Source organism: Callithrix jacchus, chromosome 5, assembly GCF_049354715.1.
Source record: "Callithrix jacchus isolate 240 chromosome 5, calJac240_pri, whole genome shotgun sequence".
NCBI lineage: Eukaryota > Metazoa > Chordata > Mammalia > Primates > Cebidae > Callithrix > Callithrix jacchus.
The window spans coordinates 85,639,591-85,771,265 of record NC_133506.1 but is presented as its reverse complement, the minus strand read 5'-3'; the positions used below and the strand labels follow the sequence as shown (position 1 = coordinate 85,771,265).

The window sequence follows — 131,675 nt, the reverse complement described above, 5'->3', positions numbered from 1 at the left end:
GGGCCTGGGGTTCCCCATTACAGTGTGGATCTGGGCTCAGACCACCCGGCAGAGCCTTGGCACCTCTGCCTTGCCCACTCTTCCCATCCTCAGCAACCAAGGATTCTCCCAAGAGAATCCCTCTCCTAAGACAAGGCTCCCCAGACCCCGGAGCTTGTGCTAGCTCCTCTTTGTTCTCGGGCTCCATAACTGGCTCTCGCCTCCCTGAAAGATGCCTTTCCAGATGCGCCCGCCACCCCCCACCCAGAGCCTTACCCAGCATGCTCTGGGCTGCGTGGATCCCGCACTTGTGCAGGGCATAGAGTGGGTGCTTACTGAGCTCTGACACCTGCTAACTGCTGGGAGCCAGGAAGGGGTGCCCTGTCCCCAGCATCCTAGGGGCCTTGACATTCAGCCACCCTGAGTCCTGTCTTCTTGGTGGAACATTCCTGAGCCCAGCAGGTACTCTCCTCAAAACCTGCACAGTCCCTCATGCCCTTCCGAGCTCAGCCCACACTCTCTGTGCAATCTTCACCCCATCCTCAGCTCCTTGTCCTCTGGCTGACTCTCTGCTCTCACGCCTGTGCCAAGGCTTCTGGGATGCCTCTACTGTCCGCGTCAGCCCTGCAGGTCTCACCGCCATGCCCTTGCCCCCATTCTGCCTTCTGCCACATTTCCATGAAGCCTTCCCCAGGGCCTTGCACACATCAGGCATAAAAAAATGTGAGCCTCCATCCTCTGTGCCCCCACAATGCGTGGCGTGTGGACTTCGTAACAGAATCTCCTTCATGTGGCCTGGGCTTGTCACTGGCACACAACACACCTGTTGCCCCCAGAGGCTTCTCATTCATCTCTGATCACCAGGGCCCTGGCACACGGAGAGGGTCAAGTAAAGTTGGATTGAATAAATGAGTGAATTTGCCAGTTGTCATATCTTTGAAACCCTCCTGTGACCAGCTAGCTCCCTCTCTAATTGCTCCTTGGTGGTTTTCCTTATGGGCACTCCTTCCTCTGCAGCCTGTTAACGCTGGCAGGTGCCCCCTCCTCTGTTCAGCTCACTTTGCCCCCTCCCTAGGCAAGCTTACCCACCCACCCAGCTGTAACTGCTGCCCTTCTGCTGCCAGGTCCCAAATCACCCCGCAACCCAGAGCCCCGAGCCCCAGGTGAAACTCCCACCACTTTATTTGCTTGTCTTTGCCTGTCCTTCCCCTTGTCTGTCTTTCCCACAAATGTTAACCTCGGTCAGAGCATGAATCTTGTCTGTCTGGTGGCCGGCTGCACCCCTGGTGCCAGCACATGCTCGGTAAATATGAATGAATGAATCACTCAATCAATCTCCCTCTGTGGTCCTGTAAACACTTCTAATTCAACATGTCTCAGATTGGTTTTGTCGTCTCCTCTCTTCCCATAATTTCCTTCTCCTGTCTTTGCTACCTCTCTCTTCCCGGTTCCCCAGTTTAGAAATTCCAGTGTCACCCCAGATGGCTCCCTTTCCTCACTTAACACATCAACCCATCAACCAGTCACTGCTTTCCCAGATTCTACCTCCAGTCTTGCCCACCCCAGCCCACCCCATCGCCTGGCTCACTCCTGGTTTAGACACTCCCCACTTGCCACCTGGATCTCCTCCACTGCTCCTCCCTCCGGTCCCCTCCTCCACCTTCGCTTCTGTGCTTATTGCCACTTGATTTCTCTAAAATATCGCTGTTATTATGGCAACCCCAGGTTAACAACCTCGTTGCATCCACATCCCATAAGTTGTGTTTCCCTAAGTGGAGGTTCACAGAGTGAGTGGCACTTGGCGTGATTCTAGGAGTTTCAAGGACCTCCCACACCACCTACCAGTGCTGCACTGGGGTGATCTCTAGTAGTTGCGAGATGAGAAACTTGTTTCTTCTCTAACTCTGTCCAGCCTTTTGATTATGCCAACACGAGTCTCCCTGTTGTCCTTCACTCTGTTTTTCTCTTGCTAATCTCTCTTTTTTGCAGGGATCAGTATCCCAGCCACAACCACCCATGGCAAGATATCTAATTAGAATGGAAAGATAATATGGTCTTAATTTTATTTATTTTACAGTTACCTACTATATGTGACATATAGTAGGGATCTCTAGTTATAGTAGCAATGTTTCACAAAATAAATTTATTTAAGAGAAAATATTGCAAATTGCATATCCATCAAAGAACTATCATCCTAAATATATCAAGAACTCTTGGTGCGGCATGGTGGCTCATGCCCGTAATCCCAGCACTTCGGGAGGCTGAGGCTGGAGGATTACTTGAGACCAGGAGTCCAAGACCAGACTGGCCAACATGACAAAACGCTGTCTTTACTAAAAATACAAAAATTAGCTGGGCATGGTGGGGCATGCCCATAATTCCAGCTACTCAGAAGGCTGAGGCACAAGAATCACTTGAGCCTGGGAAGTGGAGGTTGCAGTGAGCTGAGATCGTACCACTGTGCTCCAGCCTGGGTGACAGAGTGAGACCCTGTCTGAAAAAAAAAAAAAAAAACAAGAAAAAAAGAACTCTTATTTATCAGTTAAAAAATCAATAGAAATAAAAATGGGTAAATGCCTTCATACTTAACAAAAGAGGACATGTGAGTGGCCGATAAACATGAAATGTGATCAATTACACCCACAGGGCTAAAGTGAAAAAGACAGTAACAAATGTTGGCAGCGGTGTGGGACAATTGGAAGTCTGATTTACTTCTAGTGAAGGTAATATAAACTGTAACAACTACTTTGGAAAGTGGCCACATCTATTGAAGCTAAACGTCTCTACACTACCTTATGACCCAGGAATTCAATGCCTAGGTATAATTCCAGCAGAAATGAGTACATGGCATTCACCAAAGTCATGCCCTGGCATGTTTATAGCATCTTTATCATCACAGCCAAAAATGCAAAATAACCTGTATGTTCACCAGCAGAATGGGTAACTACATGTGGTACATTCACATAATGGAATTCTGTATAAAGTGAAAATGAAATAAACCACACAAATGTTGAGCAAAAGAAGCCAGGCATGAAAAAGAACAGTGGTTACGGTTCTGTTTAATATAAAATTCAAAAGCAGGCAATTAATCTATGCTGCTGAAACTCAGAGAGTGGCTGCCCTGTGGAACTGCTCCTGGGAGGAGGCTGCTGAAAGACGCATAATATTCTGTTTTTGACCTGGATGAAAAATTACTGTGTTCTTACACAAATGAAAAATGATTGCTTAGTGTACTCTTTCATATGTATGTTATGCATCAAGAAAAAATTACTTAAATTTTTTTTGAGACAGAGTCTTGCTCTGTTGCCCAGGCTGGAGTGCAGTGGTGCTATCACAGTTTACTGCAGCCTCGACCTCCTGAGCTCAGGCAATTCTCCTGCCTCAGCCTCCCATGTAGCTGGGACCAGAGGCACACATCATCACACCGAGCAAATTATTTGATTCTTTGTAGAGATGGGAGTCTCACTTTGTTGCCCAGGCTGATCTTGAACTCTTGGCCCCAAGTGATCCTTCCGCTTCTGTCTCCCAAAGTTCTGGGTTTGCCATGGTGGTAAACCACCATGCATGACCAAAATCACTTAAGCTTTTTTTTTTTTTTTTAATGTGAAACATTTAAAGACAAACATTAAGAAAATAAGGCCAGGCACAGTGGCTCATGCCTGTAATCCCAGCACTTTGGAAGGCCAAGGCTGGCAGATCACCTAAGGTCAGGAGTTTGAAACTAGGCTTCCCAACATGGCGAAACCCCAACTCTACAAAAAATACAAAAAAAATCACTGGGCATGGTGGTGGGCACCTGTAATCCCAAATACTTGGGAGGCTGAGGCAAGAGAATTGCTTGAACCTGCAAGGCGGAGGCTACAGTGAGCCGAGATCATGCCACTCCACTCCAGCCTGGGCGACAAGAGTGAAACTCTGTCTCAAAAAAAAAAAAAAAAAAAAAAAAAAAGAAAAGAAAATGAAAGTTCTAGGCTCTAGCAGCTTTATCCTGAAGGTACAGTGCAAATGGCAGGTATCTGGGGAGAGCTTTACCTTGGATCAAGTCCAAATTGCCATGCCTGGCTTATGAGGTCCTGCGTCCTGTTATAAAGACAGTACCGCTTGGTGGTTAAGAGCACAGATTTGGGAAAGGAGAGCTTAAAAAAGAAAAGAGCTCAGATTTGTAAAGCTAACAAACTTGACTTTGAATCAGCTGTGACACAGGCTGTGGGACTTTAGGCAAGCTACCCAGTGTCTCTGAGCATCAGCTTCCTCGCCTATCAATCACCTTAGAGGAGGATGGGCTTGCTCAGTGAAATAAAGAGGCACAGCACTGAACACACTGGGTGAGTGGGAGAGGTGCAGCCACACGCAGCTGCCTACTGCTCCCTGGCCAGCCCTGCTGTTTCACACACACCTCTCTGCACAACCAGGTGTTTGCACATGTCGTTCCCTGGAATGCTTCTGCACCTGGCAATCACACTGCTCATCCTCCCATGCCAGCCCCAGGTGGGGTTCACTCCACCCGCTATGCACCATTCCACCCGTGACATGTGCACACCCAATGCTAATTCTATCCTATTTGGGCTATTTATATGGTTCACTATTCCTGTAGCAGTTGGCACCAGACTAGGTTCCTAGGAGGAGGCTTTCAATACCTACTCACTAGCCAAAGAAAGAATGGACAACTCTAAATGATTCTAATTTCCCTACAGCTTCCTGGCAGGGAGGGCCTGGTTCCTTTTGGGTGCTCGTAAGAATATTACACATGCAGCCCTGCATTACGGGCCTTATCCATCTACGGAGAACTGGTACCACGAGATGTGTTGTGGGTGAGTGGTTATCGCCATGATGTCAGCCTTAAAGGTTCGGGATGTCCCCAAGTCATCCCAGTTCCCTTTAGCACCCTATATGGATAGGTCACCCATTAGAGCACCTCCAACTTCTACTTCATTGCAGAAGGGTAACAGGTTCCCTAAGCCAGGCACTTGCTGCATAAGAAAGGGTTGCTCATTTTTTTGTATTTTGAGATGGAGTCTTGTTCCATCACCCAGGCTGGAGTGCAGTGGCGCCATCTTGGCTCACTGAAACCTCCACTTCCCGGGTTCAAGCAATTCTCCTGCCTCAGAATCCTGAGTAACTGGGATTACAGGTGCATGCCACCACACCCGGCTAATTTTTGTATTTTTAGTAGAAACGGGCTTTCACCATATTGGACAGGCTGGTCTCAAACTCCTGACCTCAAGTGATCCACCCTCCTCAGCCTCCCAAAGTGCTGGGATTACATGAGTGAGCTGCCGCACCCAGCACTTTATTTTAAACTTCTACAAGTCATCAGCAGGGCAGGGGGAAGAGAGGGGCATCTTGTTCTGATATGACTTTGCATGTGACTGAGTCCACACTTCCCTTGATGGTCTGATAAATTGGGCCATATTCCTTTAACAAGGAGAGTGCCATAGAACCCCTTTGAAACCTGGGCTGCCCTCTAAGACCTGGTGACACAACGAGCCTGTCACTTCACCCCACTGCCCTCTACCCCTTGCTCTCCCCAAATATGCAGGCACTTAACACAGCACCTGGCTGTGGCCACGCCCGTCCCTCAGCTCCACCTTTTCCACCTGTTGATTCAGCTCACAGGTACCAAGTCCTGGCCTTATGCTGGTCAGAGTGAGATGGAATCTGCAAGAACCCTGGTCTTCTTATCTCCCACGCAGAGTCAGATAGAGATGGAAATTCACAGCACAGGGTGGTGCATGTTGCGGGGGAGGGGCACAGGACCTGGGGGAGACCAGAGATTTGGGGACAGGAGTAGGGAAGTCTTCCTAGAAGAGGTTGATGTTTCGATTGCTGGTGAGTTTGCTCTGTCCAACCAGAATGTGAGTTCCTTGAGGGCAGGGCCCTCCGCCGTGTCCTCAGCTGTTTCCCCACTTACAAATGCTCAGGACCATGGTCAGCATATAGGAGGTGTTTAATCAGTAACTGCAAAGGAATTGGGTAATTGCTGAGCTAGATTAGGAGGGCTCCATGAAAGCTGGCCCTTCAGAAGGCATTCGAGGAGGGAGGCCCTCGGTGAGCAGAGGACTGGTGGGGGGACCAGTAGGATGTGTGAGGGGGATGGGAGGTAGTCAGAGTGGACAGGCAGAGGCTGGAGAGTCCAGCAGGCAGGGCAGGGCGGGACAGTAGGAACCCTTGCCCTCCTTCACCCCCTTCCTATTCTGAGACCCCACTGCCCCTGGCCCTTTGTGTACACTTCCTTCACACCCTAAATCCTGCCTCGTGTGACACAGTTCATTTATCAGCACTTACTGAGCACCTACTGTGTGCCAGGTGTTGTGCCAGGGCAAAACACCTACTGTGATGCCCCGTGGGGCAGTTTCCAGAGTGATTTCCCATCCAGTACCAGCATCCCTAGAGAAAGGGATCTGTCCATCCACATATCCATTTATTCATGCAATCAATGACAGGCAGGGACCGCAGCAGGTGCAAAGGTCCTGTGAGGGACAGTGCTCAGGCACTGGAGCAGGTGAGGGAGGTGCTCGGTGTCCACAGAGAATGGAAATGTTTGATGAAATGAAGTGGGAAGTGGAAGGTTCGAGGCAGGAGCCAGCAGCCAGGCTGGGCAAGGCCTGCAGACATCTGGATTAATTCTGCAGTGAGATGCAAATCCACAGAGAGCCTCTGCAGAGTGAGGGATGCATCCGGTTGACATTTTAACAAGACCATGGGCCAAGCTAGATTTAGAGGAGGTGGAAAGACTGGCATTAGCTTAGGGTCTCTGCAGGAGGTAAAACTCCAGAACCAACTGCGGAAGCCATTGATTCTCTTGCAAACCTCTTTCTCCCCATCATTTCAGAAAATGGAACCACTGCAACCCTACTGCCCCAGCCAGAAATTTCTCATTTCTGCATCCTCCCTTCCTTTCACCTCTTACATTCTGTCAGCTCTGTCAGTGGCCAGCAAGAAGGTGGAACAGCTTCCAGGCAGTGCCATGCACACATTTCAGGTTCAGGTGCACCCAGGCAGCCTGGCCATGGGGCGAGCTCAGCAACTTGGGCTTCCCTGGTGCCACTGGGGGAAAAGGGCACAGCGGGCTTTGCGACAGTGAGGTTCTGCCAGGTGAAGGTGACAAAGGAAGCAGGAAACCAGAACTGGGGCTGCTGCGTGATAATAATCAGCACAGTAGACCATGGGCCCCACAGTGGGAAAGGAGGGAAAGACGGGGTGATGGCCAGAGAGAAAGTAGGACTTTAGAAGGAACCTGCCCCAGAAAAAGTGAGCTGGAAGGATAAGCGGTGTGGTCAGGGTAAAAATCCAGGGATGGTGTTGTGAGCAAAGAGGACAAGGTCTAGGGTGTGGCCGTGGGAGCGGACAGCTGGGCGCAGGGAGAAAGTAATGTCTGGAGGTGAGGCAGCCAGGATGCAGATGAGGCACTGTGTGGATGCTGGAGTCATTTTGAATGAGGCTGGGTGGACTAAAGGCATCTCAGTGAGGGGGAGTGGCTGGGAGGGTGGGCACCAGCACTGGCAGGGGCATAAGTGGTTGGTGTGTGTTCAGAGGAACCCAGGGACTGGGTGAGGTGGCTTACACCTGTAATCCAAGCACTTCAAGAGGCGGAGGTGGAAAGATCGCTTGAGGCAGAAGTTTGAGATCAGCCTTGGCAACATAGTAAGACCCCCGCCTCTACACAAAGTTTGAAAATTAGGTGAGTATGGTGGCGTGTGCCTGTAATCCTAGCTACGAAGGAGGCTGAGGTAGGAGGATTGCTTGAGCCCAGGAGTTCAAGGCTGCAGCGAGCTCTGATCGCCCCACTGCACTCCAGTCTAGATGACCTGCCTCTTAAAACAAAAGAAGCCAAGCATTGAAGGAAGAGGAGTGTGGAATTGGAGCAAGAAGGGAACAAGGATGCTTCCTGAGCAGGGCTGCTAGGATGTCTTCCCCCAGGGCCAAGAGTAGGAGGTGGGGGCAAGAAAAGGGTGTGCAGATGGTGAGTTGTAGGTGGCAGACAACAATGCGGGGAGGGAGGGAAGGTCCCCAGGAGGGTAAAAGTTAACTAGCTGTTAGCACAGGCTACTCAAGTTTTCTAGGATGGCCTTGAACCTCCAAACTGTTCAGATTGAAGTTTTTACCCAGATCTTTCCAGGTCAACAACACTCGTCTCCCCCAGTTCACTGCCTTCCTCCATACTGTGGGGCAGATCCAGGTGTGAACAGCTGAAGGGCACGGGGGTAGGCCCCATCTCCTCGGCCCTGCCCCTTCGTAGATAATCTCTGCAGGCACCAGAGAGACACTACCTAATGGCACAGAAACTTTTTCGAACACCAGGAGGGTTGGGGCTCTGGATTATCCACCAGGACCCCCTCTGTCTCTGCTCTGTTTGCTGCTCAGGAAAAAGCAGGTGTCTCCCAGAGGGCCACCTCCACCTTGTCCATGTATGCAGATGGGGCCCATTTAAGGTCATCCTCTCCTTTGTCCTGTTAGGCTCCACATGAGAGTCTCCCTTCTGGGCAAGAAATGGGGAGACTTTTGGCCCCGTGGTCCACCATCGTGGCTGGTGCAGAAGAGTAAACCTTCCTGTGTGAGAGAGAGAGGCAATGGTTTTTCCGGGAAGTCTGATGGACGGGAGAGTATCAGGTGATCTCAGGGGTTCATTCTCCAGCACCAGGCAGCAGCGGGGCTAGACTCTGGGATGCAAGGGGGTCAGGCCTGGTCCTGAAACTCCAGGATTTCAACAAGTGATCAGTGGGCCAGAGCTGGAATTGGAGTATAAATGGGGAGGGAGTGTGGGATCTCTAAGGAAGCTCACGGAGTGTCTTCATGGAGTCTGGGCCAGGGGCAACAAGAAGCCTGAATTTGTCTTTCCAGATGGAGGGACTTGCCTAGTGGCCCTGTGACAACTGACAAAGGCAACACTGCCAGCGCTTCGCATCTGAGCATTAGCAATGTCTTAGGTCACCCTTTCTAGTGACCTCCCCACACCCCTGATGGGAGGCAGTGCCGCAGCTTCCATTTCACAGAAGAGAGAGCAGCGCCCAGTCTACAGCTGGTTTTGGCCTCACAGTAGTGAGCATGTTATTGATCCATCCACTTATGCCTTCAGGGAATGTTTATTAAGCACCTACTATGTGCCAGGCACTGTTGTAGGCCATGAGGATGCAGCAGATTATAATACAAAGAAAACTCCCTGCCTTCATGGAGCTCACTCTACTGAGGCAAGAGCTAAGTAGTAAAAAGTGTTGGCGTGGTCTAACATCACAGACTGCCAGGCACAGTGGCTCACGCCTGCAATCCCAGCACTTTGGGAGGCCGGAGTGGGCAGATTACTTGAGGTCAAGAGTTCAAGACCAGCCTGTACAACACAGCAAAACCCCGTCTCTACAAAAAGTACAAAAATTAGCCAGGTGTGGTGGCACATGCCTGTAATCCCAGCTACTCAGGAGGCTGCAGCAGGAGAATTGCTTGAACCCGGGAGGCAGGGCTTGCAGTGAGCCGAGATCGCACCACTGCAATCTAGCCTATAGGTGTGACCCACTGCGCCCAGCCAGACTTCAGTCCTTGATGGGAGGAGTGCCAGATAATTTGCAGACATTTAGAACTGCCAAACAGCTAAGAGTGGTGGCATCAGAAGGTGAACCAAGGGTGTCTGATGACAGGGTCTACACACTAGGACTCCACACGCTGCCAGGCTGCAGGGAAAGAGAGGAGAGGGTCTTTGCTAAGGCAGTGGATGTGTGGATGGAGATGGAACGGAGAGGAGACATGCTAGGATGGTCAAAGTGTTGTCCTATCTGGCGGGGACACCCCAGTCTGGGCATGCAGAGGCTGGGGAACTGCTGGGTTGGAAGGGGAACTCTGGGGGCTGAAGATATACATGGTCAGGGAGCCCCTTCTCCCCCGTTGTGGGCCCTGGACCAGTCTCCTGGGGCCAGGAAGAAGGAGGAGGAGGGTCCTGCATTCAGTGAGCCTGGCCGGGTTTTGCAAGGAGCTGGCAAGGGAGCACTGGGGATGCGGGCTGCCCAGATTGTAGCCACCACAGCCCTCGGGAAGTGAAACTTGTTCAAGGCCAGCTTTCTCATTTGTTTCAGGTTGACATTCAGTGGCTCTCCTGCTCAGAGAGGCAGACAGAGGCATGGAGCCCCCAGCCCAGGGCCTGAAACACACTGAAACTTGCATGGGAGATGTGGGAGAAAGGAGGCCTCAGGCTCCCAGATGACACCCCCCTCCCCGTGGGGATTCCCAGTTGGGTAGTGGGGAGGGCTATGAAGTCCCAGGGCCTGAATTCACTAGGTCCTTCTCCTTTAACATCATCCCCAGGGGGTAGGGGTGGGGGTGGGATGGGGACTCTGGCCTGACTTTTGGCAGCTGTTCCACCAGGAAAGGTTTCTGTGACTTTCATAGGTCACTTCCCTCCTGAGTACTCAGTTTTCTCATCCATCAAATGTCAGGTCAGGCGATCTTGAAGGTCCTTTGCTCCCCTGACATCAGCAGAGAGATTGTTCACCCCAAGCTTTTTCTCTTAGCCCCCAACAATGGCCTCCTGGCTGGATGAATGCACAGGAGGTGTTCTTAAAGGTGAGGGTGTGGGGTCAGCCTGGATCCACCATGACCTCAGGCTGGGCCTCTTCGAAGTTAGACCTGCCACCTCCCAACTTGCTCCATTCATAAGCGAGATGGGAAGAGAGTGTGGGTGGCTTGGGCTGGGCTCCGGCCCCCTTCTTCTTCTTCTTTTTTTTTTTTGAGACAAAGTCTCTCGCTCTGTTGCCCAGGCTGGAGTGCAATGGCGCGATCTCGGCTCACCGCAACCTCCACCTCCTGGGTTCAGGCAATTCTCCTGCCTCAGCCTCCCGACCGAGTAGCTGGGATTACAGGCACACGCCACCATGCCCAGCTAATTTTTTTTTTTTCTGAGACGGAGTTTCGCTCTTGTTACCGAGGCTGGAGTGCAATGGCGCGATCTCGGCTCACCGCAACCTCTGCCTCCTGGGTTCAGGCAATTCTCTTGCCTCAGTCTCCCGAGTAGCTGGGATTACAGGCACGCGCCACCGTGCCCAGCTACTTTTTGTATCTTTAGTAGAGACGGGGTTTCACCATGTTGACCAGGATGGTCTCAATATCTTGACCTCGTGATCCACCCGCCTCGGCCTCCCAAAGTGCTGGGATTACAGGCTTGAGCCACCGTGCCCGGCCCCAATTTTTTTTTATATTTTGAGTAGAGATGGGGTTTCACCACATTGACCAGGCTGGTCTCGAACTCCTGACCTCAGGTGACGCGCCTGCCTCAGTCTCCCAAAGTGCTGTGATTACAGGTGTGAACCACGGTGCCAGGCCACCTTCATGGACCATCATTGCAGTTAGTACAATAACAATGGTAATTAATCATTTGGGGTAACTGGTGTCTAATATTCACCTTCCTTGACAGACTGGAAGCTCCATGATGGCAAGACCAGGTCTGGTTTGCTGCTGTAGCTCTAAGCCTGGGAACTATAACTTGCATGTAGGAGGTGCCCAATAAATAATTTAAGTGAATGAATGAATGCTCTTGAATCATTTTTAACCTAGTGGGAAAGTTTGGCACATACCAATACAATGATAAAAAGCCCTCCATATTATTGAACATTAATTATTACTATTATTATTATTATTTAGAGACAAGGTCTCGCTCTGTTACCCAGACTGGAGTGTTGTGACACAGTCAAGGCTCACTGCAGCCTCAACCTCCTGGGCTCAAGTGATCCTCCTGTTTCAGCCTCCCAAGCATCTGGGACTACAGGCAAGAGCCACCATGCCTGCTTGAACATTTATTGTTAACATTCCGGCTAACATATACCAGGGATTAACCCTGTGCATGGCTAAAGTGGCCAGATTTAAGAAATAAAGACACAGGATGCTCAGTTAAATCTGAATTTCAGATAATGAATCAATTTTTCACATAAGTATGTCCCATGCAATATGAATGTCCTGTGTCTTATCTGGCAGCCCTGTGCCAGGCCGCATGCTCTAATCTTCACACCAAACCTATGATGGGGGTATCGTGTGTGTGTGTGTGTGTGTGTGTGTGTGACAGAGTCTGGCACTGTTGCCCAGGCTGGAGTGCACTGGCATGATCTTGGCTCACTGCAACCTCCACCTCCCAGGTTCAAGCAATTCTTCTGCCTCAGCCTCCTGAGAAGCTGGGATTACAGGTGCACACCACCACGCCCAGCTAATTTTTGTATTTTATAGAGATGGGGTTTCACCATGTTAGCCAGACTAGTCTCGAACTCCTGACCTCAAGTGATCCACCTCCCTCGGCCTCCCAAAGTGTTAGGATTACAGGTGCGAGCCACCTCGCCTGGCTGCAGATATCATCATTATCTCCCTTTATGAATGCAGGAACAGGCACAGAAGGTCTAGGTAACCTGCCCAAGGTCACAGCGCTGAGGAGTGGCCAAGCCAAGGCTAGGGCCTAGGGAACTGGAGCCCTGAGTCTGGGCTTAGTCACCAAGATGTCTTGTCTCCCAACAAGTACCCATAAGTGGTGAGCACTGGGCTGGGCTCTGAGACCCAAGAGTTCCCCTTGGTCATTTGCCAAGGATGATGTCTTTGGCTGTAGTGGACAAGGAGAGCTTCCCAAAAGAAGGACAGGAGGTGGGGTGGGACAGACAGGGTGGGCAGAGCCCTTGTGGACAACCCCGTGAGGAAGACAGGAACTCAAGCTTAGACCCACTGGCTTGTTCCCAGCTGTGACTTGCCCTCTCTGAGCCTGGACTGCTCTGTAAAATGGGTATAACATGGACCCACAGTCTCTTACTTAAAATCCTGGGGCCAGATGTACTTTGGAATTCAGAATTCTTCAGATTTTAGAAACAAAATTTGGTATGTGTATATATACATTTTTTTTCTTTTCCACCCTCCTCAACAAGCATGAATATTCACGTGCAGCTGGGTAAGCAAAGATTGCAACTTAGTCTCAGGTTGGCTCGGGTCAGATTTCGCCGCTGTCAGTTTGGTTTTCAGGCATTTGGATATTCTGGAATTGAGAAGAGCGTGATTGAACGTGGTTCCTTAGGGAATCAGGCCTGCGAACCCCGACACAGAGAGAGAGAGGGCGCTTCGTCCCCAGGCTTCCCTCACTGCTGGGTGCCAGGGAGGAAACCAGCTTGTTGGAAGCGGAGGTGTCTTAGGAGTTTCCAAATAGGAAAACCAGCGGCTGCAGGCCTCAGGACGTGGTCAGGCGAGCCGCAGCCTCATCCCGCGAGCGGGCGTTCCTGGGCTGCCTGCGCGGTGACTCACCGGGGCTGCCTCGGGCAGCGCGCAGGAATGCGGCCCGGCCAATAGGCAGCGAGCGGGTGGGCGGCGGGCAGGCGAGGGCACCTCCCGGCTGAGCCGCTGCGCTTGACTCAGCAGGGACCCCCTGCGCGGCCCCTGCCCCCGCAAGCCGGCTGCTGCCCTGCGGGGGACGCCCCGCTGGTCCTCAAGGGCGGTGCAGGAGCCTTGGTAGGGGATACGGGAAGAAACTGTAAGGCTTCCATTTGTATTTATTTGTATTTCATCCTTTTACAGTTAAATTTATTTTCAAATAGGTAGTGCCTTCATATGCTTTAAAAATGTAAAGCGGCCGGGTGCCTCACGCCTGTAATCCCGGCACTTTGGGAGGCTGAGGCAGGAGGATCGCCTGAGACCAGGAGTTGGAGGGCAGTCTGGGCAACAGAGGGAGACCCCCATCTCTACAAATAATAATAATAATAATAAAGATAGAAAGATCTGGAAGAGATATTTGTACACCCATGTTCGTCACAGCATTATTCACGTTGGCCAAAAGGTGGACGCAACCCAAATATCTATGGAGAGATGAATGGATAAATACAGCGCGGCCCACACATAGATTATCCAGCCTTAAAAGGGAAGGCATTCTGACACAGGCTACAACATAGGTGAATCTTGAGGACACCATGCTCCGTGAAATCAGCTCGTCATAGAAAGACAAACACGGTGTGATTCCACTATGTGAGGTGTCCGGAGCAGGCTTCTTCACAGAGAAATTGGAGTTGCCAGGAACCTCGGGAGAAGGGAGCTGGAGTTCTTTTAAGGGTACAGAGTTTCAGTTTCGCAAGATGGAAGGAGCTCTGGAAATGGATGGTGGGGATGGTTATGCCAAAAGGTGAATGTACTTAGCACCACTGAACTGTACGCTTAAAAATGGCTAATATGGTAAATTTCGTTATGTGTATTTTACCACAATTGAAAGGAAAAAATGTAAAGGTACAAAAGTCACTCCCCCTACTGGCCTGCAAGCCATCCACTTCCTTCACCCAAAACACCTAGTCTCACCAGTTTTCAGAACGTCTATGCAAATCCATATAGACATGTATAAATATAAACACATAAATATAAATTTGTATAAAAGTATATATGTATATGTATACACACACCTGTTCCTCTTTAAACAACACAATGGGGCTGGGTGCAGTGGCTCACACATGTAATCCTAGCACTTTGGGAGGTTGAGGCAGGCAGATCATCTGAGGTCAGGAGTTTGAGACCAGCCTGGCCAACATGGCAAAACCCTGTCTCTACTAAAAACACAAAAATTAGCTGGGTGGTAGTGCGTGCCGATAATCCTAGCTACTTGGGAGGGTGAGGCAGGAGAATCCAACTCAGGGATGGAGGTTGCAGTAAACCAAGATTGCGCCACATCACTCCAGCCTGGCTGGAAGAGCAAAACTCTGTCTCAACAAAACAAAATGGTAGCGTATTCTGCGCTTTGTTTTTTCCATTTAAAAATACACCTTGGAGCCAGGCACAGTGGCTCACAGCTGTAATCTCAACACTTTGGGAGGCTGAGACAGGTGGATCACCTGAGGTCAGGAGTTGAAGATTAGCTTGATCAACATGGTGAAACCCCATCTCTACTAAAAATACAAAAACTAGCTGGATGTGGTGGCAGGTACCTGCAATCCCAGCTACTGGGGAGGCTGAGGCAGGAGAATCACTTGAACCCAGGAGGCAGAGATTGCAGTGAGCGGAGATCGTGCCATTGCACCCCAACCTGGGCAACAGAGCAAGACTGTCTCAAAAAAAAAAAAATTCTTGGGGACCTTTCTAAACCAGTTCCTACCAAGCTTCCTCATTTTGTTTTTTTTTAAACAACTTTATTTAGATATGATATAATTTACATAAAACACATCCATTGTAAGTGTACTGTTCAACAGTTTGTTTTTAATGTATAGAGGTGGGCAACCAGCACCAAAAGCCAGATTTAGAACATCGCCATCATCCCCCAAAGTCTTGTTGGATCCATCTGCAGGAATCCTCACACCCATCCCAGCTCCAGCAATAATGGATTTGCTTTCTTTACAGATGCACCTTTTCTGGAAATGTCATGTAAATGGAAGTATACAATATATAGTCTTCTGTTGTCTAGCTTTTTCACTGAGCATAATATTTTGTAAGTTCATCTACGTCGGAACTCATTGAAGAAGTCTGTTCCCCCGCTTTTTTTTTAATGGAGTTTCATTCTGTTGCCCAGGCTGGAGTGCAGTAGTACGATCTCAGCTCACTACAACCTCCGCCTCCTGGATTCAAGCAATTCTCGTGCCTCAGCCTCCCTAGTAGCTGGGACTACATGTGTGTGCCACCACGCCTGGCTAATTTTTGTATTTTTAGTAGAGACAGCGTTTTACCATGTTGGCCAGGCTGGTCTCAAACTTCTGGCCTCAGGTGATTCACCCGACTAAGCATCCCAAAATGCTGGGAACAAATGTGAGCCACCGCACCTGGCCAGTTTGTTCCTTTTTATTGCTGAGGAGTATTCCACTGAATGGATATTTCGGATTTTGTTTAATCCAGTGACCAGTTTTCACACTTTTGGACATTTACAGGGTTTTGTAGCATAATGCTGCTATCAACATTCACATACACATCTTTGTGGGGTCACGTTTCTACTTCTCTTGGGTAGTTTCTGTTTAACTTTTTAAGAAACTGCCAAGCTGTTTTCCAAAATGGCTGCATCATGTTACAATGTATGAGGGCTCCAGTTTCTCCACATTCTCTACCACACTTGTCATTATTATCTATCTCTTTGATTATAGCCATCCTGGTGGGTCTGAAATGGTATCTCATTGCGATTTTCATTTGCATTTTTCTAATAACAAATGAATTTGAACACTTTTGTGTGCTTATTAACCATTTTATTTTTTTCTTTTAGGAGAGAGACAGGATTTTGCTGTCACCCAGGCTGGAGCGCAGTGGCACAATCATAGCTCATTGCAGCCTTGAGCTCCTTAGCCCAAGAGAGCCTCCTGAAGAACTGGGACTATAGATACAGACCACTGTGTTGGTTGCTTTCTGTAATTGTTGTTGTTTTTAGAGATGGGGTTTTGAAATATTGCCCAGGCTGCTCTTAAACTCCTGGTCTCATGTGATCCTCCCGCCTCGGCCCCTAAAGTGCTGGGATTACAGGCCTGAGCCACAATATCCTGAGCTATACCAGCCCATATATCTTTCTTGAAAAAATGCCTATTAGAGTCTTTTGTCCATTGTTTTACCAGGAGGGGGGAGTCTCCCTCTGTTGCCCAGGCTGGAGGGTAGTGGCACAGGAGGCAACCTCCACCTCCTGGGTTCAAATGATTCTCCTGCCTCAGCCTCCCAAGTAACTGGGATTACAGGCACCCTCCATCACACCCAGTAAGTTTTTGTAATTTTAGTAGAGACAGAGTTTCACCATGTTGCCCAGGCTGGTCTCGAACTCCTGTCCTCAATCTATCCACCTGTCTCGGACTCCCAAAGTGCTGGGATTATAGGGATGAGCCACCACGCCTGGCCTGTTTTGTCCCATTTTTACATTTAGTTGTTTGTCTTCTTATTATCGAGTTATAAGACATTATTTTTAAAAATAGGTCAGTCGCCCAGGCACGGTGGCTCACACTTGTAATCCCAGCACTTTGGGAGGCCGAGGCGGGCAGATCATGAGGTCAAGAGATCAAGACCATCCTGGCCAACATGGTGAAACTCCATCTCTACTAAAAATGCAAAAATTAGCTGGGCGTGGTGGCACGTGCCTGTAGTCCCAGCTATTTGGGAGGCTGAAGCAGGAGAATCACTTGTATCCAGGAGGCGGAGGTTGCAGTGAGCTGAGATTGCGCCACTGCACTCCAGCCTGGCCACAAACCGAGACTCCATTTCAAAAAAAAAAAAAAAAATAGGTCAGTCATAGTTGATTGTATGGATGGGATGTCATTTGTTTAACTTGTTTCCTATTGCTATCTCTTACGTTTTTCATTTCATACATATTTTTGTAATGAGCATACTATATTGATGTAATAGTTTATGTTTCTGACATAAATAAGTAAATACAATTGGAATACATCCTCAAGTTAGTTTGCTGAGAGGGGATCATTTAAGCCTGGTGATCTCTGGCCAGACCCTTCCTCCCCCTCCCCCTCTCCTGGCCTAACCCACCCCATCCCTCAGGCCCATTCTAGCAATCTCAAGGTTTGTAGAAACCTTGTTAAAAGCCCTCTCCTCTGGCAGCCTCTGACCTCCAAAAAGCCTGATTGGGATCCCCTAACTGATGGGGGCGCCAAGGCTCAGAGGGAGTCCACCCAGGGTAACATCAGCACGGTCTGAATTCTAGGGCTTTCTGGCATGACCCAGAGGCCACCCCTTCCTTAAGTTGGGAAGCTCCAGGCTGGAGGACATGATGAGTGTTCATGCTGAGGTTGTCTGAGTCCAGCAGCGTGAGGCGAGCTCAGAGCCCAGGAGTGTGGTTTGGGACGGTGCTGCCCTCAGCCTTGCGCTGTGCCCTGCCCTCCCGCCCATCCATCTGCCCGGCCTGGCACGTGGACTCACACACACCCAGTGTCAGCTCAGAGCAATCCACAGGGAAAGACCCTGCTGGTCCATGTCCTCCCCCCTGGTGGTTCCTTCATCTCCATCATCTTCTTCTCAATCATCGTCACCGCTTATTGCAGACATGTCCCATGCCTGTAAGTGACATCCGGGATCCTGTTTAATCCTCCAGCCAATCCTGTGAGCTGGAGCTTATTAGTTCTCTGTTGCAGAAAGGAAAACTGAGGCTCTGGGAGACTACGTGACTTTTCTATCTTATCTTAGGGACAGAGGTGGAATCCAAAGTCCATACCTTTGACTGGGACATGGCCCTACCCACCCTTCAGGGGCTGAGAACTAGTGCAGACTCAGCCTTCAGCTGATTTTCATTAGTTTCTTGGCAGATGTCTTGGAAAAACCTCCCGGTGACATAAGAGCAGTGTGGCTCCAGGATAGGGGGGTAATTTAGGGGGTGAGAATGGAGGGTGCCCCCCCTGTTGCCCTGAGCCAAGGCAGTACTATTCAGGGTAGGGCAGGAGAGGACCCTGGAGAGCCTGAGGGTCCCACAGTGGGAGCACACTGTCTACTCCCAGCACAGCCCCCGCCCAGCCTGGGGCTCAGCAAGCAGAGGGAAGAGGGGAGGTTAAGCCCAGAGAATAGGGACTGTCACAGGTACCCAAGCTTCTCTGTTTTGGCAGGAGAAAGCTACGGTCTGTAATCACACTTTCTGTTTTCAACTTTCCTCCATTTCTGAGTAAGCGTTTCTATGGGAAAACTCCAGACTTGTCTGAGCTGAACCAAAGAAAAACGGATCCGTAAGTACCCAGAGCAGGCCAGGGGTGAGGGTGGCGAGCAGGGCCCCTGAGTGGGTAGCATGCGTTTCCAGGAGCTCAGATCTGATGATACCATTCTTGGCTCTGCAAATTCAATCCATACTCCTTAGCTTGGCATTCAAGACCTTTCCTTCTTCCAGCTCAGGCCCTGCTCCTCTCTGGGCTTACATCCAGGTTTTTGGCTCATGTTGTTCCCTGTGCCCACAATGTCTTTTCCTCCCATCCTACCAGATCCAACACTCAAACTGTGGTCATCCTTCAAGGCCCAACCCAGATGCTTCCTCCTCCATGAAGCCTCACAGAGTAGCCCATCTTTTCTCCCGCCCCCTCCACACCTGAGCCCCCATGCTTGCTATGGGATCAGGTCAGGCATGGGCTGTGACCCCATCAGAGCGTTTCTTTTTTTCCTTCTTTCCTTCTTTATTTCTCTTTCTAGACAGAGTCGTGCTTTGTCGCTCAGAGTGCAGTGGCATGATCTCACTGCAACCTCCGCCTCCCAGCTTCCAGCAATTCTCCTGACTCAGTCTCCAGAGTAGCTGGGATTACAGGCGTGTGCCACCACGCCCAGCTAATTTTTGTATTTTTAGTAGCACAGGTTTTCGCCATGTTGGCCAGACTGGTCTCGAACTCCTGACCTCAAGTGATCTACCCGCCTTGGTTTCCCAAAGTGCTGGGATTACAGGCATGAGCCACTGCCCCCAGTCTCTCTATAGATCTTACTCTGGTCCTGGGTTCACATCACTTGCAAGTGAAAATTCCCTGACTAATATTTTCCCCTTTGCTCTGTTTCTCTGTGGCTAATGTCCTACTTAGGCCAGCAAGATGGAGGCTCTTGGAAGGCAGGTGGCACAATCTCTTGGCTCTGTGCTCCAACAGCGCCAAGTACAAGGCCAGGCACACAGAGAGCTTCTGAGAGGGGTTGCAGAACCATCTGTGGGAGGAGTGAACATACTCACTATCCTGGCCCTCCACTCCCGAGCCAGGAGCCCATCCCAGGCCCGGGACTCTCCACCTTCTCCCCAGACCTGACCTGGCAGTGGACAGCCCAGACTGGAGCTTCCTGTCTGCCACACTAGCTCTCCAGTCAGCAGGAGCCAGAAAGTAGTGATTTCCTGGATTGCAGGATCAGATGGCAGAATCACTAGCTCTCTGAGTCCCCAGGGACTCATCTGAAAGACGATGTGAAGCAATGACAATGTGAGGCGTGGAGAGACTTCCAGGCACTGTGGCGGCATCCCGGGAGGGGCCAGTGGCGTCTGGGACTTAGATTCTGGAAGCCTGCTGCTGGGAGTGGAGGCAAAAGGGCTGTGCCAGAGGGGAACAGCTCTAGAAACCAGCAACAGGGAGAAGTTTGATGCAGAGCAGAGGGGAAGCTGGGAGACGAGGCTGGGCCAGGGACTCCTGCTCCCCAGGAGGCTGATAAGGCCCTCGGTGTTCTCCCACCTGCTTATGGGAGCTTGCTGTGTTTTTGTTGTTTGTGTTTTGGTGTTTTGCTTTGTTTTGACAGTCTTGCTCTTTCACCAGGCTGGAGTGCAGTGGTACAATCTCAGCTCACTGAAACCTCCACCTCCTAGGTTCAAGTGATTCTCCTGCCTCAGCCTCCCAAGTAGCTGGGGCTACAAGTGCCCACAACCATGCCTGGCTAATTTTTGTATTTTTAGTAGAGACAGGGTTTCACCATGTTCGCCAGGCTGGTCTCGAACTCTTGACCTCAAGTGATCTGTCCACCTTGGCCTCCCAAAGTGCTGGGATTGCAGGCATGAGCCACCGTGTCCGGCTGGGAACTTGCGTTTTAGACAGTCCCTCAGTTCCATCCTTACTCTGGAGCACTGCAACGTTTACGAAACAAAATTCCTGAGAGCACCACCTTGCCAATAACGAACTGGGTGAAACCCTGCTTTACCTGGTGTCCTGTTCTGGTGTATCGGTCAGGAGAGGCCGAGGTAAACATTTACCTCCAAATCTCAGCAGCTTCTTGATGCAACAAAGGTGTATTTTTCTTGTTCACACAAAACTGCTGTAGGTTGGGTAACTGTCCAGGTCAGCTGTCCCTTGTACCGGCTACTTCCTTCTAGTGGCTCTACCATTTCAAACCATGGCTCCTGTGGTTGCCACTAACGGCCAAGAGAGGACAGGAGGGCTGGACACCAGCACTTCAGTGTTTCTATCTAGAAATGACACCTGTCACTTCCATTCACAGTCTATTAGTCAGAGTTTGTCACATGACCCCAGTCTGACTGCACGGAAGGCTGGGAAGTGTGGAGGAGGACATGGGTAATCAATGAGCATTGAATGCCTCTGCCATGCTGGGTGTCCCAGGGGAAAAGGAGACAGAGGTGGACTTTGAGGTTGGATACCTAGGTTCAAACCCAAGCTCTTCTAGAATGACTAGAAGCTTTGTGACCTTGGGAAAATTACTAAATTTCTCTTATGCCAAATGGGGATAAAATAAGAGTTCCTACCTCATTAGGTTGTGGGAAGATAAATCAGACCATGCTTATTATAAAGGGCTGGTGGGGCTCAGCATGTGGTTGGCATTTGTATTTGTCTGTTTCCACGCTGCTAATAAAGGCATACCCAAGACTGGGTAATTTATAAAGAAAAAGAGGTTTAATGGATTCACAGTTCCACATGGCTGGGGAGGCCTCACAACCATGACAGAAGATGAAAGGCATGTCTTACATGGTGGCAGGCAAAAAGAGAATGAGAGAAGCAAGTGAGAGGGGTTCCCCTTATACAACCATCAGCTCTATGAAACTTATTCACTGCCATGAGAACGGTATGGGGGAAACTGCCCCCATGATTCAGTTATCTTCCACCGGGTCCCTCCTGTATCACGTGGGAATCACGGAAGCTACAATTCAAGATGAGATTTGGTTGAGGACACAGCCAAACCATATCAGCATTTAATAAGCGGACACTATTTGATTAGTCTGTTTGTTTAGAAAAAGTTGGAGATGCTCAACATTTGACTGAAAAATAGAGCTGATTGAAAAATAGAGCTGAAGCCTCACTTTCAATAGCTAGCTCCCTTGTCTGCCCCTGCCCAGGGCCCCCTTGCTGTCCTTCCCTCCCTTCTGCAAGGACTTATAAGGACCCCCCCCCAGTCCTCATTCCCCTGTGTGTGAGACGTGCCCCCTCCCCCAGGGTACATGTATCTGAAGTCTTAGTGTTGATCGTGGGGTGAAAACCTTGGTGCTCTGTTGAAGATACCAAACATTACAAGCAGATGAGAGAGGAGCACATCTGCCCCCCGAACAGTGCTCCTACTTGTGTTTATGGCAAAGAGGGTGCCCAGAGAATGGAAGATGCTGAGATCCCTGGAAAGTTTCTTGAAGGAGCTCAGGTTTAGGCAAGTGACTAGAAGGAAGGGGACCCGGGGAGGTGGAAGGGGCTGGAGAATAGCCTGTTAAAACCTCAGCGATGGAGGAGACAGTGAGAAACCAGGCTGGTGATAGAGTGGGAGCTGCCTCACATCCAGAGAGCTCTGCACAGTTTAAAAGCAAGGCCATCGGGCTGGTGAAAGCAACAGAGCTCAGTGGTAGGGGCAGCAACATCTGAACTCTGCTTTCCAGTGTTGCTGTCTCTGGGAAGTAGTTGCCGAGCCAGGGACCACATTTTCCAGGCCCCCTTGGCCCCATGACAGGTTCTTGCCAATGGAATGGGAGCAGAAGTAACGTGTGTCCCTTTGGGCCAAGGCTTTTCAGGAGTCCTTATGCCTTTTGTAGGGTCTCTTTACCCTCCTATTAAGTGAATGTTGAAGATGATAGTTAGACTGGGGGTGATAGAGCCTCAAAATGGAAAAAGCCTGGTCTCTAAATCACTGCATGGCGGAAGGTTACCTGCAAACCAGGAACACCTGCAATTAACTGGTAAACGAGTGAGAAATAAACACAATGTTTTGAGGGTTTACTTGTTGTAACAACTAGCATTGTCTTGAAGCATGGTGAGTTTGTCTTTCTTTGAAGGGGCTCCTGGGGCACTGTGAGGGGTACAAAGGGATGAGAGCCCCCTTTGGACTGCCACTGCTCCTCCCGAAATGGTCCTCTAGCTTCACAAGGGGGATGCTCTCTTGCTCTCCTTCCCTCCTGCATTCTTTCCAACAAGACAGGGATGGGCCTCCGCATGGGTGGAGTTTGGGATTGTCCAGTTTTCTATTTCTTAAGAATCTTTCCTCAGAGCATGAGTTGGAAGTTCTGGTGCTTTTGAGAGATGTGGGCAGCTGACCCTATAAGTGGGTGGGTCAACGTGGGAAATGGGCTGAAGAGACCGCAGACGGAGGCAGTCAATGGAAGGGAGCAGAAAGGAAATCCAGGCCAGAAGCTTAGGTGTGATTTTTTTTTTTTTTTTTTTTTTTAGACAACATCTCATTCTGTCGCCCAGGCTGGAGTGCAGTGGCACAATCTCCACTCACTAAAACCTCTGCCTCCTCAGTTCAAGTGATTCTCCTGCCTCAGCCTCCAAGTAGCTGGGATTACAGGTGTGCACCACCATGCCCGGCTAATTTTTATATTTTTAGTAAAGACAGGGTTTGGCCATGTTGGCCAGGATGGTTTCAATCTCCTGACCTCAAGTGGTCTGCCTGCCTTGGCCTCCCAAAGTGCTGGGATTACAGGTGTGGGCCAGTGTGCCTGTCCTGGCTGTGAAATTTTGAGTAAAGTCCATGTGTTTCAGCCCCCATCTCCTCCCTGCAGGCTGAGCTAAGTAAGGAACAGGGGCCCCTGTGGCTTCTCCTGGAGAGGGGAGAATATACCACCTGTACCACTGAGGCCAGCTCACCTGTCCGCAGAGGACCATGCTCATCTCAGGCCATGGTGGCAACAGCCCCCACAGAGAGGTGGCTGAATGATGCAACTCGGAAGGCTCCAGGAACAGGACCACCTTCCCAAGGGCCCTTGGCATCGTCCTGCCTCACCTCCCAGGAGAGTGTTGAGAAAGAACATTCTTTCTTAGGAATAGGGCAAGAAAGGAAGTCACGCTTCCCTGAAGAGTTATGCATCTGACTCCCCCCATCACATGGCCGCCTTTCTTTCCCACACTCCCAGACCTTGCACGGCCATCTGCAAATAAGTGCTGCTCCACCACCTGACTTCCCCACACTTAGGATATCCTGATGGACTGTCTTTTCTGGCGTTCACCTCTGCTGCTGTCAAGAGAAAATGAAATTTTAAAAATTTCCTGGCTGGGCATGGTGTCTCATGCCTGTAATCCCAGCATTTTGAAAAGCCGAGGTGGGGCCGGGCACGGTGGCTCAAGCCTGTAATCCCAGCACTTTGGGAGGCCAAGGTGGGTGGATCACGAGGTCAAGAGATTGGGACCATCCTGGTCAACATGGTGAAACTCCATCTCTACTAAAAATACAAAAAATTAGCTGGGCATGGTGGCACGTGCCTGTAATCCCAGCTACTCAGGAGGCTGAGGCAGTTGAGGCAGGAGAATTGCCTGAACCCAGGAGGCGGAGGTTGTGGTGAGCCGAGATGGCGCCATTGCACTCCAGCCTGGGTAACAAGAGCGAAACTCCGTCTCAAAAAAAAAAAAAAAGAAAAGAAAAGAAAAGAAAAGCAGAGGTGGGCAGATCACCTGAGGTCAGGAGTTCGAGACCAGCCTGCCCAACATAGCAAAACCCCATCTCTACTAAAAATACAAAAAATTAGCCAGGCGTGGTGGTGCATGCCTGTAACCCCAGCTACTCAGGAGGCTGAGCCAGGAAAATTTCTTGAACCGGGGAGGTGGAGGTTGCAGTGAGCCGAGATTGCACCACTGTACTACAGCCTAGGTGACAAGATCAAAACTCTGTCTCAAAAAAAGAAAAGAAAAGAAAAGAAAAAAATAATAATAATTCCTGCTGGGCACAGTGGCTCATGCCTGTAATCCCAGCACTTTGAGAGGTAGAGTCAGGAGGATCACTTGAACCCAGGAGCTTGAGATCTCCCTAGGCAACATAGCAAGACCTCATCTCTACAAAAATTTAAAAATTAACCAAGCATGGTGGTGCACACCTATAGTTCCAGCTACTCAGGAAGCTAAGGCAGGAGGATTGCTTGAGGCTGAGAGGTTGCAGCTGCAGTGAGTGATGACACCACTGCACTCCAACCTGGGCAACAGTAAGACTGTCTAAAATATAATGTTTTTAAAATTCCATCTTCAATAGCTCTTTTTAAAACCATGAAATACTTAGGAATAAATTTCACCAAAGATATGTAAGGGGCCGGGCGCGGTGGCTCACGCCTGTAATCCCAGCACTTTGGGAGGCCGAGGCGGGTGGATCACAAGGCCAAGAGATCGAGACCATCCTGGTCAACAAGGTGAAACCCCGTCTCTACTAAAAATACAAAAATTAGCTGGGCACAGTGGCGCGTGCCTGTAATCCCAGCTACTCAGGAGGCTGAGGAGGGAGAATTGCCTGAACCCAGGAGGCGGAGGTTCTGGTGAGCCGAGATCACACCATTGCACTCCAGCCTGGGTAACAAGAGCAAAACACGGTCTCAAAAAAAAAAAAAAAGATATGTAAGACCTCTACACTGAAGATTACAAAATATTACTGAGAGAAATTCCAGACCTAAATAAATGTTCACGGATTGGAAGACTCAGTATTGCTGGGATGACAATTCTCTCCAACACGATCTCTAGATTCAACTCAAGTTCAGTCATAATCCTAGTAGACTCTTTTGTCAAAACTGAACTTGTTGATTCTACAATTTTTATGGAAATGCAAAGGACCTAGACTATCCAAACCACCTTGAAAGTGAACAAAATTAAAGGATTTATCCTGTCTGACTTCATGACCTTTTTTTTTTTTTTTTTTGAGAAAGGATCTTGCTCTGTCACCCAAACAGGAGTTCAGTAGTGCAACCATAGCTCACAGCAGCCTGGGCCTCCCAGACTCAAGAAACCCTCCTGCCTCAGCCTCCTGAGTAACTAGATTACAGGAGGGAGGATTGAACCCAGTAGGCAGAGATTGCAATGAGGTGAGATTATGCCACTGCATTCCAGCCTGGACAACAAGAGCAAAACTCCCTCTCAAAATTAAAAATAAATGCTTTTTAAAAAACATCTTTTTCCTCGTGTTTCACACCATAGCTGGCTAATTGTTAAAACTTTTTGTAGAGATGGGCTCTCCCTATGTTGCATAGGCTAGTCTTGAACTCCTGGCCTCAAGCCATCCTCCCACCTCAGCCTCCCAAAACACTAGGATTACGGGTGTGAGCCACTGTGCCCAACCTTCATGACTTATTAATTATAAAGCTATAGTAATCAGAACACCATGGCACTAACATAAGGTTAAACAAATAGATAAATGGAATGAAGACCTCAGAAATAGACCCACAATTAAACAGTCATTTGGTTATTGTAACAATTTAATGAAAAAAGTAAAATCTATTTCACAAATGGTGCCAGAACAATTGAATATCCATATGGAAAAAAAATAAACTTTTTTTTTTTTTTGACAGGGTCTCACTATGTCACCCAGGCTGGAGTGCAGTGTCCTGATATTGGCTCACTGCAGCCTTATCTCCTGGGCTCAAGCAATTCCTCCACCTAAGCCTGTTGAGTAGATGGGACCATAGGCACTCACCAGCACACCTGGCTGATTTTCATTTTTTTAAAGAGACGGGGTTTTGCCATGTTGCTCAGGCTTGTCTCGAACTCCTGAGATCAAGCTATCCACCTGCCTTGGCTCCCAAAGTGTTGGGATTACAGGGGTGAACCACTGTGCCTGGCCTGGAAAAAAATAAACTTCAACCCCTCCTCCCTCATGTCATTCACAAAAATTGATTTTAAATAGATCATAGAAATCAATCAATAGCTAAAATTATTTTTTAAGTTAAAATGTTAACATTCCTAGAAGTGAACATTAGGAGGATATCTTTGGAACTTGGGAATAGGTAAAGTATCTTAAAATAGATCACACAGAAAGCAGTAATGGTTTTTTTATTTTAAGACTGGTAAATTAGACTTCGTGAAAATTAAAAATTTCTCCTCATCAAAAGACACCATTAACAAAATTACATGCAAGCTTCAGATAGGGAAAAAATATTTGCAAAACATATCTCACAATGGATTTATATGCAGAATATTTAAAGGATACCTACGACTCAACAATAAAAGATAAATACCTAAATTTTATAAATAGGCAAAATATTTGAACAAATACGTCATAAAAGAAGACACACAGATGGCCAAGAAACACATGAAAAAGTGCTCAACATCATTAGTCATCAGGAAAATAAAATAAAACCATAATGAGACACCAACATACACCCACCAGGAAAGCTAAAATTAAAGACTGACAGCATCAAATGTTGGCAAGGACGTGGAGCAATTGGAACTCTCCCACATTATTAGTAAGAATGTAAAATGGTAATAAAAAAAAAAGAATGTAAAATGGTACAACCACCTTGGGTAAAGAACTTGTAGTTTCTTATAAAATGAAATCTATCTACGACCCAGCAACTTTATGTCTAGGTATTTACATAAGAGAACTGAAAATATATGTCACAGAAAGACTCATAAAAGAATTTTCACAGCCTCTTCATTCATAATTGCTGAAAACTAGAAGCAGCTCCAGTAACTATCAACAGAAGAACAAATAATTTTTCCATTATAATCAGTGAAACTTCATCTCTACTAAAAATACCCAATTAGCCGGGCACGGTGGCACACACCTGTAATATTAGCTACTCAGGAAGTTAAGGCACGAGAATTGCTTGAACCTGGGAGGCCAAGGTTGCAGTGAGCTGAGATCGCACCAGTGCTCTCCAGGCAGCCTGGCGACAGAGCAGGACTCTGTCTCAAAAAAACCCTAGTTCCTTTGAAGTGCCACGAACAGGCTAAACCATGCTGTACCTCTCCCCGGTGTATCCACCTGCCTCCTGCCCAACCTCCTTGTTCATTGTGGACTTTAGCTCCAGGCACTGTCTCCACTCCAGCCGCACACCCTGTCTACATTCTTGTGACCTCACACCATCCACATGTGTGAACTTCAATATCCTGACTTCTCAGTCACTTGACCTACTCACCTCCAAAGACCTCTTGCTGCACTCCAACTCAGCCACCCATTTGTGTAGTGCACTGTGGACCTTGTCCCACCTCTGACATCCTGATTTCAGGACCCCACACGTGGACACCATCACCCTTCCCTCTGGTTCTCATTCCCCACTGTGCCAGTGTTCTGCATGAGGAGAGCTCCAATCCCACCACCCCACCGCTTTTCCTCCACAATCCTTCTCTTGTTTTCTTCTTCCCACCAAAATGCCCTACCCTCTTGCTTGCTTTAGTTTTCTTTTCTTTTTTTTGAGATGGAGTTTTGCTCGTTACCCAGGCTGGAGTGCAATGACGCAATCTCGGCTCACTGCAAGCTCTGCCTCCTGGGTTCAAGCAATTCTCCTGCCTCAGTCTCCCGAGTAGCTGGGATTACAGGCATGCACCACCATGCCCAGCTAATTTTTTGTATTTTTAGTAGAGATGGGGTTTCACCATGTCGACCAGGATGGTCTCGATCTCTTGACCTTGTGATCCACCCACCTCGGCCTCCCAAAGTGCTGGGATTACAGGCGTGAGACACTGCACCTGGACCGCTTGCTTTAGTTTTCTCTGTAGCGTTGGCCACCTTCTAACATCAATGAAACTGACTTATTCATTTCACTAGTTGACGCTCTCCACCCAATAGAATGTGTGCTCAAGGAAGGTAGGGGATTTTGTCTGTTTACTCACTGCTATAATCTCAGTGTCTAGATCAGTGCCATGGCATGCAGTAGGTGCTTAACAAATGCTTGTTGAAGGAAAGTGTGAGAGAGGGAAGGCAGGCAGGAAGGAAAGCCACATTTAATTAAAAAACAGAAGTTGTCCCTCCTCAGGAATGCCCTTTCCTTCCCACCTCTCCATCGGTGCCATGTTCTCTTCCTTGTGACAATTAGAAGCATATCCCTGCTCCTCTCCAAGACCATTTGCTCCACAAGTACAGTAGATGCTGTCTCCTCTCACCTCCTTAAGAACTGGTTGGACTCCTAAGATGTTCTCCCTCCTCTGCCATCACCAGTCTCTCTCTCTCTGAATTAGACAGTTTTGGCCAGGTGTGGTGGCTCATATCTGCAATCCCAGCACTTTGGGAGGCTGAGGCGGGTGGATCATTTTAGCTCAGGAGTTCCAGATCAGCTTGGCCAACATGGTGAAACCTTGTCTCTACTAAAAAATAAATTCAAAAGAAAATGAGCCAGGTGTGGTGATGCACATCTGTAATCCCAGTTACCTGGGAGGCTGAGGCAGGAGAATCACTTGAGCCCAGGAGGCAGGCAGAGGTTGCAGTGAGCCAAGATCGTGCCACTGCACTCCAGCCCCGGCGACAGAGTGAGATCCTGTAAAACATAAAAACAAACAAAAAAGATATTTCATTTGCCTCTACTGTCTTCCATCTTTTAAAGTTCCTCTCCTGACCCATGTGCACATGCAACTACTGTGCCATTGCCGTGCTCCCTCTGCCTCAATTCCTATCCATTCTTGAACTGCCTCCCGGTTCAAGCAATTCTCCTGCCTCAGCCTCCGGAGTAGCTGAGACTACAGGTGTATGCCACCACGCCCAGCTTTTTTTTTTTTTTTTTTTTAGTAGAGATGGGGTTTTGCCATGTTGGCCAGGCCTGTCTCAAACTCCTGACCTCAAGTGATCTGCCTACCTGGGCCTCCCAAAGTGTTGGGATTACAGGCGTGAGCCACCACACCCAGCCCCCATTCATTCTTCGACCTACTTCAGCAGCCATCTTGGCCCATGGAAATCACGCGCTAGGACCTCATAGAGAGACATAAAGAGCCTGGATTCCCAGTGACCCCAAGGAACTACAGAACCAGCCCAGGACTACCTACTTCCAGGCTTCCATTTTGTGTAAGGGAAATAACTTTTATCTCACTTAAGTCATTGCTATTTGGGGTTTGCTCTGATGTCAACTGAGTCTTCAGTGATAGATCTTATCTCTCCTACTAGACCGCAAGCAACTTGAGGGCAATGTCTTTGCCATTGAGGGCAAAGGTATTTATTTTCTTCAAGCGCCTTGCAGAACGTAGGTCCTAAGTAAATGCTTGTTGGGGTGAATGAGATCTTGAAAAGTAGCCAGAAGCATCAACCTAGAAGACAGAGGACCCACACTGAGCACCAGCCTGAGGTTAGCTGCCAGGATTCCTCTGTTCTGTGGATAAATGTGGTCACGTGTGGGACGGGGAAGGCAAGGGGAAACACACTGAGGAGGGAAGAGGAAGCAAGAGGTGGAGGTAATGAGTCATGCTTAGTCTCCGGGTGTGTGGAGGCTGATGAGCTTTATGGGTCAGGAGGTACAACTGGAGTTCCATCCCTAGGTTTCTTTCCTTACAGTTTTATTGAGATATGATTCACATACCATACAATTCACCCATCTGCAGTGTACAATTCAGCTAGGCACAGCGGCTCTTGACTGTAATCCCAGCACTTTGGGAGGCTGAGGCAGGAGGATCACTTGAGGCCAGGAGTTTGAGACAAACCTGAGCAACATAATGAGACCCCAGCTCTACAAAAAAATTTAAAATATTAGGCCGGGCACAGTGGCTCATGCCTGTAATCCAAGCATTTTGGGAGGCCAAGGCAGGCAGATCACAAGATCAGGAGTTCAAGACCAGCCTGACCAATATAGTGAAATCCCATCTCAACTAAAAATACAAAAATTGGCTGGGTGGGATGGTGAGCACCTGCAGTCCAAGCTACTTGGGAGGCTGAGGCAGGAGAATCGCTTGAACCTGGGAGGCAGAGGTTGCAGTGAGCCAAATTGCACTCCTGCCTGGGCGACAGAGTGAGACTCCATCTCAAAAAAAATGTTTTTAACATTAGGCCAGTATGATGGCACATGCCTATAGTCCCAGTCTCCTAGCTACTTGGGAGACTGAGAGCCTGGGAGGTTGAAGATGCAGTGAACCATAATCACCCCGCTGTACTCCAACCTGGGCAACAGAGCAAGATCTCAAAAAAAAATTAAAATTAAATCAAAAATAAAATAATACAGTGTACAATTTCATTATTTTTAGTATACTCACAGAGTTGGGCAATCATTGCTACAATCAGTTTTAGAACATTTTTATCACCTGAAAAGGAAACCCCACCCCTTTAACGGTCATCCCCCACTTCCCCAACCCTCACTTTGATCCTAAGCAATCATTAATCTACTTTCCATCTCCATGGATTTTTACTTCTTCTGAACTTTTCAAATAAATGAGATTATACAGTACATGGCCTTTTGTACCTGGCTTCTTTCACTTAGCATGCTGTTCACCCAGGTTATAGCATGTATCAGGATCTCATTCCTTTGCAAGGCTAAAATGATAGCTTTGTATAAATATATCATATTTTGTTCATCCATTCATCAGTTGATGGGCATTTGGGTTCATTCCACTATTTTTGGCCATTATGAATAATACTGCTATGAACATTCACATTCAAGTGTTCTTGTGTCTGTATATTTTTCATTAGCTTGGGTAGGTACATAACTTGGAGCGGCATTGCTGGATCACACAACTCTGTGCTTGACCTTTTGAGGAGCTGCCAGTCTGTTTCCCAAAGCAGATGCACTGTTGTATGTTCCCATCATCATGTTTTCTCCCCCATATCCTTGCCAACAGTTATTATTGTCTGTTTTGGTCTTTTTAATCTCAGCCATCCAAATAGGTGTGAAATGATATTTCATTATGGTTTTAATTTACATTTCCCTGATGGCTAATAATGGTGAGCATCTTTTCACATGTTTACTGGCCCTTTGTATGTCTTCTTTGGGGAAATGTCTTTTTAGCTTCTCTACTCATTTTTAAATCAGGTTATTTTTTATTGAGTTGTAAGAGTTCTTTATATATTCTGGCTACTAGGCCCTTATCAGATATATGAATTGAAAGTACTTTCTCCCATTCTGTGGATTGCCTTTCACTTTCTTGATGGTGTCCTTTGAAACACTGAAGTTTTCAACGTTGATGAAGTCTAACATCTATTTTTTGTAGCTGTTGCTTGTGGTTTTATTATCATATCTAAGAAACCACTGACTAATTCAAGGTCATAAAGATTAACCCCATGTTTTCTTTTAAAGAGTTTTATAGTTTTAGGTCTTTCATCCACTTGTAATTATTTTTATATACTGTGAGGTAGAGAGGCAACTTAATTTTTTGTGTTTGTGGTTATTCAGTTATCCCAACACCATTTGTTGAAATTCTTTCTCCATTGAATTGTTTAGGTATCAATGCCAAAAATTAGCTGATCATAAAGGCGAGGGTATTTCTGAACTCTTGATTCTATTTCACTGATCAGTATATCTGTCCTTATGCCAGTACCACACTGTCTGGATTACTGTAGCTTTGTAGTAAATTTTGAAATTGGCAAGTGTGAGTTCTTCAATTTTGTTCTTCTTTTCAAGATTGTTTTTGCCTATTCTAGATCCCTTGAATTTCCATGTGAATTTCATAATCAGTTTATTGACTTCTGAAAAGAGACCCACTGAGATTTTGATATGGACTACATGGAATCTATAGATACATTTTGGGAGTATTGTCATCTTACCATTAACCCTTCCAACTCACAAATATGGGATGTCTTGGCATTTATTTAGATCTTCTTTAATGTCTTCCAACAGCATTTTGTATTTTTCAAAAGTACCTTTTTCTTAAATTTATTCCTAAGTACTTTATTATTTTTGATATTCCTACAAATAGAATCATTTTTTAAATTTCATTTTCAGATTATCCATGCAAGTGTGTAGATGTACAACTTATTTTTTTTTAATCCTACAACTTTGCTTAACTTGCTTATTAGTTCTAACAGTTTGTTTTTTTGTTTTTTGTTTTTTTTGAGATAGAATCTCGCTCTGTTGCCCAGGCTGAAGTGCAGCGGCATGATCTTGGCTCACTGCAACCTCCACCTCCCAGGTTCAAGTGATTCTCCTGCCTCAGCCTCCTGAGTAGCTGGGATTACAGGGTGTGCCACCACGCCTGGCTAATTTTTTGCATCTTTAGTAAAGACGGGATTTCATTGTGTTAGCCAGGATGGTCTCCATCTCCTGACCTCATGATCTGCCCTCCTCGGCCTCTCAAAGTGCTGGAGTTACAGGCGTGAGCCACCTCACCCAACCTCTAACAGTTTTTTTTTTTCCTAATGAATTTTCTATATGAAAGACCATGTCATTTGAGAATATCAACAGTTTTACTTCTTCCTTTCCAATCTGGATGCCTTTTACTGCATTTTCTTCCCTAATTGCCTGGCTAGAACCTCCAGTACAATAATGAATACAAGCAGCAAGAGTGGGTATCCTTGTTTTGTTCCTGATCTTAGGGGAAAAGCTTCCAGTCTTTCACCATTAAATATGATGTTAGCTGTGAGTTTTCTGTCTATGCCCTTTATCAAACTGAGTTCTTTACTAGTCTTAGTTTGTTGATTATTTTTATTGTAAAGGGGTGTTGGATTTTGTCAAATGCTTTTTCTGTGTATGTTTGTCTTTTATTCTGTTGATACAATGTATTATATTTATCCATTTTTTGATTCAACCAACCTTGCATTCCTAAAATAAATCCCACTCTGTTATGGTGTATAATCCTTTTGATATTGGAATTGGTGGTTGGTATTTTTTTTTTTTTTTTTTTTTTGAGACGGAGTTTTCGCTCTTGTTACCCAGACTGGAGTGCAATGGCGCGATCTCAGCTCACCGCAACCTCCGCCTCCTGGGTTCAGGCAATTCTCCTGCCTCAGCCTCCTGAGCAGCTGGGATTACAGGCACGCGCCACCGTGCCCAGCTAATTTTTTGTGTCTTTAGTAGAGACGGGGTTTCACCATGTTGACCAGGATGGTCTCAATCTCTTGACCTCGTGATTCACCTGCCTCGGCCTCCCAAAGTGCTGGGACTACAGGCGTGAGCCACCGCGCCCGGCCTTTGTTTTTTATTTTTCACATTTTTCTTATTTTTAAAAAAATTTCGATAGGTTTTGGTACAAGTGTTTCAATAGCTTTTGTGGTACAAGGGGTTACATGGATGAATTCTATAGTAGTGAATGCTGAGATTTTAGTGTACCCACCACCTGAGCAGTGTACCCTGTACCCAATATGTAGTCTTTTATCTCTCACCCTCCTCCCAATCTCTGCCTCTTGAGTTCCCAAAGTCCATTGTATTATTTTGTATGTCTTTGAATCCTCATAGCTTACTCCCACTTATAAGTGAGAACATGTGGTATTTGGTTTTCCATTCCCGAATTAATTCACTTAGAATAATGGCCTCCAGCTCCATCCAAATTACTACAAAAGATATTATTCTGTTCCTTTTTTATGGAGCAACAAAAATAGTAATTTTAGTACTAGTATGACATGGTGTATATATACCACATTTTCTTTATCCACTGATTGATGAGCACTTATGTTGGTTCCATATCTTTGGAATTGTGAATCATGCTGCTATAAACATGCATGTGTATGTGTCTTTTTCATGTAATGACTTCTTTTCCTATGTGTAGATAACCAGTAGTGGGATTGCTGGATCAAAAAGTAGATCTACTTTTAGTTCTTTAAGGAGTCTCTGTTCTCCATAGAAGTTATACTAATTTGCATCCCCACCAGCAGTGTAAAAGTGTTTCCTTTTCATCACATCCACACCAATATCTATTGTTTTTCTGATTTTTAAATTATAAGCATTCTTGTTGGAGTAAAGTGGTACCTAATTGTTGTTTTAATTTGCATTTCCTACTGATGTTGAGCCATTTTTTCATATATTTATTGGCCATTTGTCTATCTTCTTTTGAGAAATGTCTATTGATGTCCATTGCCCAATTTTTGATGGAGTGATTTGATTTGTTTTCTTGCTGATTTGTTTGAGTTCCTTGTAGATTCTGGATATTTGTCCTTTGTTGGATGCGGAGTTTGCAAATATTTTTCCCCATTCTGTGAGTTGTATGTTCACTCTGCTGATTCTTTCTTTTGCTGTGCAGAAGCTTTTTGGTTTAATTAGGTTCCATTTATTTATTTTTCTTTTTGTTGCATTTGCTCTTGGAGTCTCAGTCATGAATTCTTTGCCTAGGCCAATGTCCAGCAGTTTTCCAATGTTATCTTCTAAAATTTTTATAGTTTTAGGTCTTAGATTTAAGTCTTTGATCCATCTTGAGTTGAGTTTTGTATAAGATGAGAGATGAGGATTCAGTTTCATTCCTTTACATGTGGCTAGCCAGTTTTCCCAGCACTATTTATTGAATATGTTGTCCTTTCCCCAATTTATGTTTTTGTATGCTTTTTTGAAGATAATTTGGCTGTAAGTATTTAGCTTTATGTCTGGGTTCTCTACCTGTTCCATTGGTCTACATGCCTAATTTTATATCAGTACCATGCTGTTTTGGTAACTACAGCCTTGTAGCGTAATTTGATGTCCAGTAACATGATGCTTCCAGTTTGTTTTTGCTTAGCATTGCTTTGGCTATTTGGGCTCTTTTTTGGTTCCATACGAATTTTAGAATTGTTTTTTCTAGTTCTGTGAAAAATGATGATGCTGTTTTGACGGGAATTGCATTGAATCTGTAGGTTGCTTTGGGTGGTATGGACACTTCTGCAATACTGATTCTTCCCATCCACAAGCATAAGATGTTTTTTCATTTGTTTGCATCATCTGTGATTTCTTTCAGCAATGTTCTGTAGTTTTCCTTGTAGAGATCTTTCACCTCCTTGGATAAGTCTGTTCCTAGGTTATTTATTTATTTATTTATTTATTTATTGCAGCTGTCGTAAAAGGGATTGATTTGTTGATTTGATTCTCACCTTGGTCGTTGTTAGTGTATAGCAGAGCTACTGATTTGTGAACATGGATTCTGTAACCTGAGACTTTACTAAATTCGTTTATCAGATCGAAGAGCCTTCTGGATGAGTCTTTAGGGTTTTCTAGGTATACGATCACATCATCAGCAAACAGTGATAATTTGACTTCCTCTTTTCCAATTTTGTTTTCCTTTTGTTTCTTTTCCTCTTTTTCTTTTGTTTCTTTCTCTTGCCTGATCACTCTGGCTAGGACTTCTAGTGTACATTTTTCTTATTTTTAATTAGACAAAGCCTCATTCTGTACCATAGAATCTCTATTCATAATGCATATTGGTCTGTAGTTTTCTCCTTTTTATAATGTCTTTGCCTGGTTTTGGTATCAGGCCTAAAGAATGAGTTGAGAAGTGCCTAGGTTTCTTTTTGACTAAACTGTTGGTCAAACTTATATTGTGATCTTTGCAACGCTCAGAAAAGCCAAGGCCCTGCAAAGTTTATCTGGGATTCTCAAGTTGAACATGCACCACCATCAGCTGGGCACCGTCCAAAGCAAATTCTTGGTTCCTGGGCTCCAGAGACTCAGATTCAGAAAGTCTGCAACAGGGATGGGTACTCTCTATTTCCTCTTTTTTTTTGACAGAGTTTCACTCTGTCATCCAGGGTAGAGTGCAATGGCACGATCTTAGCTTACCGCAACCTCCGCCTCCCAGGTTCAAGTGATTCTCCTGAGTAGCAACATGCCCAGCTAATTTTTGTATTTTTAGTAGAGTCAAGATTTCGCCATGTTGGCCAGGCTGTTCTCAAACTCCTGATCTCAGGTAATCTACCCACCTTGGCCTCCCAAAGTGTTGGGATTACAGGTGTGAGCCACCACACCTGGCCAGTACTCTCTAACGAGTCCTCCTAAGAGATTCTGAGATAAGCACCTCTCATTTCCCTGTAAGAAACACTGATAGACTTGCCCAAGCTGACCCAGCTAAGCAGCCAAAGAAGATGGGCTAGAAAAGTGACGTTTCTTCACCCAGGAGTCTGAGCCTTTAGCGTGTTCGTGTCCATTATGAATATCTAAGGTGGAAGCTAGAGTATGCATTGTTTCCCAAAATTCTTTGTCCACAATAATCTCTTATCTTTTGGAGAAGCCTCTCATAGGATTGATGTTTCATAGCATACACTTTGGGAAGCACTGTCCCAGAAGCAAATGTCCCTCTGGAATCTCATGGGATTTTTTTCTAAGTACTCACCCGCTATGCTTTTGTACATGTTGATATCAGTCAGAGGTTTGTCGGGGCCTCTGTTAGGATTAGCTGAGTTAGGCTCTTGCCTTGAGAGCAGAATTTCAGGCGGTGCCAAAACCTCCATAATCCAGATAAATTATTATTTGGAGGCTGGATTGACCAGATAGTGCACTGGCAGCCAGTGGAATAAGGAAGGGATACCGTGGTGTAGGAGTATTTAATGCTCACCATGAGTGGAACCAAGAGCCAGGGTCTGTCTGGATGGGGCAGCAGGGTAGTGGGCCTCTCTGTCTCTCCTACAGAAACTGCTCCAAAAGAGGGGCAGGCCTCTCTCACTTCTTAACTCCCATCCCAGGCACAATGCATGGAATACAGGATTATTCAACTCCCTTAGAGAACGGGGATGATGCCATGTTGATCCAGCTCCCGCTCAAGTATCTAACCCAGTGAGCACAAGGAGACTCAGTCCATGCTCGTGGGCAGGCAAGGGGCTGGATCTCATCTCAAAAGCGTCCCCAGTCTGTGCTCCCAAATCTGACCAGGGGGAGGGAGGCTGGGTGCCAAAGAGTTTCTGGAAAAAGTTTGTCCTTTTCCAAATACCCTTCCTCTCTGTGTCCAACAGAACTTGACCTCAAATGTGCAAGTTCTAACATTCAAAAAAGTTGGGTTTGGGCCTGATTGGGCTAGTGCTAGATGTTCGTGATTTATGCAATCATCAGGACTTGATTAAGCTCCACAGCTGGGAGGCCTTCAGCCATGACTATGGGAGGAAAAAAAACAACAACAAAACTCTGAAAGCCAAGAGTGGAAACAGCTTCCTGGTCCCACCCTTCAAGCTGGTTCCAGGTCACTCCCTTACCCAGCACTACTCACTCATGTATCTCGGGATTTATAGGTCTGTCTCTTCCTTGGAATTTTCATTTCTTCTTCATTCCAAGAACTATAAAAGCCTCATCAACTAATTGGTAACCACAGGAATCAGAACAGAGTTCCCTTTAAATAAGTGTGCAAAAGAGTTTTTACAGAGGCTCCACGCTGACCTGCTCAAGAGAGGAAATGTTTTCTCTTAGACAACATCTAACTGAAGATAAGCCTCCAGCTGACTATAGAAGATTATTCTCTATGCAACAAAAAGTTGGTCCCCCACGGCCTCTACTTGTCAACACCTCATAAATTTACTTGGAGTTGCTTCATAAGCTCAAAAGTACAGTGATATCTTCTGGGAATTAAGCTTTGTAATAACTCGATTGTGTTAAACAAATAAACTTCAGAAGGCAGGGCAAGCTGGACCCCAGGGAAGCTACCCGGATGCATGGCCTTAGGGTTGCTGGAAGGCTGGTTCTTAGGGGCTGTGCTTCTAGCTCTAGGATGCTGGCTCTCAAACGGATGTCATTTCACAGAGGGGGAGCTGAGACCTAGGGCAAGAGAGGGGGTGACTGGTCCATGTTTACACAGTGGCAAAGCTGAGGTTAGGATCTGGGCATTGTTGCCAGATCCTCTCTCTTTCCCTACCCACCCCCGGGCCCAGCCCCTCCACTCTGCTCTCCACCCTCCTAGGAGGGCAGGAAAGAATCTGACAAGGCTGGGCGCAGTGGTTCACACCTATAATCCCAGCACTTTGAGAGGCCAAGATGGGAGGATTGCTTGAGGCCAGGAGTTCAAGACCAGCCTTGTCAACATAGTAAGACCCCATCTCTATTTTAAAAAAAAAGAAAAAAGAAAAAAAAATCTTACAGCTGCCTGATGGAACACATGTAGGAATGAGATTCAGCCATGTTCTCTCCTCAGCCAGTCTCTGTATTTTAAGTCATTTATCTTTATTGTGCTGTGAAAGTCCTTCTGTTGTGTCAAATGGATTTTCAGCAGGAAGGAGCAACTGGTGAGAAGTTAGGAGGCTGCTGAAGTCATACCTGGAGTAAGACAGAAGTTTTCACCCCAGACTGCACTGCAGAATCACTGGGGCTCATTTTTTTTCTTGTGTGTGTGTGTGTGTGTGTGTGTGTGAAGCACTTCTCTGCTATTGAAAAGGGGGTCATTTTTAAAGTCCCAAATGTACAAACCACACCCCAGACCAATTACATATAAATCTCTGAGGTGGAGCCCCAGACTTCAGGCTGAAGTGCAGTGCCACTATCATAGCTCACTACAACCTTGACTTCCTGGGCTCAAACTATCCTCCCACCTCAGCCTCCCAAGTAGCTGGGACTATGGGCACAAGCCACCACACTCAGCTAATTTGTTGTTGTTATTTTTTTTTTTTAGAAAGGGGGTCTCATGGCCGGGCGCGGTGGCTCAACCCTGTAATCCAGCACTTTGGGAGGCTGAGGCGGGTGGATCACGAGGTCAAGAGAGCAAGACCATCCTGGTCAACATGGTGAAACCCTGTCTCTACTAAAAAAAAAAATACAAAAAATTAGCTGGGCATGTCGGCGTGTGCCTGTAATCCCAGCTACTCAGGAGGCTGAGGCAGGATAATTGCTTAAACCCAGGAGGCGGAGGTTGTGGTGAGCCAAGATCACACCATTGCACTCCAGCCTGGGTAACAAGAGCAAAACTCCGTCTCAAAAAAAAAGAAAAGAAAAGGGGTCTCACTATCTTGCCCAGTCTCAGGGTTTCTTAAAGCATCCTAGTGATTCCAGCAAACAGCCATTCTGGAACTATGGAATGAAACCATTCTCGGCCAAGCATGGTGGCACTTGCCTGTAATCCCAGCACTTTGGGAGGCCGAGAAAGGTGAATCTGGAGGTCAGAAAATCGAGACCAGCCTGGCCAACATGCTGAAACCCCTTATCTACTAAAAATACAAAAATTAGCCAGGTGTGGTAGTGTGTGCCTGTAGTCCTAGCTACTCAGGAAGCTGAGGCAGGGGAATTGCTTGAACCCAGGAGGCAGAGGTTGCAGTGAGCTGAGATCATGCCACTGCACTCCAGCCTGGGCAAAAGAGCAAGACTCCATAAAAAAAAAAAAAAAAGACATTTTAAATGAGATGAAGCCAAAAAGGGGTGGGACAGTTGTGGTTGTGGTGATGAATGCCCACCATTCATGTAGACAGAGCTGTGTGATCTTGGGCAAACCACTTATCTTTTGGGGTCTCTGTTTCCTCATCTGTAAAGTGAAGACGATTCTATACCCTTCCTCGTTATAGGTTCGATGAGACAATGCTTGTAAGGCTTTGGCACAGTGCCTGGCGCATAGAAAACACCCAGGAACTTTAGGATTTTGCCTCTTGTTTTAGAGTTTACAGTGATGTTTTCTATGCAGTATCTCAAAATTATACGTACTTCCTCAATTATAGGGGTGCACAGTTTTGCATTTTAACATCTTCAAAAGTATAATGCATCTTGGCTGACCACAGTGGCTCACGCCTGTAATCCCAGCACTTTGGGAGGCCAAGGCAGGCAGACCACAAGGTCAGGAGTTCAAGACCATCCTGGCTAACATGGTGAAAGCCCATCTCTACTAAAAATACAAAAATTAGTTGGATGTGGTGGCGCATGCCTGTAATCACAGCTACTTGGGAGGCTGAGGCAGGAGAACAGCTTGAATCAGGGAGTCAAAGGTTGCAGTGAGTGAGATCGAGCCACTGCACTACAGCCTGGTGACAGAGCAAGACTTTGTCTCCAAAAAAAAGAAGTGTAATGCATCTTATCAAAGACAGTGTCTTATATTCAGCGACACGTAGTAACATGATCCTCACCTGTGCCAAGCACTGTTTTAAGGGTTTTATGTTCATTACCTCCTTTAACTCTCACAATATCCCTATGAGAAGAGGATGATTCTATCCATCCCCATTTAAGAGACTGGCAAACTGAGGCCCAGACTGAAGGGCCTTGCCTGCATTCCCATAGTCAGTGGCAGAACACGGATTAACCTTGGGTCCGGCTCTAGAGTCTGTGCTCCTCACCACTGTGTTATATATCAGCTCATGGAAACTGAAAGGCAGCTGAGGTGAGCAGCGTCACTCAGCTAGGATGTGAATCCATCACACCAAAACCACCATGCTTGTTCCCTCGCCTGCTTCTGACTGGAGGCTGATTCCCAGCTGCAGCTGGGGGAGGAGTCCACACGTGGCTGTCAGTGTGACTGCACAGAGGGGGAGCTGAGACCTAGGGCGAGAGAGGGGGTGATTGGTTCACGTTCACACAGTGGCAAAGCTGAGGTTAGGATCTGGGCATTGTCAGATCCTCTCTTTCCCCACCCACCCCCAGGGCCCAGCCCCTCTGCTCTGCTCCCCACCCTCCTAGGAAGGCAGGAAAGAATCTGACAAGGCTGGGCACAGTGGCTCACAACTATAATCCCAGCACTTTGAGAGGCTGAGATGGGAGGATTGCTTGATCTACTCACCCTGCCTGATCTGCCTGGCTGGTGTCCCCTGCCCCTCTCCCCTCTTCCTGTTTTAGCCACATCCCCTCTCTCGACAACCTTCATAGGCAACCACTGGGTATATTCTCTGGTCCATCTGACATGATTTTGACCAGTGTCAACAGCAGAGATGAATTCTTCCCTGCCATCCCAAGGCACATGGGGCCTCCTGCCTCACACACACTCTGCTCACCGTGCATCCACCTATCATGGATGCTGGGCCCTTGCCCTCACCATCCCAGCACAAGAGGGATCTCATCATAGTGGCTCCTATCCCTTCAGTGTGTACTCTGCCCCGCCCAGCATTCTGCTAAGTGCTACACGTACACTGCCTCAGTTTCCCCACAACTGCCCCAAGAGCCAGGTGGAATGTTTACCCCCACTTTGAAGGTAGCAAGCCTGAGGGACTCAGGCTGAGCAGCTTGCTGAGATGGAACATGAATCCAGGTCTGTGTGACTTTCATGCCCATCTTCCAGGAAATATTTGTGGAATCCATCATTTTATTATATTACAATATTAATCCATACAATAATGGGTTCAGCAAATATTTCCTGGGTGCCTCTTGTGGGCTGGCTGAGCTGGGCATAGTGGGGTTAGCAGAGCAGGGTGAGTTTCAGCCTTCAGGGCACTCACAGCCCACTGGGCCGACAGACTGGATTTGAAGACTCGCACCCAGATGCAGTGCATCTTCAGCTGCAGAGGGCCATGGAGGATGCCAGCGGGAGGCTGGAACCAGGAGGAACCATGGAGCCTGCTTTGGCAGAGTGGTAGGAAGTGAGGAAGGGAGACCTGGAGAAGGAGCCAGCCCACCTCCAAGGGTCAAGGGGGCAGGACCCTGCTGGGATGGGGAGGACCTCCAGCAGGCATCCAGCCACACCCCCTCCACCCCTATTGGGAGAGCAGGCAGAGTGGTGACAAGATCCCAGTTGTTAAGAGACTCTCCCCCTGGGTGGATCCACTGTCAGTCTTAGCACCCACCAGCTCCCATCCTCCTCTGGCAAAGGAGGGGTCATCCCCCAGGTCTATGGCTGATGGGGCAGAGGACCATGTTTGTCATCCAGCTCCAGCTCAGATTCTTAGGCAATAGCAAAGTAACAAGAGATCAGAGAGGTCTAAATCAGCCAGAGGTGCTGGAAGACTTTAATCAGAAACAGCACAAAAGTTAAAACCTTAATCCAAACCATCCCTGCCAGGTAGAAATTCAGTCTGTCCTGCAAGTTCTTTAAAAAGGGTTCTCCATGCACTGCACGGTACACAGCTAATTACAGCCAGTCATCAGTTTCTGTGCTTAAATAATACTCACGGGCTGTGAATCCTTCTTCACCCTAAGCCTAAATCTTCTTCACTGGAATCTAACAGGAATACCAGCTTTAACTATGTTTCTATTTGTAAGATAATGTATATTTGAAGATGGTAAATTGTTATCCAATATAAACTTAAAAATTACGCTGGTTGCAGTGGCCCAACACATGGGCATGGTGATGCGCGTCTATGATCACAGCTAATGGGGAGACTGAGGCAGGAGAATCACTTGAACCCAGGATGCCAAGGTTACAGTGAGCTGCGATCATGCTACTGCACTCCAGCCTGGGTAACAGGGCGAGAGTCTGTCTCAAAAAAATAATAAAATAAAAGGAAAACTTAAAGATGACCCTAGAGCTCTGATGTAAAATGGCGGGATTATCTTAAACCACTTTGCCCTTTTGGTTCTGTTGCCACTGAGACGGCCAGTGAGAAGGAACAGGGGCCCAGGAAGGAGGGTGCAGCTGCAGCAGAGCCAAGGAGACAGACCAGGTCCCGCCCCCGCCCTGAGCAGGGCAAAGACAGGAGCCCAGATGCCCAGGGATCCCTATGAACCACCAGTCAGCACATCCCAGCAAGGTCCTGAGGCCTCCAGGGTCACTTGTCACCTACCTTGTCACAAGAGCCCTCTCTCTCTCTCTCTCTCTCTCTCTCTCTCTCTCTCTCTCTCACACACACACACACACACACACTGACAGGCATGAACATTTTGGGGTGTCAGATGTAAAGTGCCAACTGAGGGTAGGCATGACAGATCTAAGTGCTTGTCCTAACTCTGTCCTTTCTAGCTGTGTGACCTTGGACAGGTGACTAACCTCTCTGGTGGTTGGTATCCTCTCTGGTGGTTGGTATCCTCTCTGGGAGAATGGGGTGAAGAATCGCACAAGACACTGCTCGCAGGCTGGTCATGAGGGCTGATGGAGTCATGCAGCCAAAGTGGCTTGTGAACTGGATTAACACAATGTATTAGATTCACGGTTGCCTTGGGTCTGACCCTGAGCAGGAGTCCAAGAGGAACAGACAGGAGAAGTGAAAGAAGAGAAAGGTGTGGGAATCCTAGAAATGTCCCTAAGCCCCAAAGCGAGGCAGCTTGCCGCTGACACGGTCTTTGCCAGGGTCTGAGGCTCATATACATGGTGAGAACAGTCAGGGTTATCTGGGTCAGGCCCTGGGCCTGACACTTTTCATGGGATCATCTCAAAAGAGCACCAGGGCTGGGCACGGTGGCTCATGCCTACAATCCCAGCACTTCGGGAGGCTGAGGCAGGAGGCTCACTTAGGTCAGGAGTTCAAGCAGGCCGACCAACATGGTGAAACCCCATCTCTACTAAAAACACAAAAATTAGCTGGGCATGGTGGCATGTGCCTGTAGTCCCAGCTACTTGGGAGTCTGATGCAGGAGAATCGCTTAAACTTGGGAGGCGGATGTTGCAGTGAGCCAAGATCGTGCCACTTCACCCCATCCTGGGCGACAGAAGGAGACTCCTTCTCAACACGAAACAACAAAAAAAGCACCAGGAGCTAGGCATTTCCATTCCCCATGCTACAGAAGAGGAAACTGGGGCTTGGGGAGGTTCAGTTTCTAGGCTGAGCCAGCATTCCCCTGGGTGGGAATGGCCATGGTACATGACTGTTTGGGGGCACATGGCTTCTGCCAGACAGGAAAACATTAGAAGCTTCCCCTCATGGGGACAAATTCTCCATTTAGACACAGGAGCCATATTGACACTTTGGGGGGCCCATGAAAATGGTGGTGGGGGGGGGTTTGGAGATAAGATCTCATTTTGTCGCCCAGACTGGAGTGGAGTGGTGCAACTGCAGCTCACTGCAGCCTCCAATACCCTGAGCTCTGGTGATCCTCCCACCTCAGCCTCCCGAGTCTGGGACTACAGGAGCGTACCACCACACCCAGATTAGTTTTGCATTTTCTTATTTTATTTTATTTTATTTTACTTTAGGTGTATACTATATCCAGCATTTCTCCCCATGTTATCCCTCCCCACCCTCCCCACCCCTCGCTGTCCCTCCCCTAACCCCCCCAACTGCCCCCAGTGTGTGATGCTCCTCTCCCTGAGTCTACGTGTTCTCACTGTTCAACACCCGCCTATAAGTGAGAACATGCGGTGTTTCTGTTTCTGTTCTTGTGTCAGTTTGCTGAGAATGATGGCTTCCAGGTTCATCCAAGTCCCTACAAAGGACACAAACTCATCATTTTTTATGGCTATGTAGTATTCCATGGTGTATACGTACCACATTTTCCCTGTCCAGTCTATCATTGATGGGCATTTGGGTTGGTTCCAGGTCTTTGCTATTGTACACAGGCTGCAATGAACATCTGTGTGCATGTGTCTTTATAGTAGAATGATTTATAGTCCTTTGGGTATATACCCAGTAATGGGATTGCTGGGTCAAATGGAATTTCTATTTCTAGATCCTTGAGAAATCGCCACACTGTCTTCCACAATGGTTGAACTAATTTACACTCCCACCAACTGTAGGAGTGTTCCTATTTCTCCACATCCTCTCCAGCATCTGTTGTCTCCAGATGTTTTAATGATCGCCATTCTAACTGGCGTGAGACGGTATCTCAATGTGGTTTTGATTTGCATTTCTCTGATGACCAGTGACGATGAGCATTTTTTCATTTGTTTGTTGGCCTCATGTATGTCTTCTTTCGAAAAGTGTTTGTTCGTATCCTTCACCCAGTTTTGAATGGGCTTGTTTGTTTTTTTTATTGTAAATCTGTTTTAGTTCTTTGTAGATTCTGGATATTAGCCCTTTGTCAGATGGGTAGATTACAAATTTTTTTTCCCATTCTTTTGGTTGCTGGTTCGCTCTAATGATTGTTTCATTTGCTGTGCAGAAGCTCTGGAGTTTAATTAGATCCCATTGTCTATCTTGGCTTTTGTTGCCATTGCTTTTGGTGTTTAGTTTTGCACTTTCTTGTAGAGATGGAGTTTTGCCATGTTACCCAGGCTGGTCTTGAACTCCTGGGCTCAAGCAATCCACCCACCTAAGCCTCCCAAAGTGCCGGGATTACAGGCGTGAGCCACCGCACCCGGCTGGAAATGTTTTAATTTTATTTTATAATCGGAAGAAAAGTTGAAAAAAATAATAATCAACACATAATCACGAATCCAGCTTGGCTTATATTCATCTTTACACCAGCACAGTTGTATAATATACTTTGTAATATTTTTTCTATGGAGGAAGGGACCCGTGAATGCAAAAGGCAGATGTGACCCTGGTGCCCCAGGGTTCTGTCTCCACGTGGGAGACAAAAGTCAGAGCTCCTTCTCTGCCTTCCCACTTCACCCCTTCCTCCCAGCCCCTGGTCTGGCTCAGCAAGTCCAGCCCACCGAGCCAAAGCCCTGAGGGCAGCCCAGGTCACCCCGGCTTAGCCTTCAGAGTCCCCACCCCACACCCTGTCCCAGGTTCTCCTCCCAGAGCCCCCTGCCATCCCAGTATCCTTGCAGCCGAGAGCTGAGGAAGGGAGTGTTCCGATTCCTGGCAGTGCCCAGCTTCCTGTTTTTCTCCAAGTGGACAAGGTCAGGCTGCTGGAAAGGGAGATGGGGGCCATTTGTGGGCCAACAGATCCCAGCCATGTGAATGGACTCCGCAGCTGAGGGAGGAGAGGGGGACCTGCATGGGGCCCCGGGCTCCCCACTATCCACCCAGAGGGCCCACTCTACCTGACACCCTTGCAGACCCCCACAGATTCCTGCACCCCTCTGCAAGGCCTCCTTGTTCTCTCTGACTTCCTGAGCTTCAATTTGCTCATCTGTGATGAGCGAGGGGCTTGTGCAGTGCCTGCCTACCTGCTCTGGGAATCTAAGCCAGACTGAGAGGGGGTGGGAAGGGCTCTGCCAGCCACCGGGCAGTGAGGCTGGTGTCGGGAGCTGCAGGAATCACGACTGTGCCTGTTTACCACACCCCTGCCCTGTGCTAGGCCCTTCCCCTGTGCAGTTTTGGCTTCATCACGGCCTTATGAGGATGAACTTCTTATTTCTATTTTGTGACTGATGAAAATGAGGCTAAATGCCTCCCTATGATCACAGGGATAGGAAATGACCGATATCGGGCCTGTGCCCACAACACAGCCACCTCCCTCCTCACGCTGCTGATGTGGGCGGTGCTATCCCAGAACCTTGTGAACACAGGTTTGCCTCTGGTGGGAGGATTGTGGGATCCTGACCAAAGTGCATGAGGGGTTGTTACTTCATGGGCCTCACTTTAGCAGACGAGGCCAAAAGACACCAGGGATTCCATCTGTAATCCTAGCGACTGGGGAGGCTGAGGTGGGAGGATCACTTGAGGCCAGGAGTTCAGCTGCAGTGAGTCATGATCACACTACTGCACTCCCACCTCGGTGATAGACAAAGACCCTGACTCTTTTTTTTTTGAGAAGGAGTTTTGCTCTTGTTACCCAGACTGGAGTGCAATGGTGCGATCTCGGCTCACCGAAACCTCCGCCTCCTGGGTTCAGACAATTCTCCTGCCTCAGCCTCCTGAGTCACTGGGATTACAGGCACACACCACCATGCCCAGCTAATTTTTTGTATTTTTAGTAGAGATGGGGTTTCACCATGTTGACCAGGATGGTCTCAATCTCTTGACCTCGTGATCCACCCGCCTCGGCCTCCAAAAGTGCTGGGATTACAGGCTTGAGCCACCGTGCCCGGCCGACTCTTTTATTTTTTGAGATGAAGTCTCACTCTGTTGCCTAGGCTAGAATGCAGTGGCACGATCTCTGCTCACTACAACCTTCGCCTCCCAGGTTCAAGGCATTCTCCTGCCTCAGCCTCCCAAGTAGCTGGGACAACAGGCCTGTACTACCACATCTGGCTAATTTTTGTATTTTAGTAGAGACAGGGTTTCACCATGTTGGCCAGGCTGGTCTTGAACTCCTGACATCAAGTGATCCGCCTGCCTTGGCCTCCCAAAGTGCTGGGATTACAGGCGTGAGCCACCACACCCAGTCACGACACTGACTCTTAAGAAAAACAGAGACACACACACCCCACCGTCCATTCAACACGATTTGTTGCACACCTCAGGATGCCTTTTAGGAATTCTGCACCCTTCTGGGGAGGTGGAGTTGAACTATTCAAGTTCAAATTCCAGCTCTGCCAGTTACCAGCTGCAAAGCTTTGGGCAAGTTTCATAACCCACTTTGCCTCAGTCTCCACTGTAGAGTGGGGATAATAACTCTGACCTCCTAGGAATCAAGGCATTTGTGAGTCAGTCATGTCAAACATTGTCATCAGCATCCTCTCCCCTCCTCCTTCTTAACCCCTCTTGCCTAACTTGGCCTCACTTTTTTCTTCCGCTTGCCTCTGCCCTCTTCCCTCTCCTGTGAACTCCTCCCTCATTCCTTCCAGGCTCTTTTCCTGAGAGGGAGAGCTGCCACCCAGTAAAAGGAGGCTCAGGCCAGGAGTACACAAGGCCATGGCCAAGGGAGGATCCACTAGAGCAGGCAGGGCCCCGCCCTGCAAAGGGCCCAAGAAAATCGCTCAGCCTCCTTTCCTGCTGAGGCCTCTGGGGTCTGAAAGGAGGGCCTAGGTGTCATTCTCATGCTGACTCTCAGCCCAAGGACTTCAACCCAGCAGCCAGAGATCTGAAAGTGAGAGCAATAGGCAGCTGAGCCACATAGAAGCTGGCTTCTCATCTGGATGACCTTGAGCATGAACAAGAAATGGTGGGGGATGGAGCCTCCCTTGTCCAGCAGAAAGCAAGCCTAGGTCAGCCTGCCCTTAAGCTCAAGGACTTTTGGGATATAGGAAAATAAAACAAGAGTTCAGTGCCTGATACGTGAGTAGGTGCTCAAGAAATATTTGTTGAATGAATAAATGACTCCACATGAAGGTAAGGTGTTGACAAGGAATGCCAACAGCTGCATTGGCCACACTGAATGTGGACCAAGATGGTAGCTTCCAGGGTAATACCAGCAGCTAAGCCTGGTAGAGCACTGCTCTAAATGCCTTACCCATGGTGACTGGTTACTTCTCCTAAAACCCCTTAAGATAGTTCATGTTATCATCACCCCTGTTTTACAGACAAGGAAACTGAGGCATAGAGACACCAAGAAGCTGGCCTAAGGTTACAGAAACCCAAGCGTTCTGGCCTAGAGACTGTGCTGCTAACCACTGTGCTCTCCTGCTCTCAATTTTGTTCTGAAGAGGGACTATTTCGAACTTTCAGTTCATGTGCTCATTTCTCGATTCCGATACCACGCTTTTGGCTTCCCTGGAGTTTTCTCAGTGTACGTGCTCTACCTGGGCATCTGGCTGTGTTCTGTTTCCCTTGTTGTTTTACTGCTGTCATCTGCCTTCTCAGCAGATCCATGCTGTTGGCTAGCTGGGTTCAAAATCAAAACAATGTCAGCAGTGAGGAGAGAGATGGTGGTGGTTTGCACCAAGCTGGAGGTGTTGAAGATGGAGAAAGGGAAGGGTGGGGGCCCTGTTTTGGAAGTAACAGTGAAAGGAATGCCTGACAGTTTGGATGTAGGGAGTAAGAATAATAATTACACCTACGTCGCCATGGAAGATGGGTGACAGAATGCATATGAAGCAGGGGATACAATGCATGTGATAGCCAGGACTGGTTCTATACAGCAAAGGAGCCAGGCATGGTGGCGCACGTCTACAATCCCAGCACTTTGGGAGACCATGGCAGGAAGACCACTTGAGCCCAACCTGGGCAACATAGCGAGACCCCACCTCTACAAAAAATTAAAAAATTAGCTGGGCATGGTAATGCACACCTGTAATCCCAGCTACTCAGGAGGCTGAGGTGGGAGGATCCCTTGAACTCAGGGGTTTGAGGCTGCAGTGAGCGATGATGGCACCACTGCACTCCAGCCTGGGCAACATAGTGAGGAACCTGTCAATAACAAAAGCAAAGGAAACAGGTAAGAGAAAGGAGAAGAGATAGCCATGAAGAGGTTGCAGGTTGAGCAAGCCCTGGGCTTGTTCCTCTTGCTGGGAGCTTTCTGCACCCCCACATTTGTGCATGATTCCATCTGAAACTCCCAGCCAGGTGCTCTTGCTGTGGGTACCTGGGCCAGCCCCAGTAAACGCCTATTATCTGGACATAATTATCAACAGCGCTTCTGTGGCAGATGCTGGGAAGTGCCACCCAAATCCTTGGCTATTGGCAATGGCAAGACACCTCCAGCTGTTAACTGAAAACAGCCTCACCCAGGCCACACCTCCTTCCAGAGGTAGCCAGTATCCAATGACTCACTGACATCATGGTGTGAAGGCCAGGCCTCCTCACTCCAACTGGAGATGAAGCTGAAGGGCTGTCTCAGCCATCTCAGCTGAGAGTGCCCTGTGAGGTTGGCGGAGGCCCTCGTTGCAACTCCATCACATCCAACATCTCCCTCTCCTCAGTCTTGCTTTGATCCCTTCCTTTTCACAGGTGTTGATTCTCAAGGCCCCCAAATCAACTTTATGCATACTAATCTCCATTTCAGAATCTACTTCCTGGGGAACTGAACCAGCAGCCATCACTTTTACCCGCAAAAGATGGTCCCAGTTAGGATAATATTTATACCATCACCCTAGCTCTATGAGGCCTACCAAGTCACAGTGTTTGTCACTATTCACTGTAATTACTTGTTTGATGACACTGCTGGGAGCTGGGGGAGGCAGGAAATGTGTAGGTCTCATTCCCAATCACGCAGAGCCCAGGGCCTGTCGCAGCATGTGCCCAATAAACATTTGTTGGATAGATGAATAAACCATCTTATCTAAGCATTTAGAGACCAGGGCAGCTCCAGGGAGAGGAGAAGGAGGAGGAGCAGGAGGAGGAGGAGGAGGAGGAGGAGAAGGAGGAGGAAGAAGCTTTGAGCTGTGAACACACAGAAAGCAGCAGCCAGACAAATGCATCCACACCTCCACCCCTATCACCTGCCCTTGCTTGTAGCTCCCCTTGGGTGGGCCTGGCACTCGAGGAGGGCTCCACTGGGCTCCTTCACTTGTTCATGTAATACCCATTGAGGCCTTCCCATGTGCCATGCCCATTGCAGGACACTGGTGTCCAGAGGTGAGTCTGACCCAGGCCTCCATCCTCCAGGAGTTCACAGGTTAGAAGGGGAGGTACATGTGCGAACGAGAAGGGCATAGTGTGAGAAGTCGGTAGTATGCCAAGGCTACTCTTGATTTTTATTTTAGCAAATTTCACCTGCACTAACGGTGGGTGGAGGGGCAAATGAGATCCCTGGATGTGTCCGCAACCTCGGAAGTGGTTCCAACCCCAAGTCCGTAAGAATCCTACCCCTGCTGGTGTCCCCTGGCTCCCGCCTCCTGCTTCTCATCCCTTCTCCTCCCTCCTACTGAAATCCATCAGTCCTGCAGCCCAGGCCAGGCTCACAGTGCCTTCCAAGGTGGCAACCACCTAATCATATTAATAAAAATGGCTGCGGGGCTGACTGTTCCCTCTTCAGTAAAGTTCATGTTTTAGAGCTGGCTTGCTAGAGATCATGGCCTTGGTTTTGTTGCCTACTCAAGACCAGGTGGGCCGACAGCTTGATCCTGGGTGGGAAGAGAACCTGACTTGTAGATTTGCCCAGCCTCTCCAGCCTCTGCACAGCAGGCAGGCAGCCACTCATCCAAGTGGGTGAGATTCCCAGGAAACCCAGCTCAGCTCCTGGAGGAAATCTGGAGACAGTCTGGGGAGCTGGCAGTGCCCAGGAGAGCTGGCAGGCCCAGCCACCTCTCCACCTGCCCTCCTCACCTCCCATTCTCATCTCCTGTTAGTCAGAAGGGGCCTTAGCTGCCACAGGAAATTCACCCACAAAGCAGAATTCCAGGAACTCCAGGCTGAGCAGACTCCTGGCTGCTCTCTCAGTTCCTTTTTGCTTCTTAAAGGTCTCTGGTGCCAGAGCTCAACCCCCTGACCTTCTAGGCAGAACCCTGGCTGGTTGTCTCTGCACTGCTCCCTCCCTCCCCCACAATTACACTTCTCCCTTCTTGGGGTTTCTGAGACTCCTAGAAGGTCACTGCTGGAAAGGACCGTATAGATAGCAAAAGAGGAAGCTGTGAGGCCCTGGGGAGAGCCTCTATCTAGCTGCTCCCACCTGCCACAGTCCCCAGCCTCCATAATGTAGTCATTAATTTGGCCCCAAGAGGTGTGGGCCACTCTTTTATCCCTGGACTCTTTCTGTAGGTGATGACATAAAAAGGTTTAACTTTTTATAGGTGGGTGGGGGTGGGTGCCGGTAATTCATCACATAGCCCAGGATATGAAGAGAAGAACTGAGAGCCCCCACCTGTAAATTACATAGCAGTTATACAGTGGGGTAGTATGCAGTCTTTGCAAGGAATGAGGCAGTGCTATATGTCCATTGACATGGATCTCCAGCAGCACAGGGGATGCAGAAGTTTCTAGAAGAATAAAGGAATGCCTGGAGGGGCTGCTAACTCATGTGTCTGAGTGCCAAGTAATGGAAACATCAGGTGGAAGAGACTCCAGGCAAGAGGGGGGTGATCTCTTCGGAGAATTTAGGAGGAGGCTTTCCTTAGTCTGTGATTTGTCCTGTAATTGGGATGACACACAGGCTTGGGCAAGTGGATGTTAAGTGCAGTGTTGGGGCAGGATCACTTTATCGCCTTTCCACTTTCCTCCTTCTCCCTGGAGCTACAGAGAAGAGCTCTGGGTACGATGGACTGTGTCCTGCCTTCTTGCAAATTGTCTATCCATTTATTTCTTCACCTATTTCTCCAGCAAACTTTTGAAGACCGGCTGCAGACACCGATGGCACAAATGTAATCAAGGTAGCTGTGGTGTCTGTCCTCATGGGGTAGAGCATGCCGCCTGATGGAGACAATTAAATAGCACCACATGGCGTGGGATACAGCGCCACATTAGCAGAGAAAAAGAGAAGGTGGTAAGGGAACACAGATGAGGCCCATCAGCAAGAGCTGAGTACGAGAGAGAAAGTCGAGTCCCACCTAACCTAGGGGATGACGATGGGTTGGTCAAATGACAGTACATCAGGCTCCGAGAGGTTGTCCCAAGATCACACATCTAGTAAGTGATAGTCACCAACTTATAGTCATCTGTATAAACTGACTGGGTTGGAATCTTGACTTTGCCGTTTTCATTTCTTTTCTTTTTTTTTTGAGATGGATTTCACTCTTGTTACCCAGGCTGGAGTACAGTAGCACGATCTCAGCTCACTGTAACCTCCGCCTCCTGGGCTCAAGTAATTCTCTTGCCTCAGCCTCCCGAGTAGCTATGATTACAGGTGTGCGCCACCACACCCTCCTAATTTTTGTATTATTAGTAGAGATGAGGTTTCACTATGTTGGCCAGGCTGGTATTGAACTCCTGGCCTCAAGGGATCCACATATCTCAGCCTCCCACAGTGCTGGGATTACATGCGCGAGCTATCATGCCCAGCCACCATTTTCTTTTTTTATTTATTTTAAATTTTTTTGTAGAAACAAGGTCTCACTCTATTGCACAGGCTGGTCTTGAATTTCTGGGCTCAAGTAATCTTCCCACGTTGGCCTCCCAAAGTGTTGGGATTACAGGTGTGACACACCATGTCTGGCTGACTTTGCCATTTTCTAGCTTAGTGTCCTTGGGTAAGTATTCTGGCCAGGCGCAGCGGCTCAAGCCTGTAATCCCAGCACTTTGGGAGGCCAAGGTGGGTGGATCACGAGGTCAGGAGATCGAGACCATCCTGGTCAACATGGTGAAACCCCGTCTCTACTATAAATACAAAAATTAGCTGGGCATGGTGGCGCATGCCTGTAATCCCAGTTACTCAGGAGGCTGAGGCAGGAGAATTGCCTGAACCCAGGAGGCGGAGGTTGCGGTGAGCCAAGATCGCGCCATTGCACTCCAGCCTGGGTAACAAGAGCAAAACTCCGTCTCAAAAACAAAAAAAAAGTAATCTGTACTTCAATTTCCCCATCTGCAAAATGGGGATATAAGAAACCTGCCTCACAGGGCTCTGTGGGAAAACTAAATGCATTCGTACAGCTGTTCTCTCAAAGTGTGGTCCTGGGACCCCCTGAAAGTCCGCAGGATTCTTTCATGGGGTCCATGAGGTCAAAACTATTTCCATTGTAATGCTAAGACATTATTTACCTTTAGTGCTCTTTTGTGGAGTTTTCCAAAGACCACATGATATATGACATCACAACCGACTGAATGCAGATCCATGAATGCAGCTGTCTTCCAATAAGCCATTGTTTTATATCTTTATATTGCAAAATTTTATATTTTTATATTGCAAAATATAAAACAATGTTACTGTCTTCACTAATTTTTTATTTTGCAAAATAGTTATTTTTGAAAAGAATGTTTATATGCATATGTAATCGTTTTGTGAAGGTATTTTTTTTTAAATCTCAATTTTAATTTCCAATACCATAAATATAAATTCCAGTGGTGCACTGAAGTCTGCTTGCACTGGCTTGGGGAAGTTGACTGTATATATTTCTTCCCATTTCACGTTCAGTGGTGTTAGGTTGGTATCTTGAAATCGGCCATGATGGGCTGGGTGCAGTGGCTCATGCCTGTAATCCCAGCACTTTGAGAGGCCAACGTGGGGGGATCACCTGAGGGCCTGACCTTCATGGCAAAACCCCGTCTCTACTAAAAATACAACAACAAACCAACAAAAATTAGCTGGGCATGGTGGTGCATGCCTGTAGTTCCAGCTACTTGTGAGGCTGAAGCAGGAGAATTGCTTGAACCTGGGAGGTGGAGGTTGCAGTGAGCTTACATCCTGCCACTGCACTCCAGCCTGGACAACAGAACTCCATCTCAAAAAAAAAATTGGTCATGGTGGAAGTATTTACATCATAGAAATTGGTAAATGCTACAAATTAGGACTTTTCAGCAGAGAACCAATCATTAAACATGTACCATCACACCACTGGATATCATCTATATAAACAGAAGCTCTTTGAAGTCCTCAAAAAGTTTTATGAACAAGCCAAAAAAGAACCACTGAGTTGGTACTTACAAAAATGTTTAAGTCAGTGCCTGGTACATGGTAAGTCCTTAGTCCATTAATTCAGAGCTGTAAATCTCCAGTAGATTTCAAAGCTTGAGGACTTACCCTCTGGTGGGTGGCCTCACTTTTTGTTGTCCCTTATTTTCCAGATTCCCAGGTGCTCCTTCAGTTACCTTGGAGCCCTGCTGGCTCCCACCCACTTCCTCTCTATTCAGCTCTGGTCCCTCTTAACCTCCCACCTCAAAGGTACTCTGCCCAGGGCCCAGAGGCGCCACCCACTCTCCAACCTATGCCCCAGAGAAAGCCAACAACCACGGCTAGAGACTACTACCACCTACTTGACCTAAAGTCCACGTCTGTGAAATGCCTCTTGTTTACCTTTCCAACCACCAAACTAATTGTTTGTGTCTTTAGCTAACAAGCTGTGGGTAATTACAGGCCCACTGGTGGTTGTGGGCCCTGCTCAGAAGGTTTCAGCTTTGAGATCTCCTCGAAGGCCTATGTGGGCTTGGTTGTTTCATCATATTATATTTTTAGAGAATTCCTGGGCAAGCCTCAGCCAGATTATGAAGGGTGTTACTTCAAGGTCCCCAGCAGGAGTATCTCCAACTCCCCCCAGAGCCAGCAATGACAAAGGTCCTGGAGGGAAATGGAGATACTCCTGGGGCATTTGGGGTAGGGTAGGGCATTTGGGGGATTCAAAATGAAAGAGATCTTCTAAGAGAATGCAAATTGGTGACAGTTCAGTAAAACAAAACAAAGCAAAATTTTCATGACCAGGAGCTCCAGGAAATCTAAGCATAAGAATCACCAAATAAATGGTAAACAATAATAGGAAGAACTATGGAGGTGAGAACATTTCGACATCAAAGATGAATGAGGATGCAAAAATAAACATCAAATACAATATAACGAGCCTAACCTTTTCTCCTTGCTTTGTTTAATTTGATGATTTCATAAGCTCACTCATTTGACTATCACCTTTGTGGGTTTTTTCCACCTCTGAATTCCACTGATGTTATTACATTGGATGCCAATACGTCTTTATATCTCTCTGACACTACTTAACATTCTTCTCTGTACTGACTTGTTGTATTGTTTTGTTTTTTCACTTAAATTATTTTGAGGCTGGGTACAGTGGTTCACACCTATAATCCCAGCACTTTGAGATGCTGAGGTGGGAGGATTGCTTGAGTCCAGTTGTTGGAGACCAGCCTGGGCAACATAATGAGACCCTGGCCCTACAAAAAAATAAACAAAATTAGCCAGGCATGGTGGCGTATGCCTGTAGTCCCAGCTACTCTGGAAGCTGAGGTGGGAGGATTGCTTGAGCCCAGGAGGTTGAGGCTGCAGTGAGCCATGATGGTGCCACTGCACTCCATCCTGGGTGACAGAATGAGATCTTGTCTCAAAAAAATAATAAGTTTTAAAAATTATTTTGAAAGCAACCTTTGTATTTTAAAGGGAACCTTCCTATTTTGGCTATAAATGGAAAGTTAATATCATTTGCTATATAAAACTAAATCTAGTAACAAGCAAACATTGTTATTCAATTCTAGCTAGGCTCTGTGGCCTATCTAAACCTAAGGCCAGTATTTTCTGTCTTAAAGAAATTAGCAGTGTTAGAGAGAGATATAAAGACGTAATGGCAGCCAGCCGGGCCCAGGGTTCATGTCTGGTAATCCCAACACTTTGGGAGGCTGAGGGGGGTGAATCACTTGTGGTCAGGAGTTTAAGATCAGCCTTGTCAACATGGTGAAACCTTATCTCAACTAAAAATACAAAAACTAGCTGGGTCTGGTGGTGCATGCACCTGTAGTCCCAGCTACTCAGGAGGCGGAGGCAGGAGAATCGCTTGAACCTAGGAGGCAGAGGTTGTAGTGAGCCAGGATAGTACCACTGCACTTCAGCCTGGCCAACAGAGAGATACTCTGTCTTAAAAAAGAAAAAACAAGACATATTGGCACCAAAGTGAGACTTTCTAGTTGACTTAATTAGAAGAATTGAAAGTGTGACCCACTTCTAGGAATTAATCCTATGGGTCTTCTCCACTACAGAATGGCAGTTCCATGATGCCAGGACTCCAACTACTGTGTTCACTGCTCTGCCTCTGGTGCCTAGACCTGGCCTGGTGCATAGTAGGTGCTCAAAAATTATTTGTTGAATACATGGATTAACTAATATGCAAAATGAAATATGTATAAGGATATTTATTGCAACAATTCTTATGATGGTTGGAAACAAGTCTATCCAACAGTGAAGTGGGTAAATTATATAACAGTCATGCAGTAGAGTAGTATGAGTCTTTATAAAAGAAGGAGGAAGTTCTACATGTACAATGTGGAACTCACTGATACGTGAGATAAGCAAGGTACAGGGCAGTGTGGATAGTATGCTTCCATTAACTTTTTAGAAAGAGGCTATATGAATGTATTGTTTGTACACGCTGAAGTATATCTGGAAAAATACAAAAGGAGCAACTAAGAATGGTTGCTTTGTCTATGGCCACACTACCAATCTCATCTGATCTCGGAAGCTAAGCAGGGTCGGGCCTGGTGAGTACTTGGATGGCGGGAGAATGGCTGCTTCAAAAGAGCCTGGGGGATGGGCACAGTGGCTCACGTTTGTAATCCCAGCACTCTGGGATGCTGTGGGAGGATCACCTGAAATCAGGAGTTCGAGACCAACCTGGCCAACATGGTGAAACCCTGTCTCTACTAAAAATACAAAAGTTAACTGAGCATGGTGACATGCACCTGTGCTCCCAACTACTCAGGAGGCTGAGGCAGGAGAATCAGTTGAATCTGGGAGGCGGAGGTTGCAATGAGCTGAGATCATGCCACTGCATTCCAGCCTGGGTGACAGAGCAAGACTCCATCTCAAAAATGAAAAAAAAAAAGCCTGGGGCCAGAGGTGGGAGAAGCATCATGCTCTTTTGGAATTTGCACAAAGTGCATGTATCAATTATTCAAGAAACATACAAATCTATTTATTTATTTATTTTATATTTACTTATTCATTTTGAGGTGGAGTCTCGCTCTGTTGCCAGGCTGGAATGCAATGGCACAATCTTGGCTCACTGCAACCTCCGACTCCCTGGTTCAAGTAATTCTCCTGCCTCAGCCTCCCAAGAAGCTGGGATAACAGGCACATGCCACCACGCCCAGCTAAAGAAATAGACAAACCTGGCCAGGTACGGTGGCTCACGCCTCTATAATCCCAGCACTTTGGGAGGCCGAGGCGGGTGGATCACGAGGTCAAGAGATCAAGACCATCCTGGTCAACAAGGTGAAACCCCATCTCTACTAAAAATACAAAAATTAGTTGGGCATGGTGGCTTGTGCCTGTAGTCCCAGCTGCTCGGGAGGCTGAGGCAGGAGAATTGCTTGAACCCAGGAGGCGGAGGTTGCAGTGAGCTGAGATTACGCCATTACACTCCAGCCTGGGTAACAAGAGTGAAACTCCATTTCAGAAAAAAAAAAAAAGAAATAGACAAAACTAAAGAAGAATTAAGAATAACTAGCTCAGCACAAAATCCAATGTTTCTTAGGGCTGTTGACCACCACACGTCATCTGCTGCGCCCCTAGGGAATCACGTGCCTCCCTGTGGGAAACTGATTTATAGGAAAGCTCTGTCCAGATGGCACGGATTGTGTGAAAGCACTCTTGTCTCTAGAGACAGACATCTGTTCTAATCTCTGCATCTTAACCCTGGGTTTTCCCTCTACCCAATCTGAGCATCCTTTATCTGAATTGGGTGATATCTATCTTGGTCCTGATCAGCCCATTCGCACAAGGAGTCACGTAGTTCTTGACAGAAATTTCCGGCATCCTCTCCAGCCCATGAAGTCACATCTCCTTCCACAGCTCTCCCAGGTGAGATTCCCTTTCTCAGAAAACAGGAGTAGCTCACTCCACTCATGTACGCTACAGCCCTGTCTTTCTCTACTGTCTCCATGTGTTACACAATCCCTAATGAGCATAAGCTTATTACATTTAAGGCTTTTGCTGCAGTCTAATTTCATCCTGAGGCTACTTTTTGCTGTTGGGAATTCTCAAGTTGGCTAAATTGTACAAATCTTACTGTACCAGTTAGTATTGCATGTCACAGAAACCCAGCTGCAGTAGCTTCATCACATGCCAGAAGCTGAAGTTTGGCAGTCCCCAGCTGCATGACAGTTCCATGAGGCTACTGGGGACTCAAGAGTCTAGCTTTCTGCTCTGCCATCAGAGAATGAAGCTTGCATTTGTATGTTCAAATGCTGGCAGCTACACCTCCAAGTACTGGGCGCGCATTCCAGATCGCAGAAAGGGGATAAGGCCAAGGGCAACAGACAAAAGGACTTGTGCCAGCTGGGTCAGCCCCCCAGCTTTCCCAGAAGCTCCATCCAGAGACTTCCATGTACATCTCACTGACCAGAATTACATCAAATAACCATCCTAGCTGTAAGAGAGATGGGGAAGCATTTCACACTGCAGGTCACTGCTATGAATAAAATCTGGGTTCTGATCATAAAGAGAGATTGGATAACCCCTTCTGAGCAAAAGATATTATTTTATTTTATCATTTTATTTTATTTTTTGAGATGGAGTCTTGCTCTGTCACCCAGGCTGGAGTGTAGTGGTGTAATCTTGGCTCACTGAAACCTCTGCCTCCCAGGTTCAAGCAATTCTCCTGCCTCAGCCTCCTGAGCAGCCGGGATTTCAAGCACACACCAACACACCCAGCAAATTTTGTATTTTAGTAGAAATGGAGATTCACCATGTTGGCCAGGCTGGCCTCGAACCCCTGACCTCAAGTGATCCGTCCACCTCGGCTGCCCACAAGTACTGGGATTATAGGCATGACCCACCGCGCCCAGCTAAAATATGATTTTAAACCAATTCTATTAGCTGTTAGTATGCATGGCTTATCCACCCTGGGAGACTGCATACTCCTGTAGGGCAGAGATGCCTTTTTTCATGTTTATATCTTTCATACTTCTACCATGGGGCTGAAGCTGAACATGGATCATATTTGGAGGCAACAGTGGGGCAGTAAGGTTAGACACTAAGATGAAACAGGTTTCTGAAGTGCTCAACAAGGAGCCACAGCAGGTTCTTTTTTTGTTTTTTATTTTTTGATACGGAGTCTCGATCTGTCACCCAGGCTGGAGTGCAGTGGCACCATCTTGGCTCACTGCAGCCTCGTAAGGTCATCTTTGCCCAGTATCCTCCAGAGACCCCCACCAGCCCTCACCTTCATTCTTTGCTGATATTGGCACTCCTCTCTCCATCAGCCACATCGCCATGGCCCCTCCTCTTCTCCAACAGCTCTGTGGTTCATGGTGCCCCCTGCCATCTCTCCGTGTGGGGTGGGATTGGTGGGCAGCAAGCAGAGGCCAGAACCAGCACGCAGTGGTATGCCAGGAGGTGTTTAACAACCAACTTGAGGCCGGGTACCACGGCTCACGCCTGTAATCCCAGCACTTTGGGAGGCTGAGGTGGGCAGATCACGAGGTCAAGAGATGGAGACCAACCTGGCCAACGTGGTGAAACCCTGTCTCTATTAAAAATAAAAAAATGTAGCTGGGCATGGTGGCGTGTGCCTATAGTCCCAGCTACCGACAAGCTGAGGCAGGAGAATAACTTGAACCGGGGAGGTGGAGGTTGCAGTGAGCCGAGATCACGCCACTGCACTTCAGCCTGGGCAACAGAGCCAGACTCCGCCTCAAAAAAAAAAAAAACAAAACCACAACAACAAATTCGGGGGATGAGTAGCCCTGATTTATACTGTTTGCCAACTTCCATGGTGTAAATACTCCTAGCATCTCCAATTTCAAGCCACCAATATGAGATCACTGATCACAGAACAGGAAGAGAGAATGGATCACACTTCTTCCTGCATCCATTTCCTCTCTGCCTCCCTGACCCCTCCACAGACCTCTGGGCTGACAGCAGCAATGGCACAGGTCCAAGCTGGGAGGGCAGCAACGGCACTGTGGCTGCAACTTCAGGCAGTCCTGAAGGGGAAAAGAAAAACTGCTCTCCTCCAGGGACATCTCCCCCACCCACAGTCCCCAGTCATCTCTTATCTCAGCCTCACATCTGAATTCTCAAGCGTAACTTCAGAATCTCATAGTAATTTGGGGCCTGAGATATAGAGACATTCAGATGATTCATCAGCCACTTTCTCGCTGGACATGGCTCAACACCATAAACCTTGCTGACTAAGGCAATAAAAACCAGAATATAATTTCCTTCCTTCCAAGGAAACAGAAGAGGAAAACAATCCAAGGATAGTTTTCTCTCACTGATTTACTCACTCTTCATCACTCTCCTACAGAACTGTGGGGCAGCTGGCACGCTATAAGCCTGAAGTCTCTCTGCAGAGTCCACCATTCAGGAGGGCAGGGGTTCTGGAGTCAGACCTGGTTTGAATCCTGGGTCTCCTGTTACAGCAAAGTGATGCTGGGCAAGTTACATCTGTCTGAGCTTCAGTTTGCTCATCAGTGAAATGGGACAGTAATACTACCTACTCTATGGGGTTAGACTGTAGGAGTTCTCAACTGGGGACAATTTTGCTTCTTGGTGTGACATCTAGCAATGTTCAGAGACATTTATTATCACATTGGGTGGGTGGGCAAGTGCTATGGGTATCTAGTAGACAGAGGCCAGGAAAGCTTTTAAACATCTTCCAATGATACTGTTTGGCTGTGGCCCCACCGAAATCTCATCTTGACACCAGGCACAATGGCTCACGCCTATAATCCCAGCACTTTGGGAGGTCAAGGCAGGTGGATCACTTGAGATCAGGAGTTCAAGACCTGCCTGGCCAACATAGTGAAACCCTGTCTCTACTAAAAATATAAAAATTAGCTGGGAGTGGTGACACACACCTATAGGTCCAGCTACTCAGGAGGTTGAGGCAAGAGAATCACTTGAACCCAGGAGGAGGAGGCTGCAGTGAGCTGAGATCATGCCACTGCACTCTCCAGCCTGAATGACCGAGGGAGAGTCTGTCTCAAAAAAGAAGGAAAAAAAACTCATCTTGTACCTCCCATAATTCCCGTGTGTTGTGGGAGGGACCCAGTGGGAGATCATTGAATCACAGGGGCAGTTTCTCCCATACTATTCTGGTAGTGCATAAGTGTCGTGAAATCTGATGTTTTTAAGAGGGGTTTCCCCTTTCACTTGGCTCTCATCATTCTCTCTTGTCGGTTGTCACGTAAGTCGTGTCTTTTGCCTTCTGCCATGGTTGTGAGGCTTCCCCAGCCACGTAGAACTGTGACTCCATTAAACCTCTTTCCTTTATAAATTACCCAGTCTCAGGTATGTCTTTATCAGCAGCATGAAAATGGACTAACACAAGCCCCCTCCCCCAACAATGAATTATCCAACCCCAAATGTCTATAGGGCCAGGTTGAGAAACCCCGGCCTAGAGGGAACATTCAGTGAGGTTATACACATGAAGTACTCTAAGTCTGTCTGCTTACTTTTTGTAAGCTCTCAGAAAACAAGCTGCGATTCTTTTGGAATAGCACAGTCTCACGCTTCTATTTCCAGACCTGAAATGGATGGGATGTGAAAACCCTTGATTACTGAGAGCCTAGTTCACTGCTCCAGGTGTGAGTCATCCTGCAAATGTCAATTCCTTGTATTTAAAGCAGAGCTGAGACTGCACAAGTAACTCTGGGCCAGAAGCTCTTCCAGGTTGTCTTGGGAAAGGCACAACCTTAGGCTGAGAGGGAATAATTTTGTCCCGAAGCTCTCCTTCCAGGAGGTTCAAGCATTTCAAGACTCAGAGACACCACACTGCTCACCCTAGGTGGGTGTATGGTTTCCACCTCACCCACTCACAGTGGGGCTTGGGAAGACCTCAGAAAAGTATCTAAAACTCAGAGGCCTTGCTTATCCCAAATATCTTCCTTACCAGTGTGCAGTGGTTTGATCCTCCCCTGCAACCTGATGTGACATTCCTTCTCCAGAGTTGCAGTTTAGGGCCAACACAGTTCACTCTCTCCAATTAATACACATTAATGTTTGTGGATGGATTTAAAGGCAGATCATCTTTATGGGGTAGGTGGAGGTGTGCAGGGGACCCAGGATCAGAGGTGTTTAAGAGAATCTGGGCAAAGTACAGAGGCACTGGGTGTTTTAAAGGAATGGTGAAAGAGAGAAGGCAAAGGCAAGTCAGGGAGCGTCTGCAGGCTTTGGAGGTATGCCCACGTCTTTCCTGAGAAGTGCTGTGCCCAGAGGCAAACAGGTGGTGGGAGAGACAATAAGGGCATCCAAGATTGCCGATAACAACCTGTACCTCTGGCCAAGCTCCACCTCTCCTGAGTCACTGAAATGCAAAATCCTAGGGGGTGGAAAGACATTTGGGGGCCCCCAGTCCAGCTTCTTTCTTGCCTGCCATCTCCCAGCTGGTCAGTGGCAGAGCCAGGGTGGGAACCAGAGACTGCTTGGCTCTGAAGCAGCCTCAAATGCTCCACGGGCCAGACAGGTGACATAAGGTTAGATGGTTGGGTAAAGAACAGAGGGGCGGGGGAGCTGTAAGGAAACACAGGCTCTGCTCTAAGGCGTTCAAATTCAAATTAAAAAAAAATATTGGGCCAGCCAAACAAAGCATATTTCTGGCCTGGGTGAGAGGATGAGGGCCTCAGGTTGTGAGTTTTTGACCACTGCCTAATAAAATGGTCTTCCCTATCCCCCCAGCAGAGATGGCTGGGGGGATAGGGAAGACCATTTTATTAGGCAGATCCAGAAAACAGCTTTCAGCTTTGGACTGTCTGTAAAACAGTCCCAAGCAGATGGTGGTCTTTGCACAAACACTTTCAGAGATGGGGTGTTCCTTTTCCAGATGGCTTTAGATGGGGCCTGCCTATCACTGGACTAGAGCCACTAACCACACCTGCCACAGACCCTTGATAGAAGTGGGATGCCCAGGATAGGAGCACATCTTTTATTTTGCAAACAAAAAAATTTAAGTTTTGATTTATTTTAAAGACTTCCTCACTCTGTTACCCAGGCTGGAGTGCAATGGCACGATCATGGCTCACTGTAGCCTCAAACTCTTGGGCTCAAGCAATCCTCTGGCTTCGGCCTCCTCTCTGGCTGGGGCTGCAGGTGCGAACGACCATGACCCGCTTATTCTTTTATTTTTTGCATAGATGTGATCTCTGCTATATTGCCCAGGCTGTTCTCCAACTCCTGGCCTCAAGAGATCCTCCTGCCTTGGCCCCCCAAAGCGCTGGGAGGACTGAGCCACCACGCCCGGCCTGGAATTTATTACAAATAAAATACAAGCTCAGTGTGGAAATACTAGGTAATACAGATGAGCAAAAGTTAGAAAAAATTTCCATACCTTCCCTACTCCCCATCTCCCACCCCCATTCAGAAAGAAGCACTGTTGACACCTCGATGCATATTCCGAACTCCAGGTCCTTTCTTTGCATACATTAAGCTCTCAGCCTCTTGCCGCCTTTGTGGTCGCAAACCCATCGAGCAGATGCTTTGCTCAGCGCTCGTACCACGCTGCTTCTCCGGCGGTGGAAGGGGTGTACCACGCACCCACACGCTCTCTTTGTACCTGGGTTACAACCCACAGGTAGGGCCCATCTAGGCCTTTGGCTCCCCAAGCTTCTCGAGGGCAGACACTGTAACCTTCTTTACTCATTCCAGGAACTCTACAGCATCAGACACACAGTAAGAGTTCAGTAAAAACGTCTCTACCCCTACCAGCTCCCGCCTCAGCCGCCACCGCCTGGCTGCAGAGACGAAGCGGAATGCGCACGACCCACGAGGGAGAGCGCCTCGCTGTCTCCAAGGTAACCGAAGTCAGAGGCTGGGAGTGCCCACGCATGCGCACACTCGCCCTTCCTTCCCGTAACCTCGAGAAGAACGCAGCCGGTAAGACTGCCAGAAGCCGAGGGCGCATGTGTGGTTCCACCAACACCCGAGGCGCCTCCGCCTTCTGTCAGTCCGCCAGCCCAGCAGCCGCCCCTCTACAAACATCGTCCGGAAATAGTGCCCATTTCTGGAAACCAGACCTCGTTAACCAATCATTGCTAGAGAGTAGGAAGACGGGCTTACCAGGAAAGGCCGTCTCATTGGCTGGCTTGGGGAAGTGGGCGGGGCCACGGGTCTCAGTGCGACCAAAGAAAGGAGGCGCGAAGTGAGACAAAGTTTCAGCCGTCGGGGGAGGCGTGGCCCCAGCGGCGACCTAGAAGGCGAGGGGGCGGAGCCCGGGGCCGGGGCGGGGCGATCGCGGGCCGGGAGCTCAGCGGTCGGCTGCCGGCGGCGGGAGATCGCAGGCTAGCGGAGCGTTACACTCGTTTGGTTGAGGAGATCGGCGCTCGGCCGGTAGGTGATGGGGCGGGACCCTGGGACCCGTAGCGGGAAGCCCAGGGAGCGACGGGGATGGATCTGCCCTCAGCCCTGGGCTAGGCTGCGGCCTGGCCCCTAGCCCCGGAGCAGTGGGGTAGGCTGCCTGGCCAGCGCAGCTCGACGTACCCCGTTCGACCCACTCGCGGCAGTCCGCAGGCGCGCCATCGCACGCGCTGCCGGCGCCGCGCTCGCCCCGGGGCTCCAGGCCGCGCACTCCCGCCAGCCACACGCTGGTCCCGAGCGCGCGCAGAGGCGCCCTTCTTCCCCTTGACGAGCTCCCCGTGCCGCCAGGGCCGCCTGGTGTGCGCCCGTGTCCTCCCAGGATGGGGCTCTCCTGGCGCGGGGAGGACGTATCTGATGCTGGAGTGCGTCCTCTCATCTGCCCTGGCGTGAAACCCTCCTGGCCTTTCCTGGGAGGTTCTCAGGTTACACACCCCCAAGGCAGGGAGCAGGATCTGACTGAGCCTGTCCTCAGCAAGCAGCGGGGCAGTGCGGGACGCCCGCAGCATCCTCCCTCGGCCCCCTAACCCCAGTCCTCCTGTGTAGTTCTTCTCGGCTCTCCAACTCTCTCCAACTCGGGACTTTATCTGTTGGTTCAGATATATTCCCGTCTTGGAAGCCCATCGTGGCCCTGGCATCTTGCAGCCACCGGGCACCAAGCAGACAGGGGCCACTTGTACCGTTTCCCACCTGCCCAGGAGCCTACTTAATGCTGGATAACTTCAGAAAAAATGTTTTCTTCCTAGTTGAGGTTAAAAAGTTGCTTTCGGCCCTAAAGGGTGGACTGGAGGTATGACTGAGGGAGAGGATAACTGGTGAAAATGTACATACATCAGCAAAGTAAACGGCCAAATTACTTTTGATCACTCGAGACAATGAACGTCAATGACTTAATTAAGGACTTTAAAAGCACTTGAAATTAAATGACGAGAGTGAGTTCACGATATAAAATAGCAGCCGAGTTTATTCCAGGTAAAATGTTGAAAAGCCCTTGACTAGAAACATGGTGGTTCTGAAAGATTAGAAAGAGATAGTATGTTAACATTAGTGATGTAATTTCTACTTGGTGTCTTCATACCTGTAACAGCGAGGCGCTCATACCTGTAACCTCCGTTTTTTTTTCCTTCGGATGGCTGTGTGGTAAGATAGATTGTAGTGTCCTGTTTTATGGGTGAGGCACCTGAGGCAGGTGTGAATGGCGGGGGGTGGGGGGGGTGGGGGGGGTGATACATATCTTACCTGATCCCTCACAGCTGGGACTGAGGATGAGTCCCAGGATCCTAGATCAGGAGCACATTATAGAATTCAGATGCAGATAGGAGGGAGAAGTTTTCGGCGTGGTTTTTATGCTCTTAAAGTGAGAGGACACTTCAAAAGTGGTTGCCTTGCTTTGGTTGTGTTTGGATTTACTCTTGGTATTTTTTAAGTGATGTCAATCAGTTCCTTTGGAGTGATGGCAGACCTCTGAATTTTTCAGACCCCTTTCAGACATCGTCATTTATTTTGCAGGGTGTGGAGAACTTCTCAGAAGATCTCAAAATAAAAGTAGTAGTCTCTGACTCTAATTTTAGAGATAAGTATCCAGGTATATGTACCAGCACTTTGCGAAATCAGACAGCAAGACACTGCCAAGCTTTGGGTCATCTTCTGAGTGTTTTCTGATGAGGAGGAGCAGTTCTGAAGGGGAGTTTTTGCCACTGGTATTGTCTGTTAAGAGTTTGTGGGAGCGGCACCACAGAGACCCTGCCAAATCAGTCTCCCTCTATTAAACAAAAATGTCTGGTTGGGCTGTTTCGCCTCAACAGATGAAGGTTTGGTTCCTCATTTTGGTTCTCCTGTCGAACACTGACTCCTTTGTTATCTGCCTGGAATATGGGTATATCATTCACTGCTGAGAAGATGGCTTGCGCTGATTGGTTGTCCAGCCCTAGGCAACTGTTGTGATTTTTTTTGTTGAGTGATAACAGTTCATCCCTAGCTAGGGTCTGGTGAGAGATCTGTGGAGACGTGAAAGAGTGAAAGCTTTATCCAGGGTTATTTTCTTCGTTGCTGGCACCCTCTCAACAGTGTTGTATCACTTTGGCCTGTGAAGGCACTTTTAACTTCCTATTTTTTTTCCTGTCTCAATGGACAGCACATGGGCTTTCCTGACAAGCCTGCCTGCCTCGATGAAGAGCTGACAGATTCATATTGGTTGGTTTGACAGATGTCCTCTCTGGGGGGAAAGTTCAGAAATCTTAAAAGCAAAGTCAGTCCTCAATAAAAAGTCTATGTCAGCCCGATATGCATATAGGCAGCGTATTTCTACTGATGGCTTCCATCATCTCAAGGTTGTTTTTTTTTTTCCTGGCAAAAGGTTAAAATGCAAGTAAAATTCTGCTTTCGTGATTAATAAGTCACTACCGCAGTTGTATCTGATGCTTCCTGTTTGCCCCATTTTAGTGTTTCAGTTAAACTGGAAACATCTGAGCATTATGGGCACTGTTGATGGCACCAGTGTGAAATTGTTGGGCAGGGGACAATTTGATGTCAGTGGATTTAGGGAGCTCTAAGGATGTCAGCCTCTCTGGTCTCTACACACCAGGATTCCCTAGTAAGGGAACAGAATGAGGCTGTGCATCTGCAACAGCTGGGGTGAGCATTCAAAGTGATGCATGTATGAAGGTTTTGCTCGGTGATGCTGGCTGAAATGCTGAAAGCAGTAGCCTAGAAGGGGAAGGTCAGATGTGGAGCAAATTGTAGGAGAGCATTTCTGTTGAGCTGAGCAGGACATTGAAATCTAAGATCCTTCGTTCTGAGCTTATGACTGCCTGAATGACAATTCGGAAAAAGTCATTTTTCTTCAGTGGCCAGTGTGCTCTTTGTATTCTACTTTAAACGAGCCTCTTCCCTTCTGCTTTTCTACATTTCTTAATCCTTCAGCTCCCTGATAGAAATACCTTGAGATTATGTGGCATCAAGAATAATTCTGTGGCCAGTCTTTGTATTTTTACCCGATACTCATGTGAAGAAAGGCAGGGACAAAGGTCGGAAAAGTGAAGCCTCATAAGGAGAAATAGACAGAATTGCTCAAAATCTAAACCCCCTTTTCTTGACATCTAGATCACTGCTTTTATTACTAACTTGTTCATGAAACGATAAGGATTTTCTTCCCTAAACATGCCAATTTTGAATATAACAAAACCAGGGTAGCAGCTTTATTCATTTATTGTACCAATCAATTATTAATTGGTATTGATTGTTAATGAATGAAAGGCTAAAAGATGAATAGCCTGCTGCCTGGACAAGTATGCTTGTGCCCATTTTCCAGATGTAGAAACGAAGGCAGACAACCCGTGATTTGTCCAGAGCAACAGCGCAAGTCCATGGTGTCTCTGTGTCACATGTGGTGGCTGAGGCTGTCAGGTCAGAGAGACCTGGGTCAGGTCAAGGTCTGCCACTGTCTGCCTGTGTGCCCGCAGGCAAATCACTTCACTTCTGTAATCATCAGGTGCCTCCTTCTGTGAATGGGATCAGAAGTACTTCATGGGGCTGTTTTGAGTAGAAAATGAGAGGATATATGTAAAGTGCTGACCCCAGGGTCCGGCACAGAACATAGCGGCTGTAACTGTTGTTATTGGTGGTGGTGGTAGTAGGAGTAATAGCAGTAGTAGTTGCCAATTACTGCATTGTGACTAAACCTGTTTTCTGTAAGATGATGTCAAGAAGGGTCAGACTGCCTGACAGCCCAGAGTCATTTTCTCGTAGGCCCTTTAGGGGGACAGTTCTTCAGTCTGAAAGTTTCAGCTGTCAAGTTCTCCCTGTCCTAGCACTATATACTGCCCTCGCCATACTCCAAATGAGCCTACCAAGGTCCAAGCTCTGCCCAGTTGACAATTTCACCTCTGAGCTGGAGACACAGCTGGGCCTGTCTAGGGGCTTCCTGCATCCCACATGTGATCAAGTAGGTTCCTGCATTAACCCTGGAGGTGAGGAAAGGGAAAATACTGTGTGGCGTGTAGGTTGGCAAGGACTTGTTCTTTGGGAGACGAGAAGGGAGCATTTGGTTCTGTAGGGTGAGGTTCCGACTACCACATGGCATCCCCAGCTCGCCACACTTTCTCTCTTATAAAGATGTATTTGTCAGCTTCTCTCCAGGACTATGTCTGGGGGCCCAGAATCTGCAGTCAGGGACTTGGAGATTTCCCTTTAAATATCACAAGAAGCCAGGTGTGGTGGTGTACGTTTCTGTAGTCCCAGCTACTTGAGAGGCTGAGGTGGGAGGATCACTTGAGCCCAGGAGGTCAAGTAGCTATAGGCAACATAGCGAGACCCCATCTCTCAAAAGAAAAACATTTTTTTTTTTATCTCATAAGGGAAAAAAACAGTTTCATATTATATTTTAAAGGCTTTTTTCCCCTTTAAAACAAAATAAAAATATAGGCTCTCATCAGGCTGCCGTTCCCTTTAAATAACATTTTGTTTTCTCTTGGGGAAGCTGACTTGATGGCCGAAGAGTCATTTCTAAAGTGAAGCTAGTTTTTAGAAAAAATAGACCACCGGATGTCAAGCCTCATGTGGAGCTCAATTCAGATGAAAATGAAACCAGCAGGCCTGGCCTGGCAGCTCTGCACTTGACTTCAGGCTGGAAGCGAGAGGCAGAGTGTGCCTGAACCTTGCTCCATAACTGGTTGGCCCCACAGACTGCATTTGATAGATGCCTTAGTCATTTTCCAAGCAGTTTTGCTTAGGTGAGCAGAGCACTTTCCCTGGAAGGTGAGTCACCCATGCAGGGGTGTAGGTGACAGGCGATTTATTCCCCAGCACAGTTGCAGAGAAAGTCCTTGGTAAGGAGCCCTCTGCCAAAGATCACCCCCATCCCAGCCCCACGGCTATAGAGGGAGGGGGCAGGAGGCCAACAGGAGGCTTCTGGGGCCTGCAGACTAACAGCAGAGGGGAGATCGTGGATGGGACACAGAGCTCAGATCAGCAGTGTCACTGACTCCTGAGTCCAGCCACCTTGAGGGTAGAAAATGGCCTGCTTCCAGTGACAGTCAGCAAAGAAGCAGGAGGGGAGCTTTGGCCCTGGGGAGCTGGGAAATCCCTTGGCAGAGAGCAGAGAGACACAAGCCCTATTTGGTGTGAAAGACCTTTTGGGAATGCTTTTCCACCTGCCTCCTTTTCAACCACCTGAGTTGGAGGCTCTGCAGAGCTCCAGTGATTGGAAGGCTAGATTAAACCCTGGATTTCAAGAAGCTTCAGGAATTCCAAGCCTGCCACCACCTCAGTTGTCTATGCTTCTAGGACCAGGATTTGGACCCAGAAAGAAGCAGCAGGGGAACACCTGACCCATCCCCCCACTCCCAGTCTGTGGTTACTGCGGCTTCTCCTGGCCCTCTTTTCACTAAAGCCACTATCAGGTGTCCATTAAAGCAGAGATTTCCTTCAGACACTGTTCTGGACTAGTGCAGTTGGTGTTGAACTTGGCCACTTACGTTTGGGAACACCTACAATGTTCAGGACGACCTACAAGGAGGGCTTGACTTGAATGAGGCTGCAGCAGAGAAATGGTTATTCTCTTGCAAATGATCTTGTTCCCTGTGGTAGGCTGACTCCGCACCCCCCCCCCCACCACTCCCCGAGCTCCTGTACCCATACCTCATCACTCTGGACCAACCAGCAGTCGCTTCCTGCTGGCACTGCTAAGTAACTTTAACCTCACTGTCCAGAAAGAGCTATTAGGACTACAGCCTGGACATGATTGTTCCCATTTTTTACAATGAGAAAATGCAGAAGAGAAAATGGTGGCCCAAGGAAGGCAAGTGGGTTGCCCAAGCCCACTCAGCTAGTTAATGGCAGAGCCTGAACTGTAAAACCCAGACTCTTTTCATTGTGCTCTGCTGCCAGGGGATGAAGGAACTAGTCCTGAAGCAGGATTTTTTTTTTTACTAGCTCCTCCCTTTATTTCCTACCCCAGCCCTATCACTCTCAGCCTTTCTGCAAGCTCTGCCAGGCCTGGGAAGGGTGGAGCCATAGCAGCTGCTGCCCTGAGTCTAAGAAAAAGTAAACAGAAAGCTATTTGTTTAGGCTGTCTTATACCATAAGGTTCATGTAATCAGAAGGAGGTCAAGGTTGATAAGAAAATACAATTCTGGGCAGGGTTACCAGGAAGTCTCAAAGCTTGCCCACACCTTTAGAGCACTTTCCTACCAAGCCAAGCAGAATCTTACCTAGCATGGTAGAGTGGGTATTCAGTAACTTTCGATGATTGATTACAGGGGTCCAAACCCACGGTGCACGAAACTCTGCTGCACCTTTCCTCTGTGCAGGAGGGGCATGCAGGTGGCCAGAAAGTCCAAAGTAACTACCGTGGGTGTTATCCTAGCCCATCTGCCTGGCTCTTCTCAGTGAGAGGCTCTTCCTTGTGAGCGAAACATGATGTCATATCTGGATGGTGGCCCCTGTAAGTGCAAAGAATTATTGTAGCCGAAATCCACCACCCACCTTCTACTGACATTGATGTTTACTTCTACTGGGTCAGAATTAAAAAGTAGGTGTTTCTGGTCGATACTAGTGATAGCCAGGAGGCTTGGGAAGAAAAGGAGGCTTAGCCAGCCTCCAATGAGGGTGTGGTTGCCAATTAAAATTGCAAATGGAGTCCTTCAGCCAAGGGAGTTAATTGGACCAACCAGGCTCCTTGAGTCCTGCCCAACAGTCTCCACTGGGAGATACTCTGCCTGGAGAGGCAGGAATAGCTTTGTAGAGATCAATGTGAAGGGTAGAGTCCTGTACCACCTGCCTCTAGCATGTATTAGATACATGCAAATATATGCAAATCTGAGCCCACATGGGTATTGTCCAGTTCAGAAAGGTTATCTTCTCAAGCCATTAGAAGTAATTGGATCTCTAGGTCAGCATTTGGGAAAAGGGATGGCAGGAGTGGCTCTGCAGTCAGTTTGCAGGACACCTGTTTATGGGGGTGCAGTTAGAATATAGTCACCAAGCTGTGACTCCCTCCCCTCTAGCCTGCCAGGTGATTGGACAGTGTGGACACATGTGTTCCTGTCCAGCCAGGCTTCAGAGCCTGTGGCACTCATTTATTCCTCAGAAGTGTGTCTGTCCTTTCACTCAGGAACACTTAACAAGTGTGTCAAATGGGCTAGCTTCTGCTAGGTGCTAGAAAACCGAACACAATTGAGGCACTACCCTGGAGGACGTCACCACAGCAGGGGGAAGCTGGGCATGGAAGCAGACACCTCACTGCCCTGGTACTGGTCAGGAGCCGTGACTAGGAGCAGGAGGGAGTGAGAGGCCACCATGCCCAGCCCAGTGGCCCTCCTTGTCCAGCCTGAGCTAGTGCTAACTCAGGCGTAAGCATCTCGGATTCTGTAGATGCCTGGGTGGAACCCCCTTGCCATTTCTCTCATCCCAGGGTCTTGTACCACTTGTCACCTTGGAGTGGGAGCTTGGTAACAATTGGGAAACTTCAGCACTCTGGGGGAAAGAAGTACATTTGCAGAAGCCGAAGGACAGTCAGGAGAAATGTGCTCATATGACACTTGGGCACAGTGGCTCATGCCTGTAATCCCAGTGACTTGGGAGGCTAAGGCAGGAGGATTGCTTTTTAGCCCAAGAGTTAGAGACCAGCCTGGACAACATAGTGAGACCTACCTCCAAAAAATTTTTTAAAAACTAGCTGGGCATGGCCAGGTGCAGTGGCTCACATCTATAATCCCAGCACTTTGGGAGGCCAAGACAGGCAGATCACTTGAGGCCAGGAGGTCAAAACCAGCCTGGCCAACATGGTGAAACCTCATCTCTACTAAAAATACAAAAATTAGCCAGGCATGGTGGTGGGCACCTGTAATCCCAGCTTCTTGGGAGACTGAGGCATGAGAATCACTTGAACCTGGGAGGCAGCGGTTGCAGTGAACCGTGATTGCGCCACTGCACTCCAGCCTGGGCAACAGAGACTCTGTCTCAAAAGAAAAATTAGCTGGGCATGGTGGTGCATACCTATAATCCTAGCTACTTCAGAGGCTGAGGTGGGAGAATCACTTGAGCTCAGGAGTTGGAGGCTGTAATGAGCTGTGGGTGACCACTGCATTCCAGCCTGGGTGACAGAGCAAGACCTCTTCTCAAAACAGAAAATATGGTTTAAAGTAGAATCAGACAGTGAGTAGCCAGCTAATAAAGACACGACTGACCACCTCCCAACCTTCCAGGCAGGAATTGAGAGGGCAGTGACCACACTGGCACATCCCATGGGCTTGGTACCACTAGAGAGTTGTAGGCAGGTAGATCAAGGCAGTGCTTCTAGGTAACTGGGTTCAGCATTCCAAGAAGGCCTTTCAAGGGCTTCAACAGCAAAAGCTCTTGGTCACCCTCATATTCCCACTGGCCAGCACAGTTCCTGAAACGGGGTAGCCACTGGTTAAGTATTTGCTGTTGAGTGAAAGTACAAGACTTGAATCCAAACTCCTCCTGCTAGGCCCCCTGCTGGCCTGGGGGAGGACAAGATAGCCACAGGCTGTGTCACGGTTAACCCTCTTTTACCAAGGAATCATATGAGATCCTCTGAGAATATTCCTCCTCATGCCCTATGTCCCAAGGGGAGGACAAGAATATGACCCCTTATTATAAAGGGACCCCTCTGCCACTCATGTCCTCAAGTGGATTACTCGGGCCAGCTTGTCAAGGAGCATGTGGGGCAGCGTCTGAAACGAGGCCAAGGTCAAGGTTCCTCTGCCGCGGGGTGGAGCTGGACCTGTGCCTCCTTCCATGCGCTGGAAGCCTTCCGTGGAAAGCCAGGCTCTTTGGGTTTCTTGTTTATTCTGAAGTTCCTCAAACTAGTTCCTCAATTTCAGAACCAGTCACCAATGACTACAATGAACTTGAATTCTCCTATACAGGGAGCCTGAGCCTGTCTTCATCTCTGAACACAGGTAGATACTGCCTGAAAACACTCCCACCTCTGAAAACCAGATTTCTAAACCCAGAAGAGAGCGGTGGGTGGTTGTATTTCAGCAAGATTGACCGTAGCCTAGGAAACTTCTTGCCCAGAATCTACCCTGAAAGGTTAAATAAGGAGAGTTGTTTTTCACAACCAAAATGCTACTTCTAACGATGATCTCAAAGCTTGGCAAGATCACAAAGTACGTTTTGACTCATCAAAGAAACTGGCTGTGTTTCGCATGATTTTAGTGTCAAGGGCAATTTATGGCCTTGTAATCTTTGGAAATTGGTCATTGTTAAGTGGTATACATGGCAGGCCCCACTTAATCAGAATATTCAGTTACACAAAATACCCTAACGTGCAGATTTCAATGACACTTGAAAAAAAATTTTTTTTTTGAGATGGAGTCTTGCTGTGTCGCCAGGCTTAAGTGCAATGGCATGATCTCAGCTCACTGCAACCTCTGCCTCCCAGATTCAAGTGACTGCCCTCCTCAGCCTTCTGAGTAGCTGGGACTACAGGCATGTGCCACCATGCCCAGCTAATTTTTGTATTTTTAGTAGAGATGGGGTTTCTCCACGTTGACCAGGATGGTCTCAATCTTTTGACCTTGTGATCCGCCCACCTCGGCCTCCCAAAGTGCTGGGATTACAGGCATGAGCTGCCACACCTGGCCGACACTTGAAAATTTTTTGATTTTTCTTTTTTTCTTTTTCTTCTTTTTGGTTTTTGAGATAGAGTCTCTCTGATGGCCAGGCTGGTGTGCAGTGGTATGATCTTGGCTCACTGCAGCCTCTACCTCCCAAGTTCAAGCGATTCTCATGCCTCAGCCTGAGTAGCTGGGATTATAGGTGCCCACCACCACGCCTGGCTAATTTTTGTATTTTTAGTGGAGATGGCATTTTGCCATGTTGGTCTCAATCTCCCAACCTCAGGTTAATCCACCTGCCTCAGCCTCCCAAAGTGCTGGGATGACAGGCATGAGCCACCCTTCCCAGCCTGAAAATTTTTTTATACAACATACATTTTGTATTTTATACAACATACATGTGGTGGCTGCTTGTTGTATAAAATTAAGTGCATACCTGGCAAGTTTTTATGTCAATACTACTTTGCCCCACATGTTGTCCTGCATTCCAATTCCATAGTGGGCCTCTATGGACCCACGATGCCCCCTGTGGCATCTTTTCTATTTGCTGTTGGCTCTCTCTGTGCAAAGGCTTTGAAAGTTGAATTGAAAGTACCATTGTAATACTTCTCTTTTAAAGCTTATAAAATGCCCTATATCAGGGGCCTGGGGACAAAGTACTGATAAAATCTGTGAAGATAATAAATGATGCTCAAGTCTTTGTTATAAAAAGAATGGTAAATAGGCTCAAGAAGCCTGGGGCCAGGCTTTGTAAAATGAATGGCAAATTTGTATTTGTTGTAGAGTTTCTCCTTGGGATGGGCTCGGCTTTGCCAGGCCTGGGTAGGCTGAGAACACAGGCCCACCACAAGTCCAGCTTGTGTCTTTTTCTTCCCTGTTGGCATTTTAAAGTTGCTTTTTCCGGAACATAGGCTGGCTGTAGTTCATGCTTCCTAATGAAGGTGCTTCCTCCCAGGCCAGTCACTGGGTTTCTCACTAACAAACTTTTGACTCGTGACAGCTTTTGCATCTGGGTCCCAATTTTTAAAGCTTAGATTTTTTGGAATTATGAGCTTTTACATGAAAGTCCCTTGTGCAAATCCTGCTACATGGCCCTGGGCAAATTACTTGGCCTACTGAGGCCCAGTTTCTTCTTCCTTATAGAGGGATAACATTAGTGCCTTGTGCACAGAGTTGTGAGGATTCGAGAAAGAAAAAATGCATGCATTACCTAATACATAGCAAATAATAATAGCTGCCATTATTCATTTGTATGATTATTAGCAACCAGCATGTAATTATGTGTATACAAATAGCAGATTGTTGTAACACCCAAAGATGACCACAGGACAACTAATTTCAGCTTTAGCTGCCAAGGAATTGTGGGTTCCAGTTTGCCATGGAGAGCTGAGGCACTGCCAGTGGAGAAAAAAGCCAAATGGGGTGTGCAGAATGCTCTTCAAAGAACATCTTCGGCCGGGTGCAGTTTCTCATGCCTGTAATCCCAGGACTTTGGGAGGCCGAGGTGGGTGGATCACGAGGTCAGGAGTTCGACACCAGCCTGACCAATATGGTGAAACCCCGTCTCTACTAAAAATACAAAAATTAGCTGGGTGTGGTGGCTCATACCTATAATCCCAGCTACTCAGGAGGCTGAGGCAGGAGAATCGCTTAAACTCAGGAGGTGGAGATTACAGTGAGCTGAGATCGTGCCACTGCACTCCAGTCTAATGACAGAGCAAGACTCCGTCTCAAAAAACAAAATAAAACAAAAACAACATCTTCATGGGTTCTTGCCGACCTCTCTGTCCCTCTGCTCTCGGGATTCTCCTCCTTCTCCTTTGACCGCATCTGTTCCAGACTTTCTGTCTGATACCAGGACTGCTGGCTAGAAGCTGTGAGAGGTGGGTTTCAGCTCCTCATAGCAGCAACTTTCAAGCAACTTACACTTGTAGACTGTGGCTCACATCTGTAATCCCAGCACTTTGGGAGGCTGAGGGGGCAGATCACTTGAGACCAAGAGTTCAAGACCAGCCTGGCCAAGATGGCAAAAACCCATCTCTACAAAAGAATAAATAAAATTCGCCGGGTGTGGTGGTACATGCCTGTAATCCCAGCTACTTGAGTGGCTGAGGCATGAAAATAGCTTGAACCCAGGAGGTGAAAGTTGCAGTGAGCCGAGATCGTGCCACTGCACTCCAGCCTGGGTGACATTGAGACTCTATCTCACAAGAAAAGAAACATAAAACAAAAAAACTTTACACTTCAGTCATGCGAAGGTCTGACTACTCATCTTGTAGCAGCTTCCGTCTCACTGGAGGTTCCACTGCTGTTTACAGAGTGCCCACTGCCTGCCAGGCACTGTGCTGTGTAATTTAAACATTGTTCCTTGCATTGAGTCATCCTGTAAAATTCTGTTGTGTAGGTTTAAGGATCCCTATATTACAGATGAGACTCCTGAGTCTCAAATAAGTGACCTGCCCATGGTCACACACCAGAAGATTGAGAAACTTAAGATTCAAACTCAGATCTTCTGATTCCAAGGCCATCCTGTCATGTAGCTGAATGACCATTCCTCAGGATTAGTATGTAATATGTTTGAATAAATGGGCCTTTCTGGTCCTAAGGTCATTTTGATTCCTTTATGATTTATCTATCCATCTACCCATTTTCTCCTCATCTAGACTGTAAGCATGTTGAAGGCAAGGATAGCATCTTCCCAGCAAATAACTACTATAATGTTTGGAAACCACCCATGCTTAACCTCCAACGCTGCCCACTTCTCTGACACGTAGAAGCAGGAGAAAAGAGAGAACCCACTAACAAAAGAGTCACCCAGAAATTTTAATCCCAGGAGTTTACCACCTAGAATTCCTTCTACAAGTACACATAAATGTGAATAAGAGTAGGGCTTTTTGCATTACTTATAAGTGAAAAATTTGAAACAAAGTTTATTCATAGAACAACAGGTGGGAAAATGATGGTGCATCTGTACCATGCAATCTTATGGAGCCTTAAAAAGAATGAAATAGAGGCCAGCCATGGTGGCTCACACCTGTAATCCCAGCACTTTGGGAGGCCAAGGCGGGTGGATTGTTTGAGGTCAGGAGTTCAAGACCAGCCTGACCAACATGGTGAAACCCCATCCCTACTGAATATATAAAAATTAGCCAGGCATGGTGGCAGGCGCCTGTAATCCCAGCTTCTTGGAAGGCTGAGGCAGGAGAATCACTTGAATTTGGGAGATGGAAGTTGCAGTGAGCTGAAAACAGGCCACTGCCCTCCAGCCTGGGCAACAGAGCAAGATTCCGTCTCAAAAAAGAAAAAAAAATAAGAGAATGAAATAGATTACATGTGCTGAGATGAAATAGTATTCGTAATATCTTGTTAAGTAAAAGATGCAAATTGTATGATACTACATCTGTATAAATCCCGTTTCTTTTAAAAAATAGTCCCAAACTATATGTTTGTATATATATAGTAGTTAGAGCTAGAAGGATTTACATGAAACTTAAGTGTTTTTTATGTTCCAAGGAGGAAATGGTGCTGGGATTTTTTTTTCTATATACAATTTTGTTTACATTTTTATAATGAACAGGTATTATTTCGGTATTTGGGAAAAAAAATTGATATGGAGTTTCACTCCGTCGCCCAGGCTGCGGTACAGTGGTACAATCTCGGCTCACTGCAACCTGTGCCTCCTGGGCTCAAGCGATTCTCCTGCCTCAGCCTCCCAAGTAGCTGGGATTACTGGTGCCCACCACCACACCCAGCTAATTTTTGTATTTTTAGTAGAGACAAGATTTCCCCATGTTGGCCAGGTTGGTCTTGAACTCCTGACCTCAAGTGATCCACACACCTCGGCCTCCCAAAGTGATGAGATTACAGGTGTGAGCCACCACACCTGGCCTGAAATAAAATTTTTAAACAAGGTTAAAGATCATATATAAGAAAGATAGGAGAGGCTATTTCGGACAACTGGCCTCCCTTGGGTTTTCCAGACTGGGACTAACCCTGCACTCCCATCCCTTTGTGCAAGCAGTTGAGGAAGGGCTGGGTTTTTTCTCTCTGGTCCACTTCTGCTGTTTTTCACTCTTTATGGGGCCACTCATGCCCAGGGGCATCCAGTACATCCAGCACTAGCAAGGGCCTGTAACCACACATGCGTTTGCTATTGGATAAATCAAAGCAGGAAGCAATGCCCATCTTCTGAGCACCTTGCTACATCTTAAGTCACAACTGATAAAACTCTCAGTCCCCAGCAGAGAACTAGGGAGGGAATGAAAAAAACCAAAACCAGGAAGGGCAAGCTTGCCCATCTTGAGCCTTCCGTTTTAGCAGCCCAGCTGATAGAACTCAGTGACCAGAACAGAAGAGCCACAGGCATTCTGTGAAGCTTCCTGCCTGCACATGGGTGTGCGCTTGCATTTGTGTGCATATGCATGTGCAGGGTTAAAGAAAGCGGCTCATTACGTATTTATAAAGCCCCAGTATCAGTGTGGACCCAATGCCTCCTAAATTCTCATCCCATGCATGCCAAGCGATTCTTCTTTAGTTATAGTTGTTTTCATGATAAAAAGTAATACTTGCTGAGTTCGATGGCTCACGCCTATAATCACAGCACTTTGGGAGGCTGAGGCAGGTGGATCACCTGAGGTCAGGAGTTTGAGAGCAGCCTGGCCAACATGGTGAAACCCTGTCTCTACTAAAAATACAAAAATTAGGTGGGCATGATGGCAGGTGCCTGTAATCCCAGCTGCTCAGGAGGCTGTGGCAGGAGAATCTCTTGAACCCAAGAGACAGAGGATGCAGTGAGCCGAGATTGCACGATTGCACTGGATAACAAAGTGAGACTCCATCTCATAAAAATAAAAACAACAGTAAAAGTAATACCTACAGAGTAAATCAGTGGAGGGAGATACAAGAAACCGTTAACGGGGATCTCCCTAGAGGAATGGGGGAAGGGAGGATAGGACTCATGCTTTTCACAACACCCCTTCTGTATTTTTTTTAACCACTTAGAAACATTATCTGTTAAGGGCCAGGCGCGGTGGCTCAAGCCTGTAATCCCAGCACGTTGGGAGGCCGAGGTGTGTGAATCACGAGGTCAAGAGATCGAGACCATCCTGGTCAACATGGTGAAACCCCATCTCTACTAAAAATACAAAAAATTAGCTGGGCATGGTGGCACGTGCCTGTAATCCCAGCAGCTCAGGAGGCTGAGGCAGGAGAATTGCCTGAACCCAGGAGGCGGAGGTTGCGGTGAGCCGAGGTCGCGCCACTGCACTCCAGCCTGGGTAACAAGAGCGAAACTCCGATTTAAAAAAAAAAAAGAAACATTATCTGTTAAAAATGAGAACCAAGACCGGGCGCAGTGGCTCATGCCTGTAATCCCAGCACTTTGGGAGGCTGAAGCAGGTGAATCGCGTGAGCTCAGGAGTTCAAGACCAGCCTAGGAACCATGGCGAAACCTGTCTCTACCAAAAGTACAAAAAATTAGCCAAGCGTGCTGGCACACACCTGTCCCAGCTACTCAGGAGACTGAAATGGGAGGATCACTTAAGCCTGGGAGGCGGAGGTTACAGTGAGCTGAGATCATGTCACTGCACTCCAACCAGGGTGACGGAGTGAGACTGCATCTCAAAAAGAAAAAAAATGAGAACTGAGAAAACGAATACATGCTCACTGAAAAAGTGGAAAACTTAGAACAGTATAAAAATCAATATTAAATCATCCATAAGCCCACCACCAAAAAGAACCATTGCTATATGACTGTGCTAGGTGTCTGCATTTTTATAAATGTCATTGTAATATACAGACATGTGTATATAGGGTCATACTTTAGATAAACTTCTGTATCCTCTTTTTACTAATATAATATCCCATTTTTCCATATTGTTAAAATGATTTATAAACATTTGTAATGGATGTTCTATGATTTATTTAATAATTATCCTTCCCCTGTAATTAGACTTTTTGTTGTTCCAGTTTGTTACTGTTACAGAAATACTGTGAACTTTTTTTGAGACACGATCTCACTCTGTTGTCCAGGCTGGAGTGCAGTGGAGTGATCATGGCTCATTGCAGCCTCAAACTCCTAGACTGAAGGGATCCTCCCACCTCAGCCTCCTAAGTAGCTAGGACTACAGGCACATGCAATCGTGCTCAGCTAATTTTTGTATTTATAGTAAGCTAATTTTTGTATTTATAGTAAGATGGGATCTTACTATATTGCCCAGGCTGGTCTCAAACTCCTGGGCTGAAGCCATCCTCCTGCCTTGGCCTCCCAAAGTGCTGGTATTACAGGCATGAGCCACCATGCTCAGCCCTGAACGTCTTTGATTATGCTTTTTTCTGTTGTTGTTTTTTTTAATTTGTTCCCTACCTAGATTGCAATTCTGTGAGTTGTGCACACAAAAAGTGGGTATCTTCACTTGATATGATGCTTTATTGTGCCCAGAGTTCCTTCATCTTCATTATTTCCTTGAATGAGTAAAAGGGAGTGGGGGTGTGATTAAGGAGCAGGAGGAAGGTAAGGAGAGAGGAGACCAGGTGCTGTGGGCAGGCAGTAAAGGAGGTGGTTATGCAGCAGAGCTGATAGGAGGGGCTTCCTGGGTGGAGGCTGAGCCTTGCCTCTGAAAGCCAAGCAGGATGTATGGGGTGGCCCACACAACAGCATGGCACACATGGGGCCCAGAGACTTGAGTAGCCAAGGGGTTGTGGAACGATCCAACTGGCCAAAGCCAAACTCTGTGTTTGAGGAAACAGTGGCCAGAAAGATTATGGACCACAGAGTTGGGACTGAGCCCATAAGCAGTGCAGAGCCAGCAGATATCTTTGAGCTTGAGGTTGTCTTAAGCACACAGTGTTTCAGGATTTGCTCAGCGCTCCAGGGTGGGAGGGCAGAGAGAAGCTGGAAGTGGATAAGACCAACGCCAATAGAACATCCAAAGGGGACTTGTACACAGTAGTTTCTGTATGGCTAGGGCTGGCCAGCCATCCTCAGGCATGTGCTGGGAATGGAGGACAGTCGGAAACTTCACCCCATAAATTGTATTTACCCTGCAGTTTGAGCTGTGGAATTGACAGCAAGACTGAGTTTTGTTGTTTTTGTTGTTTTTTGAGATGGCGTCTTACTCTGTCACCCAGGCTGGAATGCAGTGGCATGATGACTCAGCTCACGGCACCTCCACCTCCAGGTTCAAGTGATTCTCTCACCTCAGTTTCCCAAGTATCTGGGATTACAGATGCACACCACTATACTTGGCTAATTTTTGTGTTTTTAGTAGAGACAGGGTTTCACCATGTTGGCCAGGCTGATCTTGAACTCCCAACCTCAAGTGCTCCGCCTGCCTCAGCCTCCCAAAGTGCTGGGATTACAGGTATGAGCCATCACGCCTGGCCAAGACTGAGTTTTGGAGGGCATATCAGATTTGTTTCTTTTTAATAATTGATCTGTAAAATTTTAATTATTAATGTATCTTCACATTTCATATCCTCCTTAATGGGAAATGCTTATGCAGAAATTGCTCTCTTGGGAAGCAGGCTTCAAGCTGGCCACTGAGTCGAATTTTGAGGTTCCTCTGGCTACATTTCACTCACAGTGCCTGAGTGCAGGCCCCAGTAAGGCCCCTTCCTCCTTCCTCAGACATCTGTTTCTACGTCCCAGTGATCACATGGCCACCCTCCCTCGAGCCTTTCAGAAACCTGTCACTTGTCAGATTGTTAATTCAGGCCAGGGTGGGGCTCTGTACCAATGGCAGGATTTGATTTTCTTTTTTATTTTTCTTTTCTCTTTATAAAGATGCAGTCTTGTTATATTATACAAGCTAATCTCAAACTCCCAGGCTCAAGTGATCCTCTTGCCTCAGCCTCCCAAATTGCTGGGACTACAGGGGTGAGCCACTGTGTCTGTGGGTTCTGCCGTCTGGAACTTCACCCCCAAGAGTCTGTGAGGAATGTGGAATTATACCCCCCTCACTCATATGAGAATTTAAACCCTGGGGGTATATGAGGGCCAAGTGTGTGTCCATGGTCTGATACCTGAACTTCATCTGCGGCCTCCTTTCCTGGGACTGCCTGACTTACACTTACACTGACAACTTCAAGCTGCTAGTGATTCCTGCATAGACTCACCTCTGTGCCTTACCTTTTGCCATCCCCTCTCCCAGAACACCCTCTCCTTTTTCTTGAGCAGGTCTTGCTCACTGCTTGAGACTCAGCCCAGGCATCACCTCCTGGGCTAGACTAGGTGTCCCTCTGTGTTCCCGTCCCATCTACTGTGTGTCTATGTCTCTCCTTGCATCCCTGTATTGTACTCAACTCTTCCAACTTCTTGTCTCTTTCCCCCAGTAGACCATAAGATCCTCAAGGGACAGTGTCTTCTTCCTCAGTGTATTGCTAGCACTTGGCACAGGGCCCAACACCCAGCAGACCCAATACATACCCAGGGACTGCCATACATAAGATCCTTGCTCTGCAGCTAAACAGGACACGCTGGGGCCAAGACCTTACTCAACATGAAGCCCCAGCCTGCCTCCAGTCATTGGATTTGGAGGCTCTTTGTTGGGTGCCTAGAACTCTAGAAGTAATTATATCTTTTTGTCTTAAGTATTTTGTCTGATATGAATATTACCTTTTTTTTGGTTAATATTGGCCTGTACATCTCTTTCTATCTCTTTTTTTCCAACTTTTCTGGATAATTTTGGTTTGTTTCTTTTAGTCAGCATCTAACTGGATCTTTCAAAATCCTATCTGATTGTCTGTTTTGTAATCTACTCACATGTATTGTAGTTAATGACATGTTAATATTTTGCCTTATTTCTGCCATCTTGTGTTTTTATTTTATATTTATTGTCCTTTTTGCTTCTTTTTTCCTCCTTTCCTTGACTTTTATCAGATTGAGAGCATTTTCTGTTTTTCCTTCTTTACCCTTCTGGTCTGAATTGTATTTCTCTTATTTTAGTCATTACTCTTAAATCAACATACATATTTAACTGTAATTTTTTCTAATAAAATTTAAACGTTTTTCTACATAAAGTCCCCAAAAAGGCAGGATCATATTACTTTTTACCCGCTGAACAACCCATTTTACCCTTCTTCCTTATTATTGTCTAGATTCTCATGTTTTTAAATTATTTAAACTGGCCAGGTGTGGCAGCTCATGCCTGTAATCCCAGCACTTTCAGAGACCAAGGCAGGCAGATCACCTGAGGTCAGTCAGGAGTTCAAGATCAGCCTGGCCAACATTGGGAAATCCTCTCTCTACAAACAATACAAAAATTAGCCAGGCATGGTGGTACATGCCTGTAATCCCAGCTCCTGGGGAGGCTGTGGCAGGAGAACTGGCTGAGGTTGTAGTGAGCTGAGATCATGCTACTGCCCTCCAGCCTGGGTGACAGAGCAAGACTCCATGTCAAAAATATATATATATTTAAACTAATTTTTCTTTTTTTTTTCTTTTTTCCTTTGTTCCCAAAAAGTCACTCATTCATTCATTCGTTCAATTCTGTTTTATTCTATTCTGTTCTGTTCTATTTTATTCTAATGTTTTTTTGTTTTGTTTTGTTTTGTTTTTTAAAGATGGGGTTTCTCCATGATGGCCAGGCTGGTCTTGAACTCCTGACCTCAGGTGATCCACCCACCTCGGCCTCCCAAAGTGCTAGGATTACAGGCATGAGCCACCGCACCTGGCTAAACTAATTTTTCATATTCAACTATTAATTATATTGACCAACATATTGTATGAGTTCCTGTGCCTACCGTTGTTTTTTTTCTAGTTTACTTTTCTTCTTTGCAAAGCACATCCTTCAGTGGTTCTTTCAGTGAAGGCAGTGCCACCTTATCCAGAAATCCTGTGTGTATACGCATATATTACAGGTGGATTTGTTTGATCATTTCAAGAAAATGAAATGACCTGTTAAAACCAATCAAATTAAGTCATAACACCCCAGGAGGATTTACTGATATGACTGAACTAGAAGTCTGACAAATTGATGTCTGATTCAGCCCTGATTGATGAGACCCCCTCATCGGTAAGGGGTCTCCTGCTTCCTGGCTACATGGGCTAAGAAATTATTACCAACAGTAGATGGGCAGATGCTAGGGGTAGTAGTATCCACATGGGTAATAATACTGCTCAGTTCCTGGATGTTCTAGATGCCTCTGCCAACCAGATTTTATTCTAGGAAGGAACTGGAGATCCTTGGGTCCCAAGAGAATGGGCCAAGAGTGTCCTGGCTTGAGTCCATCCAATTCCATATTGGATGCTCTAATTGTATAAATTGAATCTCATTTGTTCCTGTGGGTAATGTAGCTCTCTAAGCCTTAATTTCTTCATCTATAAAATGGAGATAATATTGCCAACCTTGCAGGGTTAGTGTGGAATGCATCAGCAAGGCAGATAAAGTTCCTGGCACAATACCCCATACACAGAAGACATTTATGAAGGGTAGCGGGCTGTTACATTCCCTGGCACTTGGGAGACACTCATTGAACATTATGGAGTGGATGCAGAAGCCTACCATAAAAGGCTTCATTGATAAAGGATAAGTGAGATCTGGGCAGACATTGGTAAGGAAGGAAGACAAGCAGGCACTCCCTGTGGGAGGAACAGGATGGACAGAAGAAGAGAATCGGAGACTTGCCCAGTGATGCCCTGTTCAGGCAAGTGAGGGATCAGTCTGGAACAAACTGGGGGAAGGGCTGCAGGAAGGGCAGAGAGGGTAGAAAGGGGAGTCAGGGGACCTAGAAGTATGGGGACTTCTAGGTCTGCCTGGCCAGATGGCTGTTTTGCCAGGCCAGCTTGCCCTGCCTAACACTTGCCCTTAGTTCCCTTCTTTTTTTTTGAGACAGGGTCTTGCTCTGTTGCCCAGACTGTGGAGTGCAGTGGTGCAATCATAGCTCACCACAGCCTTGACCTCCCAGGCTCAAGCAATCCTGCTTCAGCCTCCCAAGTAGCTAGGACTACAGGCATGTGCCACCATGCCTGGCTTATATTTTAATTTTTTGTAGCAATGAAGTCTCACTATGTTGGCCAGCCTGGTGTCAAACTCCTGGCCTCAAGTGATCCTCCTGCCTTGGCCTCCCAAAGTGCCGAGATTACAGGCATGAGCCACCGTGCCAGGCCCAACCCCTCACTTTGGATAGGTAGAGGCTTGCCTAGTGTGGCCTGGTGGCCAGGCAAGCTGAAGGTTTAAAAGAGGAAGTAGGGAGAAGATTGGTTTTTAACCAATATCTTATTAAGGAAGTTGAGTCATTCTACTTCTGCTATTTATCCCCTCTGGGCATTCTGAGAAGGACAAGTTTTTACTTCCAGATGAAATAGTCATGAGAGGGATTTGCCCTGACCCCTTGCAGGCATTTTCAAGATGGCCCTATAAGACAGATTTTTATTTCGCTTTCATGCATGGAGAATCAAGCCTCCAAGTATTGAATGAACTAGGTAAGGCTCAAGATTCCTTGGCTATTTTGTGCTGAACAAAGAAGTCCCATCATCTCAATGATGGCTTTTAGTAGCCTGGTGACAGACACAGGAATGAACATTCATTTAGCCTCTTCTGTTGGCCAGTCAACCCGATTGGCATTTCATGTACTCTTCATTCGGTCCTCAAAACAGCACTGAAGGAGCTAAGAGAAGAAACTCAGAGAAGTGAAGTGGCCAGCTCAAGGTTTAGATACCGGCATAGGAGGCAGCAACCTGCATTCAGCCCCACCTCTGCAACCTGCAACTGCATAACTCTTGGTGTGCTATTAGACTTCCCTAAGCCATATCTTCATGTCTGAAAATGAGATGACAGTAGGTGCTTCGTAAATATCGACAGTTAGTGTTCTAAACTGGAGTCATCCGGCCCTCATAATCCTGACAGATGGAACCTCATTCTCAGAACTAGAAGGAGCCTCAAAAGATTTCCTAAGCCACTGGTTTCCAAACTCTCTTCTTGGAGAACTAGGATTTTGTAGAGGTTCTCGGTGGATGAAAGGACACTGAGCGTGTGGAGCTCTTTCAGCTAGGGCAGCAGTTTCTAATGTGAGTTACATGCCAGTTGCATGCATCTAGTTCTTTTAGTTGTTGGAAGTTACATATGATTTCATTTGACAAAAGTGGCCCCATTGCTCTTATTAAAAAATAAAACAAAACTTGCTAAGACTAGAACCTGTAACTTCTGGTTCCCAGTCTGGCATTTTTACTATGTTGTGTTTGCTGTTAGGTTATCATCTTTGAAGATCACCATTTATGCTTTTGTACCTTCCAGTGAATCAAAAATTTGTTTACCATAAACCTCATTCCTAGGAACAGAAATTTTGCTGTCAGAGAAAACATCACTCTCATCACCTCAGAACAGCACTGTCCAGGAGAATGTTCTGCAGTGCCTTAGGTTCTGTAGCTAGTGTAACAGGAACTGATTTTAAAATTTTACTTCATTTTAATTAAATGTAAATGGCCACATGTTGCTAGTGGCTACCATTTTAGACAGTATCACCTTGAGTATAGAGCAGGGGTCAGGCAGCAGTCCCTGGCCCTTTGGCATTGGAATCATCCAGAGAACTTGTCAAAAGTACAGATTCTGGGCCTAATGCCCAGTGACTGGTTCAGCAGGCCTAGAAGGAATGCATTTTAAGAACTTATCTGGTTATTCTAACCTGTGGTTAGATTGGAAACTGCCCCATAGGAGAGCTCTTCCTCAGAGTGGAAGAGTAGAGCCAGAATCAGGCTCTATTTATCCCCAACCCTGATCTTCCAGAGAAACTAGAGCAACCTTCTGGGGAATGGCAGACCCTGGGAGAACCTGTTGAAAGCTATGGACCAAGTCTTCCCTGGAAAAATGCAAATTATATTTTCCTCCCTGAATCCATCCTTGAACCCAGATTAAGAACTCATACAGCTAGGCCGGGCGCAGTGGCATGCCTGTAATCCCAGCACTTTGGGAGACTGAGGCAGGTAGATCATGAGGTCAAAGATCGAGACCATCCTGGTCAACATGGTGAAACCCCGTCTCTACTAAAAATACAAAAAATTAGCTGGGCATGGTGGCGCATGCCTGTAATCCCAGCTACTCAGGAGGCTGAGGCAGGAGAATTGCCTGAACCCAGGAGGCGGAGGTTGCGGTGAGCCGAGATCGCACCACTGCACTCCAGCCTGGGTAACAAGAGCGAAACTCCGTCTCAAAAAAAAAGAACTCATACAGCTATGCCCAGGGGTTGATCCCAGTAATTCCTGTCCCCAGCCTTCTCTAGGAGGTCATTGAGGCATCACAGAAGAAAGAACCAACAGTGTCTGTGTATTGGGCTTCAAAGATTATGGGGTGAATTCTGCTCCTTTCCTTTTATCTTCTGTTGTGGTAGGCTTGTGGGTGAGCCAGGTGCGTTTGGCTGTTGCCACTGCTCATGTCCTCAACTCATGCAGAAAGCAGAGGGCCCAATGCATCTGGAGCCTAAATGAAACTGGGGAGAGTGGGCTGAGGAATGGATCAGGAGTTTGACTTGCCTTCAAAGGCAGAGACATAACTGGCACCCACTTCGTCCTCCCCACACATTACAGGAGGGAGAAAGGGCAAGGCTGCAGGGCCACGAGCTGGGGTGACAGCCAGAGGCCAAAGTCCAGGGCTGGGCAGGCCCCCTAGCCAGCAGTCCTGGGCTTAGGACAGAAACATGATTTTTATAGACCCAAACACAAATTGAAGTGGGGAAGGAGGAAGGAGGAAGAGAGCAAGTGTGCCGGTGTGTGGGTATGTGTGTGCATGTGTGTCTGTGTGGGAGGCGGTGTTTGGGGAGAGCCACTGTCAGGCCAGTGTCCCAAGAAGAACCTCTTAAACTCAGAGGCTGTCGGTGATGGTCTGAGTCATGGTGATGTGGCATAGGAAAGCCAGTCACAGGATGGCTTTACAGTTCCAAGGCTGTGATTTGTGCCCCTGGGAGGTGAGGGTCAGCCTGTTTTCCCTATGCCCTTCACAAGTTCAGCTGCCATCTGCTGGGTCAGCTTCTCAACAGCCTCCTTGTTACTGCCTGCCTGCCAAGCTGTGGGATGAGTTATTGGAGAACTGCAAAGGAGACTCTGTGGCTGCCTCAGCCTCAGCTGCCACTTCTCTGGGAAGAGGGAAGCCTGGTGTGCTCGCGGAGAGGGGATTAAGGCCCTGGGCAGCTGCCCACCTAACACCAAGATGAAAGGACAATATGGGACTCGGGATGCCTCACAGCCTCTCTGGAGCTCTAGCTCAGGATGACCTATCCAGGAGCCTCAGTTAGGCCATGCCAGGTAGAGACAGGTTATCAGAGCCCCCGCACGGCTGGATCTCCAGTAGCCACATGCCCTCTGAGCAGTGACTGCACTATCTGGCCTCATTTTTCTCATTCATCAGGCAGGACTCTCTCTTCATCCTCAGCGCTCAGGATCACCCTGTCTCCAAAGGTTATGGAAAAGCACTCCTTGTCCTTTGAGTCCTGCGTTCAGTCATTGTCAGCTGCCTGTGCCCCCTGTGCCATGCGTTGTGGAGGCATGGTGTTCAGAGTCCCTCCACTGACCTCAGGAGCTTGTTGACCAGGGAAGACCTTAGTGTCCCCTCCCGCATTTGCCTGTAACCCAGGAGCTTGGGGAGTGGGCAGCATAGCCTAAAGAACCTGGGATCTGGGTTCTGGGTTCTGGGTTCTGGCCATACCTCGTCACACCCAGGCTGCGTGACCTTGGGCAAGTCTCCACTGAAATAGGCCTCAGCTTCTTCAAATAGAAATGAGGAGGTCAAAGTCACGTCGAGCTCCCTGTGAGCATTCCCTACTGCTGTTAGGTTTGGAGCCTTTTTGGTCTGTTAAAATCTCGTTTCCCCTGGTAAAGAGGCTGAGAAAGGTAGGATCGACTCTGGACTTAGGTCAGTTTCTTTTTTGGAGGTGGAGTGAGTTAGGGAGGTGTGTGGTGGGATGAAAGTACAGTTACAGGCCAGGCACAGTGGCTCAGCCTGTAATCCCAGCATTTTGGGAGGCCAAGGTGGGTGGATCACCTGAGGTCGGGAGTTCAAGACCAGCCTGACCAACATGGAGAAACTCCATCTCTACTAAAAATACAAAAATTAGCTGGGCATGGTGGCACAGCAAGAGGAGGCTGAGGCAAGAGAACCACCTGGGAGGCAGAAGTTGCAGTTAGCCAAGATCTTGTACCACTGCACTCCAGCCTGGGAAACAAGAGCAGAACTCCATCTCAAAAAAAAAAGGAAGAAAGTATAGTTTCAAGAAACATAGCCAGCCTTAAAGGACTTTTGCCTAATTGGATGTCAGAACACCCTTTAGACTTATTTTCTTTTAGAGACAGAATCTTGTTCTGTCATTCAGGCTGGAGAATGCAGTGGTACAGTCTCAACTCACTGCAGCCTTAACCGTTAAGCATTCCTCCCACTGAAGCTTCTGGAGTAGCTGGGACTACAGCCACATGCTACCACCCCGGCTAATTTTTTTGTATTTTTTGTTGAGCTGGGGTTCCACCATGTTGCCCAGGCTGATCTTGAACTCATGCGCTCAAGTGATCCTCCTGCCTCAGCTTCCCGAAGTGCTGGGATTACAGGCATGGGCCACTGTGCGCAGCCCCCTCAGACTTCTTAAGATCATCAGCTAACAGGCCACCCACTGCCTCTGTTCCCCTCAGCATCTGGCCTTTGGAACCAAATCCAGGCGTCCTTGCAAAAAGCTGGAGCTGCTCTAAGTTCAGAGCCAGGAGATCCTTGAAGACGGAGATGCAAGGACTAATCAATAGTGAAAACAAACCCCACCGCAGCCCCCAGTCAAGCTGGCGGAGCCTTTTGTAGCCATTGAGGTGGGAAGACCAGTAAGGCAGATTCAGAAGGAAGAGGGCTTCAGCCTAGTGCCTCAGCTTCCCACCATCTCTCTCAGTCCTCAGGCCTCACAGGGAAAAAGGCCAGAGGCCTTAGAGTTCAGCTTCAAGTGGTGTGCCTCTCTACCCCAGAAGCAGAAAGTGATCCAGGGTTCACAGAGTTACCGCAGGGAAGATGACCTCTGTTAGTAGCAGTTTTAAGACAAACCTACCATCAGAGACCAATTATTAAAAATCTGTCTGCATTTAGGACCTTCTCAGGCTATGTCTAAAGCAAGTCATGCCTGAGAGGGGCCCTACCCTTTAAAAAGTCCCAGTCTTTAAACAGGTTTCCAAATGGTGACCATCTCAAATCGGTGCTGTTCTCTTTTTTGCCAGTTCCAGTCTGCAGGCTGTTTGCACAGATTGTCGGCATCTCTGGGCTGCTCTTCTTTGCAGCTTCCTGGGGCTGGGCAAGACAGAACCCAGAGAGAAGTGAATTCTTGTGCTTTGTTCTTTATTTCTAGAGGTGTAGATTGGTGTTAGGACCTTTCATATAAATTCTATTCCTGATGTTGCCTGAATGAAAAATGATACCTAGAAGTTTTCAGCCAATGAGTTTGAAGTTAGAGGAGGAAGCATGTTACTTCCTTCTGGAGAGCCATAGACAGATGCATTGGGCAAGGAACCACGAGCTGAGCACTATTTACATGTTGAGTTTTAGACTTTGTAGGTCACATGCGCACGCGCGCGCGCACGCGCGCACACACACACACACACACACACACACATCTACCTCCTACTAAGAAACGGAATATAACCTTGATTCTCTCCACTTGGAGAAAAGTCGCTGTGGATGGTGTGAGTCAACATCCTCTCCAAAGGCAGGGCTTATGTGGAGTCGGTGAGGCCATGGTTTTAGAGTCTGGGACTCACCACCCTGTCCTGGGAACACAAAGTTGCCATAAAACAAACAGAAAAAGATTAGGCCTATCTATAGGCCTATAAAGGCAGGAAAAAACCAACCCAGACATTTGCACCACGCTGTCCTAGAGGGAGTGGGCTGGCATCCTTGCTGGACATAGTGGAGGAGGCAATTTATGTGGTGGTGCTGGGAGGACCGGGGGCCTGTGCTATGTGGAACATGTGTAGCTGTTGAGAGGTTGACTCTGTTACCCTTGAGGATGTTGGAAGGATGAGTATGTGTGGCATAAAGAGGCAGAGACCCTTTGCCCCTGCCTTTCTCCCCCAACCCACGGCTGGCCTGTGTTCCCCCAGGTCTGGGATTCTAAGTGACCTGCTCTGTGTTTGGTCTCTCTCAGGGTGAGTATGAGCCTGGGAGATGGCAGTGATGGAAATGGCCTGCCCAGGCGCCCCTGGCTCAGCAGTGGGGCAGCAGAAGGAACTCCCCAAAGCCAAACAGAAGACGCTGCCACTGGGGAAGAAACAGAGCTCTGTCTACAAGCTTGAGGCCGTGGAGAAGAGCCCTGTATTTTGTGGAAAATGGGAGATACTGAACGATGTGATTACCAAGGGCACAGCCAAGGAAGGCTCCGAGTCGGGGCCAGCTGCCATCTCTATCATCGCCCAGGCTGAGTGTAGGGGCATGGGGTTGTTGTGGGCATGGGGCAGGTGGGTGGCTGTGCCCAGGGGTTCCCTATGGAAGAGAGAGGTTCGTGTCACTGCTAGATAAGATTCTCACGAGACACACCGAGAATCAGTGGCAAGTGGGGTTGTAAAAGTGCACAGATGGTGAATGTGGTAAGTGGAAGCTGTGCCCAGCATGGCTGGAGCAGGGGAAGAGGTGAGAGGCAGGAGCATTTGGGATGCTGCAGAATCATCAAGCAGGCCATCAACCTTCTGCGGTGATCTTGAGCAGCCCGAGTGTCTGGAGAGGCCCCAGACAGGAAAGGCCAGGTCTCCTGGAAAGCCCCGCTGGGGCCTGTAGGCCCTTCACCACCTTCTACCTAGAGGCGGCCCCACCCCCAGTAATAAGCATCATGCTCTTGAGCCTGCTGGGCCAGTCCTGGGGCAGGCAGCCATGGCAGGGTGAGGCCTGATCTGGTCCTTTCTGCTTCTACTCATGATGCCTCATGATGACTAGTAATGGTGGTTTCCCTTGGAGACAGAAACTCCGAGGAGGGCTGGGTAGGGCCAGGAGTCCTCTCAACACCTTCCCTCAACCCAGGAAGCTTCTTGAGTTGGAACCTGGAGAGCTAGACTGCCGTGCAGGCATTTCTCCACACGTGCACATCCTGCCCGCGTCTCCCACTTTCTCCTGGTTGTTTTTTTAGGAGAGATGAGAGAATAAAAACTAAAATGCAGTGAGTGACATATTAATTTTTTTTTGGAGGCGGAGTCTCACTCTGGAGTGCAGTGGCGTGGTCTCGGCTCACTGCAACCTCTGCCTCCCGGGTTCAAGCAATTCTCCTGCCTCAGCCTCCCAAGTAGCTGGGATTACAGGCATGTGCCACCACACTCAGCTAATCTTTTGTAATTTTAGTAGAGACAGGGTTTCACCATGTTAGCCAGGATGGTCTCGATCTCCTGACCTCATGATCTGCATGCCTCAGCCTCCCAAAGTGCTGGGATTACAGGTGTGAGCCATGATGCACAGCCATAATAATTTTTTTAAAAAACATACACATACATAATCCACACTTATATGTACATACAAATATAAATACATAATAGCTGGTATTTATCGAGCCGTTTTCCTATGCGCCAGCCACTGTGTTGAGCATTTTCTGTAGATCATCTTACTTCACTTTAAAGGAAGTGAGTTAGGCTCCCTACGATCCCCATGCTATAGGCATGGCTATTTCAGAGCAGGTGGCTGGGGCCATGGTCTGCTCTTGACCACTAAGCTGGGAAGCAGGGGAAACAGTGCAGGAAGGAGGCATTGGTGGGGAGGGGACTGCCAGACAGGGTTGTCTGCAAAGGAGGGGAAGGAGTGCGCTAGAAGGGATCTCTGAGACAGCACTCCCCTAAGTGCTGAATTCCTGTTCTTTCTCCTCTCTGCTAATGGAACTCCTTTTCCTTTAGGCGAGAATAGCCAAGAGTTCAGCCCCACATTTTCAGAACGCATTTTCATCGCTGGGTCCAAACAGTACAGGTAAGGAAGCGGGAGAGCAGCCTGAGTGGGAAGGCGGGGTCCCAGCGTCCTTGTCCCCAGGGCTTGCCTGGGCCAATCCTGCTGACCCTGGGCTCCCCCCCTCAGCACCTGTGCTTCAGCTCCTGGAACTCGCCCAGGCTTTCCTGGCTGAGCCGCTCTCTCAGCCAAATAAGCTTTTCAAAGGCTTTTCACAGCTTGTGGCTGACTGCCTCTGGGCCACATCAACTTGACATTTTATTTTTGTTCTCCTCAGAGTCCTTAATGCACCCCCTCGTTTCCCATCAACAGGGAGGGTGCTGGGAACTGGAGCTGCTTCCCCCTCCTGCGTGGCTGTCAGTGCAGGGCAGGGGGCCCTTCCACTGTCCTCTATGGGAGAAACCTGCTGGCACCTCTTCTCCTGGGAAATACACCGAGTAGGGATGCGGGTGGTGGAAAAGGAGGGGGCAGACCGACTTGGTGGCCTCATGGAAAGGAAGCCAGGGTGGCCTCATGGAAAGGAAGTCTTCCCAGGCTCCGCATTCCCCCACAGACGATTTTTTGGAGCACGAGTTTGAGTTAGAAACAGTTCCCTCCCCATCACCAGGCGGGTTTTTGTATCATTGGAGTTTGGAACCTGGTAGTGATAAGACTGTGGGGAGGGCAGCTGCCTTGGAACAAGGAATGCTCAGCGTTTGGTGGGATTCCTTCCGCTGTCCTGGGTGCCTTTTGGCCCAGGGTAGGAGCCTCTGAAAGACACACTTCTTTCAGCTGTCTGAGAGAAGCCTGTAGGCCTCCACTGGTCCCTGGCACTGCTGTGAGTCTGCCTCTGTGGGGGCAGAAGATGAGGCCAAGGGAGGTGGCTGAAGCCATGGTCTGCTCCACAGCTGTTCTGTAGCAATCCTTCTGTTGCCAGGCCCTTTAATACCTGGCAGGGATCCCAGTCCAGTTAGAGCCATGGTAGTGATGAGCCCCAAGGCCAGCAGAGAAGAGTAGCCTCCCCGGTACCAGGCAGCAGCCCAGGCTGTCACCTCCCACAGCAGCCAGGGACCCCCAGGAACTAAGAGAATGGAGGTGACCAGCCTCACCTGTTCCTCCGTCCGGAGGCAACAGAAACAAGCTGTCTCAGTCCAAGCTGAGAGTGCCTGCCATGAGCGTGGCCCCCTTTTGGGAACTCCCCAGGGGCAGCTCACCTTGGAGAGCAGTGAGCAAGCCATATCTGCTCCTCTACTCTCCCCAAGAAGTGCGGAGCCTGCGCCCCATCACCATGGTAACTAGCACGGCTTCTTGGCAGCTTGCTTTGGGGGCAGACACTGAGCTAGGCTTTTTAAGTGAATTAAATTATTGAAGCCTCATCTCCACCCTGCATGGCAGAAAATACCAAACCCATTTTATAAGTGAGGTAAGTGAGAAAACTGAGGCTCCTTGGGGTTTAGAAACTTTGCCACGTTCACACAAGGAATGGCAAGCTGGGATTTGGCCTTGGGTCTTCAGGAGCCCAGACACAGCTATCTGTACCATTCTGTCTTCCTGCTTCCTCGTGCTCAACATGCAGATCTGTCCCTTTTTTGACAGCCAGTCTGAGAGTCTTGATCAGATCCCCAACAATGTGGCCCATGCTACAGAGGGCAAAACGGCCCATGTGTGTTGGAAGGGAAAGCGTCGCAGCAAAGCCCGGAAGAAACGGAAGAAGAAGAGCTCAAAGTCCCTGGCTCATGCAGGAGTGGCCTTGGCCAAACCCCTCCCCAGGACCCCTGAGCAGGAGAGCTGCACTGTCCCAGTGCAGGTGAGACCCTCCGCCGACTGCCCAGACCCTGGGCTCATGCAGCCTCAGAAATGGAGCTGTGCCTTGGGCCTGGCCCTGTGTGCTGACAGCTGTGTTTCCCCTGCAGGAGGATGAGTCTCCACTCGGTACCCCATATGTTAGAAACACCCCACAGTTCACCAAGCCTCTGAAGGAACCAGGCCTTGGCCAACTCTGTTTCAAGCAGCTTGGCGAGGGCCTACGGCCAGCTCTGCCTCGATCGGAACTCTACAAACTGATCAGCCCCCTGCAGTGTCTGAACCACGTGTGGAAACTGCACCACCCCCAGGACAGAGGCCCCGTGCCCCCAACCACACACCCCTTCCCCTATAGCAGACCACCCCATCCCTTCCCATTCCACCCTCTCCAGCCCTGGAAACCTCACACCCTAGAGTCCTTCCTGGGCAAACTGGCCTGTGTAGACAGCCAGCAACCCTTGCCTGGCCCACACCTGAGCAAACCGGCCTGTGTAGACAGCCAGAAGCCCCTGCCTGGCCCATACCTGAGCAAACTGACCTGTGTAGACAGCCAGAAGCCCCTGCCTGGCCCACACCTGGAACCCAGCTGCCCATCTCGCGGTGCCCATGAGAAGTTTTCTGTGGAGGAATACCTGGTGCATGCTCTGCAAGGCAGCGTGAGCTCAGGCCAGGCTCACAGCCTGACCAGCCTGGCCAAGACCTGGGCAGCAGGGGGCTTCAGGCCCTGGGAGCCCAGCCCAAAAACTGAGGACAGCGAGGGTGTCCTGCTAACTGAGGTAACTAATCCCCTAGCACCTGTATATGTCCTTCCACCAGCAACCTGTGGGTATGCTTTTCTGTCTTTATCACAGTCACTCATGCCTGTGGTGACAAATCAGACAGTAGGACAATGCTGACTGTGGATGGAAAGTGTCATCTCACCCACCAACCTCACTTTTCACAGCCTTTTTAGCGTCTTCTGTTCTGAGTTCTTCTGGTTGGTCACCCCGGCTTGCTGAATGTGGGCACTGCATGAATAATACATATGCTGAGGACCAGGGGAATCAGCCAGGACCCACTGCCTCCAGTGTTGTCATGGCCTCCTGAGATGGAAGATGGGGATGGGACCCATTTTCACCCACCTCCTTTCCTTTCTCCACTTGTTCACTTCCCAAATAATTTTATAACTTTAAATGATTTTATCAAACTTTGATTTCTGGGTTTTATCCCAGCCAACCACTTTTTTTTCTTTTAATATGTATGTGTTTTAAGACAGAGTCTCACTCTGTCATCCAGGCTGCAATATAGTGGTACAATCATAGCTCACTACAACCTCCATCTTCTGGGTTCAAGCAATCCTCCTGCCTCAGCCTCCCAAGTAGCTGGGACTACAAGCATGCACCACCACACCCAGCTAAATTTTTTAAGTAGAGACAAGGTCTTGCTGTGTTGCCCAGGCTGGTCTCAGACTCCTGGGCTAAAGCAGTCCTCACACAGTGGCCTCCAAAAGTGCTGGGATTATTGGTGTGAGCCACTGTGCCATCTTATTCTGTCTGCTTTTTTCTTTTTTTTGAGACAGGGTCACTCTGTCACCCAGGCTGGAGTGCAGTGGCACTATATCAGCTCACTGGATTCGAGTGATTCTGCCACATCAGTCTCCCAAGTAGCTGGGACTATAGGTGTGCACCACCATGCCAGGCTAATTTTGTATTTTTTGGTAGAGACAGAGTTTTACCATGTTGGCCAGGCTAGTCTCAAACTCCTAACATCGAGTGATCCGCCCACTTTGACCTCCCAAAGTGCTGGGATTACAGGTGTAAGCCACCATGCCCAGCCTCTCCATCTACTTTTAATATCATCCTTGACCCTGGCCCCACTTCACTGCTCCTCCCTTCCCTCTACCTTCTAGCTCCTGAGTTTTGCTTTTTTCAGTGTCAAGGTCATTGGCTTCTGTTTCACCATCACACGTCTGGGATGTTTTTCATCACAACAATCAGTGGCCGCAGCCCATGAACCTTGCCTTCACCTCATTCCTCTACCCCCTCTCTGGTGCTGTCTGGCTCAGAGCCCTGCCTTTGCCCCAGGGCTACCTGGTTATGAGGGCTCAGCTCAGCAGCCCTGGCAAGATTACCAGCTGGAGAGCCTTCCTTACTGTAGCCCTGTAGCCCTCTGCTGTCCTGACCACTAAAACCGGCCTCTCTCTCCTGCCAACCCCAGAAACTCAAGCCAGTGGACTATGAGTACCGAGAAGAAGTCCATTGGGCCACGCAGCAACCCTGCCTGGGCAGAGGCTCCTTCGGAGAGGTGCACAGGATGCAGGACAAGCAGACTGGCTTTCAGTGCGCTGTCAAAAAGGTATGCCAGGGCTGGGGGCTGAGTGAAGAAGGAAGCCAGGAAGGGGTCCTGGTGTGTTCCCTCCGCTTTGTCAAGGACAGTCACAGGGTGGCCGTGCGTCTGACTTGTGAACAGAGCTTGCTGTCACTAGCCACCCGAGGTTGGCTGGCACGGGAAGGGAGCCTGTCACATGTCCTGGCCTGGCCGCTGCCCTTGGCATGTGTGTGTGTGAGAGGACGCGTGGCCTTGGTATCTCAATACAGCCAGGGCCCTGAGGGGCAAGTCTGAACTTGGGAGGTGCTTGGAGCGTCATGAAATTCATGCTGCGGTAAAACCCCTGAATCACATAGGGGGCCACCCCCCGACCTGGGCCAGATGAGAGGGAAGGCAGTAGTCTCCACTGTCGGGTGCTTCCAGGAGGAGGCCAGCCTCCGTGGGAGCGAGCAGATCTGCCGGAGATGGAGCTCTGCCTCCTGTAGGCCAGGTGTGCTACAGTCCTGCGGAGCAGACACGCTGCGGAGATGCAGTTTGGCAAGAGAGGAAGTCACTGGCCAGGTGGCAGAACCCGGATTCAGACCAGGTCTGTGTGACCTGAGAGTTCGGCTTTGAACCACTTTTCAGGAAGAAGAGGAAAGAAGATAGATTTGTGGTACTAGAGTTTTGAGTACAGGCAAAGATGTGAATCACCTCTCCCACTCCTTCATCTCACTGACGTTAGACATGAGAGCAGAGAGGACAGTGTGGCCTCCTGTCAGATCACACTGTCCGGGCCCCGGAGGGATCGGTGACGGCTGCAGACCCACAGGCCTCATGGGTGTCAGCCCTGCTCCCTGTCACCAATTTTCCCCCACCCCCAACTCTCAGATCACCTTGATTAGAAGCCACCTTGTACCCGGTCAAAGCTTTTGGCCTCAAAGCCAGCACCAGGACCTAAGGCACGTTTCTGTGGCCCCTCACCTTGGCCCTTTGGGCAGGGTGAAGTAAGCTCAGAGATAAACCTGGTTTCAGGTGGCTTGTGTCAGAGACGCTGCGATCCCAAAAAGGAGAGCAACAAATACAGGTTGAGCATCTCCAGTCTGAAAACCCAAAATCTAAAGTGCTCCAAAATCCAAGACTTGGAGCACCAACCTGACACAGCAGATGCTCACTGTAGCCAGAGCACAGAAGCCTGGCACACACTGGCCCCATTCCAAGCAGACACTCTCCCCACTGTCGGGGGTGCCTGTGGCCTCCAGGGGAGAGGAGGCAGCTGGGATGTGAATACACCTGGCTTCCCTGGTGTCTACTTGGGCTGGATGGTGAGAACAGCGAGGGGAGTATCTGCAGGTACCACCCCAAACTTAAGACACACTGCGTCAAATACGAAAGCTCCGCCTTCACCAGCCCCGACTGGCCACACGTGCTGAGTGCATGCACGCTGAGTGCTGAGTGAGTGCGTGCTGAGTTCTTGCCGAGTTCCTGCCAGTGTGGATCATCGTCTTCCACTTGGAGGCCAAGGCCATGTGCCTGACCTGCTCAGCTGCAGTTCCCCTCCCCAGGCTACCAGAGAACGCTCAGCTGTCCCTCCTGAGAGGTGGTGGGAGGAGGGTGTGAGAGTATGAAGAGACACGCACCCAGCACTGGGAGCTTAGTCACTGGGCTTCTCAGCTGTTCCCCTGCTGAGGACCTCGGAGTCCCAGGCAACAAGATAAACAACCCTAATATAGTAGAAGAGCACAAATACTCCATGTCTCGCCCCTTGCACCCGCTGCAAGGCAGTCGGAAGAGCTCCAAGCACAAGGCCTGGACTTCTCAGCACAGTAGCTGCAGCTCAAGCCCACCAGAGCTGGCCACTTGCAGAGCCACTTTCTTTCCACCCAGGGGAATTCAGTGGGGATGGCTGTTCGGCAGCCCGCAGAGCTGCCTTTGGATAGGCAGACAGCCCCTCCTTTCCCTCAAGGCAGTAGTGTCCTTTAGGGTTTTCAGCTGGAAGAGCATGAGAAACAGCTCCCTGATGAGGGGGTGGGGACTGAGAGAGGGCCATGCATCAGAGGTCAGGCTGCACATCAGGTCACAGCAAGTCCCCACACCTCCGATGCTCCTTGGGGAGAATCCAGGATGTGAGACATCACATAGTGGTGCCAGCACTCCCTTCATCCTCCTCCTAGAACATCTTGATCCAGGTGCTGATTGGCCATGGGTCCAGGCTTTGAGGCAGTTTTTTTGGTTATTGTTTTTGTTTTGGAGACAAAGTCTCACTGTGTCACCCAGGCTGGAGTGCGGTGGTAGGATCTCGGCTCACTGGAACCTCCACCTCCCATGTCCAAGCAGTTCTCCTCCCTCAGCCTCCCAAGTAGCTGGGACTACAGACAACACCACCATGCCTGACTAATTGTTTTGTATTTTTAGTAGAGATGGGGTTTCACCATGTTGCCCATGCTGGTCTTGAACTCCTGAGCTCAGGCAATCGGCCTCCGAAAGTGCTAGGATTATAGGCATGAGCCACTATGCCCAGCTTTTTCTTCTCTCTTTTTAAGGTTTTGTTTGATCTTTCTTTCTTTCTTTTTTTTTTTTTTTGAGACAGGATTTTGCTCTTTTGTCCAGGCTGGTATGCAGTGGAATGATTGCAGCCCACTGCAGTGTCAGCCCCACAGACCCAAACAATCATGTCACCTCAGCTTCCCAAGTAGCTGTGACTTCAGACAGCTACCACCACACCCAGCCAATTTTTTATGTTTTGTAGAGGACAGGGTCTCACTATGTTGCCCAGGCTGGTCTCAAACTCCTGGGCAACCTCCCAAAGTTCTTGGATTACAGGTGTGCCCCACCAGGATCCCTTTTTAATAGAAAAAACAGCTACTTGTTTACACACACATAAAAAATCCAGGCTGGGTACAGTGGGTCATGCTTGTAATCTCAGTACTTTGGGAGGCTGAGATAGGAGGATTGCTTGAGGCCAGGAGTTGTAGAGCAGCCTGGGCAGCATAGCAAGATTCCATGTCTACAAAAAAGTTTAAAAAATATATAGAAATAAAAAAGAAATTTTAAAAGTCTGAAAAGATGTCTGACAAAGGGCAGTTACCTCTGAGAATATGATTGAGGAATTGAGACTTTGTGGCTTTTTTGGAATCATTTGAATTCTTTTATAATGAGCCTATATTTGTTTGCAATTGAAAGTAAGATCAAGCCGGGCATGATGGCTTGATCTGGCCTCCCAAAGTGCTGGGATTACACCTGGGATTACACCTGTAATCCTAGCACTTTGGGAGGCCAAGGCGGGCAGATCACTTGAGGTCAGGAGTTTGAGACCAGCCTGACCAACATAGTGAAATCCCAAAAATATTTTAAAAACTAGCCAGGTGTGGTGGCGCGTGCCTGTAATCCCAGCTACTCAGGAGGCTGAGGCAGAAGAATTGCTTGAACTCAGAAAGCGGAGGTTGCAGTGAGCCAAGATTGTGCTACTGCACTCCAGCCCAGGCAACAGAGCAAGACTCCATCTCAAAAAAAAAAAAGTGTTTCTGTGCTGCATGTATGGGCAATCACATTTCTGAAGGATAGTTCATATCATCTGCCAGATTCTCAGAGGGGTCTGTAAAGAATCACTCCTTTTAGAACATCTGGCTTGAGTGTGGAGTTCTGGGAGCTTTGCTTTGGCTCTGCTGCTGATCTGGGATAATGTGGCTTTGGCCAAGTCAACCCAGCTGTCACCAACCACCTGCTCTGTGCCAGACACTGCAGGGGCTGGGGACAGAGATGTGAAATCCACAGGCCTGACCTGAAGGAACTGGAGTTGTAATGAGGGATAAATATTTATATTGGGGCACAGGTGAGCAGCCTTCAGTCCTGGACACGTGTTTAGGAGGAAAACAGCATAGAGATCAAGGGGAGAATACCTCGATGGTGATGAGAAAACAAGGCGGGAACCTCTAATATTCATTGGGCATCTGTGCTCAGTACTGTGGTAGTTCCTTTCACATAGATTTTGTTCCTGAAATCTTCAAAAGAATTTATAGAATCGCTCTTATGCCTTTTTTTAATTGATGGAATAAAACAGATAAGAATACCAAAGAAAACAAGAGGGAGGTTCAAGGAGGAAAAAGTGGTCCCCGGTGTCCAGCATGCTGGCAGTTGAGGGCAGGAAGTGGCTTCTGGAACAGGCAGTAGGCTCATTGCAGAGTGCTGCCACCTGGGGATACTCGCTCCTGAATGTATTTTAAAACATTAGCATGGAGGCCATGCACAGTGGCTCATCTGTAATCTCAACATGTTGGAGGCCAAGTTGGGAGAATCACTTGAGCCTAGGAATTCAAGACCAGCCTGGGCAACATGGCGAAACCCCATCTCTACAAAAAATACAAAAGTTAGCTGGGCATAGCACCTAGTCTCAGCTACTTGGGAGGCTGAGATGGGAGAATTGCTTGAGCCCAGGAAGGTCAAGGCTGCAGTGAGCTGTGATTGTGTCACTGCACTATAGCCTGGCTAACTGAGCGAGACCTTGTCTCAAAAAGAAAAAGAAAAAAGATCAGCATGGAAGGCCTTCAGGAGGCAGAGTAGCTGGTGGCAGCTCAGGAGTCAGACTTGCCCAAGTAAAAGACTTGCTGTGATCCTTTATACCCAGTGACCTTGGGCTAATTATTTGTCCAGGCTTGGGCTTCCTCATCTATAAAATAGGGATAATGATCCCATGAACTTATAGACTATTATAAGATCTAAATAATGCTTAGAAAAGGCTTCACCAGGCCAGGCACAGTGGCTTACACCTGTAATCCCAGCACTTTGGGAGGTCAAGGTGGGCAGATAACTGAGATCGAGAGTTTGAGGCCAGCCTCACCAACATGGAAAACCCCATCTCTACTAAAAATATAAAATTAGCTGATGTAATGTCAGGCGCCTGTAATCCCAGCTACTCAGGATGCTGACGCAGGAGAATTACTTGAACCTGGGAGGCAGAGGTTGCAGTGAGTTGAGATTGCGGCATTGCACTCCAGCCTGGGCAAGAAGAGCAAAATGAGAGAGAGAGAGAGAGAGAGAAGAAATGAAGAAAAGAAAGGAAGGAAGGAAGGAAGGATCAGCCTTCACCAGTGCCTGGGAAAGGATAAGTGGACATTAGATAGTAGTACCCTCGTCGCAATCCAGCTCCCTCATTTTACAGATGAGGAACACGGAAGTTCAGAGAGGAGGGTTGGCCAGACGGGCAGCCAGCCTGGCCTGGAAAGCTGGGCTGCTTTCACCGCTGGCACAGACTTCTAAAGCACCTTGTGTTTTGAAGTACCTCCTCCCACCAGCTTTGGTCTGGGTGGTTGGAAATATTTTTAGCATGGCCGGGACACTCTAAGAGGACTTACAGATTTCTACAAAGTTAAAGCCAAGTTTCCCCAACTCTTTTGGATCACAGCCCTGTTAATATCTCAGTCATTGTTTCAGGGCAACCCAGGCCAAAACAAATACCCAACAGTTCTGTTTATGAAGCAATGAGGTCAAATAATAAGTCTTTATCCTGACAACTTAGTAGCCATTTGAAAAGCAACACATAAGTTGAAAGAAAGAGTCCTTCCATTTGCAAACAGTCAGATTATTAATGGGATATATGCCTTGTTGTGCGTTTCAGAATCAGATAGGACACCACCACCTTCATTTCCTATTACACATTTTCTCCTTGAAGTACTTTTAATCACAGTGACCTCCATAAACCTGGCTTCATAGAGATACCTTATCAAAGGGAATGTTGCGTGATCGAACTTTGATGCTAAACTGTCTCGAGTGAGTAGTTAATGCAGTGTCCTGCAGATGTGGCAGTGGCTTGTTTCTCAGTGTCAGATATCCATTTGGCACCCGTCTGAGTTCTCTGCAGTTCCCCCAGCTGCCTCAGCTCAGTTTGGGAGTGGTTAGGCCGAAGACATTTGCTAACAAATCCTGTGGTTGAATTAGTTCCAACTCAGGTTCAGAGGCTTTTTCAACAGAGCTGGAAAGACAGAGTCAAAGTTCATGGGAGGCGATTAACCAAACCAGATGTTAGGTAACCAGAAGGGCGACATATTCCACTGATAGGCAAAAGTACAGAAACCCCACAGCATCAGAGCTATTTGCCAAGTCAGCAAGTCTGTGGAGATCTCTTCCAAGCTGGTTCTGTTACTGCCAGCGCCCCCTGGCGATGCCACTCTAGGCTTACATGAGAACCACTAGCAGCAGGGAAGGAGGACAAGTCTATTAAGAAGTTGAAGAGGCAGCCAGGTGTGGTGACTCACGCCTGTAATCTTAGCACTTTGGGAGGCCTGTAGGGCATGTTGGGAGCCAGATGTAGGGCTGGGTGCCCGACAGGGTCGTGGGGTGAGCCTTATGCTGTGCTGAGGTGCAGGATCCGAAAAATAAAGAGACAGAACACAGAAGTACAAAGAAAACGCAGCTGGGCTCAGGGGACCACTCCACCTATAAGCAGAGTTGGGCAAGGCCCCGAATGTCCAGAAGCATGAGTATTTATTGGGTATAGGTTAGGGGACAGGGCAGTGAGTGAAATCATCTTTAAGGATAGTGATAGAGTCGTGAGTAATAAAACATGGGGTCCACCCCCATTAGGTCACCTAGGCCAGGAGGTGGACAGTACACAGCAAGGGGCCCGTTCCCATGAAGGCAAGGGCTGTGTGCAGTAAGGGGTCCACCCCCATTAGGTCACCGAGTCTTGAAGGTGGGCCTGCGCAGTGAAGAGGGTACAGTATGCAATACTTCTATCTATGGGCAAATTACTTCCAAGAAGATTTATAGGAGGATGCTTTAAGTCACATAGCAGTGACAGAGCTGTCAAGGTTACCGCCACCTTCTGGCAGCTTCCAGTGAGTTCTATGGGAAGATGCTTTTCGAGCAGCATAGTAGCAAGAGCTGATAAAGTTCACAGTCACCAACGTGGATTGCTGTTCTGAGGGCAGCCTTCCACAAGAACTGGAGCAGGGTCCTACAACTCCTTTATCAGGAGGAGTGGCTCTCGCCCCAAGCCTGCCATACAGCGGGCATCTTTACAATACTGAACGCTGCCACCTGGGCCATGGATTCTTGTCCTGGCATAACTGTTTTTCCCTTAAATCATGCTCTGCACTCTTAGGCATTCCTCTGATTATAAGCTGCTTATTCCTTAATTCATGCTCTGTACTGTGTCCACTCTAGGCATTCCTCCAATATGAACTGAGATATAGGTATATATGTAGGGAATTATTCTTTAGGCACTCATTATTAACTATTATATGATTATATATAGAGGTTTATATAAAGGGATTCGTCAAGCCCTATTTCTATAAACTAATATATGGTTATGTAAAGGATTGTATAAAAGGAAATAACTGAGTAGTAACACTATAAAGTGAGATATTCCTCAGGCCCTAATTGTGCCAGGGTTCTGCTTAGCTCTCATTCCTCGGTGCCTATATGGGGAGTTACCCACAGAGGCCGAGGCTGGCAGATCACTTAAGGTCAGGAGTTTGAGACCAGCCTGACTAACATGGTGAAACCTAATCTCTACTAAAAATACAAAAAATTAGCCATGTGTGGTTGTGGTTGCCTGTAATCCCAGCTACTCAGGAGGCTGAGGCAGGAGAATTGCTAGAACCCAGAAGGCAGAGGTTGTAATGACCTGAGATTGTGCCCCTGCACTCCAGCCTGGGCAACAGAGTGAGAGTTCGTCGAGTCCGTCTCAAAAAAAAAAAAAATCTGAGTGTCATTCTAAGAATCAGCCTCTCTGATGTGAGCTGGAGGAACTGAGGAGCTAGCATTTCCTGAGTGCCCACTGGTTGCCAGGCATAGTGTTGGTTACCATCCTTCTAAATCCTTGCTCTACCCAGGAGTAGATACCGCCATCCCTGCTGTTTCGATGTGGAAACACATGGATGGGAAGTGTGCTGCCTTGTTTTAAAAGGCCGAGCCAGGATCTAAGCCCAAGGTGTTTATACCCAAGGCCTATTTCCTCCCATCAAGTGGCTGGTCCCTCCAGAAAGGAGTGGAGGATCCCGGACCTACCAGTCGGCAGTGGGAGTGGCCTTGGCCAAACCCCTCCACAGAGCCTCCTTATGTCCCCAGATGCCGGGAGACAACTGCAAACAGAATAAACACTGCCCTGTCTATGTGCACGTTTTAGTCCTCTGGGAAATAAATAATTAGAAGAGTTAAGAAAAGTGTTGAGGCCAGGCATGATGGCTTACACCTGTAATCCCAGCACTTTGGGAGGCCAGCGCAGGTGGATCACAAGTTCAGGAGTTTGAGACCAGCCTGGCCAGCATGGTGAAACCCCATCTCTACTAAAAATAAAAACTAGCTGGGCATGGTGGTGTGTGCCTGTAGTCCCAGCTACTCAGGAGGCTGAGGCAGGAGAATTGCTTGAATCTGGGAGGTAGAGGTTGCAGTGAGCCAAGATCATGCCACTGCACTCCAGCTTGGGCAACAGAGTCAGACTCTGTCTCAAAAAAAAAAAGAAAGAAAAGAAAGAAAAAAGGGTACCTGATGGAGTCCATCCAAATCTTGGTTCTTGACTGATAAGTCAGAAACCCAGCTTCTGAGAGTAGAATGGATGCTGATAAGCAAAAGGTCCCACACCCTAGAAATTGCCCAGATATTTAGCTGGAAGAAAAACTGTTCTGCGTTTGGCAGATGTGAGGGTGGGCAGTGTGCCAGCAGCCTGGATGAGGAATGTAGTATGGCTGTTTTGCATGCCGTCAGCACTGCAGAACTTTAATTAAGTACAAGAAGTTGCTCCTGATACTAAGAGCATGGGACACACAATTCAGCCTCTGAGGGTCCAGCAGGCCCCCCAGGCCTCTGCATTACTACTGCAAACAGCAGCAGCCTCTGGAGCACCAGCATCCTGACAGGATCCAGAGACTCTGTTCTGGTCCCCTCACCCTATCTCACAGCTGCCTCTGGGCCCTTGCAGGTGCGGCTGGAAGCGTTTCGGGCAGAGGAGCTGATGGCATGTGCAGGATTGACCTCGCCCAGAATTGTCCCTTTGTATGGAGCTGTGAGGGAAGGACCTTGGGTCAACATCTTCATGGAGCTTCTGGAAGGTAAGGAGCCAAGTCCCACTCTTCAGATTCAGGGCCAAGGGTTCCCCCCTGAACCTTGCCCAAGTTGCCCTTGGTTGCTGATCCATCCATGGTGAACCTCTTGACCCTGTGGCATCTGCAGGAAAGGCCTGCTGTCCACCGCCTGCCCTGTGCTCTTGCCCTTGGCTGGCATGGAGGCCAGGACAAGCCTCATGTAAAGCGTGACCCTTGGTCTCCTAGGTGGCTCCCTAGGCCAGTTGGTCAAGGAGCAGGGCTGTCTCCCGGAGGACCGGGCCCTCTACTACCTGGGCCAGGCCCTGGAGGGACTGGAATACCTCCACTCACGAAGGATTCTGCATGGGGACGTCAAAGGTAAGGCTCAGGCCCCGCAGCCCTGCTCCCTGGCAGGCTCTTCCCTCATACCATCCTGCCTGATCTCCTCCCAGTTCTGGGCTGGCCTGGTCAACTCCAGTGGCGGGCCTGAGTCAGGCTGACAGGGCTGTTCCTGTAGGAAGGGGAATGATGCTCTCCAAGCCCGTAACCTAGCACTGGAGTTTCTGGAAATGGTGGTCACAGAGAACCTAAGGTCAAGCTCCCACCCACTGGTGACCCCTGGCATGGGGTTGGGGCAGGCAAGCAGAGTGGCAGCATTCCCCAGAGTAAACCCTGCTCCTGTCCCCTCTCCCTCAGAGATCCCGCCTGCCTCTAGCCTGAATTGACGCCCTCCTCCCTTCCTCCACGACTAATGAAACTAAGTCAGAAGCAGCAGCTGCCACGTGGGGTCAGCCAGAAAATTGTCACTGGAGGGCAGGCCAAACCAAGCCTGGGTGGGCTGGGACCCGGCATGACTCACCTGTTCCTCTTCCTCCCTGGGGCGGCCTGGCAGCTGACAACGTGCTCCTGTCCAGTGATGGGAGCCATGCAGCCCTCTGTGACTTTGGCCATGCTGTGCGTCTTCAACCTGATGGCCTGGGGAAGTCCTTGCTCACAGGTAAGGCCCCCCCACCAACTGCCCTGCCCCCCAGTGCATTCATTCCCCAAATACCTTCCATGCTTTCCACAATGGGAATTGAGATGTGAACACTTAGGTCCACCTGTGTGTTTCAGCCCCACAAACGGCCTGGGTGATTATCGGGTTTTCTTGTTAAGAGTAAATTCGGTAATGAATGTCAGGTGCTCATTGCTGATGCTCCTGTACATAGGGAAGGGAAGGGAAAGGCTGGGTGACTCTCCCTAGATCCCAGGCCTCTGCCTTGGAGCCCCTGTGGCTTCGCACCTCTTTTTAGGGGAGTCTGGCCTTTTCAGGGGAGTACCCTGCCAGCCAGTGACCTCAGCTCTCCTGCACCTCTGAGCACAGTTGGCTGGAAGTACAGTGGGCAGGCTAACCAAGGGGCCTTACCTGTGAGCAAGGACTTACCCAAGCTAACCGCTGGGCTCTGAAGCCAGTGAAATCTCTCTTTAACTTCTCTGATTATTAAAATAATCCATGCCCACTGTATAGTACAGGGTTAAGCATACAAAAGAGACAGGCCAGGCACAGTGGCTCACGGCTGTAATCCCAGCACTTTGGGAGGCCAAGGCGGGCAGATCATGAAGTCAAGAGATGGAGACCAGACTGACCAACATAGTGAAACCCTGTCTCTACTAAAATATGAAAATTAGCTGGGCGTGGTGGCATGCGCCTGTAGTCCCAGCCACTTGGGAGGCTGAGGCAGAAGAATTGCTTGAACCTGGGAGGCAGAGGTTGCAGTGAGCCGAGATCATGCCACTGCACTCCAGCCTGGCACCTGGTGACAGAGCGAGACTCTTGTCTCAAAAAAAAAAAAAAAAGAGAAAACAGAATTCTCACTATTCCTCTTACCCAGAAAGAGAATCACCAAATTTTTTTTTTTTTTTTTTGAGATGGAGTCTCACTCTCTCACCCAGGCTGGAATGCAGTGGCACAATCTCAGGTCACTGCAACCTCCGCCTCCCAGGTTCAAGCAATTCTCCTGCCTCAGCCTCCCAAGTAGCTGAGATTACAGGCGCATGCCACCATGCCCAGCTAATTTTTGTATTTTTAGTAGAGATGGGGTTTTGCCATGTTGGCCAGGCTGGTCTTGAACTCCAGACCTCAGGCGATCCGCCCGCCTAGCCTCCCAAAGTGCTGGGATTACAGGCGTGAGCCTCCAAGCCCAGCCGAATCACAAATATTTTAGATAACTCCTTCCAGGCGTTTGTTTTCCCTGTGCCTAGTTAGGGTCATCATAACACAATTTTGTGCCCTGCTTTTTTCATTTATAGCATTAAGGAAAATGATTTCATTCTGACCAATGGAAAAAGAATCTTTTGGAAGTATATGATTGTGTGTTGTTAAAGGACTGTGTTGGGAATTCTGAAGATGTAAATTAATATGGACACTTGACCTCCACCCATGTTATTTTAAGCCCTTTTAAAATAACTTTAGTGGGCTTTTTCTTATTACAAAAAAATAAATATGTCTTTTCTAATTTTTTTTATTTTGTATGTTGCCCAGGCTGGTCTCAAATTCCTGGATTCAAGCAATCCTCTCACCTTGGTCTCCCAAAGTGCTGGAATTAGAGGCATGAGCCACTGCCTGACCTTTTTTTCTAGTATCTTTTTTTTTTTTTTTTTTTTTTTTGAGACAAAGTCTTGCTCTATTACCCAGCCTCAGCCTCCCAAGTAACTGGGATTACAGCCGCACACCACCACACCCAGCTAATTTTTATATTTTTAGTAGAGATGGGGTTTCACTGTGTTGATCAGGCTGGTTTCAAACTCCTGACTTTGTGATCCACCCACTCTGCCTCCCAAAGTGCTGAGATTACAGGCATGAGCCACCGCGCCCAGCCTTTTCTAGTATCTTTTGAAGAAAGTAGGGCTAAGCAAAAATTATAAATACAAATCACCAGGAAAAAAACTTATTCACATCTGCCATCTATCTTTTCAGTCTTTTACGCATATAAGTTTTCTATTACTATTTTTAAATTTCCCTTACTACTATTTCAGGAACATCATACCAGTAATTAGCCTCCTACAACCTAATTTATAATGTCCAGCCCCTACCCCATTTTCCTTTTTTTTGAGACACAGTCTCACTCTGTTGCCCAGGCTAGACTGCAACCTCTGCCTACTGGGTTCAAGCAGTTCTCTGCCTCAGCCTCCTGAGTAGCTGGGACTACAGGCACGTGCCACCATGCCTGGCTAATTTTGGTATTTTTAGTAGAGATGGGTTTCACCATCTTGGCCAGGCTGGTCTTGAACTCGCGACTTCATGATCCACCTGCCTCTGCCTCCCGAAGTGCTAGAATTACAGGCGTGAGCCACCATGCCTGGCCTACCTGCCCCACTTTCAAAAAGCACTTTAAGGGTTTGGTCCAAAGGGCGGAATCCACATCACAGATGCTCTGTTGCTTTGTACAAGCAGAGTCCTCCCTCAGCTCCTCCCTACAAGTTTGACTTGGAGACTTTATTTCTGTATTTAAAGTACTTTTTTTTTGAGATGGAGTCTCAGTCTGTCGCCAGGCTGGAGTGCAGTGGCGCAATCTGGCTATAATCCCAGCACTTTGGGAGGCTGAGGTGGGTGGGTCAGGAGTTCAACACCAGCCTGGCCAACATAGTGAAACCCCGTCTCTACTAAAAATACAAAAATTTTAGCTGGGCATGGTGGCTTACACCTGTAGCCCCAGCTACTCAGGAGACTGAGGCAGGAGAATCACTTGAACATGGGAACCAGAGGTTGCAATGAGGCAACATCGCGCCACTGCACTCCAGCCTGGGCAGTAGAGCACAACTCTGTCCCAAATAACAAAAAAAATAATAAAATAAAAAGTACTCTAAGAGTGGCAAATTCAAGATACCCCAAGGATTAACTGGGGTGGCCACTCCCTAGACTCCTGCCCTTCAACATTTCAGGTGACTTTTTGTCTCATCCACCTTCTCAGGGGACTACATCCCTGGCACAGAGACCCACATGGCACCAGAGGTGGTGCTGGGCAGGCGCTGCGGTACCAAGGTGGACGTCTGGAGCAGTTGCTGCATGATGCTGCACATGCTCAATGGCTGCCATCCCTGGACTCAGTTCTTCCGGGGGCCACTCTGCCTCAAGGTGGGTGCCGGCACCTGGTATGGCCAACAGGGGGTGCTGCAGGGCCCTGGGGCCTGGGCTGCAGGCTTGAGGGGATGCTCTGCGGGGGCAGATGGAGCAGGGGGAGGCCTTGTCATCTATGTGGGATCCTAATTCAAATACTTGCCACCCAAATCTGAGGGGTACAAGGGGAGATCCAGCTGCAGGAGCTCACCGAGTTTATCACAGGTGAGAGTTCTCTTCTGTCCATACCCTGGACTCCCCTCCTGTGGGTATCTTGCTGCCTGGCCCTGGCCTGTTTCTGCTGGCTCCATTTTTCCTTTTCCTAGGAAAAGTGTCCTCACTGCAGCCCAGACCCCTCCATTCCTTGAGCTAGACCCCAGCACAGCAGGAGCAGGGGCCTGCAGGGGGTTGCACAGAGCAGTAACAGCCGGGTACCTGGAAATGAGGGAAGGCAGACCTCACCTGTTGTCTTCTATCCCCCAGATTGCCAGCGAGCCTCCGCCTGTGAGGGAGATCCCACCCTCCTGCGCCCCTCTCACAGCCCAAGCCCTCCAAGAGGGGCTGAGGAAAGAGCCCATCCACCGTGTGTCTGCGGCAGAGCTGGGAGGGAAGGTCAGCCAGGCGCTACAGCAAGGTAAGGAGAGCCCCATGCTGGCTGACCCGGGGGTGGGGGGTGGAGAGCCATGGTAGAGAGAGGAGGCAGATGAGTGCAGGTCCAGAGCAAAGCACCCCTCAAAGCCTTAGTTTCCCCCCTGGAGTATGGGGGTGCAGCAATCTCAGGGTTGTTGGGAGATTTCGGCAGTGCCACGCCTTGACGCAGAAGCAGCACTCAGGAGATTGGGAGAGAAAACTCACACACAAACCCGAAGTGCTTTTCCTGCTATCCCACTCAACTACAATCAACCCAGAAGACTCCTGTGACCACATGTGTGGAGATTTCCACCCACCAAGCCAGCAATCAGTTCTGCAGCAGACACCAGCTGGGTGTCCTCTAATTCAGTTCTGTGCCAACACTGTCTACCTGGAGATAGCGTCAGATCCCACAGGAGGGCTCAGTCCCCAAGACGGCCCCTGCTTCCCATGCCAGTTGCAGGCCCCACGTGTTTACCTGTGCTTCTGACCAACTGGCTGTAAATCAGGGACACCACTACGCCCTCCTTGGGATCGATTAATTTGCGGAGTGGCTCACAGAACTCAGGAAAACCCTTCCTTGCATTTACCAGTTTATTAGAAAGGATATTACAACAGGTACAAATGAAGAGATGCAAAGAGCAAGGCGTGTGGGAGGGGGCGTGGAACTCCAGGGCTCGCTGCCTTCTAGGAGCCTCCACGTGCCCAGCTACCAGAAGCTTCTGAACCCTGTCCTCCTGGGGCTTTTGGGTTTTTGTGGAGGCTTCATTACGTAGGCATGATTAAGTAAATCACTGGCCATTGGTGAACAGCTTAACCCTCAGTGCCCTTCCCTCCAGTATGTGGGATGGCAGGATGAAAGTCCCAACCCTCTAATCCTGCTTCTATCTCTCTGATGACCAGCCCCCATCCTGAAGCTACCTATGGGCTGCCAGCCTCCAGTTAATCCATTAGCACATAAAAAGAGATCACTTTAAAGACTAAGGCTTTTAGGAGTTATATGACAGAAATGGGGTTAAAGACAAAATATATGTTTACTAGTAGCATAAGGGTTATGATGCATAAAGGAGACTCAAACTCACTAGGAATCCAAGAAGACAAAATAAAGCCAGGCCGGACACAGTGGCTCACACCTGTAATCCTGGCACTTTGGAAGGCTGGGGCAGAAAGATCACTTGGGGCCAGGAGTTCAAGATCAGCCTGGGCAACACAGCAAGACCCTTTCTCTGCAAAAAAAGAAAAGGAAAATAAAATTAGCCAGGCATAGTGGTGCATGCCTGTAGTCCCAGCTACTCAGGAGGTGGGAGGATTGCTTGAGCCTGGGAGGTCGAGGCTACAGTGAGCCATGATTGCCCCACTCCACTGCAGCCTGGGCAACAGGCTCAAAAAATAAATAAATAAGGCTAGGTAACACTCGAGAGCTATTTGACTGGAAAAAAGCAGAAAGTTGGTGGGATATGGGGCTGTTGGGACCACTCAGGTCCTGCTGATGGGCATGTGGACAAGGTCACCCACTCTGAAGGGCACCAGACCAAGGACCTCTAGCCCTGGGTGCACTGGCAAAGGAATGCCAGCAGATCCCTACGGGGACACGCCTGAGGATGTGCATACAGCTTCCTTTGTGGGAGGGGAGTAGGGTGCGATGGGTCCCTCACTGGGAGGATGGAGACACAAAAGGTGGAGGAAGCTGCATGGAGCGCCATGCAGTTAAAGCCACTGGGTATTCACAGAGCAGCATGGACGGCTTCTAAAGCCATGGTGCTGAGTGAAAAGAACCTGACACAGAATGGGACCCAGAACATAATGCCTGTTTGGTAAACTCAAAATAGATGAGTAGCCAGGCATGGTGGCACATGTCTGTAGTCCCAGCCACTCAGGAGGCTAAGGTAGAAGGCTCGCTTGAGCCCAGGAGCTGGAGTCCAGCCTGGGCAACATGGTGAGACCTTGTGTCTTTTTTTTTTTTTGAGACGGAGTTTCGCTCTTGTTACCAGGCTGGAGTGCAATGGCACGATCTCAGCTCACCGCAACCTCCGCCTCCTGGGTTCAGGCAATTCTCCTGTCTCAGCCTCCCGAGTAGCTGGGATTACAGGCATGCGCCACCATGCCCAGCTAATTTTTTGTATTTTTAGTAGAGACAGGGTTTCACCATGTTGACCAGGATGGTCTCGATCTCTTGACCTCGTGGTCCACCCACCTCGGCCTCCCAAAGTGCTGGGATTACAGGCTTGAGCCACCACGCCCGGCATGACCTCATGTCTTTAAAAAATAAAAAAATTAAAATGGATAAATAAACCAACACACATTTTGCAAGGATACAACCCAATCAAAAATGACACATCAAACATAATAGAATGACACCTCAGGGATGGTACAGAAAGGCCATGGTTATAGGAATGACAACGAAATAAAGAAAATCAGAGAGATCTTGCACCTCCCCAAAGACAGCTCGTAGTGCTAATGATGAAGGTGGTCCCAGGGCTGAGCTCTCCCCACGCCAGGACAAACAGTGCCTGGGGAAATACTGACCGAGGATGGGGCAAGAGAGACTGTGATTCCAGGAGGCCACTTTGTCTGGGAACTCTTGAGTTGGTGTAGCCCCTGGGCTGTCTTTCAATCTTCTCTTGTTAACGAAGTCATCTGGGACTGATTCTATAGTTTCTGAATTTGCTGCTGATTCCTAAAAGGAAAATGGAATCAAAGACGGAAATAGAGTCCTATCCCTGTTACATTGGGACCATCTTACTGAGGAAGCCTCCTGTGGAGATTACCATGCTGCCCTCCGAAGTTACCTCCCATGGTGACCCGGGGTAGGGTCTTCCCTCTCTTCACTTCCAGCCTGCTGCACTCAGGAGAGGCCGCTTCCGCCTGGCCCGCCACCTGTGCACAGCACACTTCCCCTCACCAGTGTCCTCTCTGTTTTCTAGTGGGAGGTCTGAAGAGCCCTTGGAGGGGAGAATATAAAGAACCAAGACATCCACCGCCAAATCAAGCCAATTATTACCAGACCCTCCATGCCCAGCCAAGGGAGCTTTCGCCAGGGGCCCCAGGTCCCCAGCCAGCCAAGGAGACAACAGGCAGAGCCCCTGAGCTCCAGCCTCCTCTCCCACCAGAGCCCCCAGAGCCAAACAAGTCTCCTCCCTTGACTTTGAGTAAAGAGGAGTCTGGGATGTGGGAACCCTTACCTCTGTCCTCCCTGGACCCGGCCCCTGCCAGAAACCCCAGCTCACCAGAGCGGAAAGCAACCTTCCCGGAGCAGGAGCTGCAGCAGCTGGAAATAGGTATGGGCAGCTGTGGTTGTAGCCCTGGGCACTGGCCCTGGGCTGCCCCCAGAGGCCAGCGCATCTCCTCTTTACCCGCAATGTGGACTTCCTTCCAGCCCCTTCCCCAGCAGCTCAGCTTCTGCAGACTGCAGGAAGAACCCCTGAAAACACAGCCAGCCTCCTCCCAGTCTTTCACAGCCATCTTCCACTTTTCCCTGCAGAATTATTCCTGAACAGCCTGTCACAGCCATTTTCCCTGGAGGAGCAGGAGCAAATTCTCTCATGCCTCAGCATCGACAGCTTTTCCCTGTCAGATGACAGCGAGAAGGTGAGCGGGTTGCGGCCCGAAATCCATGGCTTCAGGGGTATATGGTTCCCCTGGCCCTGGCACAGAGCAAGTAGGTTTGTGTCCAGCTAGTGAATGGACTCTGTGCAAGTAGTGGGTAAAGGGAGGGTGATGTGGGTCACCCCTTCCTTCTGGTAAGGGTCCTCACTAGGGTAGGGCAGGTGGTCGTGGTTTCTCAGAGTGAGAGAAACCATAGAAATCTACCCTCCTGGGATTAGTGAATGTGTTTTGCTACCAGAGAAAATGGGGAAGCAGGCCTTGGTCCCCCATGGTGGCAGCTGAGGGCATGAGCAGCTCCTCACCCCTGGAGAGCCCAGGGCCCCTTTGCCCCAAATGAGACCCAACTGGAGGTGGATCCCGGAGCCCAAGGGTATAAGTCCATGCCCACCCTTGTTGTTTCAGAACCCATCAAAGGCCTCTCAAAGCTCGCGGGACACCCTGAGCTCAGGCGTACACTCCTGGAGCAGCCAGACCGAGGCTCGAAGCTCCAGCTGGAACATGGTGCTGGCCCGGGGGCGGCCCACCGACACCCCAAGCTATTTCAATGGTACAGTCCAATTCACCTGCTCAGCAGCCCCCGTGGCAGCTGATCTGCCTGGAGCTAGACAGCCATTGAGGGATTGTGTCTCCCCTCCCCTGGCACAGTCGAGGAGAGGAAGGCCCTTGGTCCCAGAACTTGAGGTTCCTGGCCAGTAAGCTGGGTTTTGAGCAAAGGTCCTGATCACCCACGAGCCCTTCCTGATAGGGCAGTGAGGGACCATTATCCCCACATTGGTTGCTGATGGAGTCCCAGAAGGCCCCACTAGCTTGGTTGGGGAGGAGAGCAGTCTCTCTTGACCTGGAGTCAGGAAAATGAGCAATTAATCACTTCTAAAGGGAAAAGGAATGGGACCCATGAGCATTTTCATCAAAAACTCACCAAAAGGAATCCCTCTGTGGGATTTGAGGTCAGATGAGAAAGACAACATAATTCCTTCATTTTCACGCTTGATTGCATACGTTATGTTGTGACTTTGCTAGACAAGGCCTTCGTCAGCTCCGAGTTCTCTGGCCCTCTCTAGGGCAGTGTGACTCATGGCATCAGGCCCCATGGCTGGCCAAAGGCCACTTCAGCTCGGGGAGCAATCTAAGTTGCTCATAATCTAAGAATCTTTGTGTTCAGTTCCTTTCTGCTTTGCATCCAAATTGAAATACAACTTCCCCATAGGAGCCAACCCCAGCTCTTCGCAATGTTCAGGCCGAATACCCAGTGTTGACAGCCAGGAGGAACTAGCAGGTGTATAACTTTAGGGCTGTCCAGGCCTGAATTTTTTATTTTTTATAAAATGCAGCTGTGCGGCTCATGCCTGTAATTCCAGCACTTGGGAGGCCGAGGCAGGTGGATCACGTGAGGTCAGGAGTTGGAGACCAGCCTGGCCAACATGGTGAAACCCTGTCTCTACTAAAAATACAAAAATTAGCTGGGTGTGATGGCACATGCCTATAATCCCAGCTACTTGGGAAGCTAAGGCAGGAGAATCACTTGAAGCTGGGAGTTGGAGGTTGCAGTGAGCCGAGATCATGCCACTGTACTCCAGCTGGGACAATAGAATGAGACTCCATCTCAAAAACAAAACAAAAAAATGCAGCTGTGCTTAGACCAGCCTAAATTTCATCTCTGCTGCTTCGTCATAGCCAGAACTGCTCCCCCCTTACATAGAGCAGAATGACTTTTAACAAAAAGGTTCCCCAGCCCCTGCCAGGACCCTGGTCCTTGGGGAACCAGCAGCTGCTCTCCTGACTGTCACCTTGCCTGCCTTCTAGGTGTGAAAATCCAAATACAGTCTCTCAATGGTGAACACCTGCACATCCGGGAGTTCCACCGAGTCAAGGTGGGAGACATCGCCACTGGCATCAGCAGCCAGGTAAGGGGCAGGTACACTCTGACACGCAGAGACCCAGAAGCCAGTGCACCTGTCCCCACATTCCAGGAGAAAGGCTTTCAAAGTAGAATGGCACTCTAGGGAATAGTCGGACTTGGCCTCAGATGTCCCCCAGGGCCTCAAAGCAAGAATGGCAGGTGGAGGTGTCCTCTGGATCTACCCTTGGGCCAAGTGGGATTCTCTGTGCCTCTGGAATGACAGACACACAGTGCTCTTAGGGCCCCTGGTCTGGCTGGAGGGAGATGTCTTTACCTTTCTATGTGGCTTCTGAGCCTCAGCCCACTGGTTTGCTCCACCTTTAGATCCCAGCCGCAGCCTTCAGTTTGGTGACCAAAGACGGGCAGCCCGTTTGCTACGACATGGAGGTGCCAGACTCTGGCATTGACCTGCAGTGCACGCTGGCCCCCGACGGCAGCTTCGCCTGGAGCTGGAGGGTCAAGCATGGCCAGCTGGAGAACAGGCCCTAGCCCTGCCCTCCGCCGCCGGCTCCACGTTGCCGGAAGCAGCCTTCCCGCTCGGCGCATGATGCTGCCCTGAATCACAGGCTCAGCCACTCCCAGGGATCTGCCAACCCCTGGCTCAGCAGTGAGACCAGAAGCTGGCAGCAGCAAGGTGGGGGTGAGCAGAACGCCTCCCAGGATTTCCCACCTGAGTCCTGCCCCACCCTGCTGGGAAGACACTGGCTGCCACTTGAGGAGACAAAGGAGGATGGCAGGAGTTCCCTCGGGGAACAAACAGGATCTTCTCTGCCCTGCTCCAGTTGAGTTGGTCTGACCTGCTTGGATCAGTGACCATTTGCTGGCAGACGGGAGGGCAGCTTCCAGCCTGGGTCAGAAGGGGTGGGTGAGCCCCTCAGCCCCTCACCCTCCAGGCTGGCATGAGGGTGTTGAGTGTAAGGGTTCACACTCAGGTTTAGTGCAGAACCAGGGCAGAAGGTATGCCCACTCGTACGTTAAGGGGCCCTCTGACCCCCTTGCCTGGCCTCACCTGGCCAGCTCACCCCTTTTGGGTGTAGAGGAAAGGAATGGGTGACCCCGGGAAGGCTCCCTGGTAGAATACATCGCAGTTCCAGATTGTGGCAACACAGGTTCTGAGTTGACCTCTGGTTCAGCCAAGGGCCAAAGCAGCTGTGTTAGTGACACGGTTCTCAGTCTCAAACACATGCCCCTGTGCTGCTGGCTACCACTCTGCCCCAGAGCAGCACCCGAGCCCCTGCAGGCCCAGTACTGCCCCTGACTCGCTGGCGCTCCGTTCCCTCATCTGTAAAGGTAAAAAATGGTGATAAATTGTGCCTGATGGGAGCGGTCTGCAGATGGACATGATCAGTGCTGAAGACCGCAGACCAGAGACACTCCGGCGCCCCAGCCCCACTGTCAGTCTCCAGAGTGCCAGTCCCCCAGAGCACAGCTCAGCATCACACTGGCATTCACCCTGCCCTGCCCCTGGCTGGAGGGTACTGCTGATGGCACTTTGCACTCTGATGACCTCAAAGCACTTTCATGGCTGCCCTCTAGCAGGACAGGGCAGTGGCTCTGCCACAGCACAGCAGGCCAGGAGGTGGGGTGAAGGGACACAGGCTTGAGTTGTCCACATGCATGTGACCCCTCAAACCTCCAGATTTCTCTAAGAATAGCACCCCTTCCCCATTGCACCAGCTTAGCCTCTTCTCCAGCGCAGCTGCTCAGGGCTCAGGTAGCATTAAATCAGCTGTGAATCATCAGGGGGTGTCTGCTAGCCTCAACCTCCTGGGGCAGGGGACACTGAGACTCCTTGGGAGGCTCATCCCCACATCTTGCCAAGGCAGCCTTTGTCTAGCTGTCCACATGGAGCCAGACCGCTCCTGGGGAGAGAGCCCCGCCCCAGCACATGAAGAACTGCAGTGTGGGTGTTGAGAACTCTTTGTGAGCAATAAAGTTTGGGGTGATGACAGATGTTTCCAGCCTATGGGAGTCCTCGCTCTTGCCTGCTGGTGCTGAACCTCATGACCCTATCAACTGCATCTTTGCCTTTTTGGTGAAATCTTTTCAAGTTCTTCCCCTTGTTTTGTACAAGGACTGTTTGGGCCTTTGAGTGGGGCTGCTTTCCCAGCGCTCCTCCCAATGCTTCCCGCCCCACCTCTGGGCTCTCCATTCAGACCAGTTAGGCAAGATGCCTTGACCATTGGCATCAGAGAAGTCCCTGGTCAGAAACTGCCAGGCCTAGGGGTGGAGGAGGAGGACACCAAAGCCTGCCCGCTTGGTACCACTGCCCATGTCAGGCATCTGTACCACCAGAAGGCAAACAGGGATGGGTTCTAAATGCGGTTCCTGGCCGGCGGGGACGTCACAGAACAGGCGACATCACAGGCACCGGCGCCCCTAGTATTTCCGGCGCCCCCCAGTTCCCCCGGCCAGAGAGCACACTGAAGGCGGAGAGGTAGCATCCACCAGCCCGCTCCCCGCCTCCGGAACAGAGCCTCGGTCAGCATGGGGGTGACAGGTGGGAGCGGGCGGCTGCCCGAGGGCGGGGGCGGGAGGGGGAAAGCGAAAGTGAGGGGGGCGGGGCGCTGAGGAGACGGTCAGAAATCCACCAGGGCCGGTTCCCCTGTTCCCAAACCCCCGGCCCCTGAAAGCCAGGCTGACTCCCGCCAAAGGCCACCTGACATCCCTGACTACGGCTCCCAGCCTCAACCCCTGCGCGGTGCACACCCGGGTGCGCGCACGGACACGCATGTACGCCTTGGGGTAGGCGCTGCAGAGTTAGCGGTTCTTGGAAGGGGTTCTGAGACCACAGAAGGAGCAGTGGGCTTGTGCACAGTAAACAACTCATGAATTATCCTGAACTGCAGATGCAAAATATCACGTCCAGTTGTCCCTTCTTGATGCTCGAGGTGCTGCAGGCAGGAGCGGTAGTCTTCAAAAGATTTTCATTGAGCGCTTCCTTGGTGCCTTGTACTCTTCTCTGAACCAATGAGCCCCCAGCCCCCTGGGTCTCCCCTTACCATAGGGACTCAGATGGTGGCTTTCTTTTGGGAGTCCTCTCTCCCAGAAGGGCATGGGCCAGCATTCAAAATGGTCAAAAATTAGGCGGGCCTGATGGCTCAACACGTGTAATCCCAACATTTTGGGAGGCAGAGGTGGGAGGATCACATGACGCCAGGAGTTCAAGACCAGCCTAGGCAACATAGCGAGACATTGTCCTCTACAGGAAATGTTTAAAATTAGCCATGTGTGGTGGCATGAGCCTGTAGTCCCAGCTACTTGGCAGGCTGAACTGGGAGGCTCACTGAATCCCAGAAGTTAGTGTGCTAAAATGGTGCCACTGCACTCCAGCCTGAGCCACACAGCAAGATCCTGTCTTAAAAAATTAACCAGAGGTCAGGTGCAGTGGCTGACGCCTGTAAGGTAAAACATAGGTTGGACTGCCAGGTTTATCATGGAGAGGATTACACTGATGATTTGAATTGGGCTTTCAGGCCAGAGTAGGACTTTGCCAGAAGAAGGCTTTCCAGGTATGAGAAATAGCATTTGCAAAGGCACGGGGTGCAGTAGGGCTGCCATACTCTGGGGTATCTTCGGCTTAGGGTGAGGGACAGGAAGCTGGATGCCAAGAGATGAAAAATGAAGGTAGAGATCAGACCAAGAGGCCACATGGAGTCTGGGGGGTGACTAGAGGCAAGTGTGATGTAGCAGGCTCACTCTGAGGCCATTGAAAACTCCAGATTGAAGGGGACATGGTTGCAGTGGTCCTGCTGGAGGGCTAAAGAGATTTAAGACAGTGCAGTGAGCAGCATCCAGGAGCGTGGAGCCTGCCAGACCTGCCTTCGGGTTGTGTGCTGCTGTTAATAGCTGTGTGGCCTCATACGAGTTTCCTCATCTGTGAGAGGAGAGTCGGGGCCACCTGGGCATAGGGTAGGTATGAAGACTGAATGGCAAAGCACTCAGCACCGAGTCCCAATGGGTAGGAAGCCACAGGTTTGTGTTGGCTCTGGTACTGGGAGATGAGGAGGGCATCAGGGGTAGGATGGGCAGGTGCTGTGGAGTGAGGAGTCACAAATGACCCAGGTTTCTCATTTGGGTAAAAGGATGAAGGATGAATGGGGCAAGGAGAGTAGGATACAGACAGATGAGAGACTAGAAAGGAAGACAGGGGTCAGACAGGGAGAACTGTGGTGGCCACGCTTAAGAGTCTGGACATACAAGGTGTGAACTTGATTAAGAAATTAGACCTGACACGGTGGCCCACGCCTGTAATTCCAACACTTTGGGAGGCCAAGGTAGGCAAATCATTTGAGGTTAGGAGTTCGAGACCAGCCTGGCCAACATGGTCAACCCCATCTCTACTAAAAATACAAAAAGTGAGCTGGGCATGGTGGCACACACCTGTAATCCCAGCTACTTGGGAGGCTAAGGCAGGAGAATCACTTGAACCTGGGAGGCGGAGGTTGCAGTGAGCTGAGATCACGCCACTGCACTCTAGCCTGGATGACAGAGTGATACCCTGTCTCAAAAAAAAAAAAAAAAAAAAAGAAATTATTTCATATACTGCAGAATGTCACTTCAATCCCTAATAAAACATCCCCAAGTCAGGCACAGAGGTCCCAAGTTAAGTAAACTTCTGACTTTTTCTCCCAGCCCCTAGTGCTGTTAGAGGCTCATACCACAGTAATTTATTCTCCTGTCCATACCCAGTTGCTCTTTATGGAGGGGTTGAGGCTGTAAGTGTTGATTAAAGTACCAGGGACATTTTGTAAAGCAAGCAAAGGCCCTCAGGTCAGAAGCCTGGGAAACAGCAGGACCTGGGGCAGGGGAGTTGGAGAGGGAGAAGGGAGATGCATGAGGAAGCCAGGGAAGCATGATAATCAAGGAGGTAGGTGCAGGGTTCTGAAGAGACCACTGAGCTGGCCACTGGGGGCTCGTCCATGGTGGTGCCCCAAAGCCCACCACTCTGCTGATACATCCCCCAAAGCAGATGGTCCCTATCCCAAGACCAGCCATGCAAGGACCCCTCCCCCCAGCCTCTACATCTCTAGGAAGAGACCACAGCACATTTTCATCCTTCCAGTATAATCCTGGGAGTGATTCTTCCCAGCCAGAGCCAGGGCTGTCACTTCCTGCCACACCCCAGGCTGACGGGGACCCACCTTGCATGATGGCAGGGTCATGATGATGGCCCCACCATCAACCCCTATGCATGGCCCTAGGAGCAGAGAACAGGACAGCCTGGTGCTTCCCACCCCCTCAGGGTGAAGAAACAGCTTCTGCTATAAAATATACAAGCCTCGGCTGGGCGCGGTGGCTCATGCCTATAATCCCAGCACTTTGGGAGGCCGAGGCGGGTGGACCACGAGGTCAAGAGATCGAGACCATCCTGATCAACATGGTGAAACCCCGTCTCTACTAAAAATACAAAAAATTAGCTGGGCATGGTGGCATGTGCCTGTAATCCCAGCTACTCAGGAGGCTGAGGCAGGAGAATTGCCTGAACCCAGGAGGCGGAGGTTGCAGTGAGCCGGGATTGCACCATTGCACTCCAGCCTGGGCAACAAGAGTGAAACTCGGTCTCAAAAAAAATATATATATATATATACAAGCCTCCAGGAAGGGGGTGTGGGGTTGGGGGATGTTCCCAAGGAGTCAGTCTCCCCTGCAGAGGGTGATCTGAGTTCTTAAATCATCAGACAGGTGCTAGCATCACCTCAGATCACATACCTGGGCTGCAGGCCTTGGCCTGGAGTCAGGGATGGATGACCCAGAGAGAGCAAAAGCCGGCAGAAGAGCAGGAATGGGGAGATGGGGAAGGTTCTCATGGGATGTGATGGAGACTCCATGTAGTTACAGGCTCCTGGGAGTAGTGGGGGTGGGTAGGCCTGGGGAGTTAAGAGTTTCTTGAATCAAACCTGCATTCAAGTCATCACAGCAGCTATGATCAGCGAAGGGGCCTTGGGCCAATGGACCTGTCCTAATTTTTTGCGTTGAATCAATGAGATGAAGCAGCTAAAGTGCCCAAGCTACAGAAGCATGTGGTCATGGTTGGGGTACTGTCAGCTGTCACAGTTTTGGGGGATGGAGACAGAACAGGGAGCCTCCGAGGCAGCAAGGCAAAGAGTGAAGAGTGGAGGAAGCAGGACTGGAGGATAGGCCAAGGAGCAAGGAGGGCAGAGCAGGACAGTGAAGGAACGGCAGCCAGGAAGAGAGAAAGCGAGGGTGAGAGGAGGTGGCGGCTCCGGAATCCCTCCCGGACTGTCCCCTACCCTGCAGCTCCCTGCACTCACCTCCTTCCCCCTGCCAGGTACCCATGGATTTCCATGCTGCAGCAAAGGATCAGTGGAGATTGCAGAGATGCAGTGAGAACCATCCCTCATCATCACTGGGCCTCCCCCGAGCCCTCCAGGACCTCCAGCCTTACCCTCAACACCACCAATCCCCCAGCCTAGGATCTCCCTCCCTTCTGTCATTTCTAAAACCTCCCCAGGGGCAGCATCCAGGCCAAAAGGCTGGGGAGGGCATGGGGTATCTACCCTACCCCTCTGTTTCTGTCCTTAGCCCCTGGCATGAGAGGAAAGTGGAGGGGTGGTGGGGCACACCCAGGGACGGGATGGGACTAACCCCTGAGAGCTGCCTGGCTTTCGAGGACAGAGCTGCCCAAGGCAGGGTGGGCAGGCACTGAGGAAGGAGTGGCAGGTGGGTGGGAGGACATCGTTCTGGGGCGCCCCTGCTGGGGACTAGTGTTCTGGGCACTAGTCCTCAAAATGAGTTGCCCTAGCCTGCCTGCAATGCTTGATAAAAATGAAGGTTCCTGGGCCTTACCTCCAACCAACTTGATTCCTCTTTGGGGGGCGGGGGCATGAGTTGGCAAGGAGCTTCCTAAACTCACTAAAGTTTCAGAAAACAACTCCAGACTTCCTAGTGGCAGCAGAAGTGGGACACCAGGGGAGTGGATGAGCTGGTGGCACGGTGGCTGGGGGCAGGGGCATCGTGCCAGCCTCTCTTACAAGGCAGAGGGCTTTGAGGGCCCAGAGAACCCCTTCCCGTGAAGCTGCCACCCACCCCACGGATCCCTATCACCCACTCTGTCTCCTTCTGTCCTAGAGATGACTTAAGTCAACACCAGATCCAAGAAGAACAGGAGGTAAAAACAGGGGTGTCCTCCTATGGGAAGATGATAGGCAAGGGGCAGGGCTCTTCCTTAAGTCCCCTCCAGCCCCTACCCTTGACAGTTCTGGGACCCTAGTACCAGGCCGGTGAGGGTACACACACACACACCTTCATCAGGCAGGTCCCTGAAAGGAGGTAGGCAAGGGGGTGATGGGGGGAGACCAGGGCAGGGGAGGGGCAGGGACTTGGGGCCAGGGAGGGCCTCAGGGGCAGGACCTCCAGCTCCTGCCTCCTCAGCTTTGAGGTGACACATTTCAGCTAGAGGCAGACGTGCTAGAGCAGAAGCCCCAACCCAAAGTGGACCTGGCCCCAGACCCAGACCTGGAGATGGAACCAGTGCCGGCTTTACTGGAGTCAGAGCTATACCCAGCCCTCAAGCCTGAAGCTGAGCTGGACACAGAAGCCAAGTGGAACAAGGAGGCTGGCTTCGAAGGATTCCTGCAACCATTGTGCAGGATAGAATCCGTCCACTCCAACATGGGGCTGCCCGTGCCGCAGACCTTCAGACTGTGGAGTCTGAATTCAAGCCACCATAGTTCCACGGAGGAGAAACAGGTGTCCGCCAATCACTGCTCCATCAGTGCACAGACCTCTAAGCACCTCTTCTGGGCAAACAAGCTCATCCAGGCCTCAGAGCACAGCCTGCAGCGGGCCATCCACACGCCGCTCAACAACAACAGCCCAAGCCAGCTCACCAGAGCCCCTGGCCGGGCGGCTGTTACCACCAATGCCCTGCGCTCCAAGGAGCAGCTCCAGACCCCCAACACCCACTCAGCTCCTCCAGCTGCAAGCTCCCAGGCGCCACCAAGCCCCCTCCTGCCTTCAGATCTCCTGCCACCCATTGGCCTGACAGAGCTAGTCACCTTTGCATCTTCCCTGGCCGTGGCCTGCTCCAGCAGGATGGACCTGCCCACTTTGGAACACATGATAAAAGCTCCAGCCCATCAGGCTCCGGAGCCTTCCACAGAACCTGTCCTGACCACTGCAGAGGATCAAGAGCCAGAAAAGCAGGCAGAGACCCGGCCGGAAAAAACACGTGAAGCCGGAGCTTCACAGAAATCTTGGAGTCAGGAAGGCAAGAACCAATAAAGCCTCCAGTGCTGGTCATCAGCTCCTACTTCTGTGCAAAGGCCCCTGGGCCAGGGAGCCCACCTGGCTGCTGTGTCCTGCTCTCAGTTTTTTTAAGGGTCAGTTCCTCTTCAGTCCCTCCTGGTCAGACCTCTAGGCCAGCAGAAAGACTTGTGGCTGGTCTTAGGGAGACCTGGGTGTCCTCTGAAGCTTCCGTTTCTTTGACTGTGAAATGAGGCTTCCTCTTGGCCTGAGGCGAGGGAGGTGTTGGGATCCTCTGCAGAGACAGCCTCCTGGTGTGGGTCTGGGCAGGTGGGAAAGTGGGTCTGTGGGGGTTCTTCTTGCTCTCTTCGTGGGGAAGGCCTGGCATGGGGAAGGGATGGTGTCCAGGAGCTTGAAGTGGAGGAAAATGAGGCCAAAGGACTGGTCCTCCAGTGGGGGCACAGGCTGGGGCTAGAAATATCTCAGAAGCAGGAGAGAGCTCTGTGTCACCCAGATGTGTGCACACAGACACCACCAGCTGCCCAGCACACCACACATACAGCACTCACACACGGTGGAAACAGCACATGCCACACACGTGTGCCTGTGACCATCACATGTACCAAACGTGCACACAAGGCTGGGCGCAGTGGCTCACTCCTGTAATCCCACACTTTGGGAGGCAGAGGCCAGCAGATCACTTGAGGTCAGGAGTTCAAGACCAGGGTGGCCAACATGGCGAAACCCCTACTCTACTAAAAATACAAAAATTATCTGGGTGTGGTGGCATGTGCCTGTAGTCCCAGCTACTCAGTAGGCTGAGGCAGGAGGATCTCTTGAACCTGGGAGGCAGAGGTTGCAGTGAGCTGAGATTGCACCATTACACTCCAGCCTGGGCAATAGAACATGACTCCATCGCAAAAAAACAAAAGAAAAACAAACAAACAAAAAACATACACACCAATACACACGCCTCCCACCCAGGGTTTGACCTTGGAGGCCTGAGGACAGGCAGCGTAGACTGGCTTCTGGCGGAGGAGAGATGGCAGCAAAGGAAGGAACGGGATTCAGAGCGCACAGAGGGACAGGGATGTGGAGATGGAAGCCTGAGGGAAGGGGGAGGGGAGGCCTCACCAAGGCCAAGGCCCAAACCCCAAGGCCGGGGCTCAGGTTCCCTTCTAAGTGAATGCCCAGCATTGTGCATATTCAAGAGCCTGCCCAGCTTTGGGAGGGGCCAAGGAGAGAAACGTCCAGGGCCTAGAGGGTGGGATTAGGAAGGGGTGAGCAGTTGAGAGTGGGCCAGGGCTAGGAGAAGCTGCAGGAGACAGGAAGGAGGGACAAGGAGGAACTGCCGAGGTGAGTCTAGGGGCAGTGGGGGCTGGGCCAGAAGCATCACTGGGCTCTCAGGACTCATCTTTCCATAGGTTGTTTTTAATTAATAGACTATTTTTTAGAGCAGTTTTAGGTTTCCAGCAAAATTGAGTGGAAAGTACAGAGTTCCCATGTACTTGTGTCCCCACCCACATACAACCTCCCCCCAATATGGACATCCTGCAGTGGTGCATTTGTTACAGCTGACTCATCATCATCACCAAAAGTCCACAGTTCACACGGGTTCCCAGTTGGTGTTCTACAGTCTATGGGTTTTTTTGTTGTTGTTCTTGTTTTTGAGACAGAGTCTCGCCTTGTCACCCAGGCTGGAGTGCAACGGTGGGATCTCAGCTCACTGCAACCCCTCTGTCCACCTCCTAGGTTCAAACGATTCTCCTGCCTCAGCCTCCCAAGTAGCTGGGACTATAGGCACCCACCACCATGTCCAGCTAATTTTTGTATTTTTGTAGAGACGAGGGTTTCACCATGTTGGCCAGGCTGGTCTTGAACTCCTAACTCTAGGTGATCCACCCACCTCAGCCTCCCAAAGTTCTGAGATTACAGAGCACTTTACTCTGGAGCCACTGAGCCTGGCCTCTATTCCTGATTGGCTGAGAGTTTTTATTATTAATGTGTGTTAAATTTCGTGAAATGCTTTTACTGCATTTATATTTATGATCTTGTGATTTTTCTTCTTTAAGCTGTTGATGTGATGGATTCTATTAACTGGTTTTCAAACGTTGAACCAGCCTTGAATTCATGGATGAACCTGTAGGGCTGAGGGCCCCACAGGGTCGTGGGGTGAGCCTTATGCTGGGCTGAGGCGCAGGATCCGAGAAATAAAGAGACAGGACACAGAAGTACAAAGAAAACGCAGCCAGGCTGGGGGGGGCCACGCCACCTATAGAGTCAGGCGAGGCCCCGAATGTCCAGAAGCATGAGTATTTATTGTGTGTAGGTTAGGGGGCAGGGCAGTGAGTGAAATCATCTTTAAGGATAGTGATAGAGTTGTGAGCAATAAAACATGGGGTCCACCCCCATTAGGTCACCTAGGCCAGGAGGTGGACAGTGCACAGCAAGGGGCCCGTTCCCATGAAGTCAAGGGCCGTGTGCAGTAAGGGGTCCACCCCCATTAGGTCACCGAGGCTTGAAGGTGACCTAATACTTCTATCTATGGGCAAATTACTTCTAAGAAGATTTATAGGAGGATGCTTTAAGTCACATAGCAATGACAGAGCTGTCAAGGTTACCGCCACCTTCTGGCAGCTTTCAATGGGTTCTATGGGAAGATGCTTTTCGAGCAGCATAGTAGCAGCATAGTAGAAAGAGCTGATAAAGTTCACAGTCACCAAGGTGAATTGCTGTTCTGAGGGCAGCCTTCCACAAGAACTGGAGCAGGGTCCTACAACTTCTTTATCAGGAGGAGTGGCTCTTGCCCCAAGCCTGCCATACAGCGGGCATCTTTACGATACTGAACGCTGCCACCTGGGCCATGGATTCTTGTCCTGATATAACTGTTTTTCCCTTAAATCATGCTTTGCACTGTGTCTGCTCTTAGGCATTCTTCCAATTATAATCTGCTTATTCCTTTTTTTTTTTTTTTTTTGAGACGGAGTTTCGCTCGTTACCCAGGCTGGAGTGCAATGGCACGATCTTGGCTCACTGCAACCTCTGCCTCCTGGGTTCAGGCAATTCTCCTGCCTCAGCCTCCTGAGTAGCTGGGATTACAGGCACACGCCACCATGCCCAGCTAATTTTTTTTATTTTTAGTAGAGATGGGGTTTCACCATGTTGACCAGGATGGTCTCGATCTCTTGACCCCATGATCCACCCGCCTAGGCCCAAAGTGCTGGGATTACAGGCGTGAGCCACCGCACCCAGCCTAGCTGCTTATTCCTTAATTCTCTGTACTGTGTCCACTCTAGGCATTCCTCCGATATGAACTAAGATATAATTATAGGTATATATGTAGGGAAATATTCTTTAGGCACTCATACTACCAACTATTATATGATTATATATAGAGGATTATATAAAGGGATTCGTCAAGCCCTATTTCTATAAACTAATATATGGTTATGTAAAGGATTGTATAAAAGGAAATAGCTGAGTAGTAACACTATAAAGTGAGATATTTCTCAGGCCCTAACTGTGCCAGGGTTCTGCTTAGCTCTCATTCCTCGGTGCCTATATGGGGAGGTTACCCACATGAACCCACTTGGTCATTATGTGTAATTCTTTTTATATGTTGTTGAATTAAATTTGCTAATATTTTGGTGAAGATTTTTGTGATCATATTTCTGAGATACTGATTGGTTAATTTAATTTTTTGACAATGTCTTTTTCTGGTTTTGGAATTAAGGCAATGCTGGGCTTATAGAATGAGTCAGGACATATTCCCTTGGCTTCTATCTTCTGGAAGAGATTGTACAGAAGTGATATAATCTCTTCCTTGAATGTTTGGTAGAATTCACCAGTGAGTCCATCTGTTCCTGCTACTTTCTGCTTTGGAAGTGTGTTAATTATCATTGATTTGATTCAATTTATTTAATAAATACAAGCCTATTCAGATTGTCTGTTTCTTCATGCGGGAGTTTTGGCAGATTGTGCTTTTTAAGGAATTGGTCCATTTCATCTGGGTTATCAAGTATGCAGGCATAGAGTTGTTTATAACATTCCCTCATTATCCTTTGAATGTCTTTGAAATCTATAGATGTGTAGTCTATGATCTATTTTGAGTTAAAGTTGTGGATTGTGTAAGTTCTGTTGTCTAGATTCTATTCTTTTTCCATCTTTCATACCCCACCTTTTATTTCTTATATTATTAATTTGTGTCTTTCCTCCATTTTTAGTTTGTTTTGTTAGCCTGGCTATAGTCTTAAGATCTTTTCAAAGAACTTTTTGTTTTGTTGATTTTCTCTATTTGTTGATTTTCTGCTTTCAAATGTATTGATTTCTGCCCTAGTTTTTATTATTTTAATTCTGCTTCCTTTGGATTTAATTTGCTTTTTCTAGTTTCCTAAGGTAGAAGCTTAGATTATTGCTTTTAGATCTTTCTCCTTTTCTAAAACATACTTTCAACACTATAAACTTCCCTCTAGGCACTGCTTTTGCTGCATCCTACAAATGTTGAATAAGCTGTATTTTCATCTTCATCAAGTTTGAAATGTTTTTAAATTTCTCTTGAGATTTCTTCCTTGATCCATGTATTATTTTGAAAAGTTTGTGTGTGTGTGTGTGTGTGAGAGAGAGAGAGAGAGAGCAAGAGAGAGAGAGAGAGAGCAAGAGAGAGAGAGAGAGAGAGCAAGAGAGAGAGAGAGAGAGAGAGCATGAGAGAGAGAGAGAGAGGGAGACAGGGAGTCTCCCTTTGTCACCCAGGCTGTACTGCAGTGGCACAATCTCAGTTCACTACAGCCTTGACCTCCCGGGTTCAAATCATCTCCTGCCTCAGTCCCCCAAGTAGCTGGGACTACAGGTGTGCACCACCACGCCTGGCTTTTTTTTTTTTTTTTTGTAGAGACAGGGTTTCACCATGTTGCACAGGCTGAAACTCCTGAGCTCAAGCTATCCGCCCACCTTGGCCCTCCAAAGTGCTGGATTAATTTTTTTTTTTTTTTTGAGATGGAGTCTCGCTCTGTCACCCAGGCCAGAGTGCACCTCCATGAGCACGTGAGCCACCATGCTCAGCCTACAAGTGTGTTGTTTAATCTCCGAGTGTTTGGGGATTTTCCAGCTATCCTTTTGTTATTGACTTCCAGTTTAATTCCCTGAGAGCACACATTACTTGATTTCTGTTCTTTTAAGTGTTTTAAGTTTCCTGGGGCATTTTTAAAACATGGCAGGTGGGTTTGTATTGGGCTGGGCCCTACACTCCTACTCCTGGCTTCAGGTCCCTGGACCTGCTTCTCTCTTTGGGTCTCTGCCATCCTGACTCAGCAGCTAGAGTAGAGTTGCAAATTCAGATGCCTTAAGGGAGGCAGAAACTCAGAAGAAGAAAGAGCAGCAGCAGGCTCATCGGCAGGGGGAAGTGGGCCTCTGGTGAGGGACAGGTCATACTTTCTGCCAAAAGATGGCAGGACTAGCATTTGTTGGGCTGGAGCGCTGGACCAGCCTCAGAGCCTGTGACTCTGCCTTTCAGGCAGCAGAGGGCAGAAGACCAAGAGATCTGAGCCATCGTCGAGAACAAACAGGTGACCAGGGCTGGAGGGTCCTTTTCCCTCACCCAGGGTGGGGGAATCACTGCCCTAGCCCTTCCCCTACAGTCCCCTGCAGAGAGGGCTGTGGCACAGCCTCATGTGGAAGACCCTGAGAGGAGGTGGAACTGTACACCTACAGGCCTGGTCCTAGGTACCCTGGAGTCTGAGTATCTGAGTGGGCTGGGCCCCTCTGCCCTGTCTCTTCCCTGCCTCTAAGGCCTCTACGGCAGCCTCAAAGGCTGTTCACGAGAGATCCAGCAGAGTAGCAGGCTGGCAGGATGCAGAAAGGGAGGCTGCAGCTGCACACTGCCTGGCCGACCCAGACGGAGCTGGCAGCAGCCCTGACTGTAAAGGCTGAGCACACCATGAGGAGGGCCAGAGAAATCCAGGGCCTGTGGTTGCCCATCCAGTAGAGTCAGGTCCAGATGTTGGGTCTCCGAGGTGAAGGAAGGGATGGGAGGCCAGGCCTGGGGAGGCTGGGTTTGGGGTAAGACCTGGCTGGCCCTGGCTTTTCTCTGCAACAGGTGCAAAGACCTTTCCAACCTGTTACTCCTTGGGCAGCTTGAGAGGTGAGAATCTGCTGCCCCTGACACCCCAGCAGCTGGCAGGTGAGGGCCCCAAGATTGGGAGTACGAAATCAAATTAGGGGGTGCTCAGGAAAGAACTACAGAGATTGCCTACCCTGAAGCTGGGGTCACTGCAGGAAGCCAGGGTTTGCAACCATCCCTCCATGCTTGTCTGATTTGCTCACCTCTGCAACTCTAGGACTCACAAAAATGTGTGTGTGTGTGTGAAGGAGGGAGGAAAGGAAAACTCAATGGATTGGTAGATAGCTGAATGCAGATATTTAGATGGATGATGAATAGGATGGAAAAGAAGGCAAAGAAGGAGAAAAAATGGGGGAAAAAAGGTTGGGCACAGTGGCTCACACCTGTAATCCCAACACTTTGGGAGGCTGAGGTAGGCGGATCACAAGATCAGGAGTTTGAGAATCAGCCTGACCAACATGGTGAAACCCTGTCTCTACTAAAAATACAAAATTAGCTGGGCGTGGTGGTGGGTGCCTGTAATCCCAGCTACTCAGGAAGCTGAGGCAAGAGAATCGCTTGAACCCGGAAGGCGGAGGTTGCAGTGAGCCAAGATTGTACCACTGCACTCCAGCCTGGGCGACAGAGCAAGACTCCTTCTCAAAAAAAAAGGTGGGGAAGGATCTGAGTTCCCTTGCCTCATGGGGTCTAGGACCATAGGGATAAAGGCAAAAGAAACCACAGCCCCAATGCTCCCCCAAATAACATGTCCTGATATTATTGGCAGGGCCCCCTCCAAGCAGAATCACTTTATTCATCATCAGCAATGTTCAGTGCCTGCTACATGCCAGGCACCAGCAGGGCTCCAAAGCACTGTAGCTTCAGAGCCAGACTGCCAGACATGACCTTGGACACGTGACCTTGAATTTTCCAGTGTTTTTCAAAGATGAGTTTTGGACATGAGGACTGAATGGGCACTTAATATGTACCA

General features: G+C 48.9%; 2 protein-coding genes across 19 annotated transcripts; both read left to right on the top strand.

The window, feature by feature from the left end:
- The first annotated feature begins 64,376 nt into the window (after positions 1-64,376).
- MAP3K14 (mitogen-activated protein kinase kinase kinase 14) lies at positions 64,377-118,335 on the top strand. Of its 6 annotated transcripts, none has more exons than XM_078373333.1 (17): positions 64,487-64,591; positions 75,542-75,703; positions 91,294-91,562; positions 93,017-93,086; positions 94,638-94,848; positions 94,955-95,620; positions 97,041-97,178; positions 106,048-106,177; positions 106,397-106,528; positions 107,043-107,147; positions 110,101-110,264; positions 110,730-110,880; positions 113,801-114,154; positions 114,358-114,464; positions 114,885-115,029; positions 116,286-116,386; positions 116,707-118,335. In XM_078373333.1, the coding sequence occupies exons 3-17, from the start codon at positions 91,475-91,477 to the stop codon at positions 116,869-116,871; spliced, it is 2,727 nt and encodes a 908-aa protein (XP_078229459.1). In that variant the 5' UTR covers positions 64,487-64,591; positions 75,542-75,703; positions 91,294-91,474; the 3' UTR covers positions 116,872-118,335. The 6 variants fall into 6 exon arrangements, with proteins under 6 accessions (XP_078229460.1, XP_054111896.1, XP_078229459.1 ...); XM_035303169.3 differs by having other exon boundaries at positions 91,294-91,569; XM_078373334.1 differs by lacking the exons at positions 64,487-64,591; positions 75,542-75,703 and adding an exon at positions 64,377-64,458.
- Positions 118,336-118,795: 460 nt separating this feature from the next.
- SPATA32 (spermatogenesis associated 32) lies at positions 118,796-124,750 on the top strand. 13 transcript variants are annotated; one of them, XM_054255930.2, is made up of 4 exons: positions 118,796-118,863; positions 122,675-122,729; positions 123,475-123,514; positions 123,799-124,749. In XM_054255930.2, exons 2-4 carry the CDS (start codon positions 122,725-122,727, stop codon positions 124,627-124,629), a joined length of 876 nt encoding a protein of 291 aa, XP_054111905.1. In that variant the 5' UTR covers positions 118,796-118,863; positions 122,675-122,724; the 3' UTR covers positions 124,630-124,749. The 13 variants fall into 13 exon arrangements, with proteins under 13 accessions (XP_054111905.1, XP_035159110.1, XP_078229486.1 ...); XM_035303219.3 differs by having other exon boundaries at positions 118,796-118,882; XM_078373360.1 differs by having other exon boundaries at positions 123,803-124,748.
- Positions 124,751-131,675: the final 6,925 nt, after the last annotated feature.

Excerpts from the sequence above, each read along its gene's own strand:
- MAP3K14 (XM_054255921.2), top strand. The coding sequence starts at position 91,314 with ATGGCAGTGATGGAAATGGCCTGCCCAGGCGCCCCTGGCTCAGCAGTG. Across the intron at positions 106,178-106,396 it reads CTTCATGGAGCTTCTGGAAG|GTGGCTCCCTAGGCCAGTTG; the intron begins GTAAGGAGCCAA and ends TTGGTCTCCTAG. Across the intron at positions 116,387-116,706 it reads CCACTGGCATCAGCAGCCAG|ATCCCAGCCGCAGCCTTCAG; the intron begins GTAAGGGGCAGG and ends CTCCACCTTTAG.
- SPATA32 (XM_035303219.3), top strand. Across the intron at positions 122,730-123,474 it reads GTGGAGATTGCAGAGATGCA|AGATGACTTAAGTCAACACC; the intron begins GTGAGAACCATC and ends CTTCTGTCCTAG. Across the intron at positions 123,515-123,798 it reads AGATCCAAGAAGAACAGGAG|CTAGAGGCAGACGTGCTAGA; the intron begins GTAAAAACAGGG and ends GACACATTTCAG.